At 37.2% G+C, this 144,179-nt stretch overlaps 2 protein-coding genes, 1 long non-coding RNA gene and 1 pseudogene across 3 annotated transcripts in view; 1 reads left to right on the top strand and 3 right to left on the bottom strand.

The window, feature by feature from the left end:
* Nucleotides 1-4,976, bottom strand: part of LOC145538464 (arylacetamide deacetylase-like 2) — a 13,228-nt gene extending 8,252 nt beyond the window's left edge. Inside the window, exons 1-2 of the mRNA XM_081570522.1 lie at nt 4,839-4,976; nt 284-506 (exon numbers count right to left, since the gene is read on the bottom strand). Of these exons, the coding sequence (XP_081426648.1) occupies nt 284-506; nt 4,839-4,976 (361 nt within the window). The remainder of the gene's footprint in view (nt 1-283; nt 507-4,838) is intronic.
* Nucleotides 4,977-17,455: 12,479 nt separating this feature from the next.
* Nucleotides 17,456-18,680, bottom strand: LOC145538459 (C1GALT1-specific chaperone 1-like). Its single transcript, XM_081570515.1, has one exon. The coding sequence runs from the start codon at nt 18,654-18,656 to the stop codon at nt 17,724-17,726; it is 933 nt and encodes a 310-aa protein (XP_081426641.1). The 5' UTR covers nt 18,657-18,680; the 3' UTR covers nt 17,456-17,723.
* Nucleotides 18,681-23,620: 4,940 nt separating this feature from the next.
* Nucleotides 23,621-24,242, bottom strand: LOC145539584 (large ribosomal subunit protein eL20 pseudogene; annotated as a pseudogene).
* Nucleotides 24,243-30,072: 5,830 nt separating this feature from the next.
* On the top strand, nt 30,073-116,387 carry LOC145538458 (uncharacterized). The gene is made up of 4 exons (XR_014076871.1): nt 30,073-30,128; nt 31,638-31,808; nt 74,794-74,850; nt 116,071-116,387. It is a non-coding gene; the product is annotated as an uncharacterized LOC145538458 (long non-coding RNA).
* The last annotated feature ends 27,792 nt before the right edge of the window (nt 116,388-144,179 follow it).

Below are 144,179 nucleotides of genomic sequence, written 5' to 3'. Positions count from 1 at the left end.
TTTATTTTTCCATTTGAAGTTCAAAATGAATCTCCCATTTTATATTTTCAGTGTAACTTTATTTGATAATAATTTTTGTAATAATCTTATATTTTAATGATTTGCCAAGAAGTATATGAAGACCTATATATGAACCACAAATGATACATATACATACTTAAAAACATTTAACTCTCTGCTAATTATATATATACCACAATGTATTCTAATATAAATATATATAATGTGCAATACACACAAACACACGTGCTCACTCATATTTGCTTATATAAAAAGCACTTACTACAACTTCCCAAAACAAAGGCACCACCATGAACAAAAATTACAGCTGGTCTCTGGCTTTCTGACTTCCTCTTTGGCAAGTACAAACATACTGGAATATCACTAAAGGTTATATCCATCACTGTAACATTTTCATCTGAAATTGGATGTCTGTAATCCAGTTTCATTATTATGGAAAACAATTCATCAAATCTTTTAAGACCTACTTTTTCCAATAATGTAGCCTGTCAAAACAAACAAAAACAAATTAAAACACTTAACATTTTGATTTTTAGTACCATCAAATGCGTATAAATATGCACTCAAAAAAGAAGAAAAAATATAATAATACTTTAGAGGTCTTATTGTACATCCTAATACATAAATTACAGTTGCTTCCAAATAAATCTCAAGTACATAGTGTTTTTAAACTAAGAGTAGTCTCATTCATTTAACTTTTATCAGTTTACATGCAACTTATTTTGGTCTACTTATTTCTCAAATATAAGTTGTAAAATTTTATCATAAAAATTATCTGAGTAACAAGATTTTACACTTCTCTGCATGCAAATTCTAAATATTTTAATTTCATTTCATTACTTATTTAAAATTTCAGAGAGTTTATAATCTCAGGCAAAATTTCATCAGAATTTTTAGTCACCAATAAGCTAAATTTAAACTTGTACATGGAAAGGATGATTAATTATATTATGTAGTCAAAGCAATTTGGATAATGAAGAATAAGATTCGTGGACTCATAAAACCTTATTCCAAGACTCCTGAGAAGACAGAATAGATAATACAGTGTATTATTGGTGAAAGACTGGACTCACAGATTCAGGGAAGAACAGAGTCTGTTCAGAAATAAACAGATGCAAATATGTCCAATATGTTTTTGACACAGACACAAGGCAATTCAGTGAAGAAAGGTGTTTCAACAAATGGTGTTGGAGCAATTGGACATCCATATGCAAAAAAATGTACCTTCATCAATTCTCACACTTCATATAGAAATTAACTCATAAAGGATCCAATACTTAAATGCAAAAAAAGGAAAACTACAAACCTCTTAGAACATATCATAGGAGAAAATCTTTGTGATCTTATGTTAGGTTAAAAGTTCTTAAGAGGCTTAAAGGCTTCCCAGGTGGCTCAGTGATAAAGAATCCACCTGCCAAAGCAGGAGATGCAGGAGATGTGGGTACCGTTTCTGGGTTGGAAAGATTCTCTGGAGGAGGAAATGGCAACCCTCTCCAGTATTCTTGCCTGGAAAATTCCATGGACAGAGGAGCCTGGCAGGCTACAGTCCATAGGGTTGCAAAGGGTCAGACACAATTGATCACACACATACACACATAATATCAAATCAAATATACAAAAGATTTTTGTAGAAAGAAATAAAAAGGACTTCAATAAAATATAAAAGCTTTTGCTGTATAACTCAAGACAACAAAATGAGAAGTTCCAGATTGGGAGAACATATTTGCAAATTAAGTATCTGCTAAATGACTTCATCCCAAATAGAAAGAATTCACAATAATCAGCAATAGTAAAATGAAGAACCAATTTTTTCAAATGGAGAAAACATTAAACATATATGTCACCACAAAAAAAAAAACATGGAATAACAAATAAATACATGAAAAGATACCCAATACCTGGAATCTCTAAGGAAGTGAAAATATATACCACAATCAGATATTTGGACACACTTATTAGAATGTTTTTTAAAGAAAAACTGAAAATATTAAACGCTAGTAAGGATTTAGACCAACTAAAACTTTCATATATTGCTGGTCTGAATGCAAAATTGTATAGTTTCTTTGGAAAGAAATCTGGGCAATTTCCTATAAATTTAAGTATACATTTAAAATATGACCCAGCACATCTAGTTCTAGATATTGACTCTAGAAATTAAAATTTTTGTTCATATCACCTCCAAAGTGGGAACAACCGAAATATCTTTCAACTGTTTATTGAGGACAAACCATGATACATCCACATAATGGAGTACTACACAGCTTTAGAAAGGATTGAATTTATGATACTCAATGAGTGGATTATTCGCAAATGCATTATGCTCAGTGAAATGCATTAAGCTGGCTTCAGAATTCACGTGCAGTATCAACTCATTTATATGATATTATGGAAAAGGCAAAGTATACAGACTTACAATGATCAGTGGTTATCTTGAATTTAGGGTGGGGAAGAGTTTACTGCAGATTCTTCACCACAGAGCCACCAGGGAAGCCCAAAAAGGGCAGCACAAATGTGATTTTGAGGGATTATGTTTTCATATCTTGATTATCTTAGTGGTTACGTGAATCTCTACCTATGTTAAACTACATAGGACTATATAATCAAAAGATTGAAATTTAACTGTATGGAGAGTTAAAAGTTGGCAAAATGATAAAAAGAGGTAGAGTCTGAATATAGATTGTCTAGGTTTGATTCCCAATTCTAAAATTTATTAACTATATGTCTTTGGATTACTTATTTCTTATGTCTTGTTTTCCTCATTATAAAGTAAGGGTAAAAATATTGAGTTGTTCAAAGCACAGTTTTAAGTGTTAAGTCATACTTTTAAGGAAATTAAAGTAGGGCAGGCTACACCACAAGTGCTCAATAATTCTCAGCTTTTTTCATTAACAACATGTATGGAAAATATTCTCAAATATTTTCATAGCTGGATGAAGATAATGACAGTGAAGATAATTTCAATTTAGCAGATATATCGGTTTAAAAACAACTTTTTTTGACTTTTGGCCCCTCATTTCTCATAGGTCCTATCTTGGAGTAGTTACTGACTAGATCTCTATTGAATAAAAAAGTTATTAACGTTAATACCATTTTAGGTATCACTAGATGCTATCTTGGAACACCTGCTCCCTTATTCTCACAGTAACTCTGTAATGTGCTGATAGACTTCTCACTTTGCAGTTGAAAAAAACTGAGCCATAAAAGGATGAAGTAGACTCTTTCAAAGAACGATTGGCTTTTAAAACTAATGCTCTCTCTTTCTTTTACTCTTGCTGTCAATAAAATGAATGTGTAACCTACATTTTTCCATATCATTTTATCAAGAACTGTGATGTTTGCTTCCATGACATATGTTAAAAATCTCAATACACACAATGGAATATTACTCAGCCATGAAAAAGAATACATTCAAATCAGTTCTAATGAGGTGGATGAAACTGGAGCCTATTATACAGAGTGAAGTAAGCCAGAAAGAAAAACACCAATACAGTATACTAACACATATATATGGTATTTAGTCAATCGGTAAAGATAACCCTGTATGCAAGACATTAAAAGAGACACAGATAAATAGAACAGTATTATGGACTCTATGGGAGAGGGCAAGGGCGGGATGATATGGGAGAATGGCATGGAAGCATGTAAATTATCATATGTGAAATGAATCACCAGTCCAAGTTTAATGCATGATACAGGGTGCTCGGGGCTAGTGCACCAGGATGACCCGGAGGGATGGGATGGGGAGGGAGGTGGAAGAGGGGTTCTGGAAGGGGAAAACATGTACACCCATGGTGGATTCATGTCAATGTATGGCAAAACAAATACAATATTGTAAAGTTAAGAAATAGAAAATAAACTAATTAAAAAAAAAATCTCAGTCATGACAGTAACAAAATGATTATTACACAAATAAGTAGAAACTGATGAATTGCTAACATAATTCACACATATACACGTAAAATGCATCTATAAGCAAACACAAATGCTGGTTCTACTTTGGATGAACAATATTTTAATTCTGTTTTACATTTGATAATTAAAATTTGAATTTTACAGTTGCATATTTTCAGGATACTGGCACTGATGAGCCGGAGTAATAAACTCTGTAGTAGTAACTCTGAAGTTTAAGATATATAAGCTGTTCAGAAAATAACATGGCAGTTTCTCTGTAGGGCTGGCACTTACTTGTTTTTCTCTAATATCCACTGAATGAAAAGGTGAGGCTTTTGCAATGAAAGCAAGCATTGAGGGCAAGGGGTGATTCGGCATATTTTGGACTTTGGGCAGGAGAGACCTTGGGATCTAGTTTGACAGATCTGACATCTCCTCTGGGTAGCACAATAGACAGCCACTTCCCAGGTATCATGCACTGCTCTGATTATTTATTGTCCGCTGATGCATTCTACCTCAGACTTTCTATTGTCCATATCATTTATAAAGCCTCCAGGTAGCACATGATTTGAGAGGAGAGCATGGTATTTTCAGTGGGGTAGAACTTAGTTCAAATTCTGGCACTGTCACAAAAAATCCGAAAACCAGCAATTTAGGACTGAAGGTAGACAAATGAGTGGTTTTCAAAGTATGGTCTTGGAATTCTTGTGGGCATCTTGTTTATTTTATAAGAAGAAATTTTATCTCCCCATGTTTTGTACAGATTCAAACGGGCTTCATAATGATTTATTCAATTAAACAGATTAATAATATTTGGCTCATGTATCCCAAAAGAAAACAGAAGTCTCTTTCAAAATGCTAATTGAAAGAAAGCTTACATGTTCTTGTAACAAGGCATCCCAATTCCCTGGAAAAGAAAAACTTACCATAAGTGAAGTTATTTTTGCAGCAGCATCAATGATCCTTACTTTCCAGGGTTCTTCAATGTTTTCTGGTATCGGTGTATAAATATAATAAGCAAAGAGGATACAAGTCAGTCCAAAGCACAGAGTTTTGTACCCCATAATGAAAGTCTTCTTACAAGCCCTCTGCAGTAATGATATAATGTAGCCCTATATATACTCAAATGTTTGGTAGGTGAACAAAGATATTTGACAGTCTCCTGCTAACATCACATTACTTGGAATGTAATCAGTTGCAAGATTAACAGTGACGATAGTAACTAGTTCAACAGTTACTCTATCTGAAATACAGTTCACAATATCTTTCATCAAATCTGTAGACAGAGTAGCAAAGATTTTTAAATGCTAGTAGAAGCTCTTTCACCCTGTGATACCATCATTGACTCAGCACAACAAATTTATTATGAGTCTAAACAGAACACATGATAAACCATGATGTCTGTTTCTTCTATTAATATTTTGTAAAGATTACTGTGAAGAGTTTAATAAAAAAAAAAAACCTGTCAGGTAACATTTAGTTACTCTCAAGGCTAATGCCTTTGTCATAGATTATTAAAAAACTAAAATCCACTTTGGTCTACTGATCCTTAGACAAGAAGATAAGAACATGGTATTCTTGAGCAAGTTCCAGAATTAATTCAACCAGCTCAGAAATATTTATAAAGTGCTTAATTACATTAAAAATGCAAATTTTCAACCTATTTAGTTGGGCAATCATGCAAAAAGGATATATTCACTAAGCAAATATTTATTACATGTTTATATTTGCTAAACTCTGTATTGGGCAAAATGATAAGAAAACTGAGCAAATTCTTGCATATGTCCATTCCCTGGTGGAGCTTTTGTAAACTTCCTGATTTCCATTTTTCCTAAGACCATGTTTTGGGAATTTTGTCACAGACTAGTTTATTAGGGGCCTCCCCTGTTTCTCCATCGGAGAAGGCAATGGCACCCCACTCCAGTACTCTTGCCTGGAAAATCCCATGGACGGAGGAGCCTGGTAGGCTGCAGTCCATGGGGTCGCGAAGAGTCAGACATGACTGAGCAACTTCACTTTCACTTTTCCCTTTCATGCATTGGAGAAGGAAATAGCAACCCACTCCAGTATTCTTGCCTGGAGAATCCCGGGGACGGGGGAGCCTGGTGGGCTGCCCTCTATGGGGTCGCACAGAGTCGGACATGACTGAAGCGACTTAGAAGCAGCAGCAGCAGCAGCTGTTTCTCCATTCACTTTGCAGCAGAAGTCATCACTTTTGCTATAATTGCTGCATTATCCCTATGCCATAATTTCTTAATACAACCCTGCTTTATTATCTATCTAAGCACCAGACTGAAAGGAATTAAGATTATTATTCTAAATATGTTGAGGAATAAGAACCACATGGGTGGCAAAGGATAAGAAGGCTGTAAAGAAGCTATATATGAACAATCCAACCTACAGAAAAGCATAATGGAAAAGTCAACATTTTGAAACATCAGTCTAATTTTGTACACTCTTCCTTCCCCATCTTCTCTACCTTATTTGGAACCTCATTGGCCTTGCCTTCTCCCCATGGCTAATTCTTTTTCTCTTAATTTCTAAATGATGGAATATTCTGTCAGAAAATGGAAAATATTATAATTCCTTCTACTGTCTGCATTTTGGAACCTAAAGTGAAAGTTGCTCAGTCATGTCCAACTCTTTGGGTCCATAGAATTTTCTAGGCCAGAATACTGGAGTGGGTATCCTTTCCATTCTCCAAGGGATATTCCCAACCCAGGGATAGAACCCAGGTCTCCTGCATTGCAGGCAGATTCTTTACCAGTTGAGCAACAAGGGAAGCCCAAGAATACTGGAGTGGGTATCTTATCCCTTCTTCAGGGGATCTTCCTGACCCATGAATTGAACTGGGGTCTCCTGCATTGCACATAGATTCTTTACTAATTGAGCTATCAGGAAAACCCTTGGAACCTAAGCTCTTATGCTAATAAAAGGGACTTTTGATAAAGATGTGAATTTATAGGTTTGATTGATATATGAAAGAACTTCAATGAAGAAATCGTTTTCCTTGGTTGTTGATTTTTCCCTCATTCGTGTGGTTGTGAGAGAGGGTGGTAAGTAGATTGAAAACAGAAATATTTCTCAGCGTTTCTAGTGGTTATATGCCAAATTTTGGCTGGAAGGAGGTGTCTGCCAAGCATATGGAACAAAGCTAAATTTCAAACTGTAGAAATCAGATGTGAACTGAAATTAATTAAATACGCCACATAGCCATAACTCAAATCAATTTCTGATTGGTTTGACGTAATCAGCCCTCACACTTGCTACAAAATATTTGAAAGGGTGTGTCCTTTCTTTTTTAAAAGAAAAAAAATACTTCAATTTCAAAGATTCTTTTAAATGCAATGAGTAGTATACACACATACACACAGTGCAGTAAAGAAGACCCACAGACAACTCTGATGTTAGAATTAAAAACAACAAATAGAGGTTAAAATAACTTTTAAACATGTTAAAGAAATTAGATAAAATGGAAAAATGTAGAAAGGTGTTGAATTCATCATAGGTAAACATAAAGAATATAAAATGTCATTCCAGTATAAAAAATACAATGTCTGAAATTAAGGATTAATTGAGTACACTAAGAAAAGAACTCAGAGATATGCCAATATAATTTAGGCATGTGTACAATATTAAATGGTCTAATGTAAGTGTGATAAGGACTGGAAATAAAAATAGGGAAGAAGCATACTGGAATATATGCTGAATGAAAAATTTCTAGAATTCATGAAAGTCATGAACCCACTAGTCAAAAAGCTCAGTGAACCAAACAATATAAATAAAAAGGAAATGACATATAGAGACACTATAGTTGTAATTGCTGAAAATCAAAGATGAAGACAAAATTCTTATAACTGGGACTCTAAGACAGCTACCTAAGGTTTTTGATTACTGGTATACAAACCCCTTATCTGTTATTCAATCAACACCTTTCCAAGTATTGCTATGAAGACATTTTTGCAGATGTAGAGGCTCCAAATCAGTTCACCTCAAACTTTCGATTCCTGACATGAGTATGGTGTGTGTTAGTCACTTAGTCATGTCCAACTCTGCAATCCTGTGGACTATAGCCTGCCAGGCTCCTCTATCCATGGACTTCTCCAAGCAAGAATACTGGAGTGGGTCAGTCAGTTCAGTTCAGTTGCTCAGTTGTGTCTGACTCTTTGAGACCCCATGAATCACAGCACGCCAGGCCTCCCTGTCCATCACCAACTCCTGGAGTCTACCCAAACCCATGTCCATCAAGTCGGTGATGCCATCCAGCCATCTCATCCTCTGTCGTCCCCTTCTCCTCCTGCCTCCAATCCTTCCCAGCATTAGGGTCTTTTCCAATGAGTCAACACTTTGCATGAGGTGGCCAAAGTATTGGAGTTTCAGCTTCAACATCAGTCCTTCCAATGAACACCCAGGACTCATCTCCTTTAGGATGGACTGGTTGGATCTTCTTGCAGTCCAAGGGACTCTCAAGAGTCTTCTCCAACACCACAGTTCAAAAGCATCAATGCTTCGGCGCTCAGCTTTCTTCACCATCCAACTCTCACATCCATACATGACTACTGGAAAAACCATAGCCTTAACTAGACAGACCTTTGTTGGCAAAGTAACGTCTCTGCTTTTAAATACGCTATCTAGGTTGGTTGTAACCTTTCTTCCAAGGAGTAAGCGTCTTTTAATTTCACGGCTGCAATCATCATCTGCAGTGATTTTGGAGCCCCCAAAAATAAAGTCTGACACTGTTTGCACTGTTTCCCCATCTATTTCCCATGAAGTGATGGGACCAGATGCCATAATCTTAGTTTTCTGAATGTTGAGCTTTAAGCCAACTTTTTCACTCTCCTCTTTCACTTTCATCAAGAGGCTCTTTAGTTCTTCTTTGCTTTCTGCCATAAGGGTGGTGTCATCTGCATATCTGAGGTTATTGATATTTCTCCCGGCAATCTTGATTCCAGCTTGTGTTTCTTCCAGCCCAGCATTTCTCATGATGTACTCTGCATAGAAGTTAAATAAGCAGGGTGACAATATACAGCCTTGACGTACTTCTTTTCCTATTTGGAACCAGTCTGTTGTTCCATGTCCAGTTCTAACTGTTCCTTCCTGACCTGCATACAGGTTTCTCAAGAGGCAGGTCAGATGGTCTGGTATTCCCATCTCTTTCAGAATTTTCCACAGTTTATTGTGATCCACACAAAGGCTTTGGCATAGTCAAGAAAGCAGAAATAGATGTTTTTCTGGAACTGTCTTGCATTTTCGCTGATCCAGCGGATGTTGGCAATTTGATCTCTGGTTCCTCTGCCTTTTCTAAAACCAGCTTGAACATCTGGAAGTTCACGGTTCATGTATTGTTGAGGCCTGGCTTGGAGAATTTTGAGCATTACTTTACTAGCGTATGAGATGAGGGCAATTGTGTGGTAGTTTGAGCATTCTTTGGCATTGCCTTTCTTTGGGATTGGAATGAAAACTGACCTTTTCCAGTCTTGTGGCCACTACTGAATTTTCCAGATTTGTTGGCATATTGAGTGCAGCACTTGCACAGCATCATCTTTCAGGATTTGAAATAGCTCAACTGGAATCCCATCACCTCCACTAGCTTTGTTTGTAGTGATGCTTTCTAAGGCCACTGGAGTGGGTAACCATTCCCTTTTCCAGGGGATTTTCCCAACCCAGGGATCAAACGCAGGTCCCCTGCATTGCAGGCAGAATCTTAACCAGCTGAGCCACCAGGGAAGCTTGAGGCCCAAATATTAAGCGATGTGGGCAGACTCTAAAAACTGAGTGGCTCCAAGTCAAACCGCCTGCATGAAATTGGGCATCTAAGTCCTACAACCATGAAGAACTAAATTCTAGACTTTAGAACCTAAAAGATCATGGAAGAAGGCTCCAAGCTTGAAAAGCTAATAGCTCTCATCAAGATGTTGATTTAAGCAATAAAACTCTAAGGACTGAACCAATCTTTACCTTATAAGACCCACAAAATTTTGAAATATTTCCACTGTCTTAACCCATTAAATTTGAGGGAAGAAATAGCAATAGAAACTACACAAATATTAAAAGAAACCAATGCTGGGTGTGGGGGGACACATCATATTATTAAGGAAAACAACAGGAATAATGGATATTATATACCATGCAACAGACACCAGAAGACAATAAAACAGTAGTGAAAAGTGTGTTCACGTTCAGTAGCTAAGTCGTCTCCAGCTCTTTGAGTTCCCAAACACTCCTCTCCCCATGGAATTCTCTGGGCAAGAATATTGGAGTGGGTTGCCATTTCCTTCTACAGGGGATCTTACTGACCCAGGAATCAAACCCCCGGCTCCTGCCTTGGCAGGCAGATTCTTTACCACTGAGCCTCCTGGGAAGCCTTTTTGGTACCCAAAAAGTACTAAAGATAAAAAACAAGGAGCAGCCAATAAAAGTTCTATACATGAAAATAAAATGTGCTTAAAGGGGCTTCCCTGGTGGCTCAGACAGTAAAGCGTCTGTCTACAATGCGGGAGACCTGGGTTCGATCCCTGAGTCGGGAAGATCCCCTGGAGAAGGAAATGGCAACCCACTCCAGTACTATTGCCTGGAAAATCCCATGGATGGAGGAGCCTGGTAGGCTACAGTCCATAGGATTGCAAAGAGTCGGAGACGACTGAGCAACTTCACTTCACTTAAAGGGGCTAAAATAAAGACAGAGCCAAGACAGTTTGTCACCAGTAGATTCATAAGAAATATTAAGAAACTTTCTTCCAAAAAGCTAAAATAATCCCTGAAAGAAGTGCTAGCAGGTAAAAAAAAAACAGAAAGGATTTGAAACAAGCATATTCTTTCCTACCACTTTTTTTTTTTTTTTTTTACTGAAGGACTTATCCAGTGAAGTAACTCAAGAAAAAGTAATATGAGGCATAATGAAATAAAATTATTGGATTTAAAAGGCAAGACAGGAAAAATTAAACAAATTTCTCTCTCTGGATCCATTTGGGCCTCCTTTGTCCCTTCCTCATGTGCAGTATGTGTCTGCATTACTCGTTAATGGAAACTCCTCAAAGATGTGAGTACCTGCTGACCCTAAAGATCATTTCTTTTTCTTTCTGCTGACACTAGCAATGTAACTTTTGAAAAGAAGAGCATTCTTTCCCAACTCTGTAGGGGTCATGGTGTTTTCCTGCTCTCTTTATATTTGCTTACTATGTTCCTTGGTGAACTTTATGTAAAATATCTGTATGCCATTTTGATGTATGATCCTTTGTCTCTAAAATGTATATGACTGTGCCTTCGACTTCTAATAGACAGAACAGGGCACAAAGATTTCAGAGAGTCTCTCTCCTGGGTTATAATCTTCAGTTTGGCTCAAATAAAATTTTCTCTTTTCTTCTTAAATTGACTGTTTTTTGAACTTTTACTGACAGCCACCAAGATTGAAAACAAGGAAGAAAATCTCTCTCTTTTTTTTAGACAATGCCTGAATACTCTCAGAAAATCCAGAAGTATATATCTTCTGGAAATGCAAGTGTAGTAAGATTGCTTAATAAAACACAAATATTTAAAAATATTATAAATATTGCAAATCAAATACATGTTCACAAAATATTGGAATAGAGATTTTAAAAACATTCAAAATTCTATTTGTTTTCTGGGCTAAACAAATTAATAGGGCAGGATATACTCTCCCTCCTAACTCACACTCCCCTGCTTAACTGGAAAATATATGAAACAATAGTTTGCAAGACACTGAACAGCAGAAAAGGAGAATATTCCTAAAAGATAAGAAATATGATTGCCCTAGATTACTGCCTTTGGAGAGTTTTCTGTAGTATAGAGGGGGAAAACCAGGAGAAGCCTGGTGATTCCCTAACATGAAGAAACAGAGAGAGGCGTCTTTAGACAATAAGGTGGCTTCGGTTCACAGGACAGAAAACCATAGCTGAGAGCACTGCATAGAATAAGAACCTCAGAGATGCAGCAGGGCTTCCTTGAATACTGACTGGTACAGTGCATGTGGGGATCACACTTGGGGTAGAGGAAAAAGCTACCAGAAATTATTAAAGAGTGACTAGTGCTCACAGAGGGTCAGGAATCTTATCTGCTGTAAGAGTCACATTGGAAAATTTCAAGATTCATGGGACATTCAGTAGAAGACACAGAGGGCCTTACCTCAAAATCAGAGAATGATTAGTCTTAGACTGAATACTTCTCTGGTTCTGTCTAACAGATCTTAAAAGCAACAACTGAAAGAATCAAATTATTTTAAAAAAATTTACTTGCACACAGAAAAGTAAAATTTACAATTTTGGCATCCAATAAAAAATAATGCAGCATGTGAATATGGGAAAATACCCTCATGCTGAGAAAGACTGAGGGCAGGAGGAGAAGGGGATGACAGAGGATGAGATGGTTGGATGGCATCACTGACTTGATGGACATGAGTTTGAGCAAGCTCTGGGAGTTGATGATGGACAGGGAAGTCTGGCGTGCTGCAGCCCAAGGGGTCGCAAAGAGTCTGACACGACTGAGTGACTGAGCTGTTTATAAATAAATCAAAGAATCAAAGCTGAACAGCCTAGCACAAATGTTAGAAACAGTATTCATAACTGTACACCAAATGTCTATAAGTTACATAGAAACATACAAAATGAGCCACACTGGTATGGTCATTTGGGGGGGGGGTGTCAGGAATACTTTTATGACTCAGAAAAACCTCCAAATTTTCATTTTTACAAACTTAGGGTAAACTGAGTTTCCTGGGATGGGGCCTCAGGCTCCCAGGCTGTGCTCTGGAAGAGGAATGGATTTCTCATATATACAATCAGTCCTCCATCTAGGTTATATGGCCAAGAGGCACCAGTTCACCCTCCAGGAGGAAACTCAATTAGGGAATTTGAAACAACTATAAGCAATATATTGGCTTCCCTGGTGGCTCAGATGGTAAAGCGCCTGCCTGCAATATGGGAGACCCTGGTTCGATCCCTGGGTTGGTAAGATCCTCTCGAGAAGGAAACGGCAACCCACTCCAGTACCCTTGCTTGGAAAATCCCATGGACAGAGGAGCCTTGTATGCTACATTCCACGGGGTCGCAAAGAGTTGGACACGACTGAGCGACTTCACTTTCCTTTATAAGCAATATATTAGACTTTAATGGAAAAGTAGGCAATATGCAAGAATAGATGGGTGAAATAAGCAGAGAAATGGAAACATCAAGAGAGAATCCAATGGGAATTCAAGAAATCAGCAACAATGTAACAGAAATGAAGACTGCATTGATGGGCTCATTAGAAGAGTGAATATGGCCAAGGAAAGAATCTGTAAGTTCGAAAACATCTTGATAGAAAGTTCCCAAACTAAAATTCACAGACAAAAGGAATAGAATACCTAAGACCTGCAGAACAATCACAAAATTAGAAGAGATGCCTCATGGACATACAAAGAGAAGGAAAGAGAAAAAAGCAAAAGAAATATTCTAATGGCTAAAAATTTTCCAAAATTAATAGCAGATACTAAAACCACATCCAGAAAGCTCAGTGAACACCAAGCAGAAAAAAATGTGAAATAAATATTTAAAGAAGCCAGAGGGAATAACATCTTACAAATGGGAACAGAGATTAGAATGACATCAGACTTTACACCCATGCAATCAATAAGAGTTGTGCAAAAATAGTTTAAGTGTTGAAAGAAAGAAAACAAAACCCTAGTGAATCAGAACTCCATATTTTGCAAAATTATCCTTCAAAAGTAAAGGAGAATTTAAGGCTTTTTCAAACATACAAAAACTGAAGAAATGTACCATATAGAGACTTTTTCTGCAAGAAATTTTTCAAGTTTTCCAAAGATAAGAAAAATTATATAGGTAATGTACATAAAGAAATGAAGAGTATCAGAGAAAGAATAAATGAAGGTAAAATCAAACTTCTTTCTTCTTTTTCTTAATGGTATAAGTGTTCAAACTAATAAGAGCAAAAAGTATTGCATCAATGTATAATATGCATAAGTGAATGAATAAATGAATGAATAAATGGGGATTTATAATGGGGATTTTTATTCATTTATTCATAAATGAATCCCAGTTATTTTATCAGGGATGGAAGGGAGGAATTGAGAACATACTGTTGTAAAGTACCTATGCAAATAGTGAAATGGTATAGTGTTATTTGAAAATAGACATACTTAGTTGTAAATATATGCTTCAAACTCTAGGGCAATCCAAGAAAATGAAGTATAATTGATATGCTAATAAAAGATAGAAAAATAATATTAAATGCTCAATCAAAATCAGAGGAGGTTAAAAAAAAGTGGGAGGAGAGAAAAAAGAACAAGTACAATGAATGACAAGCAATTACAAAGTAGCTATTAATACAACTATAGCAGTAATCACTTTAAATGTAAATGGTCTAAATGAAAAAGTAAAAAACAGAGATGTCAGAGTGGATAAACCAAGAATTCTCAATTATATGCTGTCTGCAAGAAATCCACTACAAATAAAAAGCATAAATAGACTCAAAGTAAATGGATCAAGATATACCATGCTAACACTGATCCAAAGAAACATGGATTCACTATATTAATGTTAGACAAAGCAGAATTCAGAAGAAGGAAACTTACCAGAGATAAAGAGAGGCATCATATTATGATAAAGGGGTCAGTTTTCAAGAAGACATCAAAATCCTGAACAGGTATGGCCCTAAGAACAGAGCATCAAAATACATGATGCAAACAAAAAAAAAAAGAAGATAGAATTGTAAGGTGAAATAAACAAATCAATTGTTGTAATTAAAGACCTCAATACATCTCTGTCTGTATTTGACAATCCAGCAGGCAGAAAACCAGTAAGGATATAGTCGCTCATCTATAAAGTTGGTTAAGGACACTTTATGTCTAACCTTGTGCAATTAGGCTGACAGGGAAAAGGTATTGGAAACAAACACCTGCAGAAGATCTGATGATTCTTAATTGTGTGTAAGGGAAACCCTGGTAGAAAATGCATCTCCTGTTGCTTTATTAACTTAAAACCAGAAGACAGAAATTCACAAACCAAGCTCCTAGATCCATTAACCCTAATCTTTTATTTGAACTATAGACTCACTCCCTGATATTGCAATAAGAAGGAGAAACTGTAAAAGCTGAAATCCAACATAAAGCAAAGTGGCTGACGGCTCACGTCCATAGGAAAAAAATACTCATACCTACTTAGTCTAGAATGAGGATGGGTCTTTCTCTAAAATTAGCACAGGCTGCCTTAAAGACAAGGATAGCGAGTAGGGCTGAGCCATAGAGAGCTGAAAGTGCATAGGATTCTTCAGGTAACTTTTATCCCATTTTCTGCACACACACCCCTTCCACTGACCTTCAAATGTCTGAATTCCCCCCAGTGACCACCCTTTTCAGATCTTCCCTTTACATGGTTCTTAGATACTGCCTAAATAACATCTACATCTCTCCTTCTAATCAAAACCTACTTTCCTTTCAAAAAGTTGATTTCATCTATTATGGTAACATTAGTAACAGCAATAACAAACTAAAATAGACTAAACATGTGCATGTATCAGGCAAACTGGCATGTTCAGGTTAATCACAATCATCACTTCATCACTTACCACAGCTCTCATCCTTCTAAAATATCAGATTATTTAAACCCAAAAACATGATTTCCTACCTCTGAAATAGTTCACACCTCTGTATACCTTTCCTTTGGCAGAGGAACCAGAGATCAAATTGCCATCATCTGTTGGATCACAGAAAAAGCAAGTGGATTCCAGAAAAACATCTACTTCTGCTTCATTGACTACACTAAAGCCTTTGACTGTGTGGGTCACAAAAAACTTGGAAAATTCTTAAAGAGATGGGAATACCAGACCACCTTACCGCCTCCTGAGAAACCTGTATGCAGGTCAAGAAGCAACAGTTAGAACCACATGGAACAACAGACTGGGTCAACATTGGGAAAGGAGTATGGCAAGGCTGTATATTGTCACTCTGCTTATTTAACTTCTATGCAGAATACATCATGCAAAATGCCAGGCTAGATGAAGTATAAGCTGGAATTAAGATTGCCAGGAGAAATATCAATAACCTCAGATATGCAGAGGACAACACCCTTATGGTAGCAAGTGAAGAGGAATTAAAGAGCCTCTTGATGAAGGTGAAAGAGGACAGTCAAAAAGCTGGCTTAAAACTCAACATTCAAAAAACAAAGATCGTTGCATTGTTCCTATCACTTCATGGGAAACAGATGGGGAAACAATGGAAACAATGAGAGACTTTATTTTCTTGGGCTCCAAAATCACTGCAGATGGTGACTGCAGCCATGAAATTAAAAGACATTTGCTCCTTGGGAAAAAGAGTTATGGCCAACCTAGACAGCATATTAAAAAGCAGAGACATTACTTTGCCGACAAATGTCTGTACAGTCAAAGCTATGGTTTTCCAGTAGTCATGTATGGATGTGAGAGTTGGACCATAAAGAAGGCTGCGCGCTAAAGAATCGATGCTTTTGAACTGTGGTGTTGAAGAAGACTCTTGAGAGTCTCTTGGACTGCAAAGAGATCAAACCAGTCAATCCTAAAGGAAATCAGTTCTGAATATTCATTGGAAGGACTGATGCTGAAGCTGAAGCGCTAATACTTTGGCCACCTGATTCGAAGAGCCGACTCATTAGAAAAGACCCTGATGCTGGGAAAGATTGAAGGCACGAGGAGTAAGGAATGATAGAGGATGAGATGGTTGGGAGGCATCACTGACTCACCAGACATGAGTTTCAGTAAGCCCCAGGAGATGGTGAAGGACAGGAAAGCCTGGAGTACTGCAACCCATCAGGTCACAAAGAGTCAGACACGACTGAGTGACCGAACAACAAAAAACATGATTTTCTACCTCTGAAACAGTACACACCTCTGTATACAATCTCTGCTGAAGTACACTTCAAAACTTATTTAGAAGGACTTTGCCTCCAGATTCTGACAACACAGGACAATAAAAGAGCCTGACATCTGTGACAGTAAGACATGATTACTGAGGAGTACCACCATTGAGTCCTACTTGAGTACACCTTCAAAGATTTCATTTCGGCTAAGTCATCAAAGCACTACAATTCATTTCTATGTTTCTATATACCAATATATGGCTTCCCTGGTAGCTCAGCTGGTGAAGAATCTGCCCCCAATGCTAGAGACACAGATTGGATTCCTGGGTTGGCAAGATCCTCTGCAGAAGGGAAAAGCTATCCACTCCAGTATTCTGGGGCTTCCCTAGTGGCTCACATGATAAAAGAATCCACCTGCAATGCCTGAGACCTGGGTTCGACCCCTGGGTTGGGAAGATCCCTTGGAGGAGAGCATAGCAACCCACTCCAATATTCTTGCCTGGAGAATCCCCATGGACAGAAGTGCCTGGAGGGCTACAGCCCATGGGGTCGCAAAGAGTCAGACACAACTGAGCAACTAAGCACAGCACATATACCAATATAGCCAATCAGCAAAAATATGTGCCACAGATTTCTAATATTGATAATTTAGAATTTATCACATAAATTATAATATATTTACCACATAAATTAATACATTATTTATAAGTATATCCTTTATTTGTAAAATTATCATTCTTAAAACATTTCTTCCCAACACATAAAATTTTCATACATTTCAAGAAAAAACCTCACCCTATTTGAAAATGTACTACTAAACTTCAATGTGCAAATGAACCAGTGTCACCAAGCTGAAAAAAGGGAAAAAAAACAAGGAAACATACTGCTGTGTTGGGTATATAGTTTTACCACAAATAATGACAACATGTGTCTTACACGGTGATAATATACATATTCTTGTTTCACTTCTCAGTCATTGTCAGAACCATCCGCAGGTAGGAAAACCAACACATCATTGAAAACACGCCCAAATGCTCTTAGATGATATACCCCATACATCATCACATACATCTGATTACACGTCAGTCCATTAAAAGTAATAGCCATATCTGAACATCCTTCCACCACCTGGTTGGGATGATTAGTCATTGCCTCTTTAATAAAAATCTTAACAGATTTGGTATTAAACACATCTTTTCCTTTAGAATCTTCTGCATTTTCTGCAAACACTCCAGCATATTTCAGGCAGACTGCAAGCTGCAAGCTGCTCCTTCCCTTTTCAGGACACTTTTCAGGAATACTGAGAAGGCTGTTAAGTCTTTTAATTGATTCTATACTTAAGACAATTCCTCCTCCCACACTCACATATTCAAGATCTCCAGATTTTGTAGTGTGGCCTAGATAGAAAGGTTGTGACGAATTCTTTTTTAGCAGAAAGTACTTTAAGTTTTCAATAATAGCAAACGTAGTGGGGTGTGCAAGGAAGAACCAGTTGTATTGATCTCTATATTTATCAAAGGCATATTTGTAAGCTTTTCTCATCATTAACCACATGTCATTAGTTTTCGTGTTAACTGACTCAAACCCTTTAACATTTTCAGAACTGAAGAACTCTGCTTTGTCGCAGTGTTTGGTCCACGTCTCCTTCACTGCAGCCCAGAGACGCACATCCTTCGGTTTTACAAGGATGATACAGTATACCCGAAAGCTTTTACTGAGTTCCGTGCGTTCATCCTCTGAAATTTTCAAGATATCTTCATTAGGAGCTTGTAGGTGGTGATGCTCATGGTGGTGCATTCTCTTTCCATAATCAGTCCTAATATGTCCTAGCATAGTCATCAAGACACAAAAAATGCTTCCGAGCAGTACACCCTTCAAAAACAAACTGCCTTCAGAAAGCATTTTCCCCTACGTCCGGTACGGTTCAAAGGCCGAAAGCGCAAGCGCACTAGGCTTTCCTCTCACTTTCGAGTGCCGCTCCGTTAGGTTCTAGGTTGCTCTAGATGCAGGCGGTGTCCTCTCGTTGGTTTGGCTAAAGGCGGAGGAGGACAAGGAAGCAGCCTGCGGGCCGCAGGACGGGGGCAAAGGAGCCCTGGGCAGGCAGGCTGAGCCACCCTCTGTATATAAAAGAAAGAGTTTCCACTTAGAGCTTGGATCATATCTAATTAGGATAATGTATTTCACTATGACTGGGTCTAACAAGCCAGGATGGTTAAACCCTGCCCACTGGTCCACCCTAGAACCCTAAAAAAGATTTTACACTGAACAATAAACAATAAAACTCATATTAACCAATCAAAAACAGATTTCTCGATTCATGTAACCCTATCCAGGGTGCAAATTTCAAACCATAATTAACATAACAGTAAGATATATTCTCTTCCTAACAGAATTATTGGAATTTTCTTCTTGGTGTTGTAGCAAGTGTTTTTTTGTTCTGTTTTGTTTTGTTTTGTTTTTACCTAACAAGTAAATAAGTTCAGTACTTGTTTACTTAATCACTGCTACATTTACACATTATTGATTTGGTGTTTTCTTTATGTTTTGTGTTAAGTTGAATTAACCTTGGGCTTCCTTGTTGGCTCAGTGGTAAAGAATTCGCCTCCGAAGCAGGAGACATGGGTTCAGTGCCTGGGTTGGGAAGATCTACTAGAGGAGGAAAAGGCAATCTATTCCAGTACTCTTGGCGGAGAAATCTGAGGGACAGAGGAGTCTGGTTGGCAGTCCACGAGGTGGCAAAAGAGTCAGTCAGACACAACTTTGGGATTAAATGAACAATTTTGAATTAACCTTAACACTTTAAAGAGGTTCATTAATTCTTACTTAATCTTAGCCTTGAAACTGTGAATTCCTATAAGTGAAGTCTGCTACTAAATTAAACCTGAAAAATTATAGTGGTTGCATTCAAAATGTTTAATGAATAGTAACCATTTTCCTCTTATGGCAGGGAAAAATGCGAACCCTAAAAAAAAAAAAAACCAACCCTATTCTATTTGCTGAAAATGATTTCTCATTGAGTACTCACACAGCTTTGGGTACGTTATTACCCATGAAGGCATAAGTGTGAAAATAAAAGGTCAATAAATGCATTTCCTACTTGCAAAATTCTCCAAGCCAGGCTTCAGCAATACGTGAACTGTGAACTCCCAGATGTTCAAGCTGGTTTTAGAAAAGGCAGAGGAACCAGAGATCAAATTGCCAACATCCGCTGGATCATCGAAAATGCAAGACAGTTCCAGAAAAACATCTATTTCTGCTTTCTTGACTATGCCAAAGCCTTTGATTGTGTGGATCACAATAAACTGTGGAAAATCCTGAAAGAGATGGGAATACCAGACCACCTGACCTGCCTCTTGAGAAACCTGTATGCAGGTCAGGAAGGAACAGTTAGAACTGGACATGGAACAACAGACTGGTTCCAAATAGGAAAAGGAGTACATCAAGGCTGTATATTGTCACCCTGCTTATTTAACTTCTATGCAGAGTACATCATGAGAAATGCTGGGCTGGAGAAAGCACAAGCTGGAATCAAGATTGCTGGGAGAAATAACAATAACCTCAGATATGCAGATGACACCACATTTATGGCAGAAAGCAAAGAAGAACTAAAGAGCCTCTTGATGAAAGTGAAAGAGGAGTGTGAAAAAGTTGGCTTAAAGCTCAACATTCAGAAAACTATTGCATCTGGTCCCATCATTTCATGGGAAGTAGATGGGGAAACAGTGCAAACAGTGTCAGACTTGATTTTTGGGGGCTCCAAAATCACTGCAGATGGTGATTGCAGCCATGAAATTAAAAGATGCTTACTCCTTGGAAGAAAGGTTACGACCAACCTAGATAGCATATTTAAAAGCAGAGAGATTACCTTGCCAACAAAGGTCTAGTTAAGGCTATGGTTTTTCCAGTAGTCAAGTATGGACGTGAGAGTTGGATGGTGAAGAAAACTGAGCGCTGAAGAATTGATGCTTTTGAACTGTGGTGTTGGAAAAGACTCTTGAGAGTCCCTTGGACTGCAAGGAGATCCAACCAGTCCATCCTAAAGAAGATCAGTCCTGGGTGTTCATTGGAAGGACTGATGTTGAAGCTGAAACTCCAATGCTTTGGCCACCTGATGTGAGGAGCTGACTCATTAGAAAAGACCCTGATGCTGGGAAAGATTGAGGGCAGGAGGAGAAGGGGACAACAGAGGATGAGATGTTGGATGGCATCACCGACTCAATGGACATGAGTTTGGGTAAGCTCCAGTATTTGATGATGGACAGGGAGGCCTGGAGTGCTGCAGTCCATGGGGTTGCACAGTTGGACACAACTGAGCGACTGAACTGAACTGAACTTTCAAAACAGTTTCTACAGGTAGAATACGACCACTGGTTATGAATCTGAACAAACTCCAGAGAACTGGCTCTGGGGAAGCATCCCTCTGACTTCAGGAGAAACAAGTCTCACATTAAGACTTCTGTCCTTTGCTCTCTACAACAAACATGACTAAAGAGATGAAGAATTGGAATATATCAAACCCACCAACTGTAAAATTACAATGGTGTTTAGAATTGAAACTAGGAGAAGTCTATGATGAGAAGGGCCTGGACACAAGGTTTAGGAGATATGATGATAAACAAAATCTCCTAGCTTTAAACTACCTCACAAATAGAGGGAGAGGGAAAGAGTAATTTTATGAGGCTAAATTACAGAAGTAGGTATGTAGAGATGAAAGGGACGATCTATATAGTTAAAGTCAAGTGTAGGTGTCTAGAAACTTTCAAAACCAGAAGGACATCATATAGTTAAAGCTTGTTCTCTCAAATTTGGAATAAACCATTGTGGTAGGTAGACAAATGACCCCCCACAGATGTTCACATCCTACATGGAAAGTGAGAATTAAGGTTAAGGATGGAATTAAGGTTGCTAATAAGCTCACCTAAAATAGGGAGATTATTCTGGAATATCTTGAATCACAAAGTCTCTAAAAGATGAAAGGCAGAGGCAAAAGAATCATTATCAGAGTGATGCAATATGAACAAATCTTGACTGGATTGGCTCAGATGATGGAAAGGGGCCACAATCCAAGAACACAGGCAGCTTATAGAAACTGGAAAAGGCAAGAAAACAAATTCTCCCCTGGGAACTCCTGTAAGGAATGCAGCTATGCCAACACTGATTTTAACCCAGTGAGACCCATTTCAGATTTCTGACCTACAGAACTATAAGAGAATAAATCTGTGCTATTTTAAGACACTAAGTTTGTGGTAATTTGTTAAGACAATCACAAATACACCCACCAGCAGATATAACAGCAACTAGGTTATAACTAATAAATCCATCTACAATTATAAAACATTACCATCATAATGTGTTCTCATTTCTACCCTAAGAACAACCCTAAGAAAGTAAGAAAGATGTGAAAATACATGTGACATGATGACTGATTTATTCTAATCAGATCATGGGTGTTTGCCTGGCGCAGAGTAAATCACTCAGGAGCTGTTATTTATTCCTATTGGAAATATGGTTATTTATTATGTGCTTAGTCACTAAGTTATGTCCTACTCTTTGTGGCCCCATGGACAGGGATTTTCCAGACCAGAATACTGGAGTAGATTGCCTTTTCCTTCTCCAGAGGATCTTCTTGACCCAGGGATCGAACCCTCAGCTCCTGCGTCTCCTGCATCAGCGGCTGGATTCTTAACCGTTGAGCCACCTAGGAAGCCCCATTTATTATAATGACATTAAAAAAATAAGAAACTTGGGATTATGGGGGCAATTCATGAGGTCTTAGGAGATAATCAGTGGGGGGACTTCAAATCTCCAGAAAGCAGTCTAAGGGCATAAGAGCTGGAGAACCAGCTGGGGCGAGAACCAACAGAGAATGCACAAAAATTCTGTTCCACTTTACGCTTGGACCCTAATGTGTGTCTGGAAAAATCTTCTCTTATTCTGGCAATAACATATGTCCTTCTTGTCATTAGTGTTAAATTTAAGGGGAGAACTAGTTAGTTGTCCGAAATGAAGAAGCAATGAAATTGACCCCATCCTCTTCTAAACCATCTCCCAGGAGCTGTCAACAGCGTTGTTCTGTGGACAGATTTTACCTTTATCTTGTGTTACTCAATGAAGTGAGAGAAGAATAAGACTTTCAGAAGCTGGATCCTCAGTGTCACTTTTTGACTTTTGACAATAGGTATTTTTGATGATTTTGCAGTTTTTATCATTTGGAGCCTGATATTTACCTAGGTCCTCACTCCATCACTCCATAATTTTTCTCCTTCACTTTAAAACATTTTTTTCCTTAATTTTGGAGTTTTAGATTTAGAAAAATGCAATTATTGAGAGTTCTCATATACTCCACACCCAGTTATCCCTTTTAACAGCTTCTGTTAATCTGATACATTTGTTAAAAAAAAAATTAAGGAACAAATGTTGAAACACTATTATTAACTAAAGTTCATACTTTATTCAAATTTTCTTATTTTTCACCTAATACTTATTTTTTTCCCCAGGATCCTACACAGGATTCCACCTTCTATTTTCTAGTAATGTCTCCCTAGGCTTTTCTGGGCTGTGACAGTTTTTCAGACTTTCCTTGTTTTTTATAACCTTGACAGTTTTAAGAAATATTGCTCGGGTATTTTGAAGTATGTCCCTCAGTTAATATTTTATGGTGTCTGACAGAGGGCAGTCTAAGGGTACTAGCACTTATGGTGCTGAGAAGAGAAATGAAGAGACAGCTAGAAAAGATGCAAAAATTTTGTCCCTCTTGGTAATTCTCTAGACTCAAGTCTCATGTCTGTAGAGATCTTTTATTCTGGTAATGATGCATGTCCCTACAAACACCATTCTTAGAAACCAAGGGAAGAAAGATTACATGCCTAACTTATAGAAGGTTTAAAACTGATCCCACCCTCTCCCAGACCCAAGAAAGGTAGACAACTCCTTGTCAGCGAAGCTTCCAGCTTTTTTTTTCCAGTTTTCCCACTGAATTTTACTTCGGCAGACCCAGGGACAGAGAGGGCCTGCACCAAAAAGAAGGTGCTGGGCCTCTTGGTGGTGAAGCATGGCTTGTGTTGGCGATGGAGGACCGGGTGGGGCAGAGGGAACTTGATTTTGGAGTCCTGAAACTGCTTGATCTGTGGTCAGCAGCACTTGCTGGCTGTGATCTCCTCCACCTTCATGATCTGGATTGAGTGGGTCCCAGTACTCCAGGTCCCAGTACTCCCAGTACTCCCCGCTGCTGTGGGAGTCATAATGAAGCCAGACACCTAAGTTCTTCACCCGTAGTGGAGATTTGTCGAACACCTGTCCACAATTTCCCCCAGGACTTCACCTTTTTCAGCTGAGACGTGAGACACAAAGTACCAGAAGCTGGACTAGCCAACAACATGATTAGGTGCAAAAATTCTCATGTGATAAAGGGGCATGCCGTAAGGCATTTAGGGGTAAGAAAGCAGCACCCACCACCTTATACTCTCAAAGTGTCCCTGAGGCCTTCATGGCGTTCTATCCACGGTCACCCCCACCCTCGAAAAGGCCAGCATTGTTGTTCTGGTCTATATTTAAACTTTCATTTGTTTTTCTCACTGAAAATGAGAAGGTCAAGAATTTTCTAGAACAAGTAGACAGCTTTTTACTTTTGGTTTGTGAGGTAATAAAGCAACATGAAACAATTCAGGGCAAAATGTGCTTATTACAGCTTTTCCAAAAGGTTTCTATTATACAGGAACTGTGTCAAACAAATATCTGTGGTGATCTGAACACTCTTCAGACACAGACATGGGTTCCCAAGTATACCCCACCTCAAACAAGTTGATAATAAGTGATATTTCCTCCATTTTCCACATAAATACAAACACTTTGCAGGATTATAATGTGTCAATGTAGGTTCAACAATTATAATAAATGTACCACTCTTGGGTGGGTATTATTAATGAGAAGGCCATGTATGTGTAGGGGTAGGGGATGTACCAGAATATCCCTTATTCCTCTTAACATTGCTGTGAATGTAAAACTACTCTAAAAAGCAAAAGCTTTTAAAATTTTTAAAAATAAACATCAATCACTCTAAAGATTGAGTGATTATCTGATTTTATGATTGACTTGTTGCAAAATTTAGTAGAAGAGGTTAAAAAAAATCCAACTACCAATATCCAGTCAACTTCAGGCTAACACCACGAAAATGAGACATTAACAGTCAAAAACCACTGTTTAGTGTAGTGAACTGGGCTTTGGGCAAGAAAATAGAGAATTCATTATTATCCAAGCTACATTATTCATTCATCCAATCCAAAAATATTTATCTGAAGCTTATCATATGCTGAATATGCAATCCAATTTGCAGTTTAACCATATGAAAATCATTTATTGTGTAAGCAAATATTATATACTTACTCTGTACTTAGCTATATATTAGTCAAAGGATTACAAAATGAGCTAAAGCTGTCACAGTCCATGTATTCCTGGAATTCAGTATACCTGTCTTTCTAAGGAGTTTCTAGGAGTTTTTCTAGAAGTTTCACTTTTCTAAGGTTGGTTTTGGAGTTCTTAATCCTATAATTATCTGTTTAAGTAATGCTGCTTCTAGGTTGTCCTACTAATTTTGTCTAGTAACCTATAGGCCTGAGTATACCTCATAGCTCAGATCAACCCCATAGCTCAGATCTACTTCCAGAGTCCAATCTCAGTCACATACCATGTAGCTAGGAGAGCAGACATGATAAAGAGTCATGGTGACATAGAACATGAATAAAATATTGTTTCTGCATATGAAGGGCACTTGCAAAAGGCAAATGAACAAGGTGTTAAGCTGATGATTGTCATTACAGGAAAGAAACCAAAGTGCTATATAATTTATATTTTTCTTATCTTAATATGAGGAAAATCAGATCTTCCTATTTGAATCACCAGCTATGGAAGCTACCCAGGATAGTTTTCATAACTTTCTTGCCAGCTGATATTACTTACTTATTTATTTTTAAGATTTTTTTTTTTACGTGGATCATTTTTTAAGTCTCTATTGAATTTGTTCCTGGTGGCTCAGTGGTAAAGAATCCACCTGAAATGCAAGAGACACAGGTTTGATCCCTAGGTCAGAAAGATCCCCTGGAGAAGAAAATGGTGACCTACTCCAGTATTCTTGCCTGGGAAATCCCATGAGTAGCCTGGCGGGCTATAGTCCGTGGGGTCGCAAATAGTCAGACCTGACTGAGCAACTAAACAACAACAACAAAACAATTGAATTTGCTATAATATTGCTTCTGTTGTATGTTTTGGGTTGTTTTTTTTTTTTTTTCCCAGCTGCAAGGCATGTGGGATGTTAGCTCTCTGACCAGGAAATGAACTCATACCCTCTGCACTGGAAAATAAAGTCTTAACTACTGGACCTCCAGGGAAGTCCCTTACTTTTTAAAAACCTCTTTTCCCAATGCTCTAGATGTTTGCTAATGTACTCTGTGCATGTTCCCAGTTTAAAACCTCATGCATGGAGATGTGCACTGGCCAAAGAATGGACTCCTGCTACCAGCTGACTTTGTTCCTTTGATGGCACAAGCACATTCAGAAGATCACCACACCAAAGAATATGGTGGTCAAGGGAACCAGTTATCCACTGCCGCCTACCCACCCACAGGACTCTGGAAGATCTAAAGACTTTAGAAATCCAGGCAGAGGGGTTGCTAATGAGCAATCGTTGAAAACTTTCTGCTACAAGTGAGCTCAGAGAAGTTGCAATGGTGAATCCAGAAGATGTGCATATTCCCACATCGATTTCAATCAGTGGTTTATTGAGTCTTACTCAAAAATTATTGGCATGGATTCAAGGACACATCATCACCCTATGGCCCTAACCACTTTTGTCCTGACTTTCTTACTGATTATCCAAACTCAAATTAGGGAAAAGGTGGGAGGATGGACACTATAGACTACTGCTTAAATCTTAACAGTGACCACTTTGCTTGGGGGACAACCTGGAAGAGGATAAAGAAAAAAGGAATAAATTTAAAACTGCTGTGTCAGCTGCTTAGGTGCAACACGTTACTGAAAGAAGCAATTTCTACCCTGAATAACCTATGAAGGAAAGGAAAGCAAAGAGAAAACATGTAATTATTGCAAGAAAATGAACATGGGAAGCAAGAAAGTTCAGAGGCTAGGAAATAATTGACAAGTTGATTAAAACTGACAAATTCAGGGATCTCAGAAGCAGAAACTGGTGAAATGGTCATAGTGGTGCTACTTAATTTGCAATTTCCTTGAGAATTTCTCACTACCTTTTGGTGATAAATCAATATAAGATACTGGTGTATTGGATCCACCATGTTTCTTTTCCTCCAAGGTTTCCATACAAATGGGTCTTCTGAATAAAGTGCAAATTTTCTTACTTTCTCCTGATCTCCTGGGAAGAGACCTGCTGTGCAACTTAAAAGCTAGCATATTCTATACTCTGGTAGAATGTCTGCAGAGCTCTAAGGAGGAAAAAGCACATGATTTGGTTACTGTGTGCTGTCTGAAAGAAAAGGGATACTGCAAAGAGTGGCAAGGTAGCCCTATGTGGGACAAATACTCCGAGCTGGAATAGGTTGATGCATCACTTTGAGATCTAGAACCAGTTATAAGAGAATCAGAAAAATAAGGGGTAATTTAAAAAATGCTCATTCTGAATGAAATGAAAAAAATAAAACGAATACTCATTCTGTAATACTCCCATGCCTCCAATAAAGAAGGAAGGTTAATTTTATATCAATGGTCAGTGACTTTAAGGCTTTCTACAAAATTTCAAAGAAGTAAATATATTTGTTGTTCCATTGTCAGTGTGGTTCCTAACCCTGCAACTGTTCTGATTTCAATGTCATTGTTTGCAAACTTTTTAATTGTAGTTGATCTGCATTTCTCACAGATAAATCTAAATTATTATTGCTTTAGCTTATATCAGAATCTAGTATCCAGTATCTATGGCAAAGGATTCCTAAAGGCTTTTGGGGCTCCATTTTTAAAAATCATTTATAAAACAAAAAGTGAGAGATAGATTTGTCCCATCCCTGGAGGCATCTGTAATCATTCAATGTAGATGCTTTGCTGGTAGTGTCAGCAATTAGAGAGCATGAAAGATTGGTAATTTGGCTTTGCCACAATTCTTTCCTTCACAGGGGCATAAGGCCTTACAGACAAATTGCAATCTTGCTAAGTGCTTGAGACATCTGTTTTTTGGTTTTTTTAATATAAATTTATTTATTTTAATTGGAGGCTAATTACTTTACAATATTGTAGTGGTTTTGCCATACATTGACACAAGGCATCTGTTATCAGCTATATGTCACCGAGCTTTACAGTCTGTGCTCATGTGCTCAGTCGCTCAGTCATGTCCAAGTCTTTGAAATCCTATGGACAGTAGCCCACCAGGCTCCTCTGTCCATGGGATTTTCCACGCAAGAATACTGGAGTGGGTTGCTATTTCCTACTCCAGGCGATCTTCCTGATGCAGAGTGCAAACCCACATCTCTTGCATCTCCTGCATCGGCAGGTGGATTCTTACCACTTCCCATCTAGGAATCAGTAAAACATCTTACCACACACACATTTACATACACACACACACACAAAAGTCATTTGTGGTACTAATACAGAATTGTACAAAACAGAGCCCAACATTTGCAGATTAGACAAAACATTTGCTGGAAAAAATTGCATGATAATTCATCCTCTGGTTTGGGATGAAGAGGCTTTGAACAATTGAAATTGGCTTTGATGCAATATTATGGTGGCTTCTTTGAAATTTGGAAGTTTGAAGGGTTTGGGGGGTGGGGTGGGGTACTTGTTTTGTGTTTTGGTCTGGAATTAAATCGGCACAAGCAGCTAGGGTAATAGCAGATACATGAGAGCTATAATTGTGTTTTGCTCTTATAAGAAATATGTGTACTATTAATAAATATATGTTTGGTGTTTGCCATGCAACAGGAGAAATTTTTTAAAGGATCCCTGGGTGCTAAAGCCCCACAGGGCAATCGATGGCTGGAAGGAAGCCTGTGGCACATAGCCTGGTCTGCTCGGTGGAGGGCCCTCCCAGGGTCGCGGGGGCTCCTCACAGGCACTGAGGTCGCTGCAGCTGGCACCTCAGGAACACTGCTGCTGCCACCACACCACTGTGCTCCAAGGTTCCTGGTAAATTTCTTGAAGGGAGAATTTTTCCTATCAATTGGAACTTAGATAACCCATAGAAAAGTGACAGCTGTTTTATCAGAGGCTTTACGGCTGCCTACTCAGGTGTCAGTGATGTACTGGAGGACTCACATAGACCAGAAGGACAAAATTTCTAAAGGCGATAAACGTGCTGACAGTTTCAAAAGCAACTATTAACCTATGGCAGTCTCCAAATTTAGAGGCCCCACTTTTAATATTGTAAGAAACTTCATTCATCTTCAAAGACACAAACTGCTAAATAAAACAGAGAAATGGACTATAAAAGGAGCCAAAAGAAACGTGACTGGACCATTAGAATTACCTAACAGTAATTCCTATACCACAGTTCGTATTTGTTTGGTAAGTACTGTTGTGTCATCATCATCTAACTAAAAGAGGGGTTTCCTTTTATTTTTTAAAACTTTTTCTCCTCTAACATTTATGGATATTACAAATTCTGTTTCCTCACTTTTTATTAATTTTAGTGAGTTGTAATTTGAGGAAACTAGCAAAATCTTGTAAAAGTCTTCATATCTTGAGTTTTCACATATGTATGTAAGACTAACTTGCTTGTTGTAAGTCAAATATGTGTAAGTCAAATATATCTATTTATACTAAATAGATTTAGTATAGTGAGTGACTTAGTGTACACTCAGTACCAACAGGCAGAAAAAAAAAGGTGACAGAATTATCGGGAGGCCAAGAAATGTTCTAAAAGAGGGATTTTAGAGGATCTAGACTTTTACTATTTGTAATGAAAAGATGAAATTATTTAAACTATTAAAGAGATGTGCTGCTTCCCAGTAGAATTCTTTGAAGCCACTTCCAAAATAAATGCAGGAAGTTTTCCCTAATTAACTTTCCAGGAACCTGGCATCAGTTGAATTTCACAGAGTTAAAAGGCCTGAAAAAAGTTTAAAAGATTAAAGTTAAAAGATGCTGTCTAGTTATGGTGGGTATGATGTTTAAATGGCCCAGGCAGCAGTAAAGCCTCTCTTAATGTAACTGAGCACAAAGAGTACAACTCTTAGAAGGCAGCTGTTGCTGTGTGCCATCACTCTGCACCCTGTTACCTGGCAATAGGTCCTACTCAGCCATTGGTCGGCATCATAGTGGGTCCCTCCCACAAGCAACCAACTGTCAATGAGCAACCCTTAGAGAAGGATTCAGCCAACAGTTGGGGAGACTGGTGGTTATCAAGCTCAGAGTGGGGTAAGAGGCTGATCCCGGACTTCCCCTCGGGGGCCCTCCAACTCACGGGCCCTCAGGCCAGCCAAGGGACCAGGCTGAGACCTCTGTCCTGCAAGGCTCCTGAGCCCTCGCCAAGGGCACCCACTGGCCATAGCCGAGGCCTTGAGGCAGCAGTGAACCTCTCTCTCAACCCTGTCTCTGCAGCTTAATGGCAGCGGCCGTCTACCTGGGATGCAGTCTGAGGAACTTACCCTTCCCCCTCCCCCACCCCGTTGCTCCCTCTGCGTTGATAACGGCAGAGTCTGGGGAACTTGGCCCTGAGGGAGCCACCAACTGAGATCTGCCTCCTTTCAGCCAGACCTCAAAGAGAAAAAGTTGTGCCTTGGAACCTCGCCCTTCAGAGAATAACGTTGTTTGATAGAGATTTACAGGAAGACCATGATCTGACCGTGGCCTTGTTACTGAGCCCAAGCTCATTCTGCTTCACATGACAGGCCAATAAATTGGGAGATGAGTTGTTAGAGCAAGAAATGATGACTTTAATTGGAAGGCCAGCAGACCCAGGAGATGGCAGACTAGCGTCTCTAACAGCCTGCTCATCTCAGTCAGGATTCAGGGTCCTGTTATATACAATAGAGAGAGCTGGGAGAGGCTTTCAGTGGCAGTGACCAATGACAGAGCAGGGCTTTAACTGGTTGCTGGTTGACAGTTGCTCACTTAGTTGGGAGGAGGGGCCCACCAGGATGCCCAACCAATGCCTGAGTAGGACTGTTATAGCTGCTGTCTGCCTCAACAGAGCATGCAGGCTGGTGCCAGGGAGGGAAAGGCCCCTTTATGCCTTCCTTCCCATCTGGGATTGCCACTACAACCCGACCTCAAAAGCAAGGGATCTGACACCAATAAGTTTGCAACAACTAACCACACCTCTCTCTCACCTTTCCTATAAAAAGACTTTGCTGAAAGCTTTTGGGAAGTTTGGGGATTTTTAGGGCATGAGCCATCCATCTCCTTGCATGGCCCTCAAAAAACCTTACTGTGTTCCAAACTATGATGTTTTGGTATTGTTTGGCCTCACCATATGTCGGGCACACAGACTTTCAATTTGGTAACATTAATACACATAATTTCTACTTTGGATACATCAGAGCTTATTAGATATAGAAGTCATTTATTTCTACTGTTGCCTGGGTATTACACAAATATTTTCAGATTATGATAAGCCTCACTCCTCCACACAAGAAGATTGAATGAATAAAACTCTAAAAAAAATACTCATGGGGAAAGATTTTGCAACTTCGTATGTTTAAAAAGCCTAAGATTTTGCAACTTCCTATGTTTAAAAGGCCTGGAGCTTTACTGCTACTTTATTAAAAATTAGAGGGACCCCTACAAGCAAGCACAGACTCTCCCTCTTTGAATTTATAATTGCCATGCTTATGAATTTGTGCCTGAGATTATGTCCTGTGCCTGATTTAACTGAGTCCTGTCATAATCATGTCCAATATTTAAAAGAGCTTCTTTCTTTCCTAGAAACCCTGATGCATAAAATCATAAGGACCTGGAAGGACCCAGTTGAAAAAGTCTGCCACCTTATTGACCAGGATATCTCACCTACATGAAGGTATTCCAGAGGAAATATGGGCTGTCACTGCCCTGAGAAGGATCCACTCAGGTCAACACTGATCACTCATGGATATCAAGGTAACAGAAAAATTCAGTTGGATCTGTGCTTCCCATGGGAAGCATTTCCATAAACATCTTCAAACTTAAGTTTTTTATGTTGATATTGGTACTGAATTCAACTGAAAGGAGATGTTCTAGCAAACACTACTATTCTCATAGACTACCTCGATGAGCTATTCACAATACGGTTATTTCAGATACTTTAAAATCACATTTCCTAGAAAACAAACATGCTATTTGTTACATGACTTTTTCTTTGGTACTCCCAGTAATGATGCCTATAATTTCAATCAGTTCTAAATTGTATGTCAGTATAAACAAGCCCTGGACTTATAAATTCAACAGTCTGATTATTGATAGAGTAAAAGTAAAATCTGGTAGTAATTTTTATAATGACAAGGTAAAAGTAACTTATATGTACCAAGATGCTCACATCCTAAATTTGACATGAAAATATTTTGATAACTGGTTTAATTGGAAGGATGCTGTAGAAAAGAACATCACTGATTTAATAGACACATCTGACGTTTATAAATAGGAACCTGAAAAAAAAGAACAAAAAAATAAATAAATAAATAAATAAATAAATAGGAACCTGAAGTCAACCTCATTCTATTAACATTGGGATGCAAGTTGTCTCTAGTATATCCAGATAAACTAAAGTAAATGCCTATCATTGATGCATACATAGTTGACTATTATATGAGTATAATTATGGATTTAGACCCAGTGCATGGGGGTAGAAAAGGGACTTACAGGGTGAGTTTTCACATACATTAAACATTAGAAGTTCAATCTGTACCTTTCAGTGGTGCCTCATAGTGATATTTTGATATTTGATGATGACCATGGGTGTCTTTGTGTTTCACATCCAGGTAAAATTATTTGAGAACATATGAATTTGTAAATAATTAAATCGGATTCTTGATTGTCAATTCACACAATTTTTTCTTGGTTGTACAAGAAACAAAGATGTCTTTGATGCTTGTATTTTCAAATGATCAACTAAGTATTTGGCAGTTCCTTTTGAAGTCTCAGACGGTAAAGAATCTGCCTGCAATGCAGGAGATCCAGGTTCAATCCCTGGTCGGGAAGGTCCCCTGGAAGAGGACATAGCAAATCACTCCAGTATTTTTGCCTGGAGAATTCCATGGACAGGAGAGCCTGATGAGCTACTGCTCATGGGGCTGCAAAGAGTCAGACACAACTGAGTGAAAACTAACACATCTGGTAACACTATGAAGTCTTACCCAATCCAAGCCTAAACGGTAGCTTAACTCTAAAGAAAAATCATCTAAATTTGTAATTAAGTGGTTTTCTTGCAAAGTCCAATAAATTTCTCCTGAATTTCAGTCAATCACATACAAAGCATCATATTCATATAACAATTTAAGCTTTTTAGTCATTGTACTAAATTAGTCATTGCACTATATTCCCAGACTAATAAACTGTGGGGAAATGACTAGACAATATAAGAGGGGAAATAACAAAGGGTAAGGGCTATTATAGTTAGGTTGTTTCTGCAAACTTATCACCCTGTAGACTTATTTCCAGTGGTAAGAGTGCTTTCCTCTTCCAATGCCATTTTATTCTAATGGCACGTTTCCCCTGATTACACCAGATGGGGGAGGGCAGAGAGCCCTTCCTGCATCTGCTGTTTCGAAATTACCTTCAGCTCAAAATAATCCTATGCCAAAGTGGCATATTTTGGGGTGAAAAATTGTATTCCCCTTCATTTGTAGCCCCAAGATTCTGCTTCCTGTTCAGTTGTCTTCTGCTTTGAACTTTCTATATGATGTCATCTAACTCTTTGTTATTAATAATGAATTATATGCTGATTGCTCTTCCAAAGATCCAGATTTTTTATGGCAGAAGGAAATTTACTGTCACAAGGCTCAAACATTAAAAAATAAAATCTCTCTTTGCTATAATAAAATGTCACTTAGCTCTTGTTCTTGCATAATTGTCCATAAGGGGAAGTTTTACTTTTGTTAATTCAGTGCATGCATGCCAAGTCACTTCAGTCGTGTCTGACTCCTTGTGACACTATGGACCATAACCCACCTGGCTCCTCAGTTCATGGGATTTTCCAGACAAGAATACTGGAGTGGGTTGCCATCTCCTTCTCCGGGGATCTTCCCAATCCAGGGATCGAACCCGCATCTCTTATATCTCCTGTGTTGGCAGGCGGGTTCTTTACCACTAGTGCTACCTGGGAAGACTCCCGGGTAAACTCAATTATTTACACTTTAAAATTCATTTGGGAGGCAGGGTAGTTGCTCAGTCACTTAGGTTTCTCCTTCTCTGATTTTTTCTTTCCTCATTACCATGTAACATTCCTTGTTCTCTGTTAGTTGATAGAGGCAGAAATAACTGGTCCCTGGCTGCCTTTTCAATATTTATCTATTTCTAATCTACTGAAATCTAATCTACTAGTTCTCAGTACCAAAAAATGCACTTGATAAATAATTACTCAGTGCATTTTCTTTTTTCCTGGTCCTTTTCCACAACGCCTTGTTTCTTCAAATTCTAGAACATTTCTTATAGTGAATTTTTAAAGACTTAAGATTATCCTTTCAACATAGTGCTTGTTCCCAGTTAAGTCTACTTTAGGACTTATAATCATTGAAGTCTTGAACAAATTATGCCTCTAAGATCATAAGTCAGTATAAGACATTTCTCTAAAACCTTAATCAGGCACCACACCATGGATCCTTACCCAATATAGAGTAACCCCATAGATTTTTGAAACCTGTTTTTTTTCCACTTTGTCACTATTTTTGGCATTATATCTTTCAGCAAACTATAAAATTGCACTATAAAAAGGAGAAACAGTTGACAGTTTTGATTATTCAACCCATCAACAAATGTTTGGTAATGTTAAGGGGACAAAAGTGAAGTATTCACTTTTTTATAGTGAATGATAAACTCCTTGATGACTGAAACCATATTTGGCTCTGTCTTTCTAGAAGTTTCTGGCTTCTAGAAGTATACACCCCAAAATTGAATTAAGCCATCTTAACAGGCAGGGCTCTCAGAGTGAACTTTTAGATCTCTGATTTATAGGATTTACTGTCAGGATGCTTTCCTGGTAGCTCAGTTGGTAAAAAAGTTGCCTGCAATGCAGGAGATCTGGGGTTAAATCTCTGAGTTGGAAAGATCCCCTGGCGAAGTAAAAGGCAAGCCACTCCATAATTCTTGCCTGGGAAATCCCATGGAAAGAGGAGCCTGGCAGGCTACAGGCTATGTGGCTTCAGGAATCAGACATGACTTAGCAAATAAACCACCACCACCACTGTCAGGATACCAAAATATGTATCAAAAAAAAAAAAATTTAGTAATGCCTGGACTCAGAACAATGAATGTTCAAAGAGGAGATTGTCCATGTTAACCACGCCCTCTACTCAGCCTGACTTGACCATCTTCTTCATAGCATATCAGTGCCTCTTTTCCATGTAACCTTAATTCCTGCTTCAGGGAAAGCAGACTATAAAACTCTATCTACAAAATATCATGGCTTCTGGTGTCCAATCAGTGAGGATATATATACACACATAATGCAAGGTAATTTACATTAACATTATTCTCAGGAATTCATTGAGGTAAAAAATACTGAAAAGTCAATTACTATAAATTTTAGATTTTTTAAATTTTAAATTAGCAGTGGCCACAGGACTGGAAAAGGTCAGTTTTTATTCCAATTCCAAAGTAAGGCAACGCCAAAGAATGTTCAAACTATCACACAATTGCACTCATCTCACACACTAGCAAGTAATGCTCAAAATTCTCCACGCCAGGCTTCAACAGTACATGAACTGTGAACTTACAGATGTTCAAGCTGGATTTAGAAAAGGCAGAGGAACCAGAGATCAAATTGCCAACATCCATTGGATTATCAAAAATGCAAGAGAGTTCCAGAAAAACATCTACTTCTGCTTTATTGTCTACTCCAAACCCTTTGACTGTGTGGATAACAACAAACTGGAAAATTCTTAAAGAGATGGGAATACCAGACCACCTTACTGCTGTCTGAGAAACCTGTATGAAGGTCAAGAAGCAACAGTTAGAACCACATGGAACAACAGACTGTTTCCAAATAGGGAAAGGAATAGGTCAAGGCCATATATTGTCACCCTGCTTATTTAACTCATATGCAGAGTACATCATGCAAAATGCCAGACTGGATGAAGCACAAGCTGAAATCAAGATTGCCAGGAGAAATAGCAGTAACCTCAGATATGCAGATGACACCACCCTTATGGCAGAAGTCGAAGAAAAACTGAAAAGCCTCTTAATGAAGTGAAAGAAGAGTGAAAAAGCTGGCTTAAAACTCAACATTCAGAAAACTAAGATCATGGCATCTGGTCCCATCACTTCTTCGCAAATAGATGGGGAAGCAATGGAAACAGTGACAGACTTTATTTTTCTGGGCTCCAAAATCACTGCAGATGGTGACTGCAGCCATGAAATTAAAAGACACTTGCTTGTGGAAGAAAAGCTATGACCTACCTAGACAGCAGAGATATTCCTTCACCAACAAAGGTCCATCTAGTCAAAGCTATGGCTTTTCCAGTAGTCATGTATGGATATGAGAGTTGGATTATAAAGAAAGCTGAGTGCCAAAGAATTGATGCTTTTGAACTGTGGTGTTGGAAAAGACTCTTGAGAGTCCCTTGGACCTCAAGGAGATCTAACCAGTCAATCCTAAAGAAAATCAGTCCTGAATATTCATTGGAAGGACTGAAGTTGAAGCTGAAACTCTAATACTTTGGCCACCTGATGCGAAGAACTGACTTATTTGAAAAGACCCAGATGCTAGGAAAGATTGAAGGCAGGAGGAGAAGGGGACAATGGAGGATGAGATGGTTGGATGGCATCACCAACTTGATGGACATAAGTTTGAGTAAGCTCCAGGAGTTGGTGATGGACAGGGAAGCCTGGCATGCTGCAGTTCATGGAGTCACAAGGAGCCGGATACGACTGAGCAACTGAACTGAAGTGAACTTAGATTTTTTATTTTATAAAACATTTTGTCATTGAGGAAAATATTAGATGAACCACTGAGAGGCAGTGTAGTCCCCCATATTATCCTTTCTTCCAACGAAGAGATAGTTTTCATTTTCCTTTTGAATCCAGAACATACTAATACTACTTTCAAAGATTTTCATGTACATAAGAGATTAAGAATCACTGGCAACCTCTCATTTTTCTTACTGGCTCTTTTTCTATACAACTGAAAATCAAGCTATTTTGGAATCACATCCTGGAAAATAAACTGTCTTTAAAAAAAATATTTCCCAGAAAGATCACAAAGTGAATATTGTCATCATTGGAACAAGGATGGATCTAACATTTGTTAAGGATCTTATTCAAACTGAGCAACTATTTTTAGCAAGTAATTTTACTGAACCAAATTCAGTGAAAAGATGCAGAAATAAAGAGTAAATGATCTACTGTGACTATGTTAAGCTGATTTATAAAACTAAACTAGACAAACTCACAGTAAAATATTTCAGTTGAACCACTAGAAATTTTTTGGTTCCTGCTCCTTCTGCAGGTGATACTGTGCTATTCACCACATCATCTCTGGGAAAGGAAAACTCAGAGGGACACAAGCTTTTAAAAATAATTTTTTCCCCCTCTGGCAATGTTTTACAAAAATGACTTCAGAATAACTAGCTATCAAAAGAAAGCCAAACACACAGAGAAAGTAAAAACCCAAACCAAACAAACATAAATATTACTGCAGTTATAGATTTTCTGTTCAAGGTGGGAAAATAGCAGTTTGCTCACTTGATTTTTATATTTTATATTTTTATATTTGCCAGGGCCAAAGGTCATCGTGTATCTCCAGTCATCAGTATTTCAAGTCAGGGATATATCAATTTAGCAAAAGGGCTCAAAGTTTTACTTACTTAGAAAATGCTCTAAAAGAATGTTTCTGCTTTAAATTTATCCTTTTAAGAGGATATGAGTTCCAAAGAATAGCAAGGAGAGATAAGAAAGCCTTCCTCAGCGATCAGTGCAAACAAATAGAGGAAAACAACAGATTGGGAAAGACTAGAGACCTCTTCAAGAAAATTAGAGATACCAAGGGAACATTTCACGCAAAGATAGGCTCGATAAAGGACAGAAATGGTATGGACCTAACAGAAGCAGAAGATATTAAGAAGAGGTGGCAAGAATACACAGAAGAACTGTAGAAAAAAGATCTTCATGACACAGATAATCACGATGCTGTGATCACTAACCTAGAGCCAGACATCTTGGAATGTGAAGTCAAGTGGGCCTTAGAAAGCATCACTACGAACAAAGCTAGTGGAGGTGATGGAATTCCAGTTGAGCTATTTCAAATCCTCAAAGGTGATGCTGTGAAAGTGCTGCACTCGATATGCCAGCAAATTTGGAAAACTCAACAGTGGCCACAGGACTGGAAGAGGTCAGTCTTCGTTCCAATCCCAAAGAAAGGCAATGCCAAAGAATGCTCAAACTACTGCACAATTGCACTCATCTCACATGCTAGTAAAGTAATGCTCAAAATTCTCCAAGCCAGGCTTCAGCAATACGTGAACCATGAACTTCCAGATGTTCAAGCTGGTTTTAGAAAAGGCAGAGGAACCAGAGATCAAATTGCCAATATCCGCTGGATCATCGAAAAAGCAAGAGAGTTCCAGAAAAACATCTATTTCTGCTTTATTGACTATGCCAAAGCCTTTGACTGTGTGGATCACAATAAACTGTGGAAAATTCTGAAAGAGATGGGAATACCAGACCATCTGACCTGTCTCTTGAGAAACCTGTATGCAGGTCAGGAAGCAACAGTCAGAACTGGACATGGAACAACAGACTGGTTCCAAATAGGAAAAGGAGTACGTCAAGGCTGTATATTGTCACCCTGCTTATTTAACTTATATGCAGAGTACATCATGAGAAACACTGGGCTGGAAGAAACACAAGCTGGAATCAAGATTGCCGGGAGAAATATCAATAACCTCAGATATGCAGATCACACCACCCTTATGGCAGAAAGTGAAGAAGAACTAAAGAGCCTCTTGATGAAGGTGAAGGAGGAGAGTGAAAAAGTTGGCTTAAAGCTCAACGTTCAGAAAACTAAGATCATGGCATCTGGTCCCATCACTCCATGGGAAATAGATGGGGAAACAGTGGAAACAGTATCAGACTTTACTTTTTTGGGCTCCAGAATCACTGCTGATGGTGACTGCAGCCATGAAATTAAAAGACGCTTACTACTTGGAAGGAAGGTTATGGCCAACCTAGATAGCATGTTTAAAAGCAGAGACATTACTTTGCCAACAAAAGTCCGTCTAGTCAAGACTATGGTTTTTCCAGTGGTCATGTATGGATGTGAGAGTTGGACGGTGAAGAATGCTGAGCGCCGCAGAATTGATGCCTTTGAACTGTGGTGTTGGAGAAGACTCTTGAGAGTTTCTTGGACTGCAAGGAGATCCAATCAATCCATCCTAAAAGAGATCAATCCTGGGTGTTCATTGGAAGGTCTGATGTTGAAGCTGAAGCTCCAATACTTTGGCCACCTCATGCGAAGGGTTGACTCATTGGAAAAGACCCTAATGCTGGGTAGGATTGGGGGCAGGAGGAGAAGGGGACAACAGAGGATGAGATGGTTGGATGGCATCACCGACTCGATGAACATGGGTTTGGGTAGACTCCGGGAGTTGGTGATGGACAGAGAGGCCTGGCGTGCTGCAATTCATGGGGTCGCAGAGAGTCGGACACGACTGAGCGACTGAACTGAACTGAACTGAACTGAATTCCTTTTTTTGTAACTGTTATATGAGGTGCTTGATAAAAAAAGAGGCAGAGCAAGGAACCATTTGCACTCTCAGTCCCTGTTTCTGGTCAAATATCATTCCCACATAAGTGGAACTTTGACCAAAGATGTTTGTATAGCTATTTCCAATTCACTGTCAATAATGTGATGTTTTCTTTATTTGGCTGGTTTTATTTTATTTTATTGTAATTAATAACCAAAAATATTCTTTTTTTTAAAATAAATTTATTTATTTTAGTTGGGGGCTAATTACTTTACAATATTGTAGTAGTTTTTGCCATATATTGACATTAATCAGCCATGGGTTTACATGTGTTCCCCTTCCTGGACCCCCCCTCCCCAAAAATGTTCTTATTAATGTGATTAATGTGAACCATATGAAACTAGAGTGTGATATTTAATTTCTCTCTGAAGGGTTTGTAAAGAACTGAGGACCATATGTTAATCACTTATTACAAGGCTTGCCTTCAGAAAACAACCAGTGTATCCCTACTAAGTTCTGCCTGCAATGCTTATAAATGTAGACATGTTGCTTTTTCTCTAAGATCTCCAAGATTCCTGTCCTGTAAGAAAGTGGCATTCTTTCCTATCTGATAGTCTGGAAATCTATAAGTCATAGACAGAAACCAAGAAGTATATTGTGGCAACATTTCCATATGAGAAAAATATTATTTGTTCCTCAATTGATTTATTATGCCTTAGTAGATAAGATTCTTATTGAAACTATGCAAATAATTATATTATAATAAAAGTCACAGAACACACTAAAGGCATTTTGCCTAATATTTAACCATTGTTCTAAGCAGTTCTGCCAACAAGAACCAATAATGTACCTTTGATTTTAACAAAATCATCTTCTTAAAAATTTTCAAATTATGTTTATTTTGTATATTAAGGGCTTAAATAAGAAACCATTTAAAGAATTTTACAGTTTGTAATAGGAGAGCCTGTTAAGGTTGATAGATCAAGAAGAAGAGTAAATATTCTCCTACTTCAGTTCAGTTCATTCGCTCAGTCGTGTCTGACACTTTGCAACCCCATGAATTGTAGCACGCCAGGCCTCTCTGTCCATCACCAACTCCTGGAGTCTACCCAAACCCATGTCCATCGAGTCGGTGATGCCATCCAACCATCTCATCCTCTGTCATCCCCTTCTCCTCCTGCCCCCAATCCTACTCAGCATCAGGGTCTTTTCCAATGAGTCAACTCTTCGCATGAGGTGGCCAAAGTATTGGAGTCTCAGCTTCAACATCAGTCCTTCCAATGAACACCCAGGACTGATCTTCTTTAGGATGGATTGATTGGATCTCCTTGCAGTCCAAGGGACTCTCAAGAGTCTTCTCCAACACCACAGTTCAAAAGCATCAATTCTGTGTCGCTCAGCTTTCTTCACCGTCCAACTCTCACATCCATATATGATCACTGGAAAAACCATAGCCTTGACTAGACGGACTTTTGTTAGTAAAAAAAAAAAAAAAAAAACACATTAAGCACAATTAAATTTTCACTTTAGAGTCATTCAGTCTGAAGTAATGGCTTCTTATTTGTCTGATTTGGAGTTTTGGAGAAGTCTTTCATCACATAGTTATATGCATATATACCAGGAATGCTAGAAATCCTTTCTGCTCCTAGGAGCTGTATGCTAAAGGCTGTTCCTTATAGAATCAGTAGTTAAGAGTATGTGATCAATTCCTTTACTGAAGTCATCATTTTTTTGGCGTTTCTTTAGGAGGGGCCTTGAGGCAAGTGTGAATGAAAAGCAAAAATCACTTTTTGATTATAGTATTGAAAGACTATGGCTATTATAATAATGAACAAAATAAGAAGAGAGAAGCCACCTATTAAAGTTTCAGATAACTTGATATTTTAACAATGTAGTAAAAGATCACCTGAGAATAAGTACATATTAATGAATGCCTCTAGTGTGTTCTGTGACTTTTTTATTATATTATCTGCATAGTTTCAATAAAAATCTTACTTAGGCATGATAAGTCAATTGAGGAACAAATAATATTTTTCTCATATGGAAATGTTGCCACAATAAACTCCTTGGTTTCTGCCTATGACTTATAGATTCCCAGACTATCAGATAGGAAAGAATGCCACTTTCTTACAGGACAGGAATCTTGGAGATCTTAGAGAAAAATAAATATGTCTACATTTATAAGCATTAATATTAATTACAGTGAGATCATTGACAAGTCTCCAGGGTCTTTTAATTTATCCTCAAGTTGTGTGTTAAAAATTTTCATCAATTGCAAGCTATTTTAAGCCTAGAAACTAACTCTTTATCATCAACTTATTGATATTTGCACAGTATGGTTATCTTTGTACATTAATTCAACTTTCTATTCACCCTAAAAAGTACAAATGTACTAAACTATTTATTTTGCATATAATTATTGAAGGAAAATATTAGCTCTTTTTGATTTGTCACCTCTTCTTACATGTTGGGCTTGGCAAACAACACTGGTTTGACAGTAGTGTTGAACCAATTAAAATTATGGTATGATTTTATAAACATATACAATTATCTTTAGCTTCCCTCATTTTGTAAAGTAAAAGAGAAAGTTACTGATGTATGATTGTTGGTTGAGTATAAAAGACACCTTGATAGTTTTATTACTGTGGTTTTGAGAGCTGAATTTGTTGCACTCAAAAGGAGACAATATATATTGCCAGGTTTTAAATATAGTAAATAGTTACAGGAAACAACTATAATCTTGATATAGACTGGAAACAAACACAGCAATGAGTAACAAGACACATGAAAAAATCTTATTTTCAGAAGTGAAATTTTGTTAAAAATACATTCAAAGCATGGAAAAAGTATACACACAAAAATCAGTAGGCTCTTGAGTGAGATAGTTTTGTTGATTATAAGAAACTTTTGCCATCTAAAACAGAAAAATATAGTACTACTTGTCAAGAGTTGCCAGTAGATCAAAGATCAATTTTAGTTTGAACTATTTGGTTGTTTTTTTCCTTATTATCTGGAAACTTCCTTTAACCATTTTATATCTTCTTATTTATTTTTAGCATGTATCAACAATATATAGTTAAAGGCTATTATTTGGATGTTCAGTTCAGTCACTCAGTCGTGTCCATCTCTTTGTGATCCCGTGGACTGTAGCATGCCAGGACTCCCTGTGACTCACCAACTCCCAGAACTTACTTAAACACATTTCCATTGAGTAGGTGATGTCATTCAACCATCTCATCCTCTGCTGTCCCCTTCTCCTCCTGCCCTCAATCTTTCCCAGCATCAGGGTCTTTTCCAATGAGTCAGTTTTTCACATCAGGTGGCCAAAGTATTGGAGTTTCAGCTTCAGCATCAGTCCTTCCAAAGAGTATTCAGGACTGATTTCCTTTAGGATGGACTAGTTTGATCACCGTGCTATCCAAGGGACTCTCAAGAGTCTTCTCCAGCACCTCAGTTCAAAAGCATCAATTCTTCAGAGCTCAGCTTTCTTTATAATCCAACTCTCACATCCATACATGACGACTGGAAAAACCATAGCTTTCACTAGACGGACTTTTCCTGGCAAAATAATGTCTCTGCTTTTTAACATGCTGTCTAGTTTGGTCACAGCTTTTCTTCCAAGGAGCAAGTGTCTTTTAATTTCATGGCTGCAGTCACCATCTGCAGTGGTTTTAGAGCCCCCAAAATAAAGTCTCTCACTGTTTCCATTGCTTCCCCATCTAATTGCCATGAAGTGATGGGACTGGATGCCATGATCTTAATTTTCTGAATACTGAGTTTTAAGCAAGTTTTTCACTTTCCTCTATCACTTTCATCAAGAGACTCTTTAGTTCTTCTTTACTTTCTGCCATAAGGGTGGTGTCATCTCCATATCTGATGTTATTGATATTTCTCACGGCAATCTTGATTCCAGCTTCTGCTTCATCCAGTCCAGCATTTTGTATGATGTACTCTGCATGTAAGTTAAATAAGCAGGGTGACATATACAGCCTTGACGCACTCCTTTCCCTATTTGGAACCAGTCTGTTGTTCCATGCCCAGTTCTAACTGTTGCTTCTTGACCTGCACACAGATTTCTCAGGAGACAGGTCAGGTAGACAGGTATTCTCATCTCTTGAAGTATTTTCCACAGTTTGTTGTGATCCACAGAGTCAAGGCTTTGGCATAGTCACTAAAGCAGAAGTAGATGCTTTCCTGGACCTCTCTTGCTCTTTCAATGATCCAGCAGATGTTGGCAATTAAATCTCTGGTTCCTCTACCTTTTCTAAATACAGCTTGAACATCTGAAATTTCAAGGTTCAGGTACTGTTTTGAACCCTGGCTTGGAGAATTTTGAGCATTACTTTGCTAGTGTGTGAAATGAGTGCAATTGTGTGGTCGTTTGAGCATTCTTTGGCATTGCCTTTCTTTGGGATTGGAATGAAAACTAACTTTTTCCAGTCCTGTGGCCACTGCTCAATTTTCCAAATTTGCTGGCATATTGAGTGCAACACTTTCACAGCATCATCTTTTAGGATTTGAAATAGCTCAACTGGAATTCCATCACCTCCACTAGCTTTGTTTGTAGTGATGCTTCCTAAGGCCCACTTGACTTCGTGTTCCAGGGTGTCTGGCTCTAGGTGAATGATCACACCATTGTGGTTATGTGGGTCATGAAGATCTTTTTTGTACAGTTCTTCTGTGTATTCTTCCCACCTCTTCCTAATATCTTCTGCTTCTGTTAGGTCCATAACATTTCTGTCCTTAACTGTGCCCCTCTTTGCATGAAATATTCCCTTGGTATCTCTAATTTTCTTGAGGAGATCTCTAGTCTTTCCGATTCTATTTTTTCCCTCTATTTCTTTGCATTGATCACTGAGGAAGGCTCTCTTACCTCTCCTTGCTATTCTTTGGAACTCTGCATTCAGATGGGTATATCTTTCCTCCTTTGCCTTTTGTGTCTTTTCCTTTCTCAGCTATTTGTAAGGCCTCCTCAGACAACCATTTTACCTTTTTGCATTTCTTTTCCTTGAGGATGATCTTGATCCCTGCCTCCTGTACAATGTCATGAACCTCCGTCCATAGTTCTTCAGGCACGCTGTCTATCAAATCTAATCCCTTGAAACTATTTGTCATTTCCACTGCATAATCATAAGGGATTTGATTTAGGTCATACCTGAAGGGTCTAGTGGTTTTCCCTACTTTTTTCAATTTCAGTCTGAATATGACAATAAGGAGTTCATGATCTGAGCCAGTCAGCTCCTGGTCTTGTTTTTGCTGACTGTATAGAACTTCTCCATCTTTGGCTGCAAAGAATATAATCAATCTGATAATGGTATTGACCAACTGGTGATGTCCATGTGTAGAATTTGCTCTTGTGTTGTTGGAAGAGGGTGTTTGCTATGACCAGTGTGTTCTCTCGCAAAACTCTGTTAGTCTTTGACCATGTTTGTTTTGTATTCAAAGGCCAAATTTTCCTGTTACTCTAGGTATCTCTTAACTTCCTACTTTTGCATTCCAGTCCCCAATAATGAAAAGGACATCTTTTGGTGTGTTAGTTCTAGAAGGTCTTGTAGGTCTTCATAGAACCATTCAACTTCAGCTTATTCAGCATTACTGGTCGGGGCATAGACTTGGATTACTCTAATATTGAATGGTTTGCCTTGGAAACAAACAGAGATCATTCTTTCATTTCTGAGATTGCATTCAAGGACTGCATTTCAGACTCTTTTGTTGACTATGATGGTTAGTCTATTTCTTCTAAGGGATCTTGTCCACAGTAGTAGATATAATGGTCATCTGAGTTAAATTCACCCATTCCAGTTCATTTTAGTTTGCTGATTCTGAAAATGTCAGTGTTCACTCTTGCCATCTCCTGTTTGACCACTTCCAATTTGCCTTGATTCATGGACCTAACATTACAGGTTCCTATATAATATTGCTCTTTACAGCACTGGACTTTACTTTCATCAACCAGTCACATCCATAACTGGCTGTTGTTTTTGCTTTGGCTCCGTCTCTTGATTCTTTCTGAAGTTATTTCTCCACTGATCTCCAGTAGCATATTGGGCACCTACTGACCTGGGGAGTTTATCTTTCAGTGTCCTATCTTTTGCCTTTTCATACTATTCATGGGGTTCTCAAGGCAAGAATAATGAAGTGGCTTGCCATTCCCTTTTCCAGTGCACCACATTTTGTCAGAACTCTCCACCATGACCTGTCCATCTTGTACGGCCCTACACAGCATGGCTCATAGTTTCATTGAGTTAGAGAAGGCTGTGGTCCATGTGATCAGATTGGTTAGTTTTCTGTGATTGCAGTGTTCAGTCTGTCCTTCCTCTGATCTACAAGGATAAGAAGCTTCCCATAAGGAAGCTCCCTGATTGGAGAGACTGACTGAGGTGGTAACTGGGTCTTGATCTGATGTGTGGGGCCATGCTCAGTAAATCTATAATCCAATTTTCTGTTGATGGATGGGGTTGTGTCCCCTCCTATTTGTTTGACCTGAGGCCAAACTATGGTGGAGTTAATGAAGATAATGATGACCTCCTTCAAAATGTCCCATTCATGCACTGCTGCACTCAGTGCCCCCAACCATGCAAAAGCAGGCCACCACCGACCCACACCTCCCCTGGAGACTCCTGGACACTCAGAGCAAGTCTGGGTCAGTCTCTTGTGGGGTCACTGCTTTTTCCTGGGTCCTGGTGCACACAAGGTTTTGTTTGTGCCCTCCAAGAGTCTGTTTCCCCAGTTCTGATGGCTCTATGGTGGGGTTAATGGTGACCTCCTCCAAGAAGGCTTATGCCATACCCAGGTCTACTGCACCTAGCAGTCTACTGGTGATCTGTACCTCTACTGGGAACACTTAAACACAGTTCTGGCTCAGTCTCTGTGGGGTTTCTGGTGTGCACAAGATTTGTTTTAGCCCTCCAAGTGTCTCTGGTGGGTATGAGGTTTGATTCTAAACACAATTTCTCCCCTCCTACCATCTTGCTGGGGCTTCTCCTTTGCCCTTGGATATGGGTTATCTTTTCTTAGTGGGATCCAACATTCTCCTGTCGATGGTTGTTCAGCAGCAAGTTGTAATTTTAGACTTCTCACAGGAGAAGATGAACACACAGGATGCAAATTGCTTCCTCCCCCCACTCTGTGGGAGGTAGCAGGCTCATTCAAAATGGCAAAGAACAATGAGTCAATTTTTCTTCTCACCTGGAACACAGGGAAGAAAGGACTTGAAAGGAGAAATCCAATCTAGTTTCTTGTCCAACAGAGATCACACATGTAAGCTACTGCATAAAATGTACCTTCTCTTTCCAAAATGAACACAGCGGGCTATGTTTCTATTAGTTTGGCAGATGAAGAATCCATGAACTAAAGAGATAAACGTGACCTAAGCCAAATTTCTTAATTATTCATCCTGATTTTAAATGGTGAAGACAGATGTTCCATATAACTGTCTATTTACATACTGCTGTTTAACAAGCTAACAGTTAAGGAAAATGATCTGCTTTAAATATACTGAGGGAAAGATCAAGAACACTCATTTGATACAAGCCTTATGCACCAAAAATCATACAAGGTTGTCCTTCAAAATCACAGCAAGTGAAATACACTGAAGTAATCAAATATATTTAAGAAGGGTTAAAAGAATTTTGGAAGTAGAAGTTTCAAAATTGCTATTTACAGACTCTGTACTTTGTTAGCTAGCCATAATTTATCTTTAAAATATCCCATAGTACTGTTAAGTTTAAAGAGGTGGGAGAGAAAAGGGGATATAATAATTAATTTGATAAGTTGGACATGACCTATACATTTTGATTCCTATCCATCCCACAACACCACAAGTATATATTTTACTATAAAAATATGCCTGGTAGCTTCAACAAATCATTCAAAGTAGCCTAGGTTTTGTCAAAAATTAAAGTATACACATCACCGGTTAATGGTAATTCTTAGGATCTTAACATTCCTTGGGTGAAAAATGAGAGTAGGGGCTTAACCATAGATGTTTTTGCAAGGGTGATTTTTCTATAGAGGAGCCCACTTACTGTGACTTGTTTTAATACAGAATCTTTAAGTGGTACCCCCCTAAAAAAAAACTGAACATTTTTAATGCGAAAAAAGAATGGCTTTCTTTCTCATTTGTTATTAATTACCAGATTAGGACTTGTGCAAATAGAAACAAATTGCTTCATTTCATGAACCATTTTCTAAATAAACATACAACTCCAAAAAAAAATTATTCAAATTAAATACCTAATGTATTTTAGGCAGGCCTGGGCCAAAAAGAAGGACCAGAAAAAATTCTGAGTGACATCAAGAAGACAGCAGGATAGGAAGTTCTAGCTCTAATATAGTAACACCAACTCCGTAACTGTCCACAGAAGAAAATACCTTCATGAGATTTCTGGGCTCCAGGTGAGAGGTAACAGTACTGAGTGGAGCATTGAAACAAAAAAAAATATTGGAAAGAGTAAGAGTAGCTTCACTTTACCTGCATCACTTATCAGAGTGCAATGCCAAGAGAGATCCCTTTGGCCCACAAATTTCCCATGGTGGAAGGGAGAGTGAAATGAATGAGGAACTTTGCTGCAGACACTTGAACACTGGTGAACTTCATCAGCCAGCCCACATAGAATCTTTGTTTAGACCGACTGGCAAAGGACTTTCCCCTGTAAAGACTGGAAGAAGTGCTGCTTCTTCAAATGCATAGACACCAACAAAGGCAACAAGGAAAACAAAGAAGCAGGGAAACTTGACACAACCAAAGGAACTAAAATAGAACTCTAGGAACTGCCCTAAACAAATAGAGATATTTCTACCTAACAAAGAATTTTTAAAAATTGTCTTAAAGAAGTTTGGTGAGCTCTAAGTGAACATAAATAACCAAATGACATCAGGAGAACAATACTTGAGAAGAACTTATGCAAAAAAGCAAACAAGCATGTTCCTTGTAGATGAGAATCATCTGTGATGCTCAAAAGACTTTGTTTTTACATTCCATTATTTTACATATAAATTATTGTACATATACATTATTGAACATGTATAAAGTCATATTTTCAAAGACTATATATAGCTATTTTTGAGACACTCCTAAATCAGAGGCCCTGTACAGGAAATACATTTAGACACTTTTGAATAAAATAATTAAATATTAAGCAGTAAAAGAAACACACAATTTTTGGTATCCAAGCAATATTAATTATATTATTTTAAATTCTGATTTAAGTGAAAATAGTTTGCTACTGTACAGACGGGTGCAAAAGCCAACTTGAAGGGGTTCCCACTGACCAAATATGGAACAATTCAAATTTTAATATAGAGAAGAAATGCAATGGATTAATTCTATAAAAAAAAGTTTAAATATGTAAGTTTATAATATTTTAAAAGTAAACCAATAAACTAGGTATCTTCTGAAAATGACAGTGAAAACAGTTTGTCATCTTGAAAAATGTATGTAAGGGAAAGGATCAAGAATTTATCCTGGGCTTCCCTGGTGTGTCCAGTGGTAAAGAATCCACCTGCCAATGCAGAAGACTCAGGTTCAATCCCTGATCTGGCAATATGCCACATGCCTCAAAGGAACTAAACCCATGCACCACAACTATTGACCCTGTGCTCTAGAGCCCAGGAGCTGCAACTACTGAACCCACATGCCACAACTACTGAATCCCACACACACTAGGGCCCATGCTCTGCAACAAGAGAAGCCACTGCAATGAGAAGCTCATGCACGGCAACTAGAGAGTAGCTCCTGCTCACCACAACTAGAGAAAAAGCTGGTGAAGCAGTGAAGATCCAGCACAATCAAAAACAAATTAAATTAAATAAATAATTTATCTTGACTCCCCCATATAAAATACTAACGGTCAACCTAGGAGTAGGTAAGAGGAAAAGGCTTTTTATTAAAATCATTACAGCTAATGTATGAAAAAGAAGTAATACAATTAGAATATCACCTTTTTTCAAACCCAACTGAGGTTAACAGTTTTAGATACTAAGCATCATTACTAACAACAAAAAAGATCAAAAACCAAACAGCATATGTTTTCTGATGGGAGAACACAGCCTCACCTACAGAATGACCAAAGAGATGGATCCTGAGTCTGATCAGTACTTTTAAACCAGCTTCCAATTTGCATAAAAATACCGAAAACAGAGTATCATTTTGAACTATACCATAAGTGGTCAAGATGAATATATAAAAATCAATTGTATTTCTATACACTAGCAATGAACAATTTAAAATTAAGAAAACAGTTCTGTGTACAACAATATGAAAAAGAATGAAATACTTAGGAATGAGTTACCAAAAGAAGTCCAAAACATGTTCTCCAAAAACTACAAAACATTATTTAAAGAAATTAAAGAATGCTCAAATAAATATAAAGATATGCTCTGTTCATACATCCTTTCTCCTTCACAGCTTAGTCAATAAAATGCAAAATCTGTTCCTTATCTTTGAGACTATCCTCTAGCATAACAGATTAAATAGAAAACAACGAAGAATTCATTCCTCGTTACAGCCTCCACAAATAAAAATGAAAGTTCTAAGATCAATAGATTTATAAGCAGGTAAAAATTTAAATGAGGTAAAACATGTTGCCTATTTTTGAGGAAGACCTAAGAATTCCCATTGCTAATATGAATGCAAATTAGTACAATATTTTTGGTGAAAATGATTGCATCAAGAGACTGACAAATATTTTTATTCTTGGATTAAGTAATTTACATGTTCTTCTTGGTCTTATTAAATACAGAGAAGGCTTTAAATACAAAGAAAAGTATTGCGTGTAATTTTCATCATAGCCATATTTATAAAATAGGAGGGAGAATTGGAGACAGTTCAATAACAGGGGGATGCAAAAGCAAAGCACAGTACAGCTATGCAATATAGTACTATGTAACCACTAAAAATATTTCAAAGTTTAGCAACGTGAAAAATTATTTATGTTAAATATTAACTAAAAATAATCAAAATGAAAACCTCTTTATAGAATCTCAGTGGTATAAATGTGAGTAAAAAAAACAGGAAAATGTTAATTATTAATAATTGTTACCTTTGCATTATTGTAAGAAATCCATGTGATAATTTTTCTTCTTTCCAACATACACACTTTTATATGACTATATACTAACTATAAAGAAACACATGTAACAGGATTTCCATGACCAGGAATCGAACCCTCAGCCCATGCATTGGAAGTGTTGTAGTATTAACCACTGGACTGCCAGGGAGGTCCCATATAGCATTTTAAAGGGAAAAAAAATGACATGAAAAATAACCTGCTAAATAAAAAAATCGGCACAGTATTTTTTAAAATAGAATTTGCTTGACTAGTTATTGGCTGACTTGTTGCTTATATAAATATACGGAGATTTTTTTTCTCCAAGTTAATTTCCTTAACTTTATGCTCAAAGTGACCTTTTGTTTACAACTCTGAGAACCTAAGGAAATAAACTTTCTTTACCAAATATGGTCATCAAAGGAATATGCATAATTCTTAGGCATAACTCTAGAAATAATTACTGAAATTCAAAATGTGTTTTAGGCAGCATTCCATTTTTTAGTAATCATATGCAGCTTAAAAAAAATCAAATCCAAACATTACTAATTCATTTACACTTATATCATCAAATAACTGAATCCACTTTTGGCAAGATTTAGTGATTCAGAAGCATTTAAATCTATTTCACGAGCTTATATTTTCCTCTTAGTATTGTTGTACTATCTCAAACTACCAGCCTACTATCTCGTAGTTACAAAGAATTTGATTTATGGCTGAGCAATTCCCTCTCGAAGCATAATTTTCATTGTTTAATTTTAATTTATCTCAATTAAAAAGAAAAGGCAAAGATCAAATTATATAAAGAGTAGAAATGGTACACTGATATATTGGTTGATTTATATTATAAAAGATAAATATACAGTAACTGCATTTTGATTAAAGTCTCTCAGAGCTTGAGAGAGGCACAACCTTTTTTCCTTTTAGTTGAGACTACTAATATTTGGGGGTTTCCCTGGTGGCTCAGAAGTAAAGAGTCTGCCAGCAATGCAGGAGACCTGGGTTGGGAAGAGCCCCTGGAGAAGGAAAAAGCAACGCACTCCAGTATTCTTGCCTGTAGAATCCCATGGACTTAGGAGCCTGGCAGGCTACAGTCCATGGGGTCGCAGAGTCAGATACAATTGAACAAACTAACACTTTGACTTTTCACTATTATTTTGATAAATGAAGATGTGCCCAAAAATGCCTATAAAAACTGGATTTTCTTTAAAATGTTTATATTTAACACAAAATTATAACATAATTGTGCTATTCTCAAGATAATTAGGAGCTAAATGAAAACATTAATTTGACATATGAGAAGTATAATATGGTTCATAATGGACACAAACATAATGAAGGCATCTTCTTTTATACTGTCAGAATATCTATAGAACTACGTGTAAAACTTAATTACATGTAAACCTTTAACCCAGGATTTCTGATTTTAAGGCAGTTTCACTTTTCACTGATGATGCAGAAGACTTTCAGGCAGTAAAGCTCCTTGACCAACACTGACATTGAAAATGACACATAGACTCTTCATCAACTAGTCTAATAGCTGGAAGGGCAACAGGTACTACAAGGTCCAAGACTTCTGCGAAGACAAAAAGCAAAGACACCACAGAATAATGTGATAAGGAAGTGACTGAAGCAGACTAAAATAGGGGTGCTGGCACTTTCCAAGACCAGTGGAGCCCCAGGAAATGCCAAAGGATGACCTTACACATGAAGGCTTGGTCAGGATTCCATAAATTTATTTGGATAAAAGAAGAAAGCATCAAAAGATATAGTAGAATTTTGTGGACTTCTTACATCTAGCTCAGATGTTACCCCCCCCCCCGCAAGATCATCTTTACAGGAAACACTAGAGAAGTACAATGCATTATTTAAAACCAAACAAACAATACAAGTGGCAATTTCAACTCCTTGAGAGAAACCTGAAGTGTACAACATCAATACTTTGCTATGGATAGTGTACTTTTCAGATCAGGATGGACATCACCAGTGAATCTATAGAGTTCCAAAATATAGGTCACCCCAGACCTACTGAATCATATTTTGCATTTTAACAAGATCATCGGTTAATTCATAATTCCACTTTCCAGAAGCAGAAACTTTACTAGATAGATATTCTTTCACCTTGTTTAATGGGTAGATGAATGGAATCATATAGATAAAAAGAATATTATCCTTTTATCTAAAATATTAAGGATTATTTTAGTCTCAGAACTTCAGAGCAAGGTGATCAATATTTTATTTGCTTCTTTAACCTACAGCTTGGAACAGTCTAATTAAACATTTTCATAGGTAATAATTACTTGAGTTACTAAAACTCAAATAATATAGATATAAAACTATAAAAAAGATATTTATTGAAAGTTTGGAGTAAGCATAACATATGCTAAACATTGTAGAAAATATTTAAAAAGAAATTTGATACCTCAAAAATATGATCAGAAGGTTACAGATACCTAGGAAAAAAATTCTGTATAAATACAGACATAAATAAGAATAAATATACTCAAACATTTGAGGATAATGAAACCACCTTGAATCAGAAATGGAAATATATGGGGGAAAAAGTGGGAGAAATAAAAGAAGAGTCGCTTGAACTCAGGAAAGCAATGGGAAAGAAAGACAAAATTATCTCAGAAATGTAAACTATAAGATGCTTAAGGCAGAATCATGTCAAATAAGAAAGTAACAAAGGGCACTGGAAAAAGGCAGGAAAATGACCAAGAGACTGAAAATAACATAAAGTAAAAATTGCAGAAATGGAAGACAAGCAAATTAGGAATAATATTCATATTACCAGAGTCACTGGAAAAGAAAAAAAGAGACAATGGAACAGAAATAATATGTAAAATAAAGCCTAAGAAAAAGTTTCAGAAATTTTAAAAAGATCACCTAAATCTACACATTGGGAAGGTTTACTGGGTAACTGGAAAAATGATGAAGTCATTTTCTTAGTAAAATAATTAGATTTCAAAGATAAATTTAAAATCTTCAAGATCTCCAAGCAGAAAATTCAGATAGTTTACCAAATCAATATTATTAATTTACAGACTTCAAAACCAAATACAACTATGAATTAATCTTTATAAAAATATTCAGCAAAAGAAAATGCAAAAACATAAAGAATTTTATATCCAAACAAGCCATCCATCCTTTAAATATCAAGCATAGTAAATTCTTTTCTAACATATAAGAACATAGGAGATTCTTCATTCAGTAGCCCTTCTTGAGGAATTAACTATCAAATGAATTTCAGTCAAGTAATGATTGGGAAACCTTAAACAAAAGGATCAATAATAAGTGTATTAAAATACATAAATGTACATGTAAGACTAAAACAATATGGGATAAAAGTGGAAGACTAAGATACAAATGTTACATGCTATGACATAGCAGGCTCATTGCTGTACAGGCAATAAGGGAGCATTAAAAAATGTTGAAAGCATAGTATAAACTGGATATTAAAAGATTAGATAAGAAAACATGGAACTAAATATATTTTTATAGAAATAAATACAAAGGTAACCACAAGAATAAAAATACAAACCCTCCTAAATACAAATAAGTGAACAGAGAACATAAAGAACATACATCTCATAGATGAAGACACATAGCAAATACAACAAAATATTCATAATTACAAAACATTTTGTGACAATTGAAACCAAACATATCAGTTATATCAATAAATGTGAAAGAATTTAACTCAATTATTTAATAAAAAACAAATTTTCAATTTGGCTCAAAAAACAAGACCCAAATATATGCTATAAACAAGAGACAACCCTAAGTCAAAGCAACTCAGAGAGGTTAAAAATTAAATGGACTTCGACTTACAGGAAAAGAGAACAGACACACTTTTCCCTAATTACAACTAAAGTACTCGACTAAGTAAAAGTAAAAGTCCTGAACATTGTACATAAAAGAAACATAAAAAGTCACTGATAAGTGGAAAGAAGGCAGACGGGCTAGAGAGCTCCAAACCTAAGGAAAAAATCTTAAGTTCCTTAGGTTTTCTTTTTTTGGCTCACAAGTTCTAAACTTGGAGTTGATAAAAGCAGCTCCCTGGAAAAACCAAGGAACACAGACAAAAACCTGCTCTAACAAAGGATTAGGAAAGGAGCAGCTTAATTAGTGCGACATAAATATATAGATAATAACCACTCTACTCCAGTCAAAAAACAGAAAAAACCGTGGCTCACCCTGACGCATGCCCTAAACGGCCAAGTAAGCAGCCTAGACTTCCACCATCACGCTTGCTTTCCACATGGCAAAGACTATAAAAGAAGAGCAATTAGCCTGTCATAAATACAGGAGACAAGAGACAGGGGTTCAATCCCTGAGTCAGGAAGATCCTCTGAAGAAGGAAATGGCAACCTACTCCAGTATTTTTGCCTGGAAAATTCCATGGACAGAGGAGCCTGGCAGCCTCAGTAGCAAAGAGTAGCATGGGTAGCAAAGAGTCCGACGCAACTGAACGCACACGCACAAGCGCATGCGCACGCACACACACAATAATTCACACATTTTTTGTCAATACAGTTTGCTGTTGTGCCACCAATGTTCTAGACTTCCATCTACATGTACCTCTACCCACCTCATGAAATTGGTCTTCGAGTTAGATTTGTGAGATATGACATCCACTCTTCAGACTGACCTTGATGCCCTCCATATTCCAAAATTACACACAAAATTATGAAGTCTCTAAATGGATTTAGCTTCTTATTTCCCAATTGTTTTTAAAGTTGTTGAAACAATACCATTTTCACTAGACTAATTGTTGAAAGAGAAAAAAAACATGGAAAAGTAATAAAAGCTAATATTCAACACATGTTAAAAACCACTACCACTAAATATTTGAGAGTTATTTGCTTATGTAAGGGGAAACTTCACCCGAGCTACTGCAAATGATTTTCGAATGATATTGCATAATATTACCAAAAATCGGGAATTAGAATAAAAGACTTATTTTCTGATCACGTGAGATTCTCAAATAGATCCAGACACAGTGCAATGTCTTTTCAAAAAAGATTGTATTAGAAAATACTTTTAAAGTTCTCAAAAAATTCAGTCATGTTTTACAGCAAATATTTCTTGAATTTGAAAGATAATGTTATATTTGTATTATCTGCTCAATTATAAGATGACTTTGGCATAATATCTTTATGAAAAGATAAAAACTATTACTATATTATTTCTCTAATAGGGCACCAAAGGCACAGGCCATAAGAGAAAAAACAAACAAATTGGACTTCATGAAACTTCTAAAATTTGTGAACCCATTGATAATGTCAACAGAGAAAAAGGCAACCCACAACATGGGAGAAAATATTTGCAAATTATATATCTAACAAAAGATTAACATGCAGAATACACAGAGAATTCCTATAATTCAAAAATTAACAAAACAACTTTATTCAAAAATAGGCAATGAATTTGAACAGGCATTTCTCCAGAGAAGATATACAAATGGCAATAATCACACATAAAGATTTTTAACATCAAAACTTTAACAAGATACCATCTCATACCCATTAGGATGGCTACTAAAAAAAGAAAGAAAATATCAAGGGTTGGCACAGAGGTAGAGAAATTAGAACACTTTATACTATTGGTGGGAATTGAAAGCAGGGTCTCAAAGAGATATGTATAACAATATTCATAGCAGCATTATTAACCATATGTATAACCATATTGATAGTAGCATAGCTAATAGCTATTCATATGGAAGCAACCAAGAGTTAGTTCATGGATACACGAATGGATAAACAAAATGTACATATGCATACCATGGACTGTCATTTGACCCTCAAAAGGAAGGAACTTCTTACATACATCATATGGGTGAAACTTAGGGACATTATACTAAGTAAAATAAGTCAGCCACACACAAACATACACATACACATAAAAACATACTGTATGATTCCACTTATAAAAGATATGAATACTTAGAGTACTCAAAATCATAGAGACATAAAGTATAAAGTATCTATGGGACATCCAGAAAGCAATTAGATGTCAGATTGTCAGTGAAGTGGACTGGGATAGAAATGAACTTTAAACTCAATGAAAATGTTAGTTGCTCAGTCATGACTGACTTTGCGACCCCATGGACTATAACCTTCCAGGCTCCTCTGTCCTTGGAGTTCTCCAGGCATGACAATACTGGAGTGGGTTGCCATTCCCTTCTGCAAAGGATCTTCCTGTCTTGGGGATAGGTCCCTAAATAATTAATTTCTCCCCCAATTTATTCTTATACTTATTTTCTCTATCTTGATGTTAGTATCTTATCCAATTTATCTTCCAAGACAACAACTCTTCTTTCCCTTCCCCAAACCTGACTGATTCCCCCATTTAATTGTACATCAGTAACTTCTCTTCATTCTAACTCTCACTCAGCCTAAATTCTCTCTCCTGGGTTCCTGCAATGCTTCCTCAGGGGGACTTCTTATCTCATTTCTTCTGCCCCCTCCTAATCTGTCTTCCAAACTACTTTCAGCACTACCTTTAAAAAAACATTTTTCTGTTGCTTCTCACCTAGTTGGTGTCATCAGTGATTCTTTATCACTATCAGGATAAAAATCTATTTATTAGCATGATCCTGTTTCCTTTTCTAGACTTATCCGTTGCTACCTTCCCCCTTAAGGAACGTTTTAAATTATCTTTGTTTCTCCTAACATGAAGTGTGGTAAAAGCAGGCACTAAATATTTTTCAAGTGAAAGAATAAAGAAAGCATATTTCCCTTAACAAATAGTATTGTTTTATGCTCCTTAGTCTTCAGCACAAGTCTAGAAAATCTTTACACTCCATACATACTGCTGCTCTCCACTGTCTTATCTAATGCTCACTTATTTGTGCTTCTGTATTCAGTTCAAGTATCACTTCCTTAGATATACCTTCACTCACCCCTACCTAATAATAATAAAGTAAATGAATTTCTCCTCTTCATGACCTTATCACTGTGATGCTATTCCAAGTAGCAGCAAGCAATTGTACTTAGTCTGTTTAACATATATTCTTTCTTAACAGGCTTGAGGATAATAATTAAATCAATTCATACATTCCCAAGGTGTGGCATAGAAATTACTAAGCAATAACATAGTAAGCGTACAACAAAGGATTTCTCAAAGAGTAAAGAAATAAAAGTGTAAATCAAAATATAAGAAATTTGGTAAGGGAGATGTACAACATGTATCATTATAGTAGAGCTAGTATCTATTAGAGTAAATATTTTCAAATGTTCTAACTATTAACATAGGTGTATTCTTGATGTGGTATGCTGCGCTTTCAAGAAATAAAGAATAATTAATGATCAATAATCTTGCAACCCTAGGATTTTTGAAAAATATTCTGAAAACCTAGAACTAACCACAAGAAGAGTGACACAAATAGAAAAGAATAAAACAAATAGGAAAAAGAGACATTTCTCCTATAAAAACAGAAAGTCTAATTTTATCCAAAAATAGAATTGAAACACATTCTTCAAATTCAAAAATCTTGGTTTTGACTTCTATTGCTTGTTTTTCTAAATCTCTTCTCATCTTACAACAGAAGTCTCAGGGTACCATTTCATGGTCTAAACACTAAAATAGCCTGACCAATTTCTAGACCAAACATACTTTGCTAAGCTTTTTATATCAGGATGCAAATGCTTGCCCAAAAGTAACTCTTAACTGCTCATCCATCACAAAACAGTGGGTAAGAAGAAGTAGCTGGGTTCCGGGTATGCATAAGCTTTGCTCTGAGGAGGCCAAGATTGATTTTAAACAGGACACATTCATTCAGTGGTAAGTCAGAATGTTCATATGAGAAAGGAGAGAAGAATATTTGTAAGATTAAGAACAAAAGAGTATCAGAGTGTCTGGCATATAGTAGATGGTGGATAAATGTTTGTTAAATACGTCTGTTGATTATTTGTGATTGAATAAAATAGAATATATTTGTTAATTCCTATTTACTATCCTTTTGTAACAGAGAAGATTTGAAAAGCAATCGTTACCTTTAAAAAAGTGTCTTTTCCTTACAGAATGACTCAGTAGTGATTCCTTCTCTGAGAAATGAACACTATGAAATTATTCTTATGAGAACAAATCGTTGCATGTGAAATCTATAAAGTTAAATGTTACTTGGATTATTGTTACTTGAATTACCCAACACACACACAGTATTCCATATATAATTAGTAAGTTTATCCCTCAAATGTTAAGGAGAAAGTGAAGTTGAGATAGTACCTACAAGGGAGTAAAAAGAGTAGTTAAGAGTTCAAGGAGGAATGTTTTTGAGGAGACCCACGAACAAGCAGGGAAGAGAGGACTCCTATGGTGGGGAGGTCCCTACAGCTGGAACAAATATCTGAGACAACTTTCACTGTATCTCATGGCTTTGCCTAATTTAGAATTCAAGACATTGATCACACCCCCAGCTCTCAACTATGCCTGTCTTAAGATGAATCAGCTTTCTATGGATCCCTTTCACTTCACAATTTTCTGAAGATCACATCTTATGAGGCTCCAGGGAGCCCCTTAGACTTGTAATCCTAGGGCATTCATTTCTTAGTTACCTCTCTAAGAACTTAATGCCAAAAAGGAGTAATTCATCCATTCCACCCTTCTATCTTCTGTTTTCTATTTTCCCATTATGGGAAGAATGAGAAATCTAAAACCTCATTTAGAGCCCCTCCTGTAATTTTTAGTTTATCTGTAAATACCCTTAGGAAAAAAATGATCTGCTAGAAAGAAAATCTAAGGACATATCAATGGCTATTTGACATCCAAATAGTCTGCTTATAGCTTTCCAGTGCTTAGGAGACAAGCTCCAAGAAGAGACAAGCATGGTTTTTCCAAAGACCCCATAACAGACAAATAACTTTCCCTCAGCCTGCACCTGATCACCACTGAATGTGAAGGTCCTTCTTTTGTCCCTTAAGATGTTGAGTGCTCTTATTCTATGATTAATTGAAATATTTTGTTCCATAATTTGTTGAGGGCTTACTGAGTAAAGACCAGATGCCAAGACATAAGTAACATATGTTATTTCCCCTGTTTTGCAGGAAAATTTTTAGATGAAGTTCTTCCATATCTAGGCCAAAGATTTTCTTCATATTTATAGTGCTACCACTCAATGAAAATTGTACAAAGCATTTTAGATGTGTTTATTCTACCTTTGGGACTTCCCAGGTGGCTCAATGGGTCAAGACTCCCCTGCAATGCAGGAGATATAGGTTTGATCCCCTGGTCAAGAAGATTCCCTGGAGGAAGGCATGGCAACTCACTCCAGTATTCTTGCCTGGAGAATCCCATGGACAGAGGAGCCTGGCAGGCTATAGTCCATAGGGTCACAAAGACTTGTACATAACTGAGCGTGCGTTCGCATGCATTCCACCTTTATGAGTCAAGATTATTTTTCTGTCTACCACTATACTAGTTTAACCCATCTTTGGAACATCCACAAACAGATCATAAAAAATTATCATCAGCAGAAAAGAAGATTAAAAATTTAAAACCAGAAAACAACCAAGGCTTGATCTAAACTTTATCTTGGTTATTGACAAGTTTATATTTCAGTGCCAAGATGATTGGTAGGGAGGGTATGGAGGAAAAAAAAGAGTAAATGATGGTGTATGTTTTCTTTTTGGTTTTGATCATTTTAATTCTATTCCTCAAATAGCTCCAAAAGCACATTCCCCCTTTATCGTGCCTTTCTTTTACATTTTAGTTATCGTCCCTCCTTGTAGCCTTCATTTTCCATTTCCGGCTACAAATGTTTGAGTTTGTAGAGAGAGGAGAAAACTGAGGCTTAGGAAAGCTTAATAATGAGAAAAAAAATGATTTCAGAGCTATTAGTTTAGTTTTGGCCATGCAAAGGCCAACTCCAAATGTTATTTGGGTTTCTATAAAGCTAATTTTATTTAGCCATGAGAAAGCTTTTATTAAATAAAAATAAGATTTTTTAATCATCAAAATGATGAAATCATCAAAATGGCTGTATGAGTTTTCTACCATCTTTTTCCCCAGAAAAAAATAGATTTTTAACAATTGTCCATGAGAGCATTTGTGGATTTCCAGAGTTCAGTGGAGAAGATCCAGTATATCAAAGGAGTAAAAAAAGCCTGAGATTAGATACACTGCTGCTAAGTCGCTTCAGTCATGTCCGACTCGGTGAGACCCCATAGACGGCAGCCCACCAGGCTCCCCCATCCCTGGGATTCTCCAGGCAAGAACACTGGAGTGGGTTGCCATTTCCTTCTCCAATGCATGAAAGTGAAAAGTGAAAGTGAAATCGCTCAGTCGTGTCCGACTCTTAGCGACCCCATGGACTGCAGCCTACCAGGCTCCCCCGTCCATGGGACTTTCCAGGCAAGAGTACTGGAGTGGGGTGCCATTGCCTTCTCCATTAGATACACTAAAGAGGTCAAAAGAAGCAGTTTCGCTTTACCTGTGTCACTTTCCCCAGGGTGCACAAACTGTCAAGAGAGACCTTGTTGGCCCATGGATTTCTGCCAAAGAGAAACTAGGAACATATGAGTGAGCACCTGATTTTCCCAGCTGTGTGTGACCCTGCCATTTCTTTCTTGCCCATCCATAATACTGCTTCATGAGCTGCACAGCTGAGGGGCAGTGAGTGGCTGGGAGAACAGTGTCTTGGGCTAAGAATGAAACACATTGAAGAAATGCAGATCCTAATAACTGCTTTGCAGATGCCATCAGGAAGGCCATCCATGAGCCTCTGGAGCTGCTTCACCTGCAGATCATCCCAGCTTGCCCATGGGTTCCTCCAACACTCCACACACCTCACTCCCACCACCTCTCCCCCACGCCCCAAGCTAGCTCCCTATGTGCACCCCTAACATCAGTGAAAGTGAGCCTTTGCAGACAACTAGTGAACATATGCAGAAAGAGGCTCAACTCTGTAGGTTTGGGGAAAAGTACACAAAGCTGAGCATTCAGCACCACCCTAGAGAAAGCAAATAAGACACAATGAGCACCTGGCCTGGCTTACAGAATCCAGAGAAGACATATAATCTTGAGAATTCCTCAAAAGGGCATAAGAAATGTATGGCAGGTATATCCATATAAAAGGTCTGAGAAAGCCTCAGAATCCTTAATAAAGAAGTATAGAAGAGTTTTTGTATGAGATCAAAGTTAAGTTGCTATCATCTTAAAACAGATGGTTTTATCCATAAGATGTTGTGAACCCCATGGAAATCACAAAGTAAAATCCTACAGCAGATACACAGAAGATAAAGAGAAGGGAATCAAAGCATATCATTACAGAAAATCATTAAGTTACAAGAGAGAGCAAGAGAGGGAGAAAGAAAGAAGGGAACTACTTAAAGTCAAAAAACAATAAAATATCATTAGTAAGTTCTTAACTATCAAGAATTTCTTCAAATGTAAATGGATCAAACTGTCCAATCAAAAGGTACAGAATGGCTAAATGGATTTAAAAAATAAAACACAACTATATGCTGCCTACAATAGACTCATTTTGGCAGGATACACATAGTTTCCACATGGGAGAATGGAAAATAGTGTCTAATGCAAACAGAAACCAAACAGAACAGTGGTAGCTGATCTTATATCAGACAAAACAGACTTTAAGGCAAAAACTGTAACAAGAGACAAAAATGTCATTATGTAATAATAAAGGGCCAACTTATCAAGAGAATATAACAATTCTATGTTTTCCTCTAGGAGTTTTATAGTTTCTGGTCTTACGTTTAGATCTTTAATCCATTTTGAGTTTATTTTTGTGTATGATGTTAGAAAGTGTTCTAGCTTCATTCTTTTACAAGTGGTTGACCAGTTTTCCCAGCACCACTTGTTAAAGAGATTGTCTTTTCTCCATTGTATATTCTTGCCTCCTTTGTCGAAGATAAGGTGCCCATAGGTGTGTGGATTTATCTCTGGGCTTTCTATTTTGTTCCATTGATCTATATTTCTATCTTTGTGCCAGTATCATACTGTCTTGATGATTGCGGCTTTGTAATAGAGCCTGAAGTCAGGCAGGTTGATTCCTCCAGTTCCATTCTTCTTTCTCAAGATTGCTTTGGCTATTCGAGGTTTCTTATATTTCCATACAAATTGTGAAATGATTTGTTCTAGTTCTGTGAAAAATACCCTTGGTAGCTTGATAGGGATTGCATTGAATCTATAGATTGCTTTGGGTAGTATACTCATTTTCACTATATTAATTCTTCCAATCCATGAACACGGTATATTTCTCCATCTGTTTGTGTCCTCTTTGATTTCTTTCATCAGTGTTTTATAGTTTTCTATATATAAGTCTTTTGTTTCTTTAGGTAGATGTATTCCTAAGTAAATATGCACCCAATATCAGAACACCTACATACACTAAATATAATAATCAAATACTAACAAATCTAAAGGGAGAAATAGACAATAATACAATAATAGTGGGGACTTCAGTACTCCACTTCCAACAATGGATATATTATCCATACAGAAAATTAATAAGGAAACATTAGAATTTACACTTTAGATCTAATAAACCTAACAGGTATATACAGAATATTTCATCCAACAACAGCAGAATGCTTATTCTTCTCAAGCACATAATGACCATTCTCCATAATATATCATATGTTAGACCACAAAACAAGATTTATCAAATTGAAGAAGACTGAAACCATACTAAGTATCTTTTCTGACTACAGTAATATGAAACTAGAAATCAATAACAGAAGGAAAATTGGAAAGTTTATCAAATTTGTGGAGATTAAGCAATATGCTATTGATTAGTCAGTGTATCAAAGCACTCAAAAGAGAAATCAAAATTATCTGAAAAAAAAAAAGAACTGAAAATAGCATTCGAACACTTACAGGATGCAGGGGGAAAAAGCAGTTCTAAGAGGGAAGTTTATAGTGATAAATATCCACATTAAGTAAAAAAAAAGATGACAAATAAATTACTTAACTTTATCCTCAACAAACCAGAAAAACATTAAGTCCAAAGTTAAGAGAAGGAAGGAAATAAAATTAGAGCAGAAGTAAATGAAAGAGACCAAAAAAATAACATAAAAGATCAATAAACTAAAACTTGTAAGGTAAATAAAATTGACAAGTTAAGGTAAATAAAATTTCAAAAGGTAAATAAAATTGACAAACATTTAGCTAGACTAATAAAAAAGATTAAAAATTTTTTCTCTAGGATCAAGAATAAGACAGAGATGCCTATTCTTACACCTTTTATTCAACACGGTATTGGAAGTCATGGCCAGAGCAGTTAGACAAGAAAAATAAAAGTTATCCAAATCAGCAAAGAAAAAAATTCAAATTGTCTCTGTTTGAAGATGACATGATGTTATATACAGAAAACCCTAAAGACTTAGCAGAAAACTGCTAAAATTAAAGAACAAATTCAAGAAAGTTGCAGAATAAAAATAAACATACAAATATCTGTTGCACTTCTATATGCCAGCAACAACAACAAAAATACTCTGAAAAAGAAAACCATGTCATTTACAGTAGCATTAAAACAATTTTAAAAAAGTCTTTCGAATACATTTAATCAAGAGGCTGAAAAATCTGTGCACTGAAACATGAAGACACAGATGAAAGAAATTGAAGATACAAATCAAAATTTCATCTTGTGAGCAGAAAGAATTAATATTGCTAATGTCCATACTGCTCAAATCCCTCTATAGATTAAATACTATCTCTATAAAAATTCTAATGTTATTTTTCATGGAAATAGAACAAACAATTCTAAAATCTGTATGAAACCACAAAAGACCCCTTATAGCCAACACGTACTGAAAAAGAAAAAATAAAGTTATGTGCATCACACTTCCTGATTTCAAACTATATTACAAAGCTACAATAACCCAAACTGTGTGGTACTATCATAAAGACAAGCTCATAGATAAATGGAACAGAATTGAGAACCCAGAAATAAACCTATGCATTTACAAACAACTAATACTTTATAAAGGAGTCAAGAATGCTCAATAGAGAAAGGGTAACTCTTCAATAAATGATGCTAGAAAAACTGGATATTCACATGCAAAAGGATGAGACTGGACTCTTAACACTGCTCATGAAAATTAAATGGATTAAAGGCTCAAATGTAAGACTTGAAACTCTAAAACTCCTAGAAGAAAACATAGGGGAAAATCTCCTTGACATTGGTCTTACCAACAATTTTTTGGATATGACACAAAAAGCACAAGCATGTGTACTAAGTCACTTCAGTCATGTCTGACTCTTTGTGACCTCATGGACTGTAGCCCAACAGGCTCCTCTGTCCAAGAGATTCTCCAGGCAAGAATACTGGAGTGTGTTGCCATGCCCTTCTCCAGAGGATCTTCCCAACCCAGGGATCAAACCTGCATCTCCTGCACCTCCTGCACTGAAGGTGGTTTGTTTTACCACTGAGCCACCAAAGAAGTCCCCCAAACACAAGCAACAACAGCAAAATTCAGCAAGTCTGACTATATCAAACGAAAACACTTCTACACAGCAAAAGAAACAGTCAACAAAATGAAAAGACAACAAATGGATCCAGAGAAAATATTTGTAAATATGCCCTCTGGTAAGGGGTTAATATCCAACATATATAAGAAACACATAGGACTCAATATCAAACAAAAAAAATCAATTAAAAACTGGGCAGAAGAACTAAATATACATTTTTCCGAAGAAGATAAACAAATGATCAACAGGTACGTGAAAAGAGGCTCAGCCTCACAAATCATCAAAGAAACGCAAGTCAAAAACACCATGAGATATCACTTTACACTTATTAGAATGGCTATTTTCAAAAAGACAAGAGATAACATATGTTGACAAAGATGTGGCAAAGTGGGAACCCTTGTGTCTTGGTGAGGATGTAAATTGACTCAGCCACTGTAGAAAGTAGTATGAATAGAAATAGAATAGAAATAGAATTACCATGTGATCCAGCAATCCTACTTCTGGGTATATGTCCAAAGAATGAAAACAATAACTTGAAAAAATTATCTGCACACACCTACTCATTGTAGCATTATTCACAATAGCTAAAACATAGAAACAACCTAAGTGTCAGTCCTGAATATTCATTGGAAGGACTGATGCTGAAGCTGAAACTCCAATACTTTGGCCACCTGATGCAAAGAACTGACTCATTGAAAAAGACCCTGATGCTGGGAAAGATTGAAGACAGGAGGAGAAGGAGATGACAGAGAATGAGATGGTTGGATGGCATCACCGACTCAATGAACATGAGTTTGAGTAGGCTCTAGGAGTTGGTGATGGACAGGGAAGCCTGGCATGCTGCAGTCCATGGAGTCACAAACAGTTGGACATGACTGAGCAACCTAATTGCCTGACTGACTGAAGTGTCTGTCAACAGATCAATGGATTAGAAAACATGAGATTTATATGAATATTATTCAGCCATAAAAAGAAGGAAATCTAGCCATTTTTGACAATATGAATTGATCTTGAGAGCATTATGCTGAGTGAAATAAGATAGAGAAAGACAAGTACTGTGTGATATCCCTTATACATGGAATCTGAAAAGTCAACTCACAAAGAGAATAGAATAGTGGTTTCCAGAAGCTGGGAGTGGGGATATGATGAATATTAGTCAGAGAGTGCAAACTTACAGTTATAAGATGAATAAATTCTGGAAATCTAATTTACAACATGATGACTAAAGTTAATAATATTGTATTATGTACTTAAAAGCTGATAAGTGAGAATATCTTTAATGGTTTTACTACGTTACACATTCAAAAAGGTAACTATAGGAGGTTATGGATGTGTTAACCAAGATTATTGTGGTAATAACAGTATTTACATATATCAAATCATCACATCGTACACATTAAACTTATATAGTATTATATATTAATTATATCTCAATAAAGTTGGGGGGGAAGAAATGCAAATATATTTTCTTTTCATCAAAAGAAATGTATTAGGATTTTTAAAGTAATAGTCACTACCAGGTAAAGGGCGCACTAGACTTCTGTATGATCTTTGCAATTTCCTAAGAATCTAATTCAAAATAAAAAGTTTAAAAAATAATAAACAAGAGAAAGCAGTATGCAAAATATTAATTCTTACTGAATTTAATAATGGGTATTAAATATAGGCAAAATGGGTAAAATATATGTATAATTTAAATATTAAATATAGATACAGGTGTTCATTGTGTTATTCTTTTTACTCATCTATATGTTTGGAAATTTCATAATAAAATTTTGAAAATAAAAAGAAAACTTTCATTTAAAAGAAGTAAAAAATTATTACTCAAACCTGGAATTCATTCATTTTAATTGTGTTTACATATCTATTCTGTTATAAACTGATTTGGATCCATTTAGCTTCTGCATATATACCATGTTTGTCTAAATGGATGATGACAGACAATTAATACTCAGGAAAAAAGTGAAAGAAAAATTATGAGAAAAAATAAATGCACATAAGTCAATTTAAGTCTTCAAAATTCACTTTAAAATGTCTTTCTTAGGGCTATTTTATGAAATGAATTTCCTACTTATCCCGTTTCAATGTGTAATATTCAGTACTTGATCCCATTTTTTTTTTTTTTTTTTTTTTACCATTTTCAAGACTTCAGAACACTAAATCCAAGTGGATTTTGTTTGGCTTTAGTTAGAAATTTCAGGCTAAAGTTTGCATCCTGCTAAGCTTTATTGCTAAAGTCCTTTAAAAACCTAAAGCATCCAAACTATGTGTAACAATCTCACTTGCCACAGAGAAGACTGATAAAGAAGACTTCGAGAATAAAAATCAATAAACAAAGATAAAAAGTACACTCAAAGTAGTCTGGAAATAATCAGTTTTCCTGTATCTTCATAAATAAACCATGTCTGAAAAAACCCAGATTAATTTCACCTCCCCCTAGTTGAACCACTTCTCAACTTCTTTCAACATCTATGAAAAAATCATTCAATCTGTAACACAAAAGACCTACTTGACTTTTAACAAAATTGCTCACTTCCCATATGCAAATAATATTTTTCAAAACATCACTATAAAAGAGTAACACATATCAAGGAAAATGAAAACCTTTAATTAAAATTTAGAGAAAGGGCAACAGGGTAGTCTCAGGAATGCAAAATACTTCTGTTTATTTTCTATGGGTCCTTGTTAGGTTTGCCTTGCTGTTTCTAGCAGTTTGAACAACTAAGGGTTCAAGAATATATTTACAATTTCTCCTCTGGTCTGAGTTAAAACTCCTGCATGCCCTGCAGTTTAGCATTTTATCTATAGAGTTGTTGTCAGTCTCTCCCCTTGAAAGCAAGAATAATAATTTTTAAGAGCTTTAGAATAGGAAAAAATAGGTGCAGATATCAGAGCATTTATTGCTGAATAGGAAATTATGCAATTGTTTTTTTTTTTTAAAGCCATGTTTAAAGAGAAACTTTTAAAAAGCTGTTATAATACAGCAAAACCTGTACCAAAGCAAGCTGAGTGACCTGGATTTCCTTTGCTTTTTCATATAAAATTTGTCAATAAAAAAAAATCCACAACTTTTTATTCCATTGTTATAAAGAAGTGAAGACAAATTCTCAGGGCATAAAACCAACACACTGATGAAAAATAAACGCTCAGCAAGAGAAAGTTAACAGACCATGTGCCCTAGCCCTGATTTATATCAACATCGTATTATTAGTGTTTCCCTTTATGAGAGGGATGGAAGGAGAGAGGGAGGAAATAAGGAACTAGAAAGAAAGAAGTAACAAACTGTTATGATTGTAATTCAGAATTTCATACGTACATTTAATGTTCAGAAAAATATGGATCCCCAGTTTTACAGCTATCTCTAATATCAGTGAAGGAGGAAACAGACAGAACAGGCTCCATCTTCAAAGCAGGACTCCATCTTGGGCCGGACTGTGGACTTTGAGCTATATGCCCAGTATCTATGGAAACGACACACCAACTGGAAAATCAGACCCCACTAGATGGAAGAGCCCCAGGGCTCGAACCTAGACTCTCGCCTAAAAGAATACCCTTATTATTTACGTAACTGAGTAGAATCATAAATTCTATTATGCTTATTGAGGTATGACCACAGGCCCATTGATAATAGTCCACTGTTAACTACCTAGGCTTAAGGCATATGAATCACAGATTAACTTTGATTGTATCTTTCTTTTCCTTTGTTCAGACTAGTTTCGGGGAATTTGGGGAGGTGGGTTTGGGCATGTACTTAGGGTATATAAGGTTTTCACAACTGGTCGGGGTCCTTGGCTAAGAGGAGACTCTGCCTTGGGCTCACTGGTGTAATAAACTGCACTCCACTATCTGCATTGTCCTGAGTGAGTTTGTTTTCCCGGAGCGCATGGCTACACATCAACCAGCTAGGACTTAGTATTTTTAGCTGATCTTTCTTGTCCAGGGTAGGACTGAAAATTACTTACAAAGCTATGTAAAATGCAGATTTCAAAACCCATTCCAAGATTAATGAATCTCCAAAGTTAAGAAACAAGAATATATATATATATATGTATATGTTTTATTTTTTGCTTAACTTTTAAACTGTAGTTGATTTATAATGTTTCAGGTGTACAGAAAAGTGATTCAGAAATATATAATTATTTTTCAGATTCCTTTCCTTTCTAAGTTATTACAAGATATTGAATAAAGTTCCCTGTACTACATGGTAGGTCCTTGTTGTTAATCTATTTTATTTATAGTAAAGTATATCTGTTAATCCCAAATTCCTAATTTATCACTCCCCAACCTCTTTCCTTTGGTAACCACAAGTTTGTTTTACATGTCTATTGCATATATTTTTAAAAAGAAAAGATAAATCACAAGGGATTCAGATTACATCTTGGTTAAAAACCTAGTGCTACTAAAAATCCAGAGAACCAACTGAAAAGGTAAAAGAATTCAGCAAGGTAAGTGAATATAAAATTAATGTATAGAAATTTTTTAAACTTCATGCATCTTTAAGATAAATTGTCACAAGTAAAATAAGCAAATAAAATAACAACAAAAATATAAAACATCTAGGAATAAAATTAAATAGAAACCTTCAAGATCTCTCCGGAAGAAACTTTAAAATTCTCCTGCAGGACACAAAATAAGACAGAAAAAAATAGAAAGCCCGTGTCCTTTGGAAGGAAGATTCAACACCATGGAAACACCCAGCAAGATAAACAAGCTGATTCTAAAGTTCATATAGAAAAGTAACAAAGAGAAATCACTAGGGAAACTCAAGAGTATTGAGTGATTATCAGTTTTTCAGAAGTAAAAGCATATTATAAAACTATAATAATTAAGCCAGTACATGTAATGTCATAAAGCTACAATTAAAAGCATATAATTTGCTATAATAATAGAAAACTAATAGTGGGAAAAGGAAATCCAGTAATAGGTGAAACACACAAAGAGACATTGTATATTAATTACAATAAAAGCAACATTTCAAATCAGTGAAGAAAATGCCATTTATTCATAAATGCTGTCATCAACAATAAAAAGTATAAATCTACTAGATGAAAATATGGAAGGAGCATATAAAATAAACTTGGAGTGAAAATTTTCTAAATGTAACACAAAACTGAGAAGCTAAATAAAAGATTGATAACTTCAACTACCAAAAATTATATCAAGGTCAAAAAGAAAATCTATAGAAGGCAAAATAAAATTAGGAAAATTATCTACAACTCATATCACAATGTGAAGTCCTCAAATAACTTAACCACATGCAGCTACAGATTTTTTCCTCTTGTCAGATTGGCAAATATCACAAACTGTTATTTTCAAAAAAAAAAAATGTCTAGCCAAAGTGTGGAAAAAACAGGCATTTCCGTATATTACCAGAGGGAGAATAAATTGAAGCAGTCATTGAGAAGGGTGATTTAAAAATGGCAATTCAAATAAAAAATGTGCGTATCCTTTGACCCAGAAAAACTACTTCTATAAATATAATCTGATTTATATTTGGAACCGATATATGCACAAGTTATTCATTTTAGCATTGCTTATAAGATCAGAAGGTTGAAAACAACCTAAATCTCTATTACTGAGGATCTAGCTAAATAAATTGTGGGGACACTTTTATGCAATGAAATAGTCAGCCAGAATTTAAAAGAATAAGATGTATCTATGTAGACTGTTATAGTGGAAAATCAAGGTGCCAAGCACTGTGTTTATTCTATTATTTTCATGTAGCATATATACTTTTGTGTGAAATAGAATATCTCCAAAGTATACACAAAATTGGTAGTAGTGCTTTCTTCTTGGGAGGAAGGTTAAGTAGCTTCAGAGAAAGAGTGGGAGGAAATTTTACTGTTCATTGTATATGGTTTTGAATATTTTTATTTTTATAATACTTATTCAATGAAAAAAATGAATCAGAACTCTAAAAACCAACACCTTACTCCTGCCTGAGGGTTAACCAGCTTGTTTTTCAGACACAGCCTCTTTAAAAAGAAGAATGACAACACTCAAGGCAGAGCTGTCCAGGAAATGCCAAATTGGTCTGTTAAAACAGTGATCTTGAATTACACATTCTCAGCTACTGCGCCTGACTGGCTCCAGTATTGGCTGGCCTTCTTTCAGGTCTCCTGGCTGAAATGACTTCCATTGCTCCTGCTTCGTGATTGCTTTAAGCTGGCTTGTCTGAGATCTATAAGTCAGCTTGTTTACTCCCTCCAATGATAGCTTCATTCTCATCTACATTCTTGAAACAAGCAGTACTTTATCCCACCATCTACCTTGGATTACTCATCACAGTCCCTTTGACCTAGCCCCAGCTCAGTTTCCCACCTTCTATTCCTATGTCTACAGAATAGTCAGGCATGTGGGCAGGCAGTCCCCTTCTCACTCCGATTCCCAATTTAGTTACTAGCCTTCCCTCAGCCTCCTCTTCCCTAGGGATAGATGTCTTCTCCTCAGTTAAGAGGAGAAGAATTTCATGCAGGGCAATCACATGTCTACTGGTATGTACAGTATAGACAGTGGATCACAAAGAACAGGTGTGGGAGGTACAAGAGGAGGTGGTTAAGTCAGTTAGAATTCTTCTACTAAGATCCAGAGAACAACAAACAAGACCTTGGAAGAGAGTTGAGGGAGAAAATGAAAAGTGAGTGAATTTCTAAATTTTTTAGACTAAGAGATGTTACTGATATCTAGAATACCAGGGGCAGCTATCGAGGAGAACTATGATCCTTGGTATCTGGCTTGTATAACAAGAAAGAAGTTGGTGCTTTCCTGATATGGGAAAAAGCAAGACACAAAAGGGCAGAGCAACACCCAGAGTTTGAGATGCTTTAACAAAACCTGGCAGGAAGTAGGGTAGGTATTTGGGTATAATAGCCAATAGTTATTGATGACTTAACTGCACTCTAGATCTAAGTGGCTTTATATATATATAAGAGGTTTATATATCATTATGGACTGGCTATTTGTTTATGTCATCCCCAAAATTCATATGCTGAAGTCCTAACCCCTCATATAATGGTGTGCCCTCAGTCATGTCTGACTCTCTACAACGCCATGGACTGTAGCCTGCAGACTCATCTGTCCATGGAACTTTACAGGCAAAAATACTGGAGTGGGTAGCCACTTCCTACTCCAGGGATTGAACCTGCATCTCTTGTGTCTCTTGCATTGGCAGGCAGATTCTTTACCACTGTACCACTTGAGAAGCCCAAATATAATGGTATAAAGAGGCAAAACGTTGGTGAGGTAATTAGACCATGAGGGTGAAGTTCTCACTAATGAGGTTAGTGCCCTTATAAGAGACAAAAGAGCTTGCCTTTCCTTTCTGATCTGGAAGATACAGAAGACAGCCATTCGCAAACCAGGAAGGGGTCCCTCATCAGGCAGTGGATTTACTGGTATCTTAATCTTGGAATTTCCAACCTCCAGAAAGCATACCTTTCACCAGTACTGTAAGAAATGTTTGTTGTTTACTCATCCTGTGGTATTGTATTATAGCAGCACAATCTAAGATGTAAGTAATTCAGGCTACATAACTCCTGGTGTTATATATTAATATTAAGCCATCTTTTCTGCCCTAACTCATTTAATCCTCAAAACAAATGTACAAGTTTTGTACTATTATTAAACACATGAAAAAACTAGAACATACAGAGGTTAAGAAATTTGCCCAAGTTCATCATGTAGCTGAAGAGGGGCAGAGCCAGGGTTTAAATTTGGGTGGTTCCTAAATTGCACTCAGGGAAGAGGTCCCATACAGAGAAATCCATGGTGGAGTCAGTCAATAAATGGTATTTATAACTATGAAAATGGATTGACACAGTTTAAGAAGAGCATGTTGTTAAAGGAGAATGCAAGTCCTGTGGAAAGCAAACGACTTAAGGGCAATTAGAGAAGGAGGATTTAGAATAGGTGAAGGAAAAAAGATCAAAAATATAGGAAGAAAACTCAGGGATTTGATGCCCTGCCAATGTCATTGTGTATTCACAATGGTCAGCTTTGTCTAAAGCTTCTAGGAGAAGGAAAAAAAAAAAAAGAGGAAAGGCAAAGGAAAGAAATGTATAAAAATATCAAATATGCTTGTCATAATACGGTAGAGGGCAAGGGGTAGAATCTCAAGTCTTAGGTAACAAGTCAGAGTCTCATTTTTCAGATGAAAAGCTGAATGTCTTGCTTAGATTTAGTAATCATAGTTTCCAAAATATATAGTTGAATTTATGGGACAACTAAATTGAAGGGTATTCCAAAAACTCCAAAGCATAGTGTCCATAATCACACGAGGCATATGAGTATAGGCTCCCTCAAGGAAGGAGTTTCCCTTTTACTTCCCAAGCCTGGGACACAGTAGACACTCAAAAATGACTTGATAATATTGAACATAGCACAGAAAGATTCATTTAGAAGATAAGTAATTTTGAGGAAAATAATGTTACTTTACTAATTTCTTTTTATTTTTAATGTCACCAGATTTTCAAAGTTTGCAGTCTCAGAATTAGACTAGTTTCATAAAGTTTTCCTCATTATGTTTTTCCCCAATCCCATACCAGTCAAATAAAATAAATCTCAGTTCTGCTAACATAGCTCAAATTATGAATTTGGGTCTTTTTTACAGAGCAGAGTTCAACTTTTGAAAGAGTTTTAATACCACATCATAAAGTAACAAATGTTCAGTAATGTTTGACATTTCAAAAGCTAGTACATAGAACTGTAAATTTCAGATCTATAAGGGGAACATGTAGATTTTTAATTATAACAATTTCATTAACTTCAAGAAGTGTACTCAACCACACAGAAACATTTCTTTCTTATAGTTATTTGGGAACTAAAGAAATACGTATGCATCACCACAATCTTCCTTAAAAGGAAATTTCAAGTCTTTCAGAGACAGAACGCCATCTCTTCTGTTTTTAAGTATAGAAACATTTCACTGATTTTCCACAAAATGTTTTCATTAGAGTCAGGGAGATCTTGGATTTTTAACCTGTCCTCTTTCAAAAAGAGATGGAAAAAATGTTTAATGCATGACTACTAAGAATTTTGTGAAAGACTTTCACACTAATGTATAAAGAATTCCCAAATGTCATTTATTTGATACCTTTTTTCTTTGACATGGGAAAAAAGAAGTGGCAGAATCGAAAAAATTATTGAAAACAAATAGACTGACCTATGCTTAGCCTGTCTCCACATTGTCAGGTTGAGATGAAAGCTCCAACAGAGTCCCCAAGAATCCCATGTCTGCATGGGTTCTCAGTACACCGCATGTGCCCAAGAGAAGAAAAACAAAACTGAGGGAGAAATAGAAAAAAATGTGTAATTGGTAATTTTTTTTCTTCTAATGAAGACAGCAAATAAAGGTGTTGCCCTTCACTCCTCCTCTTGAGGCCAACTGAATGGATCAAAACAGTAAAAAATAGGGAAGGAAATATCATCTTCAATAGGTCAGGGAAATGGCCATGTTTTCAATACATGAGTCAGGACACAAATCTGCTAAACTGTGAAGGATAATAAAAGAAAATGTGTGCTACATCAGACTTGGAGGAGGATACAGTTCCCTCTCAAAATGGATGTCATGACCCAGCTTATCCAATAATTTCCAGAATTCATAGGAAAATGAGTAATAAAGGCATGATCAGGTCACAGGGTCCAAAAGAGTCACAGGTTGATACTACAGAACACGGAGCAGAGATGAAGGAGAAATCATGTTGACATAACCATTTTTGTTCTTTCTAGATGGGCCTCTCAGCTGTGGAAGATGGGTAGAGGGAAAGCAAGGCAGCATGGAATGTGGTAAGACACACGCAGGTGGCACTAGTGATGAAGAACCCACTTGCCAGTGCAGATAGACATGAGATACACAGGTTCAGTCCCTGTTTTGGAAGATCCCCTGGAAAAGGGCACAGAAACCCATTCTACCATTCTTTCCTGGAGAATCCCATGAATAGAGGAGCCTGGCAGGCTACGGCCCATCAGGTCACACAGAGTCAGACACAACTGAAGCAACTTAGCATGCATGCATGCAAAAGGACAAACAAAGAACATGCAACTTTATTGTGAGAATGCCATACTCTTAAACAGAGAACAGCAGAAAGGACGTAAAATGTTTGAAGAAAGGGTGCTTGCTGCTACACATGTAACTGGTAACTAAGACCTAGTTTTTGTAAGTTTTTACAAATGCTTAAACAGATTTAGTTTATTTAAGTTTTTATTTTATATTGGAGTATAGTCAATTAATGATGTTGTGATAGTTTCAGGTAGACAGCAAAGGGGCTCAGCTATACATATATCTGTATCCATTTTCCCCTAAACTCCCCTCCCATCCAGGCTGCCACAAAACATTGTACAGAGTTCCCTGTGCTATACAGTAGGACCTTGTTGATTATCCATTTTATTAATAAATATAGCATCAGGTACATATGGATCCCAAACTCCCTAACTATCCCTTCTTCCCATCCTTCCCCTTAGCAACAGTAAGTTTATTCTCTAAGTCTGTGACTCTATTTCTATTTTGTAAATAAATTCATTTGTACAATTTCTTTTTAGATTCCATATATAAGGGATGTCATATGATATTTCTCTTTGGCTTACTTCACTCACTATGACAATCTCTAGGTCCATTGACATTGCTGCAAATGGCATTATTTCATTCCTTTTAATGGCTGAGTAATATTCCATTGTATGTATGTACACATCTTCTTTATCCATTCCTCTGTTGATAGATATTTATGTTGCCCTCATGTCTTGGCTCTTGTAAACAGTGACGCAATCAACAATGGAGTGCATGTGTCCTTTTGGACTATGTTTTTCTCTGGATATATGGCCAGAAGTGGGATTGCTGGATCATATGGTTCAATCAGTTGAGTTCACTCAGTCTTGTCCGACTCTTTGTGACCCCACGGACTGCAGAACACCAGGCTTCCTGTCCATCACCAGCTGCCAGAGCTTGCTCAGATCCATGTCCATCTAGTGGATGATGCCATCCAACCAACTCATTCTCTGTCGTCCCCTTCTCCTCCTACCTTCAATCTTTCCCAGCATTAGGGTCTTTTCCAATGAGTCAGTTCTTTGCATCAGGTGGCCAAAGTATTGGAGTTTAAGCTTCAGCATCAGTCTTTCCAATGAATATTCAGGACTGATTTCCCTTAGGATCGTATGGTAACTCTGTTTTAAGGCACCTCTGTACTGTTCTCCATAGTGGGTCCACCAATTTACACTCCCACCAACAGTGTAGGAGGGTTCCATTTTCTCTGCACCCTCTCCAGAATTGTTTGTGGATTTTTTCATGAAAGTCATTTTGACTGGTGTGAAGTGTTTGCAGATTTAGAATTGACTACTCCACAGGACAACAGGTTACTTGTGACAGGCACTTAAAGAGGGCTGCTTTTTAAGGTTATGAGAATATTTTTCTGATGTAAGTGAGTTTGGGATAACTGGGAGGAACAAGACATAAATACAAGGCCAACACAGCTTGGTTTCCCCAGGACTATCCAGGTTTCAGCATGGAGAGTCCTGCATCCTGAGAAACCTCTCAGTCCTGGGCAAATGAAGATGGTTGGTCAGCCAAGGGAGGAGCCACAATTCCTCCAAGATTCCTCAGCAAAAGGGATCCTAAAGGTAGTATTCTGACTTCAGCTTGGGACTTGCATTAGGAAAGCAGAATCAATCAAGAATGTGAGTGGGGAAGAGATGGGGCCCAGGTAAAAAACATCAAGGCTACACAAATCTGTCACGACACTGGGCCCTCCAATTTACCCAAAGCTAGGTGTTCGGGTCCTGAGAAGCCTCATGCTTGTAATAAAATGATTAGTTGATTTCTAAGCAGTTTAAAATATCATCCTGTTGCTGGAAAGCAGTAAGACAGACACAAGGAAGCAAAGAAGACTGAAGTTCATATTCCAGAAAGGCTGCTGCCACGTCCCTGTGTGGTGGCAGAGGGAATTTTGGCAGTGAAAGCAGTGAGTTTTATTAAAATGTCCAAAAATATTGTGCCTTTTGTGACTAATTTTATTGTTCCATTAGTTGACTTCCTAGAACTCTCCTCTGGAGAAGTATTAGTCATCATTAAATAAATAAAGCCCTGCTGCTCCTCCTCTGTAGCTCACGACATGGAGCAGCTCACATGACTGACAATCCACGTCTGCATTTATGCACTAATAGGAGTTCAGTCAAAATTATAAATCACAGATTTGTGACGACACCAGTTAAGCCCAGATATGTACTTTCTTCAACACATATCCATCCGAGGAGAAACGATTGTTCGATGGATCACAGTGATGGTGAGAAGGGCTTAACAAGTTACTGGGAATGAGGTTAAAATGATTGACTACAAGGCCCCAGCTGGGGAGGAAAGGACGTGAGGGAACCGAGTAAATGGAAGTGCAGGTAGCAAGACCAGCATGCAATGGAAGAGCAAATGGGTTAAACGGAGTTTTGATCAAAGGATGGGATGTGAAAATACAAGGTTTCAGAGATAAAAACCATTAAAATTGATTAAAGCTCCAGAGTACTGGCATGAAAGTACCTTGCTAAAATTGAGAGAAGAAAAATGTCCTTGAAGTATGATTGAAGGAATTCCTAAGGGATTGGATGGGTCAGTGTGGGTGCTGAATTTTTCCAGACTTATGTCAAAAGGCACACTGAGCCATGAAGCACTCCATGGAATTTGGAGAACAATCAAAGCAATTCTTTCTCTGTCACAAATTCTCAATATGGTTCACAATGAAATTCTCATTAGAGCAACTCTTGATTAGCGCTAGTGCTCAGTCCTGCCTGACTCTTTGCATTCCCATGGACTCTAATTCATGACCCCAGGGACTGTAGCCTGCCACACTCCTCTGTCCATGGAATTTTTCCAGGCAAGAGTACCAGAGTGGGTTGCCATTTCCTCCTCCAGGGCATCTTCCTGACCCAGTGATCGAACTTGTGTGTCTTGCGACTCCTGCATTGGCAGGTGGGTTCTTTACAACTGTTCCATCTGGGAAGCCTTCCTTAATTTTGTGTTAGGGGGAAAGAAAAAGATGATATATACTAGAAACCTAAACTTCAGGGGCTAATTTAACCTACCTATTACTATACGCAGTGCTCAGAAAACTGCATTAAATATCCAATGCTGAAATAATTACACTCGATGTGCAAGATTTCCTGACTTTGGAATAGTTGAACAGAGGCCTCAATGATAGGACAGCCAAAGAATTACTTAACTGCTTAAATATCAACAAACCTGAACTTAAAGTGAAGCCAGTCACTTCAACCACAGGAAAAAGAAAGTTTGTGGAAAAAATGACTAAATGATCACCATATGAACAGCTTGGATGCAAAAGGCAGAGTATCATCTTGTGTGTGTGTGTGTGTGTGTGTGTGTGTGTGTACGTGTGTGCACGCAAATGTTGTGGTTGTTATTCTGAAATTGTCAACATGAGCTGGCAGAGGGAAGAGAAGCATACTCACTTCATTTAGACTTGGATCTTTCGACTTTTCTGCCTAGTCATGCCTGGATGTCCATGTGGCTGATCATCCTCAAGTCTTATACCTCTTTACCTTGTTTCATGCGGTTTCTTCATATACTTCATTATGCCCTCAGTGTAAACATTAAAAAGACTTGCTGACATTAAAACAGGACTTTTCCCAGAAACTGAGAATCACTATAACTTTTTCAAGAGAATTGCCTTAACAAATAACACATATTTACTGTGTGCCAACCTCTGTTCTAAATATTTCATATTGATCAATTTATCTAATTCTGACAGTGATCTTATGAAGTAGATACAATCATTACCCTCATTATATAAATATGGAAACCAGGCATGGAGAGAGAAGTAACTTGCCAAGCTGAAGCCTTGATTTGAAGCTGGGCAGTCTGGCTCCAGGGTACATATTCTTAACCACTAAAACAGTGGTCTTCATAGGATGGTCCCCAGACCAGCAAAAGCAGCCTTCTCTGGGAACTTGTTAGAAATTTAAATTCCTGGACACCACATCATATCTACTGAAACTTTGGAGGTGGGGCCTAGGAATATGTGTTTTAACAAGGTCTTTAGGAGACCCTTTACCAAGGATCAGCTTTACCAGGCATTTTCCAAGCAGGCTCAGTTTGAGAAACACAGCAACACACCACCATGCTCAAAAGCAACAATGCAGTAACAAATATGCATAGACATTGAAAAGGCTGTGCTGACAAATTTCCACCCATACCTGGGACTTGGAATAACTGTTGTTTCAAAATTTCTGTATTAAATGTTTAACATCGGGTCCTGAATTCTGCTGAAAGGAATTCACTTAAAAATCCACAACAGGGTAATGTTCATGGCATAAGCTGTCAACATGTGGCTTGGAGTAGAAAAATACAATTCCTTCTTGTCCAGCATGGTTTCCACATCTGCCCATTTGAAATTTCAGTAGGAATGGTTTTGGCCAACAAGCAGTGTGTTTTGAATCGTAGAGTTTGGTCCAGGTAAAAAGCCACCCAACTTTTTCAGAGTGGCAAGTATCAAATCCATCTGCCAGAATATCTGTATTGTAATCCCAGGCAACACCCTGCCAGATCTATCATTATGAAAAAGTGACTCTGGGTCATTTTCAGTGTTTTAACAATGTGTTTCCAAATCATATTAAGAGATAAAATGTCATTGCCTTTGGCCAAGATCCTATATATTTTTAAAATATTCTTTCTGCTCAAATAATGTATCTGCATAAAAAGTCTGAGAAGTAAACCAGCAATTAACAGTGTCTTCTTCTGGCAAGTGGAATTATGGGAGTATTTTTCTTCTTATATTTTTTTATCTCATGTCTTGACCTCTGCCCTGAACTCCAGACTCAAATACCTAATTGTCCACTCAACATCTATTTATATGTCTGATAAGCAACTCAAATGTAAATGTAAAAATACAACCACTTAATATCTAGACCCCCTCAATAATCATTTAGGCCCCTTTCTTTCCCATTTTACCAATAGGCAAATGTTTGAACCAAAATCTTATTTTCATTTTTATTCCCTTTCTCTCATAAATTATATCCAATCTGTCTGAAATCCTACTTAATCAAATATGTCCAGAATAGGACAACTTTTCATAAACATCACAAAACCACCCTGATCCAACCTACCGCCTCTTCTCACCTGAATTACTGTGGTTGTTTCCTTGAAGGTCTCTGTTTTCACACTGGCCCTGGCCCTGGCCCTATAAGTATACAGTCTATGGGGTAGTCAGAGTGACCATTTTAAAACATGAGTCATGTCATGTCATTCTATTGATCAAAACTTTCCAATGGCTGCCAAAAACTGTGAAGAATTTAAGATCTTATTTTTCTTACTGACAAGTTGATAAATTAGCCTATTACTATTTTATGGATGTTAACAGAAAACACGAGGCTCCTGCGTCCAAAAGGATTTTATTACTCACAGCCTGGCAAGCAGCATGAGTATCAGCATATTTGCAACAGTTCCTCATATGCTGCAAGTTCCAAGAGGGCAATACAATGGGCCTAAATGATTATGTGCATAGACAATGGATCTCTTTGTAGAAGAGGAACATTGAGGTCAAAAAGTCCATCATTTTGTAGGAAGTACTGAGCAAGCCTGATCTTTGTTCTGGTGGAAGATGTCACATCATCCCTCAAGGTTGCTAATTACAAACACAACCCTGAGAAATGGCTTGCATAAAGAGTGTTCAGGACCTTGCATTCTTGGCATACTTGGCAAGACAAATAGGAGTGCAAGAAATCCATGAAAGATAGCTTCTCCCAACAGTAGCTCCCCATGTTAATCAGAATAAGTTGTTAGTCAGTCATGTCCAACTCTTTACCATCCCATGGACCGTAGCCTACCAGGCTCCTCTGTTCATGAAATTCACCAGGCAAGAATACTGGAGCAGGTTGCCATTTCCTTCTTCAGGGGATCTTCCTGACCCAGGGATCAAACCCAGGTCTCCTGCACTGCAGGTGGATTCTTTCTTTCCTTGAGTCACCAGGAAAACCCCAGAATAAAAGCCAAGGTCTGTCTTATGATCTACAAGGCCCTACACTATCTGCATTCCTCTACTTCCATGTCTTTCTTTCTTTGCAAATTATCTCTACCAATCATCCTACCTTAGTCATACCGGGCTCCATGCTCCTGGTACACACACCAGGTACAATCCTGCTCAGAACTCTTGGACTTACTGTTGGTCTGGCTGGAATGCTTTTCCTCCAAGATGTTTTCAGGAGCTTGCTCAAATGTTACCTTCTTAGTGAAGCTTTTCTTGACCATCATATTTTTAACTGCTACTTCTGAACCTCTTGGCATTTCATGTTCCTCTATCCAGCATTTTTTACTTCATACTTATCACCATCTGACTTTATGATATACTGTATATAATTTATGTGTGTGTACATAAATGTATACACATAACTTGTTTATGTCTATTTTATTATATATCTCTCCTCTAAGAGGTGGCTTCCCTGGTGGCTCAGATGGTAAAGAATCTGCCTGCAATGGGGGAGACCTGGATTTGATCCCTGGGTCAGGAAGATCCCCTGGAGAAGGGAATGGCAACCCACTCCAGTATTCTTGCCTGGAGAATTCCAAGAAGAGAAGAGCCTGGTGAGCTACATCAATGAGGTGGCAAATAGTCAGACATGACTGAGCAATTAACACTTTCCTCCAAGAGGAGAAGGACTTTATTTGTTCTCTGTGGGATTTGTTCACAGTGGGATTGCCAGTGTCTAAAAGCAGCACTACAGCTCACAGTAGATGCTTAATAAGTATCTGTTGAATAAATTAATGTTTTTGCATATTTTTTAGACTTTCTAAAATAATCATTTGTATACCCAGGAAAAACATTATTTTCTATACACAAGAATTTCCTACATAACAGCCAGTTGTTTCTACACTCAAACAACTTAGTTTGACCGTAGCCATGCCCCTGGCCAAGGAAGGATTGCTAGTAATAGTCGATTTTACTAAGCATTTTCCATATTTGGGGCACTTTATAAATTAGTTCATATAGTTTTCACATCTTTGTAAGGCATTATCCTCATTTTACCTACGATAAAACTGAGGCTCAGCTGAGTAACTTTTCTAAGATCACAGAGTTTGTAAGCAATGGAATTGAGACTATGAACCTGGGCAGATATGAGAAAGGAGGGCCATTGCTTGAGTCCCTGTGATTTTTGAGGTAGGCTTGCCTCCTTCAAAATATTGACTTCCTCTCAAGTGTGTGGGACAAATTGGGTTCTGCACTGTTGTCTGGGCAAAATGCCCTGAGCCTGGGTGGAGAACCAGATGGATACAGAACCTATTTCTTCTCTTCCAAGTGCCCTCCAAACTCTCTACCTTACATTGGGATCAACTAGATCTTGAGGATCTTCGAAACTGACACTTATGGGTAAAAAGAGACCGGCCCAAACATGGGTTCCAGGACAGAGGCTGGACAAGTGAACTGCTCCTTCTGGCTTTCCTTGGATCTCATGAGACTAGACCACAAGAATGGCAGATTCGAGTGACTCTTACCCCACTCCCAGGCCATGTCCCAGGCTCAGGGCTACTAGGGTCCACTGCTGACAACTGGTCTTGAGCCACATTTGAGTCCTTGCATCATTGTTTTCCTGTTTGTTTCAACCATGGTATCACTTAACTCTTTACAGCACCTGAGGATGGTGGGGGCAGTGGTCTTTTATGTACCCACCCTGAGTGCCCACACCCTTCCTCATTGTTCACATCCCACATCCAGCGGTATCAAAAAAGCCATCACAACTACCTAGTGCTGATGGAAGAAAATCAGCCGTCACATACAACTCTGCTAAATACAGTTGCGTGCATTTGCTATGATGTTACAACACGAATCTGTGCACGTGTTGCCCTGCAGCCTGAATACCTCTTGTACTCTTGTCTAATTTCCATGTCCTTCTCATAATACCTTTTAGAAAAGGCTTCCCTGATTCCTCCTGCGTTTCCCACCAGAGGTCTAGGCTCCTTTGGAGTCACCCTTTGTTTATACCTCTTTTGATAGTGACAATGACTCTGTATTTCTAATTATTATTTCATAAGACTGTTTTGCCCTCCAAACTATGAAGTTCTTCAAAGCTATCTTTATATCTCCAACAATTTATCACCATACTTGATCCATACTAAGTGCCTAATAAATATTTGTTGAGTTAATGAATGAAGAAGAAAACCAAGAAGTACAGACCCAAGTGATTTTGCAAAATTTTTAAATGAGTAACTTCAAATCATCTAAACACTACTTCCGGATGAAAAATGTTATTTGAATCTACCCCAAATTTTATTGATTTCCTTATGCAAAATATGTGCTATGTTCAAAGTCAAAGGGGCTTTAATGGCTTTAAGTCAGATCCTCCATCAAAATTCTTTGAAAGTAACACTGACAATGAGATGGTAAATGTTATATTATAAATAAGGCTTAAAAATGTATGCCTAATGTCATTTAGCATTGGGTCTTTCAAGATCCAAAAGTAGCCATGTGTGGCATTTAAACTTAACATCTGCTCTTTCAACCTGTTCAGTTGGGCTATTTGTGAAACGTTCTCATTTATTTCTTCAAACAAAGGGAGCAGGAGTAGGATTTCTTTGTTAAGAGCACTTTTGTTAAACCATAGAGGTGAGGTTGTCAGTGAAAATCAGATGACTGATGGTGGCACTGGAGGAGCCACAGACAGATGGAGAGAATAACTTGGGTCCCTGTGGCTTTTCCTTATGCTGACCTTCATTCTCCTGAGCTGAGAGCTTCTGACGTAGCTTCTGGTCCTCCCTCCCAAACAGCTCCTTCTTACTCGCTAGTCCAATCCCTTCCTAAGCCCCATCACAGCAACTATTTTAACTGAGGGAGGAGAATTTTTCTTTTAGGCATCCTAAAAATGAAGGTGCTCTTCTAAACAAAACATCCTCCAATAAACTGTCAAGGAAAAAATAGTAAATCAAAAGAAACACCAAAACTCAAAACAACTGGAATTTTTCCCATATTGAATTAACTGTTTCTCAATTATCTTCTAAATTACATATTTTCTTCAGAGAAGTTCAGATCATCATCTTCCAGGGTCAAGGCCAACTTTGGCAGGAAGCCTGACACTGGGTCTAAAGAAATTCTCCTTCGGCTAACTCCTTCATGGCATACATTCCACAATTAGATGTTCATTTGTAGGCTTAAAACTATTGAAGACTTTTTGTCTGTGTAAAAATTTGTAATAGTTTTACAACCAACAGAGATACTTTGGAGTGAAGAGATCTGTTATATCTGTTTCTGAGACCAAAAAACAGGGGGCTGATAGCAGGGGGTTGCATAGAAGATGGGGGAGAAAAAGGAATATGACAGACTATCTGGGCTGCTGGGAGTGAGGGAATCAAGAAAAATCTTCAGGCCAATTTCTTTTACCTCACAATTTCTCCCAGTCCAGTCCTAGTCGGTTTGTGAAAAAAAGCACAGGTTTTCACCATATGTTCTTTGATTCCCTTTGCTAGAAGTATTAATAGCCCCCTCCCAAAAAATTAAAATGCTTTGGTATTCTTTAAGGTGTTAATGCTCTTTAAAGATAATTTTATTAACTGTAGCACATGAATCCCAGTTGAGATAGAGACCTAAAGTCATGATGGTCATTCTCAGTAGATGCGGAATAAGATTGACAAACCAACAACGACAACAACAAAAATGGTAGAAAGTAAAAGATACATCAATCATATCACAAGTTGTACACAGCTACATGTTTTCCCATAGAAATGAATTCTACTAACCATTATGTGTCCACAAGCAGAGAAGGGAAGCATGAGTCAGAGATTCATTTTGATCAAATTATTAATAGTTTGACCAAAAGCCCCAATGTGATTCAATTATCTACACTTCCCTATTCCTAATATGAAAAACGCATTCAGCAAATTAAGGTCTTGAAAATGTATTTGCTTCCCCTCTAAAGTTTTTCCATTCTTCCTCTTCTCTCTTCTAACCCTCTTATCCTGCCCTAAATTCTTTCCTTCTGTCTATTTATTACTAGGGCTAATGCTTTAATGTTCTTTATTATCCATGAATTATCTGACAAAAAAAAAAAACCTGGATATTGTTAAAATTAAGTTCCTCTGAAACAGTTTTAAAATACTGACATAGAATTTAATCAAACTAATAAATACTTGGAATATCTACCATCTTTCAGTTCAATTCAGTCGCTCAATCATGTCCGAATCTTTGCGACTCCATGAAGAGCAGCACGTCAGGCCTCCCTGTCCATCACCAACTCCCGGAGTTTACCCAAACCCATGTCCATCAAGTGAAGAAGAACTAAAGAGCCTCTTGATGAAGGTGAAAGAGGAGAGTGAAAAAGTTGGCTTAAAGCTCAACATTCAGAAAACTAAGATCATGACATCTGGTCCCATCACTTCATGGCAAATAGATGGGGAAACAGTGGAAACAGTGTCAGACTTAATTTTTTTGGGCTCCAAAATCACTGCTGATGGTGATTGCAGCCATGAAATTAAAAGACGCTTACTCCTTGGAAGGAAGGTTATGACCAACCTAGATAGCATATTTAAAAGCAGAGACATTACTTTGCCAGCAAAGGTCCGTCTAGTCAAGGCTATGGTTTTTCCAGTAGTCATGTATGGATGTAAGAGTTGGACGGTGAAGAAAGCTGAGTGCTGCAGAATTGATGCTTTTGAACTGTGGTGTTGGAGAAGACTCTTGAGAGTCCCTTGGACTGTAAGGAGATCCAACCAGTCCATCCGAAAGGAGATCAGTCCTGGGTGTTCATTGGAAGGACTGATGTTGAAGCTGAAACTCCAATACTTTGGCCACCTCATGCGAAGTGTTGACTCATTGGAAAAGACCCTAATGCTGGGAAGGATTGGGGGCAGGAGGAGAAGGGGACAACAGAGGATGAGATGGTTGGATGGCATCATGGACTCGATGGACCATCTTTAAGATATTACAAATGAAGATAATGGTCTAGTGGAGGAACTTATGGTCTAGTGAGGAATTTATAATCTAGAAGGAAATAATAACCTAGTGAGAGGTGAAGACAAAGCAATGTGTCTTTGCAGGAAGAGGGACAAAGCTCAGTAGGCACACCAAGGAGGGAGGTGCTATTTCTGTCAAAAAAAAAAGGAAGTCTTCCTAAAGGAGGGGGATGATGCTAATTGATCATCATCAATCATATGGTTATCATTGGTCTGAAAACTACTGTTTTGAATAATAATTTTAGAAAATATTTATGACCTAGATTCTTCTCTATAAATAAGTTTTAATGAGACATTAAATGTCAGGGAGGTAGGTTACCTAAACTACTAAATGAAGACTACTTTATTTTTGCTCTTAAATCTTAACAGCAGCACTTTTCTGAAAGACTGCATCCATGCTAAATGCCTGTAGAATGTGAATTAAAAGGTAATTCAAACCTTGTAGACTTATGCAACATCAACATCTTTGAAAACTGTTTCAATATCAAAGTTAAGTGCCAAGGCTGAGAGGTAAACAGGTGCCCTTGCTTTGCCAATAGGGGGAACTGAGTTCAAATCCCAGCTCTGCCGCTTGTTAGTCCTGTGATCTTTGATTCAGGTACTTTAATGTTTCATCAAAAGTTTTAGTTCTTGTCTCCTAATAGAGAAATGCTATACAGATTTCACTATTGTACACACCTGAATACATTTTTCCCTCTTTCTTTTTTAAAACTTTTGTTTAATGTTTTATTTTATTAAAAGTATAAAATACACTTTTATATAGCAAAATATACTTCAAAAAAACTATTTTGGGGTATAGTTGATTAACAATGTTGTGATAGTTTCAGGGGTACAGAGAAGTGATTCAGTTATACATATGCATGTATCTATTTTTCAAGTTATTTTCCCATTTAAGTGTTACATAATACTGAGCAGAGTTTCCTGTACTATACAGTAGGTCCTTGTTGGTTATCCATTTTAAATATAGTGATGTGTACATGTCAACCCCTAACTACCCCTCCCCCATCATTCTCCCTGGCAATCATAAGTTCATTGTCTAAGTCTGTGAATCTGTTTCTGTTTTGTAAGTTCATTAGTATCATTTCTTTTTAGATTCCACTTGTAACCAATATCATACAATATTTCTCCCTCTCTGACTTACATCACTCAGTTTGACAATCTCTAGGTCCATCCTTGTTGCTGTAAATGGCATAATTTCATTCTTTTTAATGACTGGGTAATATTCCATTGTATATATGTGCTACATTTTCTTTATCCATTCCTCTGTTGGTGATCATGTAGGTTCTTCCATGTCTTGGCTATTGTAAGCAGTGCTGCAATAAACATTGTAGTACATGTATCCTGGAAATATAGATTTCAAGTTTCTCTCTGCTTGTATTCTTGATTTGTTCACCTGTTTGCCTCTTCAAGTGCTTTCATATTTATAATCACACTTATGATACCACAATGAATCTGGGCAGTGATTATTATCACTCACCTAGCTCTCTACCAGCAAACTAAATCCAACCTAGGCTGATTGTTTCTCTAGCACCAAACTCACTAGTAGAAGAGCCCAGTCTTAACCTAGATTTCATAATTCCAATTGCTAGACACTCTTATCTTCAAGCTAGTGAGGTTTCCCTCCTCCTCACCTTTCCCAATGGCAACATCATCCACTTTGTTCTGGACATAATGCCAAGTGCTTTGCATGCAGTCTCTTGAATAACTTGAACCTAATTGCAAGTTAGAAAAGAGGATACTTCGGAATGAAATCTACAAATGCCCTCTCCTCCCTACCCACCATTCCATTGTGAAGTCCTAAAGACCAGTGGTTGGCTTACTCTACTTTTGGTACCATTCCAAGTGCTGTAACAGCTGAGATATAGTCTTAAGTCCGTAGCACTGCCCTTCAGAAAGCCATCCCAAAGAAATGACAGTTAAGCCTGTGACTCCAGCACTTCACTCATTGAAAATCAGTAAATGACAGGATGCATCTAAATTAGTCAAATGTTCGCTTTCACAGGAAGCAAATAGGTAGCCTCCTTTTTTTATTTGCTAGTGAAATGAGAAAAAGTTATGACTTATACTTCCTTTGATGCTCATTCTTATCAATCTTTGAGGTTGACCTTCCACTTACAGAAGCAAGATCTAGCATGACTAGGCATCAACAGAAACTTCTAGATGGTGTTATCTTTTTAATCTTAATTATTTGATAAAGAAGATTAAAGTAACTCATGGTTTCAAAACTTGTTTATTACCTTTCATCAAATCAGTTCAGTCTCTTCTGTAGCTCTAAGGGAAATTCTGGTTAAGGCAGATCTCTTTCTGGATTTAATCTCCATATGCCTTTCTTCCTTTAGTATTCATAGGTATCTACTCTTCTCACTGGAAGTTCAGAGCAAGAGTACCAAAGCTTCAGAGATGGCAAAATTCATCATTTGAATATCCGTTTTCAATGGGAGGAAATAAACCCATGCAAACCGAGTATCCTCTACAAAATGAAAAGCTTTCATTGTTTCCTGAAGAAATAAATAAGGTTATAGGACCAATAGCTTAATCCTTCATTGGTCAAATATATTTGAGGATATACATAAATTTGTCTCAAATTCTTCATCCTTAAGCATCAGAAATTTAGGGTGAGCTCTTTTGATGAGCTGACATTTGGGCTATGATTCACTGTCTCAGACAAGCAGACCATCAAGATGAATTTTTAATCTACATTAAATAAAAATGATGGAGTCTGAAAATCTGGAGAAACATTTAGCACTGCTGTTCCTTAAATATCAGGATATGCCCAATTCCTCTCTCTGGAAATACTACAGGTGAAAACTCCATTAGTGATTGTTCATGTCTGCCTCAGTGCCAGAATATATAAGCACTCATTCATTTGGACAATTCTCTTAGAAAGAAGGAAATTAACTTCAAATGGTTTGGTAATCACCTCAAAAACATATTTGTCAAAGGGAATCAGGCTGGAGGTTTAGAGAAATATCTGTTGTTGTTGCTTTGTTCAAATAAGCAGAACCTTTTCCCCCTCAGAAATCTGAAAGCCTGGTTGCCTCACATCCTTCAAGCATCTCCTAAAAGTCACCTTCCCAATGACACCTTACCCCTGACCCTATTTAAAACTGTAACCCTTCTCCAACCACATGTTTTTTTAATTTGCTTTTCTAAGTGTACTTATTACCAGCTGACAAACTACATATTTCACTATTTTATAGCTTCTCTGATTTCCTCAGTTAAAATGCAAGCTCCATGAGGGCAGGATTTTTTTTTCCTGCTATATCCCCCATGCCTAGAATAGTTACTTTGGAAGATATAGGCACTCAATAAGTATTTGAGTGAATGTGTTAATGAGCCAATAATCTAGGCTTGGAGTCTTATTAAAAGTGAAGCCATAAATTCAGAGATGTCAGGCAATAATAGCTCTTCCTATAATTTTTATGGGCCAGAACCTTATCTTTAATAAAACCACAGATTGTTTTTTTTAAATGTATATGCCTACAGTTCACCCAGTTGGGGAGCTGTGAACAAAGGAGAATGTTTTGGAAGTGAAAACATAACTTAAGAAATTTATCCTTTCTTTTTTTATTTTATTTTTTTTTTATCTTATTTTATTTTCTCTCAAGTAGTTGCTGGAGGTGACAACTTGAGTATTCAAATACATGGTGCTTTCTATGCTGGAGCTTAGGAAGAGTAGTTTTGTGTGGAAATGTAGGAAAAACACTGTAGGATGGAGAGAAAGTCACTCTAAAATTTTTTGCCTGAGTTTCTTGAGTTGTAAAACTTTTTCTCTGGAAAGGGGATGCTGTGAGAGTAAAGGTAAAGGGTAAAATAAAATCAATTTGAAAAATATAAACACTAGATATTATTGCTGCTAAGTTTTATACTTATTGTTAATAAAGTTATGTACTTTGGCAATATGTTAACATCTAACACTTAATTCAGGAAAATGTTGGCCCATATTGAATATTATCCAGTGTTTGAAAACACTTGGATAGATATGCTTCCATTGACTTCATCACGGGGAAAAGATGGAGAAAGGCAATTTTGACTTTCCTATGGCTCAATTTTATGAAAACAATTTATCCATAAATATAAAAATAATTTAACATGTCTTACCATCAAAATAAAGTTAGCTATCAATTTAAGATTTAGTCTACTATTTCAACTTGTTCATAATCAAATTATATAGCTCAGATTTTTCTATGAAAGTTCTAAAATAATAGGGATCTATCTATACACCTGTCCCTGACTAAAAATGACCCTAGAATTATAAATTATAGTATATCTATATCAAGAAATATGAGAACTGACTATTCTAATAAATATATTCACTGTCTCCATGCCATGGTGGAAAGTTTAGCTGACTCTGGAAGACAATATTTGGGTTTCCTGTCTTCAGTTGAATGACTGGCTCTGAGAAACCTCAAAACGTGCTGGGTAATTAAGACCCCTGCCTTCCATATTGGTTATGCTACAAAAAATCTACTGCATGTGGCCTTGGCCAATCTGCATTCTTTGGGACTCAGTTTTTGTTTATATAAAAGGAAACAGATGAATTCTATTGTCACAGGAGCATCAGAGAATATTAGAACTAGAGGAGATTTGTGACTCATTTAGTCTTAACATGTTTACGTTATAGAAGAAACAAATTCTGAAGGGCCTGTATCTCTTGGATGTGCTAATTCTATTGCCAATCTTTCCAGTCAGATTTTTATAGTAACTTCTCACTCCTTCCTCCAAAATGAAATGAAATTAAGCTTTCTATTTAAAAAACATCCCAAAATATATTAGCCAAAATAAGAAACATTATCAAGAATAGGTTTATGACTTATAACTATCAATGTTATTCTTAATCAATCCCCCAATTGGAAATATTTTCCCTTGCCTAAGAATGTGAAATGGGTATATGTTAAAATGAAATTATAGATCATATACACTCCAATTAATACTTCTTGGGGAGTAAGGGTTGATGATAAATTTTTGAACCTCTACTATTTGAGAAGCATTTTACATTTATTTTTTGTTTCAGTCCTTTAATCAGTGGTATCTATCATCATTTTTATTTCATAATTTAGTATCATGGGAAATAAATGATTTGTCCTCAAATAGATTACCAAGAAGATGAATGTCAAAGCTGGGATTCAATATAAAGTCTTGCTGGCCTCAAATTTTAGGAACCATTCACTATTCTACATGATCTGACCAAAGAGAAAATTTTGTCTCAAAATTTTCGGGTAGTTTAGAGTTATCCACTTTTGGATAAAAGCCACTTGATAACTCAATGATTTGACAATCCGCAGAGAGCAGAATGCCTGGGTCAACATGGAGGAGTTCCCCATTTGGATCTCTCTTTCCCACTAAAATAGAAATAAGGGATAGGACTTCCTTGGTGGTAGAGTGGATAGCAGTTGCCTGCCAGTGCAGGGGACCTGTGTACGATCCCTGTTCTGGGAAGATTCCAGATGCCACAGAGCAATTAAGGCTGTGTACCACAACTACTGAGCCCATGTGTTGCAAATGCTGAATCCCATGGACCCAGAGCCCTGGTCTTCAACAAGAAAAGCCAGAGCAATGAGAAGCCCACACACTGCAGTGAAGAGTTAGCCCCCGCTCGCTGCAACTAGAGAAAGCCTGCATGCAGCAATGAAGACCCAGCACAACCAAACATTAATTAATTAACAAATAAAAGAAATGAGGGGTAAAATATTTAAGTGTTAAAACGTATAGAAAGTGAAAGTTGCTCAGTCATGTCCGACTCTTTGTGACCCCACAGACTATACAGTCCATGGAATTCTCCAGGCCAGAATACTGGAGTGAGTAGCCTTTCCCTTCTCCAGGGAATCTTCCCAACCCAGGGATCAAACCCAGGTCTTCCACATTGCAGGCATATTCTTAACCATCTGAGCCACCAGGGAAGCCCAAGAATACTAAAGTGGGTAGCCTATCGCTTCTCCAGGGTATCTTCCCAACCCAGGAATCAAACCAAGGTCTCCTGCACTGCAGGTGGATTCTTTACCAATTGAGATATCAGGGAAGCCCAAAAGGTATAGGACTACACTCAAAAATAGAAAGTGAAAATCTTTATGTTGCAGAAGCAGGGGGAGCCCAGAGCAATAGCAGGGATTAAAGTGTTACAACCCAAATGGAGGTATAACCATATATATGTATTAGAGATGATACTTTAGAAACTGGAGGTACAGAAGTCAAATCTGCCACACACACGGCAGGGAACAGGAAATGGCCACCAATGTGAGCCCAGGAAGCAGAACACTACTGCCTGCCTATTTAAAGAGCTGAAATAGCTCTACCCACTCACATGCTTACAGTTAGAGACCTTTCCATTTGAGTAAAGAAAGACTGCATGAGACCAGTACCCATGCTTCTGAATAACTGCCATAGTTGCTGAAACAAAATTTGATAAAATGTAGTATCTATTCTGGGTTAACAACCATTCATGAAATAGCAGATGGATATTTTCTAGTTATTTATAAGTTACAAAATCCATCAGCAAGCTTAATAGAAAAATACTAGAAGATGAAAACTGGCTTCTAGCTAACACACTTAGACAAAGAAGAGAGAAAAAAAAGAAATTCATGTTGTAAAACTTGGGGGAAAAGGGTAAAATTAGCATTGCTTGCACATGATACCATTGTAGTACAGAAAAGGCCTTGAGATTCAAAATCAAAACTATTACAAGCTGTGTGAAGTTTTAGGTACAAATATAAATAAACTTCAATAAAAAATACAATGTTTAGACAAAGATAGTATACTTACATAATGATTAGCAAGAAAAATGAAAAACTAAGAAGAAAACTTTGGAGTGTTCCTGAGAAACAAAAAAACACTTGGTCAAAAAAAAAAAAAAAACCACCTACTATCCTTACACAACTTTCATAGCATAAGGTTATTAATTTTCCTAAAATTAGTCAGCAGGTCTAAAGCAACCCAACAAAATAAGAACCTCTTTTCTTTGGAAATAAACAAGCTGATTCAAAAGTTCACATGAAGAAATAAACAAACAGTCATAGTCACCGAATCATGATATTTATGTAATAGAATTAACTGTGTCCTCCCAAATTCATGTTCATAGGGTTGAAGCCTAAGTTGAAGGCCACACAGTGTCTTAGAATGTGACTATATTTGTAGACAGAACCTTTAAAGTGGCAATGAAGTTAAAATGAATCCTCTGGGATGGACCCTAATCCAACCTGACTGGTGTCCTTATAAAGAGATTAGGACACACAGAGAGACACCAGGGTGTTCATGTACAGATGAAAGGACATATAAGGACAAAGCAAGAAGGTGGCCATCCACATTGCAAGGAGAGGGACCTCAGGAGAAATCAAACCCACAAGCCCTCTGAGTTCAGTAACACTTCTTACATTGAAAATCTATTAAGAGGTATATACTAAAATTGTTTCAGTAAGGAATGCTCATCCCTGCAAGATTTTTAGGACCTGACAAGCAGCACCTTAAGCAATTTAGTAATCTTCCATAAGGAGAAGTCTGGTGCTACAATTGGTCTTCAATTCAAAGTCATCAAAAACCCAACATATCCATATCATCTTATTTAGCCATCTTCAATTTTCAGGCTTTTTGGTGCTCATGCTATCATAACCTTCATGACACAACTCAGCTATCAGAGCTTCCGACATGACTATATCACATCAGCAACACAGATCACAAGGAAGAAGGAGAGCACATTTCATAGCACAAAGAAAAGCTTTCCCCCAACTCCGTGGTTGACTTTCTTTCATGCTTGGTGATATTAATGTGATATACACATGCATCCATTCTTTCCACACAAAATTACTGCATATAAGTATCAGAAAAATATTCATATGAGTTACTATTAATAATAATTGATGTTATTAATAATCTGGCTCTGCATATTGGGAACAATCATAAACTGTAGAGCTGAGGAGAGCTTGAGTTACTATAGGAATCACCCAAGTGCCTCTACCCACTGAAAATCCTGTTAAAATAACAGCAATTTGCTAAACTGGTTAAAGTAAATAATTCAACCCACAATATTTTCCCTCCTAGTCTTCTCAGAGAAGATTCTCCATATGTAAATAAATCGGAGTATTTATTGTACAATCTCAGATATAGATTTAGGTGACATGAGGGATATAAAAAAAGCTTTCCATGAAGAAGATTCCTTTAGATTTATTAGGGAAATAAGATCTATATTCAAAATAAAATGTGACCAAGAATGAAATATCTCTATAAAAGTAATACTTATGCTGTGCTGTGCTGTCACTTCAGTCATGTCCAACTCTGTGACCCTATGGACTATAGCCCACCAGGCTCTTCTGTCCATGGGATTCTCCAGCAAGAATACTGGAGTGGGTTGCCATGCCCTCTTCCAGACAGGGGATCTTCCCAACCCAGTGATTGAACTTGCATCTCTTATGTCTATATATGTTTTAAATTTTCATTCTGTTTAGTTCGCAGTTCCCCAAACTTCCACTCCTTCCCTTTAATCTACAATTTCCTTCCTTTCTCTCCTTCTATTCCTCCTCATTCTCCGAAGCTCAGATTAAGGATTAGCTTCTGTATAAAACTTTGTCCATCCAAAGACATCCTCTTTGTGTACCCTCTGCAAAATGTTTCAACAACACAAACTGTCAATTCTTGCATGTATTGTTTGCATGCTTGTCTATCCGTGATTACACTCATTCAACTTTACGCACCTGACACCTAACACAACACTGAAAATAAAAGAGGTCAAGCAAATAAGTGAATAAAACAATGGGAGTCTGACTATTTAAAAAGGAGGCAGAATACAATATTGTAAGGACCAAAAGAACTAGAGAAGCACAGGAGTCATTTTTGAGCCCTTCATGCTGAAGGAATGAATGAACTAGATCTAGAGGCATGCTTACCCTAAAAGACAAAGATCTGACTTTGTACAGTCTTTGAATTGATTTTAAGCAATTTGCAGTGAGAAATAAGGGCTTCCCTGGTACCTCAGCTGGTAAAGAATCCACCTGCAATGCAGGAGACCCCAGTTCAATTCCTGGGTCTGGAAGATCCCCTGGAGGAGCACATGGCAACCGACTCCAGTATTCTTGCCTGGCGAATCTCCATGGACAGAGGAGCCGGGCAGGCTATAGTCCATAGGGTCGCAAAGAGTCAGACACGACTGAGCGACCAAGCACACTGAGAAATAAAATCATAGTTGACTGTTCCTGGGCTAAAAACTTTGAAGACAAATACATTTTCCTGTTTCTGTGCTTAACAAAACTGGGACTGGGCAAAAGCAATTTAGCAGCTTGCTATAGCAAATGTTTCCTTTGGAAGATAAATATATGAACCAACCAAAATAGCTCACTTACAAAGACTCAGCTCACTTCAAGACCTTCTCCTTTCTATGTCCACCAAACCAAAGCTACTTTGTTGTAAATCCTGCCAATCCCAGTTTCCTCCCTTGCAAAATCTGCCTTAAAAATTACCTGAGGCTCTGCATACTTTCCACCTTCAGAGACCTGGCTAAAAATATATCACACTGGAGTCCTCTCTTACTCTAAATAAACTCAGATTTGCTTGATCAACATGTGTTTCTAGGGGTCTTTTGGGTTGAGCTAAAGGCCAGTAGTAACCTTAAAATGAATTTGATATATACCCAGCTTTGAAGAACAGTAGATCTGAGGTAGGAAAGCTATTTTTGTGTCATTTACCTTAAACTTTATTCTTCTCCTCAAATATGAGGAGGTCTGAGTAATTTATAAAAATATATTCTTCATTTTTAAAATAACAGCTAAAGTTATCAATTTTTTCACTTGCTTCCTCTGATAAGAATTATTTACTCATATTGTCATACTGAACTTTAATGTCTGGTATTACCTTAAAAATAACCATTTATTTATTTTTAACAGCTTTATCAGGACCCAAGTATTTTTTACATGAAATGTACATTTCCTGTGAAAGAATTTCCAATACATGAAACCATTACCTCCTTTGGAAATGTTTTAACCTAATGAATGTCCATGAAAAAGAAAATACACTGTCACCACTCTATTAAAAGATGTTGTTTATAGAAATTTTATATATTTCAGTTGCTTTACTATATCAAATTATGACTAGTTGTTATCATTTCTGAAACCTGTAATCTATGCTGAATGAATTAAACAAAATGAAAAAAAACTATAGTAAAATAGATGTTTAATAAATAAATAAGTGGATAAGTGAGTGGTTATAAATTGATATAATGCCAGGAAGCCACAGTTGCTTAAGTATTTAAATGAGTATTTTGCCATTTTAAGAATTACTGACTGCCAGTATTTCTTCATTTTTTATTCTTCAAAAGATTCATCTCCATCCACCTTTCTGTTCTATTTTAATCATTCTCTTTTTATAGCCCATATGTTTTATTTGCCATTTTCCTTTATTGTTTCCTTTTAGCATTACTTATTTGCTTTTCTTTGTAGTTTATTTGATCCATAAAGATCTTATAAAATATTTTTATTAATTCCACACTGCTATGTCCTCATTAAGCTTATTTCATATGCTTAGCATAACTTCAACTTCTATTTACCCCTTAATGCAAATTTCTTCACTTCCTTGGAGTCTAAAAAAAAAGGTAGAAGAATTAAAATACAGCATGAAAAAATAAGGAAAAAAGTATTATTTTTAGAAACTACTTGTAAGAAATGATAAAGAAATTTAAAAAAAAAATTATTTCCACACAGAGATAAGATAAATATAAAAATTTTAAAGGAAAGATACTAAAGAAGAAAGTAATACCTATAGTAAAGATGTGGGAAAGGTTCCATTTAGGTGAATTTCATTGCTTTAAATCACAAGACAAAATTTGACATCCAATCTTCTAAATAAAGTGGTTTTAGTTATATATATCAATCAAATGTCACATAGGAGACTAGAACAATGTGTGGCTAACAGTAGCGGCTCAATGCATATGTTTCCTCAAATATGTCTGAATAAATTTACCAAAAACTGTGGTGTTAAAATTTTCTGTCCTCAGCAAGTGTTAACAGCTTGCAGAAGGCCACAGACTTTGGAAGTAATGAATCATTAAGAGAGGGCTTCCTAGGTGAATCAAAAGTAAAGAGTCCACTGGCCAGTGCAGGAGATGCAGGAGACATGGGTTTGATCTCTGGGTTGGAAAGTTCCCCTGGAGAATGAAATGGCAACTCACTCCAATATTCTTGCCTGGGAAATCCATGGACAGAGAAGCCTGGTGGACTACAGTCCATAAAATTGCAAAGAATCAGACACAACTGAGCACACACACAGACATCAAGAGAACACCTGCAACTATTTTTAGTCAGGTGTCTTTTCCAATGATGTAGCCAAAATTATTAGGTTATAGATTTCGTAATACTCAATATCACCCTATTCATTTTCACTGTTAAGAGCAAAGTTTTTACAAAGTGTCCTTTCTCTGGAACCATCAAAGATTATGACTTGGACAGTCTACCCCTAACTGTTAAGGCCATTTGGAAAGCCAATATGTCTCAAAACCTCAGAAGGAATACCCCCATAAATAATGGACTTTATTCAAAGAAGTCTTATTTAAATTCAATCCAAAAACCATTTGCCAGCTGTGTTGTATGCATAGCTTTGGACCAGTCATTGAGGGACTAAGGAGACCAGAAGGCACAGAGGATGATCTCAAGGAATTTGCTTTCAAGGAGCTAGACTTCAAGTAAAGGAAAGTGAAAGTCACTCAGTCGTGCCTGACTCTTTCTGACCCCATTGACTATAGAGGCCATGGAATTCTCCAGGCCAGAATACTGGAGTAGGCAGCCTTTCCCTTCTCCAGGGGACCCTCCCAACCCAGGGATCAAACCCAGGTCTCCTGCGCTGCAGATGGATTCTTTACAACTGAACTATCAGGGAAGCCTAGACTTCAAGTAAAAGAAGTACAAATAACTAATTCAAAAGTAAGTGCTGTATTTGTACAAATGGAGATAAAAGAAATATGATAGGAGACACAAGAAGAGAGGTTATGATCTCCAAAAGTGAGACTAGGAAAACCTTCAGAATTTTCTAGTTATTGATTAAGTATAATGTCAAATATAGTTGAGAGGAAGAAAGAGAAGATAGTTTAGGCTAAACAGAGCAAAGATGTCTGCAAATGTGTAGCCCTGTCAGCGATGGTGAAGATTATGGAATATAAAAGGAAATAAGGCAAAGAAAACAGTGGAAAGACATGAGGTTCCAGATTGTGAAGGCCTTGAATATCATGGTAAGGAGTTTGTATTTATACCCTCTGGCCCACATACATGTTCCAACAGTAGCTGAGATCTTAGCTGTACCAGAATTGCTTCAGGAAGATCATACTCTCAAAGACTCATATACTCCTTAATGCATTTTCAGAATATTGATTCTTGGTTGCTTACTCATGCTCTCAGGTTAAACAACAAACAAAAACTCTTGTATTGAGCTCATTTTTAATATTCTGCATTCTTAATTGTATTAATTGTAACTAAGCTTTTCTCCCATTTATTGAGTCACTGGCAATACAATGTCTGGTTGACAATTTCCCCATCTCAGCCCTGTGCAGGAAATCTACATGTTTCTCATGAAAGCTATGTGGCAACAGCACCTCACATTTGTATACTGCTTTGTTGTTTGCAACCTGTTTTCAAATACACTGTGACTCTGTCACATTGTGTAACACATTGTGTTCTTGTTATTTGACAGACATTAGGCGAAGCTCTTTATATTCAATCCTATTTACAAATGAGAATATTGAGGCTTATGAACATTAAGAGACTTCACAAGATCATAGAACCAATAACTAGAAATAAGATCAGGGCTGAGTCTAGAATTTCCACCTTAATCATCATGCTACATCATTTCTGTTATAAACACACATACCCCAAAACTATTACATTTTCAACAGGCCAACAAAACATTTTTAAGTCAGTGACTTTCTAAACTTGGTTCCTCTAAATTCTAAATTCAATTCAGACTAATATTAAATTTATCTTACTTGTTCAGTGCATCCAAAATTATCAAAAATATATCATGTAATATTTTTTTTTACATGGACTACACCAGCCAAGAGAGCGATGCATTTGAAGTTGTATGCCAAAGCTTATGCATTAAAATATATTCAGTTCAGTTCAGTCACTCAGTTGTGTCTGACTCTTTGCAACCCCATGGACTACAGCATGCCACGCTTCCCCATCCATCACCAACTCCTAGAGCTTACTCAAACTCATGTCCATCAAGTCGGTAATGCCATCCAACCATCTCATCCTCTGTCCCCTTCCCCTCTCACCTTCAATCTTTCCCAGCATCAACATCTTTTCCAATGAGTCAGTTCTTCACATCAGGTGGCCAAAGTATTGGAGTTTCAGCTTCAACATCAGTCCTTCCAATGAATATTCAGGACTGATTTCCTTTAGAATACACTAGTTGGATCTCCCTGCAGTCCAAGGGACTCTCAAGAGTCTTTTCCAACACCACAGTTCAAAGGTATCAATTCTTCAGCACTCGGCTTGCCTTATACTCCAACTCTCACATCCATACATGACTAATGGAAAAACCATAGCCTTGACTAGAGGGACTTTTGTTGGCAAAGTAATGTCTCTGCTTTTCAATATGCTGTCTAGGTTGGTCATAGCTTTCCTTCCAAGGAGCAAGTGTTTTTTTAATTTCATGAATGCAGTCAATATCTGCAGTGATTTTGGAGCCCCCAAAAATAGTCTGTCACTGTTTCCATTGTTTCCCCATCTATTTCCATGAAGTGATGGGACTGGATGCCATGATCTTAGTTTTCTGAATGTTGAGCTTTAAGCCAACTTTTTCACTCTCCTCTTTCACTTCCATCAAGAGGCTCTTTAGTTCTTCTCTTTCTGCCATAAGGGTGGTGTCATCTGCATATCTGAGGTTATTGATATTTCTCCCAGCAATCTTGATTCCAGCTTGTGCTTCACCCAGCCCAGCTTTTCTCATGATGTACTCTGCATATAAGTTAAATAAACAGGGTGACAATATACAGCCTTGACAATATACTCCTTTCCCAATTTGGAACTAGTCTGTTGTCCCATGTCCAGTTCTAGCTGTTGCTTCTTGACCTACCTACAGATTTCTCAGAAGGCAGGTCAGGTGGTTTGGTATTCCCATCTCTTTAAGAATTTTCTACAATTTATTGTGATCCACACAGTTAAAGGCTTTGGCGTAATCAATAAAGCAGAAGTAGATGTTTTTCTGGAACTCTCTTTCCAATGATCCAACTGATGTTGGCAATTTGATCTCTGGCTCCTCTCTTTTCTAAATCCAGCTTGAACATCAGTAAGTTCACAGTTCGTGTACTGTTGAAGCCTGGCTTGGAGAATTTTGAGCATTATTTTGCTAACCTGTGAGTTGAGTGCAATTGTGCAGTAGTTTGAGCAGTCGTTGGCATTGCCTGTCTTTGGATTGGAATGAAAACTGACATTTTCCAGTCCTGTGGCCACTGCTGAACTTTCCAAATTTGCTGACATATTGAGTGCAGCACTTTCACAGCATCATCTTTTAGGGTTTGAAATAGCTCACCTGGAATTCCATCACCTGCACTAGTTTTGTTCACAGTGATGCTTCCTAAGGCCTACTTGACTTCACATTCCAGGATGTCTGGCTCTAGGTGAGTGATCATACCATCATGTTTATCTGGGTCATGAAAATCTTTTGTGTATAGTTCTTCTGTGTATTCTTGCCACCTCTTCTTAATATCTTCTGCTTCTGTTAGGTCCATAACATTTCTGTCCTTTATTGTGCCCATCTTTGCATGAAATGTTCCCTTGGTATCTCTAATTTTCTTGAAGAGATCTCTAGCCTTTTCCATTCTATCATTTTCCTCTATTTCTTTACATTGATCACTGAAGAAGGCTTTGTTATCTTTCCTTGCTATTCTTTGGAACTCTGCATTCAGATTGGTATATCTTTCCTTTTCTCCTTTGCCTTTCACTTCTCTTCTTTTCCCAGCTATTTGTAAGGCCTCCTCAGACAACCATTTTGCCTATTTGCATTTCTTTTTCTTGAGGATGGTGTTGATCACTGCCTGCTGTACAAGGTCATGAACCTCCATCCATAGTTCTTCAGGCACTCTATCAGATCTAATACCTTGAATCTATTTGTCACTTCCACTGTATAGTTATAATAATAAAGTATATTATTAATGGATAAATATCTGTAAAATGCACCAATGGTAAGACAACCATTTCGAAATCTAAACATATTTCACTACTTGAGATTTTAGAATTCTAAATATATTTCATTATTTTAATACAGAACAAATTTCTTAAGAGAAAATTGAAACATTATTTTTCTGAAGTCAAATTCAGAATAAATGTATAATCTCCCAAGTATTATACTTCTATTTCCTTTTTTTAAATTTATTTTTTAGTTGAAGGATAATTGAATTGGTTTCTTGCAAACATCAATATGAATCAGCCATACGGTTCACTATTTCAAAACTGTATCTCCTCAATGTTATAACTGCGGCTTTGAGGGACCTTTATTCATACATGAGTAGGAAGATTCTTAGCCATTACTGTACTTCCATTCCTGTTCAACCAGCAGGACCAGCTAGGTTTCCCATCTCTTTACTGTCCCAAATGTAGCAATACTTTTCTGTGATTGAATTCATCCTTGCCTCTCCTTAAGAAAGTCATTGACAGCTGAAGAAAAAAATGAAGTCTAATGAAAACCGCAGGAGTATTATTAAATTGGATTTAAGTGAACAACTTTATTAGAGAAAAATAAAAGTTCGGTTCCCTATTTGTTAAAGAAATTCCATTTTGATGTTATACATAACAGAGCTAAGCAAGAAATTATAGCCCCAGAAGCAAATTGCTAGCCTAGTATGGTTCTGCCAGAGAAAAGAGCAAAATGTCCTTTTAAAGAAGCTTTATCATCAAAGTAATTCTTAAAATCTCATAGCTAATAGACATTCATTGATAGCTGAAAATTTGAAAAACTATCCAGGAAAGAAAACAAAGTAATAATAGTTTTGTATTTATTAAATATCAATTGTTCAAATATCATTTGTAAATATCATTTGTACAAGTGCCCAGCTCCTCCTTAGCAGAACTCCTAACAGAACAAATACTTGGAGCCACAGAATAATCAAAGAGAACTGAAAAAGAGAAAAATATATTACATGTAAATTATTTTTATTTTGGAGACAGATAAAAGTGGTTCTCTAAACAAATGACATGAGCCAAAATAAATTTTAATGGCCATTTGGGAAAACATGATTGACCAACCAGCAGAATGAAACATGATCTCCAGAAAACAGAACAGGCCTTAGGAACTCCATAAATAAAAATGTGTAATGATCATGATGACAACTTATCTACATTTTTTATTACCTAAGAATCCAATAAAGAAAATAAATGTGTTCTCTCGCAAGAAAGAATTTACCTCAAAAACTTACTTGGTATCCTTTAAATAAACCACATTTATATTTTACAAGCATGTATACTAAATCTAATATTAGTATCAAAACCCAAGCAATATAATTTGAGAAATGTATTCACTTTACTTACAGTTAGCACTAGGGAAATCAAAAGGCTATGTTTCTGATAAAAATGACTGATTTACATTTTGTTAATATAAAAAAGATAAATGATAGCTTTATTGACTCTGTATTTTGAACTGTTAACTTATGAAAAAATAAAAATAGAAATTTCCCTGGTAATCCAGTGGTTAAGATTCTGTACTTCCAATGCAGGGGGAATGGGTTTGTGGCAAAAAAAAATTAGTATCCCTATCTTTCATTATTTAACACCCTTTCAACATCTCCTCTTCTAGTCTAAATGTTCTATTTCTGCCTTTTTTTTTCTTTCTTCCACTTCTTTACTATTATTCATGTAGTTTTATAGGAGGATGACAGTGACAAACCTATGGATGCCAGTAGTAAACCCACAGCACTGAAGTCCTCATAATAATGAGCCAGGCTCTTTGTATTTTAATCCTCATTTATTTGTCCTTTTGATCCCTGACGAAAAATCTCACACTTCATTGTGTTTCACATAACTTCCTTCCAGAGTATAAGCCATCTTATTGAACTTATTTTATATCTTTTTCTCTATCAGTCTAAGTTCCTTGAGCACAGGACCCTCTCAGCATCTTCGTGTCTCCAGGAACCAACTCAATGCCCAAGACTGAACAAGTGGTGTTAACTCAACCTGTGCTATCGACCTTTTTCTTCAATGGCCAGTAGTAAATATTTCAGACTTTTGAGGGCCATCCAGTCTCTGTCACAACTCCTCAACTCTGCCACTGTAGTAGGAAATTAGCCATAGATAAAATGTTTTTTTTTTTTAATGAGCATGGCTCTAATTCAATAAAACTTACAGAAAGGTGGACATCCTGTATTTCAATAAAACTTTATTCACAGAAAAGGTGGGCTGCCCACAGTGCCATTAATTTACCAGCCCCTGCTATAGGAGGGTAGGCATAAACACAAAAGTGAAGGCCAAGGGGTGAGTCCAAAACATTGTAGCTTAGGTGAAAATTACTTACACCTCATGTCATGTGTTCCTAAATAAAACATGGTTGTCTTTACGTTTTTAAACTTTATATAAATGATATCATAGAACGGCTTCCTACATTTTGCTTTTGAGCAATGCACAAGTGTCAACACGTGCATCACATGTTGACACTTGTGGCCTCGAGTTCATTATGTTTGACAATTGTAAAATATTCTATTCTATCAGTAGACCACAGTTTTCCCTTGCTCTTGATGATAAATGTTAAAACAATACAAATATTTTGTCTCAAAGTTAATTTTTAACTCCAAAAATGCTGCAACTATCTTATATAAATTCTTTTAAAAATGTACCAAATTTTCTGAAGGGACTCTACCTATAAATGAAAGTGCAAGGTCGTTAGATACAAAAAATTCAGTTTTAATAGAGAGTTCCTATTGTAGGCAGAATAATAGTTCCTCAAAGAAGTCCATGTCTTAATCCCCAGAATTTGTGAATATGTTTGTTTACATGGCAAAAGGAAATTAAGGTTGCTAACCAACCGACCTTGAGATGAGATTATCTTGGATTATTCAGGTAGACCCTGTGTCCTCACAAGGGTCCTTATAGGTACAAGAATGAAGAAAAAAGTTAGAGGAAGAACCAGAGAGATGGTAGTAGTATGAGAAGGACTCAGCTCAATGTTTCTGACATTAAGATGGAGGGAATGTAGATGGCCGCTAGAAAAAAACAAGGAAGCAGACTCTTTCCCAGAGTTTCCAGAATGGAATACAACCCTGCTGACCCATTTTAATCCAGAGAGACCCATTTCAGACTTCGTACCTCCAGTACTATGAGATAATAGTTTTGTGTTGCTTTAAGATACTTGATTTATTATTAATACAGCACCAATAGAAAATTAATACATGTCTATATTGCCGTACAAGTGTTAGCTCATGTTAATTTGTAAGCTTACTAGCAGTATATAATACCTACAGTTATTGTTTATATATGGTTTTAGGAAGGGATATACCTATGCTTTTCAATATTAGCTACTTAGTATAATTTATTGTATCATTTATACTAATAAGTAATACCAATTTCATTATTATATCAAATTCAAATTTTTATATATAGTAGATCTATTTCTTAGTTGTTTTTTTTTTCATTCTGTTTGATTGGTCCCTTTATCTAGCCTGCTTCAATACCATATTACATTGATTATCATTATTTTGTAACTTTTGTTATTTATAATTTACTATTGTTTCATAATTTTACCTTATTTTTCTTCAAAGTTGTTTTAGCAACTCTTGGCATTTTGTTCTTCCATATAAAGAATTCTAGAAATTCTCTCAATTGTATTGCTTCTCTGATATTCTGTTATTTTTCTCTTGTATCTCTTCTAGAAACCTTTCTATTTTCCTTCTCTATGACTGCTCTATTATTTCTTCTTCTTTTAATCAATTGACCTATGCTTTGCTCTGGCATTTAGCACTCTTGTGATTAATTTGTTTTCTTTCTACAGTTCCTCTCATTGCATGACTTACAGAAAGTAAGGAGAAAAGAAGTCTCCAGAATCCCCAGTTGGCACTTAAGTTTATTTTTCCAGAGAGCAGTATTGTACATGATAGCTATTTCCTTAATGGTGTTGGTATCTACGGACACTTCAGAAATTGTGAGAGGTGGTGTGCGAACCTAGCCACTATACAGAACATTTAATTCTAAGGGAAAATGTGTCTGCATTCTAACCAATGGAATGAATTTTTAAAATACAATCAGTTTGTAAGGTAGAAACTGCCTTTATAAACACACGCTCATAAATACCAGATGGATTTTGTTTGTATGTGCTCCACAATCCCAACTCCCTCCACTTACAAATAAACTTTATAATGGCCTCCAAAATCATCTATCAACTTAATGACATCGAGAAAAGTTTAGTTCTCTAAGAGCCAGTTCTGAAGTTTAGATATTTTTTTGGCATTGAAAAAATACAATACTAAAGAATGCAAATAGCCAGAAGTCATACTGAAGAGAACTACCTATGATAGGCTCTAGGTTCATCCACCTCATTAGAACTGAGTCAAATGCATTCCTTTTATGGTTGAGTAATATTCCATTGCATATATGTACTATAGTTCTTTATCCATTCATCTCCTACATTGCAGGCAGACTCTTTACTGACTGAACCAACAGGGAAGGGTTTGCCTCTATGAGTTTGCCTAATTTAGATACCTCATAAGTGGAATCATGCCACATTTCCTCTTCTTTGACACTTATTTCACTTATATAATGTCCTCCAAGTTCATCTATGTTGTGGAAAATGGCAGGATTTCCTTCTTTTTAAAGGCTGAATTATATTCTATTGTGGGTATATACATTTTCTGTATCTATTTATCAGTGATGACATTTGGATTATTTCCATATCTTAGATATCATTGAATAGTACTGCAATGAACATGGAAGTGTAGACATCTCTTCAAGATTGATTTCACCTCTTTTGAATATATACCCAGAAGTAGGACTGCTGAATCATATGGTAGTTCTATTTTTAATTTTTTAAGGAACCTTCATTCTTTTTCTTACCTGCATTATTTTACATTCCCATAAACAGTGTGTAAGAGTTCCAATTTCTCCATATCCTTGCCACTTGTTATCTTTGGGGATTTTTTGATAATAATCATCCTAACCTTGTAGCTCAGCTGGTAAAGAATCTGCCTGCAGTGCAAAGGACCCAGGTTCAATCCCTGGGTTGGGAAGATCCCTTGGAGAAGGAAATACCAACCCACTCCAGTATCCTTGCCTGGAAAATCTCATGGAGAGAGGAGCCTGGTGGGCTGCAGTCCATGGGGTCACAAAGAGTCGGGCACGACTGAGCAACTAACACTAACCAATGTAAGATTATATCTTATTGTAGTTTTAATTTGCATTTTCCAATAATTAATGATGCTGGGCATCTTTCCACACAAAAGGATGTAGATTCCTTAAAAAAAAAAAAAAAAACTAGGAGCAAAACTATAACCCAACAATCCCACTAGTGGGTATATACCCTTAGGAAACCATAACTGAGAAAAACACATGTACCACAGTGTTTATTGCAACACTATTTATACTTCACTTCACTTCACTTCAGTCACTCAGTCGTGTCCGACTCTTTGCGACCCCATGAATTGCAGCACGCCAGGCCTCTCTGTCCATCACCAACTCCCGGAATCTACCCAAACCCATGTCCATCGAGTCAGGGATGCCATCCAACCATCTCATCCTCTGTCATCCCCTTCTCCTCCCGCCCCCAATCCTACCCAGCATTAGGGTCTTTTCCAATGAGTCAACTCTTCGCATGAGGTGGCCAAAGTATTGGAGTTTCAGCTTCAACATCAGACCTTCCAATGAACACCCAGGATTGATCTCTTTTAGGATGGATTGATTGGATCTCCTTGCAGTCCAAGGGACTCTCAAGAGTCTTCTCCAACACCGCAGTTCAAAAGAATCAATTCTGCAGCACTCAGCTTTCTTCACCGTCCAACTCTCACATCCATACATGACTACTGGAAAAACCATAGCCTTGACTAGACGGACCTTTGTTGGCAAAGTAATGTCTCTGCTTTTAAATATGCTATCTAGGTTGGCCATAACCTTCCTTCCAAGGAGTAAGCATCTTTTAATTTCATGGCTGCAGTCACCATCAGCAGTGATTTTGGAGCCCAAAAAAATAAAGTCTGACACTGTTTCTACTGTTTCCCCATCTATTTCCCATGAAGTGACGGGAGCAGATGCCATAATCTTAGTTTTCTGAACATTGAGCTTTAAGCCAACTTTTTCACTCTCCTCTTTCACCTTCATCAAGAGGCTCTTTAGTTCTTCTTCACTTTCTGCCATAAGGGTGGTGTCATCTGCATATCTGAGGTTATCGATATTTCTCCCGGCAATCTTGATTCCAGCTTGTGTTTCTTTCAGCCCAGCGTTTCTCATGATGTACTCTGCATATAAGTTAAATAAGCAGGGTGACAATATACAGCCTTGATGTACTCTTTTTCACTATTTATAATACCTAGAAAATGGAAGCAACCTAGATGTCCATCAACAGATGAATGGATAAAGAACTATAGTACATATATTCAATGCAATATTACTCAACCATAAAAAGGAATGCTTTTGAGTCAGTTCTAATGAGGTGGATGAACCTAGAGCCTATCATAGAGAGTGAAGAAAGAAAGAGAAAAACAAGTATCATATATTAATGCATATATGTGGAATCTAGAAAGATGGTACTGATGAACTTACTTTCAGAGAATCAATGGAGATTATACATAGAGAACAGATTTGTGGACACAGTGGGGGAAAGGAGAGGGTGGGACAAATTGAGAGATTAGCATTGAAATATATATATTACCATAAGTAACATAAATAGCCCGTGAGAATTTGCTGTATGATGCAGGGAGTTCAAAGGGGTGCTCAGTGACAACCCCAAAGGGTGGGATGTGGTGAGAAATGGGAGGGAGGTTCAGAGGGAGGGGACTTCTGTATACCTATGGCTGATTCATGCTGATGCATGGCAGAAACCAACACAGTATTGTAAGCCAATTATCCTCCAATTGAAAATAAATAAATTTTTTAAAAAAAGAAAAAAACAGAGGACACAAGGAAATTTTGTGAGGTATTAGGTATGCCTTTTACCTTGTCATGATGATACCACAGGTGTTTGCATATGTTCAAGCTCAAATTGTACATGTTAAATATGTACAGTTCCTTATTGCAATAAATCTGCTTTAAAATGCAAATTAAACAGTCTTATGGAGAAAAAACAATATCCTAAATTGAATACATGCACAAATAATTTGAAATTACACAAAGAATGGTAAATCAATTATGGAATTTTTGTTCTTATGTTGGCAAACTGGAACAATTGTGGCTCTTATGTCATAACACTTTTGAGTCATTCATGTCATGTGTAATTCACCCAAACAAAAATAATTGCTAGACCCTTTCTGTGAGGGGTGCTGTGTGTTGAGATTGTTCATCTTCATACCAAAGTGTACCAGTAAATTCAACTGAGATTTATCTGGTACAAGTAATTATCTTTAGCAATTTATAATTGAATCATAGAATTAGATATTGAAAAAAAAAAAAAGATTAGCCAAGATTAGTCTGAACTCAAAACTCAGGAAAGGACTGCATACATGTAACCCAAGTTTTACCAAGACCCAAAGATTGAAATATCAACTCAAATTTCACTGACTCTTGCTTGCGTTTTCCACAATAATATCCATCTTCTGCTGAGTGACTTGCAAGTATTTCTGTGAAAACCCAGAATGCTTGATTTGCAAGTGCTTAAACTCCTTTGATAATCTCTACAACCACTTTCATTCACTCTTGTTCTCTAATAATTCCAGAACAGGCACTGGCATAGCCCCCTCTCACCAGATACTGCAGTCACTATGAAAACTATCACTATGAAAACTATGGAGTAAAATGAAGGATGGCAGCCCCTAAAAACCTCTAAAAGGTAGAAAAGTTAAGAACAGATTTTTTTCTAGAGTCTGGAGAATGGAGCCCTAAATTCCTTCCAATACTTGATTTTAGCCAAGCAAGACTCATTTCTGACTTCTGACCTCCAAAACTGTAGGATAAATTTGTATTGTTTTAAGCCACTAGATGTGTGATAATTTTTATACCAGTAATAGGAAACTAATGTGAAAGAGAAACTAATCAATCTTTCTTGGTTCAATTCAGGTTTTCCTTCCTTTTTTGTTGGTTGGATGTGACTTCCTAATCCTCTGTTATATTCTGCACTGGTCTTGATTCACAGATCCAACAAGATCTATTCTAGAATTTGTTTCCTTATATCAGATCTTTAATACTCATTGAAGAGAATTTTAGGTCTTTTCCTTATAGGTCTCAGAGTCTATACACCCATATCTGTAATTGTTTTTGTTTCTGTATATCCTTCAATTGAACTATTAGCAAAGAATTGAGTGCAAATAATTATTATTTGGGAATGGCTTATTTTGGGAGTGGGGGAATCCTTCTTTTCTACTTTTTACACTCTTGTGTTGCTCTTTCCTTCTGGGTTATTTTGGAAAAGAAAAACTTGAAGGCTAGCTGCCACCTGAAAAAGCATTTCCCAAGATGCTAAAGTCACTGGTTCTGTGGTATGCAAGTATCACACAGTCAGATATCTTCTGTGAGCAGAACAGCCTAGGATTGTGCTATGAAATCATCTTATTCACACTGTGTGTGGGCCACATCCAGGGGAATTAAATGAGAAAGAAAATGCTTACCAATTCATTTCCAGGGCTTCTCTGGGGGTGCTGAGATTTCAGGACATTTGTGAAAGAGAAAAAAGATGCTTTGAGAACTTGAGAAGAATTACATGCTTGGTAAAGGATCAAACAAAAAGAAAATGGAAGATGCAGCTTGGAACAAAAGAACTATAAGACATTCATTTGGAGACAGGGAAAGAAGTTTGAAGGAGAGAGGATAAAAAAGGAAATAGTTCTAGGATCAATGCTGTTGATTTCTCTGCTGTATCAACATTTTTTCAAAGCATCTGAGTTTTCATAACTTTTCACATCCAACCAATGTTCCTATTCACTAGGAGAATTATTTTAAAGGTTAGTGGCTCAACCTAGAAGGGAATTCCTGCATAGTGTTTTGTTAACCACTTAATATTCCTTCTCCAATACAGTATCTAGTATAGTTATTCAAGTAATAAATCTTAATTAGAAAAGAAAGGAATGCAGAATTCAGGTTAAAATACAAGTGGCAAAATGTACATATGATTTAATTTTAGAGGTAGAGTTTGTTATTGTTGGGCTAACACAGCATGTCGGGAGGTCTTAATAATTTTGGCAAGCAAGAAAGCTGTTGGAAAGTTTCTCTGCCTGACAAAAATCCTTTTTAAAGACTCATGGGAGGTATTCATTACAGAGAATTGAGAAATCCATGAGGAAAGGGAAACATTAAAAGACACTATTTTTGTTCTGGCACGCGAGTTTTCCCTTTCCCTTTTTATAGAAGTAAAATCAAGAAGTTCTTACTTTACAGGTCAATGAATCAAGGTATTGGATCTGTTTGGGCTCAAAATGTATGTTTTGCCCATTTGGTCACAGGCAAACACAACAGACTTTACATTCAACATGTGTAAATAATAAATGCAAAAACTGAATACTTAAAGTCTGGGGAACTTAAGGTAAACATTTAGTGAATTTTCATTGAAAACATTAAAGTACTTTTCCCAGGTGTTACTTTTTCGTTAGCAATTTGAGAAATGTCTACAACAATTTTATAGAGATATTCTCATTTACAATGATTCTTTAAACTCGGCAAATTTTTACACATGACAAGCTACATAACAAAATATATATTCCTAGTTGTTTTTCTAAAACTTGATTTATGACAATCTAACAAAAATCACAACAGTTTCTTCCTCCTTTATAACCAACCTACTATGTGCTTTTTTTTTCTTTTCTTTTTTTTTTAGACAAAATCAGTTTAGCTGGCCAGCCTGAGGCCAGCAGAATAGAAACTCAATCAAAAAAAAAAAAATCTTGGCCTTAAAAATATGCATGTCGTACCTAAGATTAATCAAAACACACTTACACATAACTTTGAGGAGTTCACCATTTTCCTAATTTATACATTTGATCATTATATCACTCACTAAAGACAAATCTGTAAAAAATTATCATTTAGAGGGAATCTAAGAAAGACTGAGTAACTATCATACCTGCTCAGTTCAGTCGCTCAGTCGTATCTGACTCTTTGCAATTACATGAATTGCAGCAAGCCAGGCCTCCCTGTCCATCACCAACTACCGGAATTTACCCAAACCCATGTCCATCAAGTCAGTGATGCCATCCAACCATCTCATCCTCTGTCATCCCCTTCTCCTCCCGCCCCCAATCCTTCCCAGCATTAGGGTCTTTTCCAATGAGTCAACTCTTCGCATATGTGGCCAAAGTATTGGAGTTTCAGCTTCAACATCAGTCCTTCCAATGAACACCCAGGACTGATCACCTTTAGGATGGACTGGTTGGATCTCCTTGCAGTCCAAGGGACTCTCAAGAGTCTTCAACACCACAGTTCAAAAGCATCAATTCTTTGGCGTTCAGCTTTCTTCACCGTCCAACTCTCACATCCATACATGACTACTGGAAAAACCAAAGCCTTGACTAGATGGACCTTTGTTGGCAAAGTAATGTCTCTGCTTTTAAATATGCTATCTAGGTTGGCCATAACCTTCCTTCCAAGGAGTAAGCATCTTTTAATTTCATGGCTGCAGTCACCAGCTGCAGTGATTTTGGAGCCCAAAAAAATAAAGTCTGACACTGTTTCTACTGTTTCCCCATCTATTTCCCATGAAGTGATGGGACCTGATGCCATGATCTTAGTTTTCTGAACGTTGAGCTTTAAGCCAAATTTTTAACACTCCTCTTTCACTTTCATCAAGAGGCTCTTTAGCTCTTCTTCACTTTCTACCATAAGAGTGGTGTCATCTGCATATCCGAGGTTATTGATATTTCTCCTGGCAATCTTGATTCCAGCTTGTGTTTCTTCCAGCCCAGAGTTTCTCATGATGTACTCTGCATGTAAGTTAAATAAGCAGGATGACAATATATAGCCTTGACGTACTCCTTTTCCTATTTGGAACCAGTCTGTTGTTCCATGTCCAGTTCTAACTGTTGCTTCCTGACCTGCATACAGGTTTCTCAAGAGACAGGTCAGATGGTCTGGTATTCCCATCTCTTGAAGAATTTTCCACAGTTTATTGTGATCCACACAGTCAAAGGCTTTGGCATAGTCAATAAAGCAGAAGTAGATGTTTTTCTGGAACTCTCTTGCTTTTTTGATGACCCAGTGGATGTTGGCAATTTGATCTCTGGTTCCTCTGCCTTTTCTAAAACCAGCTTGAACATCTGGAAGTTCACGGTTCACGTATTGCTGAAGCCTGCCTTGGAGAATTTTGAGCATTACTTTACTAGCATGTGAGATGAGTGCAATTGTGCGGTAGTTTGAGCATTCTTTGGCATTGCCTTTCTTTGGGATTGGAATGAAAACTGACCTTTTCCAGTCCTGTGGTCACTGCTGAGTTTTGCAGATTTGTTGGCATATCAAATGCAGCACTTTCACAGCATTATCTTTCAGGATTTGAAATAGCTCAACTGGAATTCCATCACCTCCACTAGCTTTGTTCGTAGTGATGTTTCTAAGGCCCACTTGACTTCACATTCCAGGATGTCTGGCTCTAGGTGAGTGATCAAACCATCATGATTATCTGGGTCATGAAGATCTTTTTTGTACAGTTCTTCTGTGTATTCTTGCCACCTCTTCTTAATATCTTCTGCTTCTGTTAGATCCATACCATTTCTGTCCTTTATCAAGCCCATCTTTGCATGAAATGTTCCTTTGGTATCTCTAATTTTCTTGAAGAGATCTCTAGTCTTTCCCAATCTGTTGTTTTCCTCTATTTCTTTGCACTGATTGCTGAGAAAGGCTTTCTTACCTCTCCTTGCTATTCTTTGGAACTCTGCATTCAGATGGGAATATCTTTCCTTTTCTCCTTGCTTTTCACTTCTCTTCTTTTCCCAGCTATTTGTAAGGCCTCCTCAGACAGCCATTTTGCTTTTTTACATTTCTTTTCCATGGGGATGGTCTTGATCCCTGTCTCCTGTATAATGTCATGAACCTCTGTCCATAGTTCATCAGGCACTCTGCCTATCAGATCTAGTCCCTTAAATCTATTTGCCACTTCCACTGTATAATCATAAGGGATTTGATTTAGGTCATACTTGAATGATCTAGTGGTTTTCCCTACTTTCTTCAATTTAAGTCTGAATTTGGCAATAAAGAGTTCATGTTCTGAGCCACAGTCTGCTCCCGGTCTTGTTTTGTAACCCCTCTCAAAATAAAGCTCTTCCTTCTGTATGAATTAACTTGCTTTGTCCCATATAAGCCATGGGCCATGACTCAGTAGAGCTCCAGACACTAAGACGACCATCCATTAATGGACATGAGAAAAACTAGTAGCCTATAAGATGGCATGATGTTCTGCAATAGAAATGGAGTGGGTTTGTCAACTAAGTGACTCACTGCTCAGATTTTCTTTTTTAGGGAATGGATAATAGATGCATATCAAGTCCCACCAGTTCTTCTTCTAAAATATTCTCCATGTTCATGCACTCCATCCACTCCATTGCCACCACACTATCCAAGAGACCATCTTCTTTATTGGGCTTAAGTCATAGTCTCCTTATCTGGTCTCTTCTCTGCAACAATCGACCCTTAAAAATCCATCTTCCATATAACAGCAAGGGAGTTCTTTTAGAAAATACTTAAGATCATGTCACTTACCTGATTAAAATTCTCCAGTGATGTCATTTCTTTTAAATGTCAAGCACATAAAATATATAAATTCCAACTATAGCACGAACTACTGTCTACCTGTGTCTACACATATCCATTCTCTCTCTCTCCTACTGTGCTCTAGCTCTGCGACACTCTATTCTCTTCCTGGGACATGCCAAAGTCTCTCCCACCTCACGCCTTTGCAACTGCTCTTTTCTCTCTGAAGCAATCTCTTCTCCACTCCAGCAGGCTGATTTCTTCTTCCCTCAGATCACAGCTCAAACATCTTCTTTAAGAGATCTTCCTCTAAAATAGTAGTTCTCAATCCTTACCATATATCAAAATTACCTAGGAAGCTTATAAAAACTTCAGCTGATGGGGTCTCACTCCTAAGAATTAATCTGAGTAGGACCATCACATCAGAATTAAATCAAACCAAACCTCTACAGGTGATTCTAATTGCAGCCAACTTGTGAATCAGCAATCAAGAATCTCATCATCTCCTCCCCCATCGTATCTACCTATTAGTGTGCTTCTTAGTATGTATCCTATGTAATTCTTATTTACTTGTTTTCCTGTCAGTTGTCTTTTTCTTTCACTAAAATGTTAATTCCATGAGGGCAGGGAAATTCCTGCTGTACTCCCAATGCCCAACATATATAGTAGGTCAATAAAGGAAGGATTGAATATCCATTCTTCAAGTCAGTAGAGAAGTTTTAAGCACATGAAAGACAGTACAATATGGAGAATCTGATAAGTAGAGAGGATATAGAATGAGATTAAGAATGAAAAGATGAAGAAACCAAAGAGAAGCTGAGTAATGTAAATGAAAGATGAGCATAACCCATGGACTATAGAAAGCTCTCTTGGGCCACTGTCTTCTCCAGTGGAACCTGAAAGTAAATTGACTCAGTTCCACACAAACTCAGTTCCATGCAAACAATGCTTACTTTGTTAACCTGCTGAGATCAAGGCTATCTCATTTTTTATTTTTAACACAGAAAAGTCTTATCTTAGATCCAAAGCTTTCTCTTTTTATTCAAACTATTTTACTAGAAGCCTTCTTAGAAATATATTACATTTACTTACCTTTTTAAAAAATATATGTAAATAATATGTAAAATATTATTGTAATTAGCCCCCAACTAAAATAAATAAATTTATTAAAAAAATAAAAAATAAAAAATAAATAAAAAATACATGAAGGAAATTTATATTGTCTATATCTAGGATTATATTGTCTATGTCTAGGATTTTCAAAGTCAGATATTTTGCTATCTATATTACCTTGATATTATTATGAAATCTTTAAACATATAAACCATATAATCATTAAAGAAGTTTTGGAAACAGGGAAATTTTATGGCTCTTGAGTTTTTTAAGTTTTATATTTTCTAAGTTTGCAGCTCAGCTTTTGCCTACATGTCCTCATTGCTTACCTTGCTTATATTCAGCTGTGACCTTTTAAAGTTAATCATATGCATTTTAAACAAATACAAATGCACAGTGGTTTCCAATCTATGATTGTAATTGCCTAGAGAGCTTTAACACCCACAAATGCCTGCCTGCCTACCTCCCTCTTCAGACTACAGAATTTATTATTGGTCAAGAGTGAGACCAGAATGTTAGTTGTGTTTTGGATTTGATTTTTGACTGTGTTTTCGTTCCCATGTGATTCTAATATGTACCTCGTTGAAAACCCTGTGCAAAACCTTAATAAAGAAATTTGGAAGACCAAACTTTCTATTTTTAGGGGTAATTGTTCAAGCCACACTGACTCTTCCTCTTAGCTTGGTTCTCTCTTTAGGGTCCATCACGTGAACTCTGCTGCCCCCACTCAAACAGCCCCAAGGTTATGAGGCTCCCATTTAAAATTCCAGACCAAGAATGGACAACCTCCATTTTTTTGGTTTTCCAAATGGCAATCCATTCTAGTATTCTCACCTGGGAAATCCCATGGACAGAGGAGCCTGGCAGGCTACAGTCCATGAGGTCACAAAGAGTCAAACATGACTTGAGCGACTAAATAACAATAGAGCTGGAAGAGCTCTTTAAAAAATAATCTAAATTAACTCTCCTCTATTTACAAGTGACAGATTTGAGGTAGGAGAGTAATGTCCCTGAAATCATGCAACTAGTTCTTCCCAGAGGTGGCACAGCTAATTCTCCATTCCTTGCCAGTTACAACACTGTCCCTGAGGAAAGATGGTGCTCTAGGAAGAGTATGTCTGTAGCAAGCTTGTTAGGGAAACACTGACTGAAATCACCCACCTCAGCCAGGCATCATAGTAACCACTTGCATGCATTCTTTTATGACAGGAGGTTCCAGTAAACATGGAACAAACAAGCCATCACCAACCAGAAGAATTTGGGAAAGGTCAAAAGGAGACACCAGTATGTATGGCCTACCAACCTCCCAGAATCCTCCTCACTGGAATCCATCTTGACTGAGAAATATATGTGCTATCAGGAAGGACTCTGAGTCAGAACGATTGGCCAGAGACAACCCAGAAACTAATCCCATCACCATAAAACCTGAGATTCCAAGTGATGTGGCAGAGCAGTTCTCCTGGCTTCCTTACTCTGTTGCTCTCTGCCCAGGAGCCCCTAACCAATAAAGTTTCTTGCTTTGTCAGTACATGTGTTTCCTCGGACAATTTTTTTCCAAGTGTTAGATGAGAGCCCACTCTGTGGCCCTTCCTGCAACAAACTCCAAAGTTATTTTAGAGGGGAAAACCAAAAACCTATTCAAAAATGAGAGAGTCTCAGAATCGGGAGCATCTTACAAATTTTCAGTCAAATCTCCTTAGGAAATGGAACCTGCAATTGGAAAAGCAGTGAGAACCCACTTATTCTCTGGCCCTATGTGTGGGTGTCTGTGTCTCCAGGCCACTTTTTCCCCCTCACTTTGCACATGAAGGTAAGTAACTGACCCCCCTGCTCCTGCATATAAATCTCCTTCAGTTTCTAGAGCTAAATGAATCTAGCAAATACCTGTTTCAAAGTCTCAGAAGCAGGAATCTGATCAGCCCTCTTAGTCAGGCATCCACCCATTCCCCTTTCAGGAGTGCGCAGAGAGCAAAATCAGGTTGTAGAAACAAACATGGGTACAGGATTACCTTACTGCTGGTGGAGAAATTCTCAGAAATAGGACACATGATATCTACTAACACAATCCTAAACAATCTTAACTTCACTTAGTAGGACAATGGAACTTGCAAAATTTGCATAACAAAATCTTAACTGTTTTTCTTTGACTCATTTTATGTCATGAGATTAATAGCAGTAGTTCTTGCCCAGTCCCATATTGAAAGCTCTATTTCAGAAACTGATTTTTTTGTTACTTTCAAAAGATTTTTAAAAATTAAATAGCTGAAAGCTGAATGGCATCAAGGGCGCAATCACAGAGAAAATAGTTTCACATGCATGCTTAGGCCAGTAGCAGAAGTTAGTAAAAACACAGCAAGTCCAACCTGTGTTCTTCCACCAGCCTCACCAAGACAGATTGCCTAGTGAAACTGGTTCAAGTACCAGAGTGAAAAGAGTCTCCAACTGGCAGCGTCAACATTACCTGGGAACTTAAAAATTCGCAGGCTCCAACCTAGACCTACGGAATCAGAAACTCTGTGGGGAAGGGGGGGGGACCCAGAAATCTGTGTTTTAAACAGTCTTCTTGTTGATTCTGACTATTCTGAACTTTGTGAAACACTAGAACAGAAAGTTATTGAGGCCATGGCCACTAATTTGACCTGGCATAAGCTGGTCAACTTTCCATACAAAGGCAAGGTAAAGAAATGACCATGGAGTATGTCATGGAAACCTACCTATGTCCTGGTGTCATCTTTACTAGAAGTATTATGGCCTTGAACAAGTCACCTAGCCTGTCCAGCCCTTGGTTTCTTTCGTCTTTAAAATACAAAATAAGGTTTTTGGAGATCAAATTTGGAGCAGTTCATGATACCTCTGTGATCAAAAATTTTAAAATAATTGTACCATAATTTTCATACTGTAGACTATACCCTCAATGGTGAAGAATAAAATCTAGAAATACAGAGTTAATAGCGCTCCTGGTTCTTAGGCCTCTGAACTTGGACTGGAACTAAACTTGTTAATCAGTGTTTCTGTGCCTCCAATTTGCTGACTCACCCTACAGATCTTGGAACTTGCCAGCCTCCATAATCAGGTGAGCCAATCAATACATATATACCAGTTCTGTTTCTCTTGTGAACTCAGACTAATAAAAAGGATAAGTGGAAATTATACAAATAATAATTAAAGAGAGAAATTTCTAGGAAAAAAGAAAAGTGGGTACAGAAATCTGCAAGCAGAGGGTATCGCATCTTAAAATAATTTAAATAAAAATTACATCAACAAATAATTACTTAGTATTTACTGTATGTCAGACCTTATTTTAAGTTCCCTTCATATGTTACCTCATTTAATCCTCACAACAACCTTATGAAGTAGGTTCAGTTATTATCTCAAAGTGCAAATGAGAAAATTGAAGCAGAGAGAAGTTAAATAACTTGCTCAAGGTCGGAGAGATGGAACAGGAAGACCAAGGTACCATGGGCAAATATTCTATCTCCAGAGTCCAAGCTCTTAACTATGACTCCTTCACTTCTCTCTGGGGCTGGGGAGAATAAGGAAGCGGTAAAGAGAAATGCCAGATCATAGGGAAACTTGGAAACCCTGAGCTTTTTCCTAAAAGCAATGGGAACCACAGAAAGGAAGGTTTAAAGCACAAGAATGACAGATCAGACTTGAACAGATATGAAATAATCACAGGGAGCAAATGGAATGGAGGAGGTAGCAAGATGAGTGATTTATTTCTTTACCGTTTTTGACCATGCTGGGTCTTTGTTGCTGCTGCGCTCCAGCTTTGTCTAGTGGTGGTGAGCAGGTGCTACTCCTTAATTGTGATTCACAGGCTTCTCATGGTGGTAGCTTCTCTTGTTGCAGAGCACAGGCTCTAGGATGTGTATGCTTCAGTATTTGTAGCACATGAGCTCAGTAGTTGTGGCTCTCAGGCTATAGTGCATGGCAGGCTTAGCAGTTGCAACGTGCAGGCTTAATTGCCCTGAGGAATGTGGACTCTTCCTGGACCAGGGATCAAACTTATGTCCGTTGCATTGGCAGGTTCTTAACCACTGGCCCACCAGGGTAGTCCAAGGTGATTTTTCTTTGATACAAGATTTTCTCTTTTAATTACTTTTAATTGAACATTTAAGAATAGTTTAAATTACTCCAGAAAATCCATATTAAGGGATTAGATGAAATCATGTGTGTAAAACTTTCAAAAATTGTAAACATTACAGAATTTAAATAATTTTTCATTCAATAAAAAATTACTCCAGAAAATATCAAAAGCTGAAACTCATACAATATAAAAATCTTTAATATCATGTCTTCTTAAAAGGGTAATTATGGTACCACTCCCTTTAGTTACCTCAGGGTACTGTCCCAAGAATGTTCAGAAGTTCCTGGTCACTCAAAAGAGCAAAGATGAGGCAAAACGATGTATGAAGTTATGTGAGGAAGACAGGAGATATGAAGGAGAGTGTCAGGGGACAACCTTGATCAAGAGTAGCAGGTCAGAGGTTGATGAAGGATGAAGAAAAAAGAAACAGGAGATCATAAAAGGAAACTGTTGTATAAATGTATGAGCCAACTAATATCGCTCTTATTTAGAAATTTAAATATAATTTAAATTTGATAGAATTTCATCACTGTCTACAGCTGATCTAGAAATGTTCCAAAGGCCACACATGTAGCATTGGGCCATTTGGAATAGCAATTTTCCAAGGTAAAGTTTAGCTTCTCAGATTCAACATACAATGATTAATCTCAGGAAACCAAATAGTGGATTGAAGCCAAATTTTACATGAGCATCATGTATAAACCATTAAAGGAGTCTCAACAGATATGAATTTTACTTTAAAATGCATATTGGATTTTATTTTAAAATCCAATAAATTCTCCATATGTAGTTAATGGTAACAAATGTTCTATCATGGGGGAAATCCCAGAATAGCTAGTCCTATTCTTAACTCTAAACATCAAAAGGAGTCCACAGCAAAGCTTGCCTTAGAGAAAGTCACAATAAATATGCCCCTAGGCTGTTTCAAGTTTTATTTTCATTTTTAAGGATTGCTAGTTAAATACCACTGGTAAAGGTAGGAAATTCTTGCCAAGGCTTTAACTTGATTTATAGCAATGCTCCTTGAGTAATAACATGTGTTTGACATCCATGATCCCTCAAAAGAGATAACTGAGAAGGTATTTAGCTGCCTTTTTCTGTAGGAAGAAAGTTTCTGAAGACTGTGACTAACTGCCCTGAGGGGACATATGTTAGAGCTTGGATTCAGCTTTCCTTAAGTGCCCTTTTCGTATAAACACAGAATCTAGAGCAGTTAGTTCAATGCCCTTGTGTTCTTGTGTGTCCATTACTGGTTCTGTGTCTATGGACATACGCGTAAAGATTTTCAGCAACTTACGACAGAAGCACAAGGATACTAAGCTCAGACTCACACCTCTGAGGAACTGTACTTTGGACGTTAGCCTATGTGTTAAACCTTATGAAATTTTATACATGGGCAGAGAACACAAGAACACAAGAAAAACAGTCTGATCATTAAGTCTCTCTTTCATTTAAAACAGGTTTTTTGAGCCAAAGCAACAGCTTTTTATTTGGCAAGCATCTTTTTCTAACACAATATGAGCCATGACTTTAAAATTTACTCAAATAAAAATATGTATTTTATTCCAAATTTCATTCTCCTTTCAAATGTAGTTCTGCATGAATTAAAATTGGCTGTTTTTTTTCTTCTCTTCTGATTACTATTCCAGTCCTCTTGGGATTGGCTTAGCTACATTAAAAGGATTTTACTTTATTTTTTCTTTACCCTGGATCTGAATCTCTGAACTTGTTCATTTACACCTTGAGTCAATGACATTATTCAATAGGGAAGTAAGGTCACAGAAAATATTGATTATAGATCACATAGATTTGTGTGACTCTCACAGGATGTTGTGTAAAAGTAAGCTAAGTGGGACAATTCTTATTTTCTGGTAAAGTAATTGAAATCTTTGAACTGTAAGGCTTTCTCTTTTCCATCTGTGAAACTTGGTTTGACTAGGATTTCTTTCCTTGACAAAGTATTTTCAAGAATTATTTCATTTTTAAAAGAAAACATGATCCCAATAGAACAATAAGCCAAGAATATGACCAGACAATTCAAAGAAAAAGAATGACCTTTAAAAACATGAAAAGATGTTCAAGTTCATGATCATATGAGAAATGTACTTAAATATTATAATGGAATGCCTAATATTTTAATCTATCTGTCTGGAAAAGATTTACAAGTTTAGCTATTACTTTATTTTGAGAAAGAGATAGAACATGCACTATGATACATAGTTGGGATGGTATAAATTAGTGCAACTTCTGAAAGTCAATTTAACAATATTCATCAGTTTAATATGCAAATGTCCACTCCAATGAAATTCTACTCCTAGAAATTTTTCTTATAGAAATCTTGTCATGCATACATAGAGATGTTTGTACACAGTTACTTGTTATAACATCCATGTGTTGGAATACTATGGAGCTATTAATAAGGGAAAGCTATAGAAATTGATATGAAATCAACTCCAAGTTATATTAACTAGCGAAAGTAAGATACATCACAGTTTGTAGAGTGCGTTGCTGTATGAGTAAAAGAAAATGGTGCTATATACATATACATGTTATGTACGTGTGGATGTGAAGTATAATGAACTGGTAAAATAAATGACCTCTCGAGTGGACTGACAAATTGAGAAGCTAGGAGACTAAAGTGAATGGAAACTCACTTTTTAGTGTGTATCTTTTTCTCCTGTTGGGATTTTTAAAAAAACCATCAGCACTATACTTGTATATTTTTTAAATAGCATTAAAAAAGGTAAAAACTTATGCCCTTAGCTACATGATGGTGTGTAAAATAAAACAAAAAATGCCAATACATATAAAGGAGTTCTATTTACCTGCTTTAATTTGATAAGGGTGATATAAAACCCTTTGAAAATGCAGATTAATGATCTTAAGTTATACTTCATGATACTACAACAGATTAAAAATGATTTAGACAACTTACTGCTTTGTCTGCATGGCAAAAACATGTTTGTTACACCCCTGTGTTTTCCACATCCATGCACAGTCAGGAAATTTACATCCTCCTACATGGATTCACACCAGGATAGGCCTGACCATCTGGTCTGTTTCCTCCTGCCCTTTCATACTGTCCTCATTATTTCCCAGGTAGATCAGTACCTGGATAGCTTTTTCTGTAAAGAACCAGAAATTAAACACTCTAGGCTTTGTGGGCCAACAGGAAAAATTAAGGATATTATCTATGTGTTTATACTACAAAAGAGAAAACAAATTTCTCTAGTTTTTTATTGAATAAATTAAAAATATAGTAATTGAAAAAAATTGTACTGTAGGTCTACCAATGAGAAAAATAGAATTCTTTTCAGGAAGATGAATTTTGCTTAATTGAAGTTCAAGGTTAGTGTTCCCTATCAAGTTGATTGAAAATGTTTATTTATAAAAACCTCTCTTATCTCCTGAGCCAAATAAAAAGAGGTAGTAAGTCAGTTTGGGCCCAAGGGCTGTAGTTTTCCACTCCTAATTTTAAGACCAGTGTCTTCACCTACCAATCTACCTTCCTGTTGCTAGTATTTTGACAAGTGGATCCAATCTGCCTCAGAGATATTCTAACCTCTAGTGTGACCACCCACTCTTCTGCTGAAATATTGCAATAATTTCCCACCACTCAGACTAGAGAACAAAGCTTGAGCTCTTTGGCCCATCATGCTAGGTCCTCCCAGCACACTCCTTGCCTAATCTCACCCTCATCTTCTTCCTTTCCAGCCATCAGCCCTGCTCTCATCCCAGACATACCAACACATTTTGCTAACTCTGAACTACTTTCCGGCACATTGCATGCTATTTTACCACCTCATACTTGCTGTTTCACTGCCTGGAATCTTCCCTTCCTTCCCTTGATGGGCTCCCAGCCTCAGAGCGCTCACCACTCACCCCTCTGGGAAGACTGGCTGCTCCTCTCTCCACGTTATACACAGCAAAATAACAATTTCACTACTTCTGTAGTTTGCCTGAACTTCCATTCTTGAATGGATAAATTTATTGTTTTTATTAGTGGTGGATTTCTATTGCCTTTCCTATCTCTGATTTATCGTTGCTAGCCTCTAGAATATGCCTAAAACACAATAGTTACTCAATAATTTTTGGTAAACTGAGCTATTATCAATTACAAAGCAATTATGGTGGTGAATACAACTGACAATACAACCTCCATCCACCCACTTATTCAGTTGCTAAGCTGTGTCCTGCTGTTTGTGATCCCATGAACTGAAGCATAGCAGGCTTCCTTGTCCTTCACTGTCTCCCAGCTTGCTCAGACTCATCTCCATTGAATATGTGATGCCATCCAATCATCTCAGCCTCTGTCATCCCGTTCTCCTCTTGCCCACAATCTTTCCCAGCATCAGGGTCTTTTCCAACGAGTCGTTTCTTTGCATCAGGTAGTCAAAGTACTGGAGCTTCAGCATCAGTCCTTACAATGAATATTCAGGACTGATTTCTCTTAGGATGGACTGGTTGGATCTCCTTGCTGTCCAAGGGACTCAAGAGTCTTTTCCAGCACCACAGTGTGAAAGCATCAATTCTTCAGCACTCAGCAATTTTTATGGTCCAATTGTGACATCCATACATGACTACTGAAAAAACCATAGTTTTAACTATACGGACCTTTGTTGGAAAAGTGATGTCACTGTTTTTTAATATGCTATCTAGGTTTGTCATAGCTTTTTCTTCCAAGGAGCAAGCGTCTTTTAATTTCATGGCTGTCATCACCAGTGATTTTGGAACCCAAGGGGAAAAAAATCTGTCACTGCTTCCACAGAAAAATACCCCAAGCTCCCTCTAGGAGAGCACATGTCACGGCAATGTGGCCATCCAGAGCATACAAGGATCACCCCAATGTATCCAAGTAGCTCTCAAGCCTCTAAATACTAAGCCAGTGAGTCATTAAATCAACCAGATTTTTGCATCAGTTCAGTTCAGTTCAATCGCTCAGTCATGACCAACTCTTTGTGACTCCATGAAGCGCAGCACGCCAGTCCTCCCTGTCCATCATCAACTCCCTGAGTCCACCCGCACCCATATCCATCGAGTCGGTGATGCCATCCAGCCAGCTCATCCTCAGTCGTCCCCTTCTCCTCCTGCCCTCAATCTTTCCCAGCATCAGGGACTTTTCCAATGAGTCACCTCTTCGCATATGTGGCCAAAGTATTGGAGTTTCAGCTTCAACATCAGTCCTTCCAATGAACATCCAGGACTGATCTCCTTTAGGATGGACTGGTTGGATCTCCTTGCAGTCCAAGGGACTCTCGAGAGTCTTCTCCAACACCACAGTTCAAAAGCATCAATTCTTTGGTGCTCAGCTTTCTTTATAGTCCAAATCTCACATCCATACATGACCACTGGAAAAACCATAGCCTTGACTAGATGGACCTTTGTTGGCAAAGTAATGTCTCTGCTTTTTAATATGCTGTCTAGGTTGGTCATAACTTTCCTTCCAAGGAGTAAGCATCTTTTAATTTCATGGCTGCAATCACCAGCTGCAGTGATTTTGGAGCCCAGAAAAGTGAGTCAGCCACAGTTTCCACTGTTTCCCCATCTATCTACCATGAAGTGATGGGACCGGATGCCATGATCTTAGTTTTCTGAATGTTGAGCTTTAACCCAACTTTTTCACACTCCTCTTTCACTTTCTGCCATAAGGGTGGTGTCATCCGCATATCTGAGGTTATTGATATTTCTCCTGGCAATCTTGATTCCAGCTTGTGATTCCTCCAGCCCAGCGTTTCTCATGATGTACTCTGCATAGAAGTTAAATAAGCAGGGTGACAATATACAGCCTTGACATACTCCTTTTCCGATTTGGAACCACTCTGTTGTTCCATGCCCAGTTCTAACTGTTGCTTCCTGACCTGCATACAGGTTTCTCAAGAGACAGGTCATATGGTCTGATATTCCCATCTCTTTCAGAAATTTCCACAGTTTATTGTGATCCACACAGTCAAAGGCTTTGGCATAGTCAATAAATCAGAAATAGATTTTTTTTCCCTGGAAGTCTTTTGCTTTTTTGATGATCCAGCGGATATTGGCAATTTGATCTCTGTTTCCTCTGCCTTTTGTAAAACTGGCTTGTACATCTGGAAGTTCACTGTTCACGTATTGCTGAACCTGGCTTGGAGAATTTTGAGCATTACTTTACTAGCATGTGAGATGAGTGCAATTGTGCGGTAGTTTCAGCATTCTTTGGCATTGCCTTTCTTTGGGCTTGGAATGAAAACTGACCTTTTCCAGTCCTGTGGTGACTGCTGAGTTTTCAAGATTTGCTGGCATATGGAGTGCAGCACTTTCACAGCATCATCTTTCAGGATTTGAAATAGCTCTCCTGGAATTCCATCACCTCCATTAGCTTTGTTCGAAGTGATGCTTCCTAAGGCCCACTTGACTTCACGTTCCAGGATGTCTGGCTCTAGGTGAGTGATCACACCATCGTGATTATCTGAGTCGTGAAGAACTTTTTTGTACAGATCTTCTGTGTATTCTTGCCACCTCTTCTTAATATCTTTTGCTTCTTTTAGGTCTCTACCATTTCTGTCCTTTATTGAGCCCATCTTTTCATGAAATATTCCCTTGTTATCTCTAGTTTTCTTGAAAGGATCTCCAGTCTTCCCCATTCTATTGTTTCCCTCTATTTCTTTGCATTGATCACTGAGGAAGGCTTTCTTATCTCTCCTTGCAGTTCTTTGGAACTCTGCATTCAGATGGGAATATCTTTCCTTTTCTCCTTTGCTTTTTCGCTTCCCGTCTTTTCACAGCTATTTATAAGGCCTCCTCAGGCAGCCATTTTGCTTTTTTGCTTTCCTTTTTCTTGGGGATGGTCTTTTCCTGGTTCCTGTACAATGTCACGAACCTCCATCTATAGTTCATCAGGCATTTTATCTATCAGATCTAGTCCTTTAAATCTATTTTTCACTTCTACTGTATAATCATAAGGGATTTGATTTAGGTCATACTTGAATGGTCTAGTGGTTTTCTCCTTTTTGCCACTGCCACCACCTGGCTGATATCCTTGAAGATCTGCCTTATCCATCTTTGTATTTTCAGCACTTCCACAGGCTTGGTACGTAGTTTCCATTCTCCTAACTGGACCCCCGGGCTGGAGGTCAGGGGCTGTGGCTGAGAGGGGCTACTGTGCGTCCGAGGTAAGCAGCAGCGGCTATGCTTCATTGGAGCAGCCATGAAGAGAGACCCCGCGTCCAAGGTAAGAGAAACCCAGGTAAGACAGTGCGCACTGAGAGAGGGGATCAGAGGCAGACAGGGTGAAACTACAGTCACAGACAACTAATCTAGCCAATCTGATCACCCAGACCACAGCCTTGTCTAACTCAGTGAAACTAAGCCATGCCATGTGGGGCCACCCAAGACGGACAGGTCATGGTGGAGAGGTCTGACAGAATGCGGTCCACTGGAGAAGGGAATGGCAAACCACTTCAGTATTCTTGCCTTGAGAACCCCATGAACAGTATGAAAAGACAAAAAGATAGGACACTGAAAGATGAACTCTCCAGGTCAATAAGTGCCCAATATGCTACTGGAGATCAGTGGAGAAATAACTACAGAAAGAATGAAGGGATGGAGCCAAAGCAAAAACAACACCCAGTTGTGAATGGGACTGGTGATAGAAGCAAGATTCGATGCTGTAAAGAGCAATATTGCATAGGAACCTGGAATGTTAGGTCCATGAATCAGGGCAAATTGGAAGTGGTGAAACAGGAGATGACAAGAGTGAACATCCACATTCTAGGAATCAGCAAATTAAGATGGACTGGATTGGGTGAATTTAACTCGGATGGCCATTGTATCTACTACTGTGGGCAGGAACCCCTTAAAAGAAATGGAGTAGCCATCATAGTCAACAAAAGAGTCCCAAATGCAGTAATTGAATGCAATCTCAAAAACGACAGAATGATCTCGGTTCGTTTCCAAGGCAAGCCATTCAATGTCAAGGTAATTCAAGTCTCTGCCCCAACCAGTAATGCCAAAGAAGCTGAAGTTGAACAGTTCTATGAAAACCTACAAGACCTGCTAGAACTAACACCTCCCCCCAAAAATAAAGATCTTTGCATGACACTCCTCAAATCTGTGCTCACTGATAGCATCATCCAAAGTCCCTGATTTTGTTCTCTGTATCTGTGATTTTGATTTTGTTTTGATTTGTTATTTTAGATTTCACATATAAGTGAGATTATCCATCCAGTGTTTGTCTTTCTCTGTCTGACTTATTTCACTTAGTGTAATTTGCCCAAGATACACCCATGCTGTTGTGAATGACATGATTTCATTCTTTCTATGGCTTTTCATATATATGTGAATATATGAGATACATACATATGTAGGTATATAGGACAACTTCTTTATCCATTCATCTATTGATGGACACTTTGGTTCTTTCTTTATCTCGGTTATTGTAAATAATACTACAATGAACATAAGTGTGCATATATATTTTTAAATTAGTGTTTTAGTTTTTTTCAGATAAATATCCAGAAGTGGAATTGCTGGGTCATATGATAATTCTATTTTTAATTTTTTGAGGAATATCCATACTGTTTTCCATAGCGGCTGCACCAATTTACATTCCCACCAACAGTCCACAAGTGTCCACTTTTCCCACATCCTTGCTAATATTTGTTATTATCTTTTGATAATAGTCCTTCTAACAGGTATGAGATATTTCATTGTGGTTTTTATATGCATTTCTCTATTAATTAGTGATAGTAATTTGGTGAACATACTTACATGTGTCTATTGGTGAACATACTTACATGTGTCTATTGGTCACCCATATGTCTTCTTTAGAAAAATGTCTCTTCAGATCCTCAGCCCATTTTTTCATCAGATGTTTTCTTTCTGTTGTTCAGTTGTATGAGTTCTTCACATATTTTGGATATATAACAGATATATAACTTGCAAATATTTTTTGCACTCAGTAGATTGTCTTTTCATTTGTTTCATTTTGTTGATAGTTCTGTTTGCTGTATAGAAGCTTTTTAGTTTGATGTAGTCTCACTTGCTTGTTTTTGTTTTTGTTACCTTTGCTTTTGGAGCCATATTCAAAACTTCATCACTGAGACTGATGTCAAGTGGCTTGCCACCTATGTTTTCTTCTAGGAGTTTTATAGCTTTAGGTCTTACATTCAACACTTTAATGCATTAGGGATTAATTTTTGTGTATGGTGTAAGACTGTGGTCTAGTTTCATTCTTTTGTGAATAAGTCTTTTTTAAAGTGGTAAAGAATTCATCCACACTCAAAAAAAGAATCACTACTCATTTGCACAAGTTAAACTTTCTGTCATTGCTATTGTTCTAGGGGTTCCAGGAAGAGCTTTTCATCAAAATATTTTAGTCTGTGTTTTCATATAGATAGTCACTACTGTGTATAATTTGGGGGACTATAGTATTCCAAAGTATTTCCCATCAGTTATGGGTTTCTATGTTCCATCTTACAATAAAATAGCATGCAATAAAAATTTCCAAGTGATTATATTTTCCAATCATTACTGTTAAGGAGTTCCATGGCCTTTGCCAAAGCTGGACCTTGTGCCTTGGATGTTCTTCCTAATCCTCATGATTTCAAATCTTACTCACAGTTTCAAATCTTACTTATGGTTTCAAAATCCCCATCTTATCTGGCTTGCATGTCATAGAATCTATATCAGTCCTCACACTAGTATGTCCTTTAGTTTTCATGTTTAATGTTATTTCACTGTCAGCTTCTCAGAGTTCCATTTCTATTCTTGGAAGGGAAAGAAAATCTGTTGTAGTTCTGGTCTAGACAGATGTGGCCTGAGGGAAGAGTATAATACAAGGTACCCTGAAGGTTGTGAATGTATGGCTTCTAAGACGCTAATGTGAGAGAGGATATAGATGCATGAGAAATGCATAGGCAATTGTGGGCATGCATAGAAAACACACACACGGGCATGCACACATGGTGCAATTTCTTTGTTTTAAATTAATTTAGTTTGGGCCTCATTATACGAGAAACATTTTTTGTTCATCATTTTGCCTTTTGTTTATTCTTCTGTCTATCAAGAGTGCAGGTTGTATCCAAAAAATAAGTAAACAAATACGATAAGAAAATATCACACATAGGGGCTACTAAAGTGAAAGTGAAAGTGAAGTCGCTCAGTTGTGTCCGACTCTTTGCAACCCCATGGACTGCTATCAGGTCCATCCATGGGATTTTCCAGGCAAGAGTACTGGAGTGGGCTGCCATTTCCTTCTCCAGGGGATCTTCCCAACCCAGGGATCGAACCAGGGTCTCCTGAATTGCAGACAGATGCTTTACCATCTGAGTCACAAAAATGGGTATTCTATGGCATACCCACTCCTATAAAAGCATTGTTTTGTTTATTGATTCATGGCACTGTTTTTAAAAACTGACTATAGCAAGCTCATTGTCACTCATGGCTCAGCTAATTAAAGCATAATGGCACTAAAAAGAAAACTGAAAAAACAAGTACTGAGTAAAAACCTTTGAACCATGGATGTAACCTCATGGTTTGCATGTTCAGTTCTTTAGTTTGGTGCTCATAATACCTCTCAAGTGTACACAGAAACTGCAAATGGAGTTTTTTACTTAGTTACATAATGGAACCTTAGAAACCCAACTCAATTCCCTTAAAAAAAATAATCTGTGTGACATTACACTCATGGACTCTCTCCTGTATAGTTCGGCCAGCAAGACAGACTCAATCTGGACACGTTTCTTCTCAGGATTTTGAGTTCCAGTACAAGGCTTCCAAATAGTGTTATTAATGATGAGTCAGTTCAAAATAGAAACAGTACAAACCACATATTAATAGAAGCCATTTAAATTTAACAGCAGGAAAGAACTAAAACCAGAGAGCAAACTGGAGGCAAAGTATAGTTGACCCAGTTTGAAGGCAGTCTGCAATAAAAGTCTCTTCTGATCTACCAAATCAATTCCTTCAACCTATTCCTGTCTTTTTTTTTTTCTGAGATGAAATCTATCCAGAATTTCTATTTATTGTTAACATTACCAATTTTTCATTGAAGTTTATACAAATACACTGCTTTTCCCTTCCTCTTCTAATTTTCCTTACAAAAACCAAGTTCACCCTAAGAAGCTTTTTAACAGTCATTTTCAGTTACAGTTTTTAACTTTGCGATGTCTTTTCTATTAATATCTCCCTTATATCATCCCTTTCTTGGATTTAATGGCTGAAACAACATTCCAAAATTCTTCCTTTACCAATATTATGTAATACTTGCTATTTTTTTCCTATGTCTTTCATCTATCCTAGTTGGTCTCTGACTTTTTTCTTTCCAAGTATTTGTTGGAAATGTCTTTGTCCTATTGTCAGAAATTTTAATTTTTTTCCTGATAATTTTCCATATCTACATATGCGCTGGCATTTGTGACATAGTACAAAAATCTAAAGTCCTAAGCAACACAATAATCAAAAGAAAAAAACCCAGACATGGGTTGCTGTGCATAAACAGTAGTAACAGCCTCTAGCTTCCTCACAGAAAGCTATCATAACATTACTTAGGATCACTTTTACATTCTAATTGTTATACTTTGGGTTAATTAATAAAATATTGCTGCTGCTGCTGCTGCTGCTAAGTCGCTTCAGTCGTGTCCGACTCTGTGCGATCCCATAGACGGCAGCCCACCAGGCTCTGCCATCCATAGGATTCTCCAGGCAAGAATACTGGAGTGGGTTGCCATTTCCTTCTCCAGTGCATGAAAGGGAAAAGTGAAAGTGAAGTCGCTCAGTCGTGTCCGACTCTTAGCGACCCCATGGACTGTAGCCTACCAGGCTCCTCCGTCCATGGGATTTTCCAGGCAAGAATACTGGAGTGGGGTGCCATTGCCTTCTCCGAATAAAATATTGACGAAGTGCTTAAACTTCTGCCAGAATGACCTGTGGACCCAAAGCAGTTAAGTGCTACTGATCAGAAACAAAATTTCAAATTTCTCCAAGTTTATCTCTGAGAAGTATCTGTTAATATAAACATGCTACTGCTGCTGCTAAGTTGCTTCAGTCGTGTCCGACTCTGTGCAACCCCATAGATGGCAGCCCACCAGGCTCCCCCATCCCTGGGATTCTCCAGGCAAGAACACTGGAGTGGGTTGCCATTTCCTTCTCCAATGCATGAGAGTAAAGTGAAAGCGAAGTCGCTCAGTCGTGTCCGACTCTTAGCAACCCCACGGACTGCAGCCTAACAGGCCCCTCCGTCCATGGGATTTTCCAGGCAAGAGTACTGGAGTGGGGTGCCATTGCCTTCTCCGTAATATAAACATACTTCTCTGTAACTCTTTTTACCTGACTATATACTAAACATTGGGCTTCCCAGGTGGCTCAGTGGTAAAGAATCCAGCTGCCAGTGCAAAAGCCACAGGAGATGTAAGTTCAGCCCTTGAATCAGGAAGATCCCCTAGAGGAGGGAATGGCTACCCACTCTAGTATTCTTGCCTGGAGAATCCCATGGACAGAGGAGCCTGATTGGCTACAATCCATGGGCTCACAAAGAGCCAGACATGATTGAACACACACTCATTGAGTCTATTTTAAATTATTTTTATTAAAACATAGTTGATATACAATGTGTTAGATTCAAGTGACTAGCACAGTGACTCAATTATGTATATATTTTCCTGTGCTATATAGTAGGTCCTTGCTGTTTACTCAAGAGTTTTTAATATGCACACAGCACTGTTCTTAATTGCTTATACAATTGAGAAAGAGAATCTTTCAAGAGATTCTCATGCCCTTATATGTCTTGCTAGGGATGTTAATAATGCAAGGTCTTAATAGCTCATTTATTTGTTGTTCAGTCACTAAGTCACATCTGACTGTTTTGTGACCCCATGGACTGTAGCCTGCCAGGGTGCACTGTCCATGGGATTTCCCAGGCAAGATAATGGAGTGGGTTGGCATTTCCTTCTCCAGGGGATCTTCTCGACCCAGGGACTGAATCTTTGTCTCCTTCATTGGCAGGGATATTCTTTACCACTGAGCCACGAAGGAAACCCTAATAGCCCATTTTTCAAGCCACAGTCTCAGGGTTGTATTTACAGCATGGAATGCTGAGTAAGGAATGCAAATCACTTCCGTATTCTTGCCTTGAGAACCTCATGTACAGTATGAAAGGTAAAAAGATAGGACACTGAAAATTGAATTCCCCAGGTCGGTAGGTGCCCAATATGCTACTGGAGATCAGTGGAGCAATAACTCCAGAAAGAATGAAGGGACAGAACCAAAGCAAAAACAACACCCAGTTGTGGATGGGGTTGGTGATAGAAGTAAGGTCCGATGCTGTAAAGAGCAATATTGCATAGGAACCTGGAATGTTAGGTCCATGGATCAAGGCAAATTGTAACTGGTCAAATAGGAGATGGCAAGAGTGAATGTCGACATTCTAGGAATCAGCAAACTAAGATGGACTGGAATGGGTGAATTTAACTCAGATGACCATTATATCTACTACTGTGGGCAGGAATCCCTTAGAAGAAATGGAGTAGCCATCATGGTTAACAAAGGAGTCTGAAATGCAGTACTCAGATGCAATCTCAAAAATGACAGAATGATCTCTGTTCGTTTCCAAGGCAAACCATTCAATATCATGGTAATCCAAGTCTATGCCCCGACGAGTAACACTGAAGAAGCTGAATTTGAATGGTTCTATGAAGACCTACAAGACCTTTTAGAACTAACACCCAAAAAAGATGTCCTTTTCACTGTAGGGGATTGGAATACAAAAGTAGGAAGTCAAAAAAACACCTGGAGTAATAGGAAAATTTGGCCTTGGAGTACAGAATGAAGCAGGGCAAAGGCTAGTAGAGTTTTGCCAAGAGAACACACTGGTGATAGCAAACACCTTTTACCAACAACAAGAGAAGACTCTATATATGGACGTCACCAGATGGTCAACACCGAAATCAGATTGATTATATTCTTTGCAGCCAAAGATGGAGAAGCTCTATACAGTCAGCAAAACAAGAGCGGGAGATGACTGTGGCTCAGATCATGAACTCCTTATTGCCAAATTCAGACTTAAGTTGAAAAAAGTGGGGAAAACCACTAGACCATTCAGGTATGACCTAAATCAAATCCCTTATGATTATACAGTGGAAGTGACAAATAGATTTAAGGGACTAGATCTGATAGACAGAGTGCCTGATGAACTATGGACAGAAGTTCGTGACATTGTACAGGAGACAGGGATCAAGACCATCTCCAAGAAAAAGAAATGCAAAAAAGCAAAATGGCTGTCTGAGGAGGCCTTACAAATAGCTGGGAAAAGAAGAGAAGTGAAAAGCTAGGAGAAAAGGAAAGATATTCCCATCTGAATGCAGAGTTCCAAAGAATAGCAAGGAGAGGTAAGAAAGCCTTTCTCAGCAATCAGTGCAAAGAAATAGAGGAAAACAACAGATTGGGAAAGACTAGAGATCTCTTCAAGAAAATTAGAGATACCAAGGGAACATTTCATGCAAAGATGGGCTTGATAAAGGACAGAAATGGTATGGACCTAACAGAAGCAGAAGATATTAAGAAGAGGTGGCAAGAGTATACAGAGAAACTACACAAAGAAGATCTTCATGACCCAGATAATCATGATGGTGTGGTCACTCACCTAGAGCCAGCATCCTGGAATGTGAAGTCAAGTGGGCCTTAGGAAGCATCACTACGAACAAAGCAAGTAGAGGTGATAGAATTCCAGTTGAGCTATTTCAAATCCTCAAAGATGATGCTGTGAAAGTGCTGCACTCAATATATCAACAAATGTGGAAAACTCAGCAGTGGCCACAGGGCTGGAAAAGGTCAGCTTTCATTCCAGTCCTAAGGAAAGGCAATGCCAAAGAATGCTCAAACTACCGCACAATTGCAGTCATCTCACACACTAGTAAAGTAAGGCTCAAAATTCTCCAAGCCAGGCTTCAGCAATACATGAACTGTGAAATTCCAGATGTTCAAGCTGGTTTTAGAAAAGGCAGAGGAACCAGAGATCAAATTGCCAACATCCGCTTGATCATCAAAAAAGCAAGAGACTTACAGAAAAACATCTATTTCTGCTTTACTGACTATGCCAAAGCCTTTGACTGTGTGGATCACAATAAACTGTGGAAACTTCTGAAAGAGATGGGAATACCAAACCACCTGACCTGCCTCTTGAGAAACCTGTATGCAGGTCAGGAAGCAACAGTTAGAACTGGACATGAAACAATAGACTTGTTCCAAATCAGGAAAGGAGTACGTCAAGGCTGTATATTGTCACCCTGCTTATTTAACTTATACGCAGAGTGCATCATGAGAAATGCTGGGCTGGATGAAGTACAAGCTGGAATCAAGATTACTGGGAGAAATATCAATAACCTCAGCTACGCAGATGACACCACCCTTATGGCAGAAAGTGAAGAAGAACTAAAGAGCCCCTTGATGAAAGTGAAAGAGGAGAGTGAAAAGGTTGGTTTAAAGCTTAATATTCAGAAAACTAAGATCACGGCATCCGATCCCATCACTTCATGACAAACAGATGGGGAAATAGTGGAAACAGTGGCTGATTTTATTTGGGGAGGCTCCAAAATCACTGCTGATGGTGATTGAAGCCATGAATTTAAAAGACACTTACTCCTTGGAAGAAATGTTATGACCAACCTAGACAGCATATTAAAAAGCAGAGACATTACTTTGCTAACAAAGGTCTGTCTAGTCAAGGCTACGGCTTTTCCAGTAGTCACATATGGATGTGAGAGTTGGACTATAAAAAAAGCTGAGCACAGAAGAATTGATGCTTTTGAACTGTGGTGTTGGAGAAGACTCTTGAGAGTCCCTTGGACTTCAAGGAGATCCAACCAGTCCATCCTAAAGGAGATCAGTCCTGGGTGTTCATTGGAAGGACTGGTGTTGAAGCTGAAATTCCAATACTTTGGCCACCAGATGTGAAGAACTAACTCATTTGAAAAGACTATGATGCTGCGAAAGATTGAGGGTAGGAGAAGGGGATGACAGAGGATAAGATGGTTGGATGGCATCACCCACTCAGTGGACATAAGCTTGTGTAAACTCTTGGAGTTGTTGATGGGCAGGGAGGCCTGGTGTGCTGCGGTTCATGGGGTCACAGATACAGACATGACTGAGCAACTAAACTGAACTGACCTGAATGCTGAGAGATGAGATAATGTCTCCCATTAGGACCAAGAGCAGGCCAACTTACTGGTTGCTATAAAAGAGGTGGATTCCCCAAGCTTAGGGTTCCCTGGCTACAACACAAACCTACTGTGTGCATAATGTCTTCCTGGATGCTTTACATACAAACCTGATTCTCTTGCTGCTTGCTGACCATCAATAGTGCATTCCTTTGTCTCAAGCACAGAAGTTTTATATATTTTGCTAATATCCATGAAAAAATAACAGTGTAATTTATTAGCTTTTAAGCAGGGTAAAACAAAATTCCAGCTCCATATATATATATATATGTTTGTGTGTGTGTGTATGTGTAATTTAATCTTAAAATATTTTATGAGGTAAACACTACTCTAGCCCCATTTTTATAGACAGGGAAACTAAAACATACATAAGAAATTCAATCACTTACCCTAAATCACATGGCTGGTAAGGGTTGGAACAAGGATTTAAACTCAGGCCATTTGTCTCCAGAGTTCATGTCTTTACCTCTATGTTTTTTATACCACACTAAGGAGACATATTAATTCATTTTCCATTTATGTTTTAAAAGACCTTTAATTACTTTTCTTAGCAGTAAAAGCTACTAAAGCTTAACTAAAAATTTGTATCTTAAAGTAGTATTCTCAATGTAATGAAACAGAATGATACACTGGTACAGTAAAAAAAAAAAAAAAAAAGTTTTTTTCCCATGCCAGAATGTTACCAGAATTTGTGTGTCTTTTACCAAACAGGAATAAAAAGAATAGTGCAAAGTGATATTCTTTCTTTCTTCAGACCTTCATGGCATTTCACACATTCTCCCAGGCCAACCCATTTCCATTTTCTGTCTGGCTGGAACTTAGCACCTTAGCCTGTGCATTCTCCTTATTCAGTGTTGGTCACTTCCCCTTCTAGACAGTTCGTTCCTTAAAGGCAATTTCTACTTATGATTCACCTTTTCTCCTTCACAACTTTGAGTGTGATGTTTTGCATCTGTTGAGAAATGATACAAAGTACTAGTTAAGAAATGATTTCAAAAAAATAAAATAAAATCCAACAAGGAATTTTAAATGTTTTTTTAACAAAGAATATTTGGAGCAAAGTAAGACATTCAGATTTTTAAATCTCTATTGTGTTTGCCTGACAACAAAATTAACGTTTTCTCACTCTAATTTATAGAAAAACATACTGAATTTATATTCACTGATGTATTATTCATATATACACAAACACACAGACATACATATATATTTGCTTTCAGTTGAATGTTCTGATATTTTGAGGGTAAGAAGTGTGTGTTTTCATCATGTTTTCCCACATGATAGCCATCACAAGGAAGATAACAATCACATCACATCTCTTCTGCCTTTAAAGCCCACACTGAAACCGATTGGTGTCATTTCAGGGGTACTCCAAAGAGCCCTGGTACCATAGTCCTTTATGTCTTGGTGCAGAGAAAAATTCAGTGAGAGCAAAGTGATAGATAAGAAGTGATTTATTAAAATAGGATGCTTGTGAGGCTTACAAGTGAATGGGTGAGAAATGCCACACCCTGAGATCTTAGTGTTCTACCGTTTTATAATCAAAGGAAAAGGAGGAGAAGACCTTCTCTTTCTTGAGTAGAGGTCATGTTTTTATCATCAGCTCCTCCTCCAGGTTGAGCAGGAGAGTTTTCTTGTCCCTACATGGTCAAGCTAGATCCACAAATCGTTGTTTTCTGATGTGTGCAGAGAGCATGTCCTAGGACCATTAATTTACTGAGCTCACGTGGCAGGATGTGGGTCTCGTGCCACCATTGTTTTAGGGTATGTCCCGTGCTTTTGTTCCCTGGTTTTGTTGCTAAACAAGTCTGCTTGGGTTTGTGGTTAAGCAAACCTGTTTTCTCATGTAATTATTAACTTACAGGGGTTTCCTATGTTTTGCTACTTACAATCCCCTAGTGGGATTAACTATTGAATCACCTATTGTGTCCCTTCCTTCTGTCCCTATCAACACCTGGCCTCTTCTCCAGTCTCCCCCTCTCTCCAATCTATTCCACTACTAGATGGATCTTCTTAATATTCTAATTTCTCTACACTGTGATTCTACTCAAAACCTTCAGTGACTCTCTGTTGACCATAATATAAAGCAGAACTCCTTGAGAGCATGGCACTTCAGTCCAGATTTAACATGAATGACACCTATTGCCTGCTTCTTTTCTACAGAAAACATTACTTCTGTCAAATTGACCTACTCATTATCTCACACATGTCCCTTGCATTTCTCTGCTTCTTTTCTCATCCATGGGATAGAATACATCTAAATGTTACACATTCTTCAAGGGCAAATCAAAGCCATGCTTTTCTTAACACTCTGGTCAAGAATTTTGCCCCTGTTCTCACATTTTTCCCTGTGGTGTCATGCTAGATTTACTTTATTCCATGTTATTCTTCTTACCTGAGGTGTGATTGTGATGTGTATTGAAATTTTTGCACTCCACTAAATTTCATCTTTCAAAGATTTCCCTCAGGAACTATTCCAATAATCCTCACATTATTTGAAATATTTCAGGAGCTCTTTCCTGGTAATAGCAGCACCAGCTTTGCTAGAGAACTAACCATTTTATTTTATAAGCTCTCCTGGTTTCTGTAAAAGAAAAAATATGGCCCAACCTGGTCATCCATCCTTGTTCTCAAAATCAATTTCCAATGATTTTTTGTTCCTTTTTAAAAAGTAGTTTCTTTCAGAGTAAGAAATTGACCACAATTGAGGACATCCTAAAAAATGCACCACGGGTTGTAAAAGTATATACTCCTTGCCATGATTAAAAAATAAAATTTTTTCCTTAGATTAATTGACAGAGAAAAACAAAGTTCAGGTCTATGAGCATTTACTTTAGTAACCAGAAGTTCCAGTCACCCTGTAGAGCTTTAGGGTTCACTTACATCACTTTTGGCAGTGACTTAGGCAGTGGATTTCCCATTAAAACTTTTTTCCATCTGGCATGACATGAAAAATTGAAATATTTTGTCATATTTCCGACTGTGCAATAATAAGAGACCATACTCCATTGCCTGAAATTGCAGACAAATGTGCTTGCAAATTCTTTCACTGTGGCCAGAAAAGCAATGGAGACTTTTACTGTGGAGAGATTGACTATGAATTTCCTCAGTATTTCTGCCACGTCTAAAGGCATCAGCTGAGTTAAATATATTAACGTTTTACATCCGTGTATATGTGGATGTAAGACCACTGTCAAGTGCATCTTCAGACAGAAAATTAGTGATAGTACATCTGCATTAAATAAAGCCTAATTACATTGCCTTTCTCAGAAAGTCTGTGGGAAGATAATATGCTTCTACCACCATTTCCATTTGGTTTCATTTGTGGAAACGAGTGTTTTCCAGCTTTTAGATGATCTCTAACACTACAGAAGCCAAAAGTACAATAAGTTTAGGAGATTTTCAGCAAGAACTCCCTGAATTTTCCATGAAATTTTACTGAATAAAATCTAACAAAAATTCTTTTTTTGGTTACTTCTGATTTTCCAAAGAAAATATCTTAATTTTATCCATCTTTTTTTAAAAAATCTATTTAAGTAACCATAGAAAGAGCTTTAATGAAATCTTTTATGACTCCTGCATCCTATTTTCCCAATATTATTGAGATAAAGAAATTGTAACAAAAGTTTAGGAAATTGTTTAAAAATCATTAAGGAAATGAAAAATTTTGTATGTTTTATTTTGATATGTTTTTCTTCATAGCATGCTGTCACTCTTTACCCTCTTACCATACGTTATTTCTTTACTACACTTACTAACCTGATTTTATATTCTTTTGTTCTATCTGCTGATATTCATGTATTATCTAGTTATCTACTAACTTGATTTTACACTCTTTTGTTCTGTCTGCTGATAGTTATCTGTTATCTAGTTATCTATGTATCACTAGCATATAAGTAAGCCCCATGAGTCCAGGGAGTTTCTCTTCCTCATTATGATATTTCTAGCACCAAGAGCAGTATACGTAGGTCCTCACTAAATATTTACTAAATGTAGAGATGATTTAATTTTCAATAAGTCCTAACTGACATAAATTTGTACATCATATCAGAAACTGGGCTGTAGTCTTGTAATAGGGGCTCATAACTGGGTGTCCCTAAAGTTATACAGCAACATTTGTAAATATGCATTTCATGATTTGTCATAACATTCTCTCAATAGATCATAAACCCCCAAGGGACAGAGGATTGTTGTTATAGAGGGGGAAAATGAGAAATTATCAGTGATGCCAGGAAACATCTGGAATTGAGACAATGGAGAGAACCAACCATGAAGCTATAGGACATAGGAAAGAGCCCTTTTTGCATTCTGTTTGAATATTCCCCAGTGACATTTTTCTGGAGATTCAGGACCAGAACAGAAAACACCGTAATGATGGAGACACATAGATGTGAACTATAAAATGCTAGAAGATAGTTTTATATGCTCAAATGCGTTCCCTGTATTTATCTGTCTCTGACATGCTCACTGAAATACTGACAACAGCTGATACATTGTCATCTGGAGCCCCAAATCCTCAACTTTTAGAATATTGAAGATTAGTTTACATTAACTAGTTATCTATTTCGTACCACACTATAATTCATTTAGTGTTTTCTGGGACTTTTGACCTTACGGCTTTAAAGGTTGAAATTTGTTTGTGCCAATACGCTATTGGAGGACTTTGGCAAATGTTAACAAGAAAAATAAATCATAACATGTTAGTTTGAAAATGAATCTGTAATCCTATGCAAGCAATAAAAACGAAAAAAAAAAATCTGATTCAGCACCCAGAATAGAAATTACTCATTCAGACAGTGCAAGTAGTGAAATTTAGCTATTCTTTTTAAGCAAATTAAAGCATCACCTTAGTTAAATTCAAACCAAAAATTACACATTCTCAACAAGATTACACATTCTCTCAAAAATTACACATTCTCAACAAGAATACAAACTTACATATTATTTCATAAAGCAAGACGTTAATCCAGTACAACCACAGTATGGCTTTTAGCATTCACCATAAATTACTTTGGTACACACTGAACCCTGGCTAAGGGAAGACTAGGGTTTTTTAGATTTATTCAAGCATTATCTCATTTCCTTTGCCAATAGTTTACTGAAGTTACTCTTTTTTAAAGTGAGTTTGCTTCTTTTTGTTTGTTTTTTCTCTTTCCCTTGTAATGTCATTTCATTGGATATTTGGGCTAGTAACAGAAGACCCTTAAGTCAACTTTAAAGAACAAAAGCATCTTTTATTTCACCTTTTACTCACCTATGTCCAGATAACAGTATCAAATTGACATCACTGTATTCTAAAACGTATAAAAGTTCCTGAGTTTATTAGGCCACAAGAGAACTAATTGACATTTTCTGGCTCTCCAGGTGGTGCTAGTGGTGAACCCACCTGCCAATGAAGGAGACGTAAGAGGCATGGATTTGACCCTGGGTGGGGAAGATTCTCCTGGAGAAGGTTGAAAGATTGTTGCTGAACTATAAAAGATGCAGGGATTCTTGGCCTCTGGAGGAGAATTCAATCCAGGGCCAGAGACAAGGCTTGATTGCTCAGAGCTTTTGTGTAATAGAGTTTTATTAAAGTATAAAAGAGATAGAGAAAGTTTCTGACATAGACATCAAAAAGGGGCAGAAAGAGTACCCCCTTGATAGTGTTAGCAATGGAGTTATATACATTTTAATTAATTACAATGAATCAAAAGAATGTCTCAAGTTTGTGAAAATTTTACCAGACTCACTCCCACAATTTACATTTTATGATAACAAGATTAGAATTTAAGGATAGAAAGATCCTACCAGACTCACTCCCATAATATATATTCTAAGAAATCAGGATTAGTCAGGTTTTCAGGAAGGAGAAACTGTCCTCCAGCAGGATACATTGTTGTACAATCCCTAGTACAGAGTTTAAACTGAGTTGTGTAATTGACTAAGACTAAAGAATGTGGAGGGAAAAACAATGTTTGTTCTTTTCTCCTCCTTGAGAATTCCAGACCCCTCTCTCCTTGGGGACCCCTGGACTTCTTATCAACCTACCTAGGAATTGACTCTCTCAAGGGTATGGCAACCCGCTCCAGTGTTCTTGCCTGGAGAATCCCATGGACAGAGGAGCCTGGCAGGCTACAGCCCATAGGGTCACAAAGAGTCAGATATGACTGAAGAGACTTAGCACACAAAAACAAATAAAGGATGAGCTTTTGTATATCTGATTTAAGAGAGAAAAACTATTTCCAAACAAACAAAAACTGAGAGAGTTTGTCAACAACAAAGCCCATATAGAGTAAATATTAAAAGGAATTCTTCAGGCAAAAGAAAAATCATTCTAGAAGGAATAAGGAAATGCAGAAGGAATGGAGACCAATGGAAAGATAAATTAAAATGTGGCCAAATACAAATAAATATTGACCATAATAAAATTAGTAATGATATACACGAGGGTTAAGAAATATATATAATTTAAAATGCATGCAACAATAATAAATGTGAGAGTGAGTCAAAGTATTGTATGGTTGTAGTATTATTGGGGAAGTAGGCAAAACATTAGTTTATATCAGACAGAGTTGTCCCATTGAAATATTATGTCATGCCGCTAATTTTAAATTTTCTAGGTAGACACATTAGAAAAAGTAAAATCAGTAACATCTGTTTTAATGTATTTTTATCTAAGTAACATTGTGAAACTTTCAATATATAATCAATTTTTAAAATACTGAGATATTTTACATACATTTTTGTACTGAATCTTCAGTGTTCAGTTTTTACACTTACAGCAAATCTCAACTCAGACTAACCTTGTTATAAGTGCTCAATAGCCACATGCAGTGACCACTATGTTAAATGAAACTATGTTAGGCCCTAATAAGTCAAGGATATATCTTGAAATCTTTACAGTTATCACTAAAAGTACTAAAAGTAGAAGAATATATAGTCTTCAAGCATGAGAATAGGAAAAAATGGGGCATTAAGTAGAATTACTAGAGTAATAAGTATTAATAGTGCCCTGCCCAGATCGCCTTTAGCTGGCCAGACCACCTGCACTCCAACTGTTTTGAGTGTTTGCTGTTTATGGCTCACAGCTTCCCTCACCTGAAGAATTGCTCTTCACCAAAGGGGAACCAGCACCCCTGGAGGTTATGTTCCTGACCCACAACAGGAAGTCAAAGGCAATGACTGACTGACACAGGGCAAAAAGACCTGGCACCCTTGGCAAAAGGGTAGACCAAAGGATCATAAAACAAGTGAGACAAATAAATATAGTAGATATAAACCTAAATATGTCAGCAACTAAATTAAGATGCGTATGGTCTGAGTATTATAATTAAAAGATAAATATTATCAGATGATAAAAATGTTTTTAAAAAGCCTAACTATATATATATGCTCCTTATGAAAAATAACATATCATATATAGAAGGACTCAGAAAGATATACTCTACAAACTCATACCAAAAGAAAACTGATTTTGGTATACCAATATCACATAAGATCTACTTTAAAGCAAGAAATATTCCTAGAAATGAAAGAAATCTTTAACAATAATAAAAGGGTCCATCTACTAGGAAGATATAAAAATTATTTTATATACACCTACTAATACAATTTCACAATATGTAAAGCAAAATTGACAGGTTTAAGAAGAGGAATATACAAATCCACAATCAGAGAGGCAGAATTTAACACATCTTTGGCTAAGTTTCAAAACAAACATCCAGGAAATTAGTGAAGCTATAGTAAATCTGAACAACACTGTTAATAAAATAATAACATTGTTTCATTAAAATGCACAAAAGAATGACACCGTACACAATTTTGGCTACTATATATATATAGAACATTTGCAAAATAGACCACATTTGGGGCCAAAAAGCCAAACAAAAAATTTAAAAGGACTTGAACGATTTAAATGTATTATTTGATCATAGTAGAATAAAGGTAGAAATCAATAACTAAAAGATAAATAAAGTATAAATAAATAACATCTAGAAGTTAAGCAATATGCTTCTATGTAACTAATGAGTTGAAGATGAAATTATAATGTAATGGTAAAATACCTGAAGTGAGTAATGACTGAAATAAAATATTTTGAGACATCTAGTTGAGCTATCACTGAGCTTAGAGAGAAATCTATAACTTAAATTCATGTCTGAGGAAAGTAAAAAGTTCAAATGTCAATTGTTTAGATATTCACCTCAAGAAATAAAAGATACCAAATTAAACTCAAAAAAGAGAAAAAAAGGAAAAATAAATATAAGAATAAGGATAAATCATAATAAAAATAATAAAAAATAAAAGACAAAAATAAGAAACATAGATGTAAGAAAAAAATCAATAAGTCAAAAAGTTGATTCTTAGAAAGACTAATGAATTGATGATTGATCTAGCAAGACTAAACAATGAATAAATATATATATATTTGTGATATATATCACAAATAATATATATCAAGAGACGTAAGAAGTAAAAAAAAAAGTGATAAAATGTAAAACCACAAAGGGTGGCAGAAATAAACCTCTAGGCAAACTAGAAATAAAAAGATTTTGTATAATAAAAAAAAATTTACTGAAAAACACAAATCAATAAAAGGGAATTATCTTAAACTAACAAAGAATATTTATTGAATATTTTCAAACTATCACAAAATTATACTTAAATATGAAATATTGAAAACTGACCTCTAATTTTGGAAATGGATGGGAAAATGTTGTCCACTAACAGCATTTGTATTTGACGTTGTACTGCAAATAATATCCAGAATCAGAAATACATCATTATTTGATAGCATCAATAGTTGACTGGATGACTAAATGGTGAAATATATTCACACCCTGGAGAGGGGAATAGCAACCCACTCCAGTATTCTTGCCTGGGGAATCCCACGGACAGAGGAGCCTGGCTGGCCATGGTCTATGGGGTTCCAAAGAGTCAGACATGACTGAGTAACACACACACATATAATCATACAGTGTAATACTATTCTGCAATGAAAAATAATAAACTATGGCTACACTAAACAATATGAATAAATCTCATAAATAATGTGATGAACTAAA

Source organism: Giraffa tippelskirchi, chromosome 2, assembly GCF_054371585.1.
Source record: "Giraffa tippelskirchi isolate mGirTip1 chromosome 2, T2T-mGirTip1v1.2.pri, whole genome shotgun sequence".
In the NCBI taxonomy this organism is placed as follows: Eukaryota; Metazoa; Chordata; class Mammalia; order Artiodactyla; family Giraffidae; genus Giraffa; species Giraffa tippelskirchi.
Note: the sequence above shows the minus strand (reverse complement) of the source record. Positions and strands in the feature narration are given on the sequence as shown.

Coding starts and splice junctions, on each gene's coding strand:
- LOC145538459 (XM_081570515.1), bottom strand. CDS start 18,656: ATGCTTTCTGAAGGCAGTTTGTTTTTGAAGGGTGTACTGCTCGGAAGC.